This window comes from Sceloporus occidentalis, unplaced genomic scaffold (genome assembly GCF_023333645.1).
Source record: "Sceloporus occidentalis isolate IW3139 unplaced genomic scaffold, rSceOcc1.0.p SCAF_5, whole genome shotgun sequence".
Taxonomy (NCBI): Eukaryota; Metazoa; Chordata; class Lepidosauria; order Squamata; family Phrynosomatidae; genus Sceloporus; species Sceloporus occidentalis.
Genome location: NW_028316985.1, coordinates 7,536,569 through 7,671,955, shown reverse-complemented (window position 1 = coordinate 7,671,955; position 135,387 = coordinate 7,536,569). Strand labels below are relative to the sequence as shown.

The window sequence follows — 135,387 nt, the reverse complement described above, 5'->3', positions numbered from 1 at the left end:
GTACTTACAAACTCAAAGTGATCCAGTACAATTGAGTCCACAGAAGCTCTAGAGACTTCTACTCTGGTTTCTGAACAAATACTGGCGTCGAGATCAGTGTCCCAGATGGTAGTCAGGGCATCAACAGAATCGCCGTCAGTTCCAACCATATACCCCTCTAGGGCTTCTTGGAACCTTTTGGGTTCCATCAGCCTTCGAGGGTGGACCATCCTAATAGGTCCACCACCCCCGGGAGGGATCTGGGTAGATGCCTTGATTTTTGCCTCTACCAGGAAGTGGTCCGTCCATGACAAGGCGGAAATATTGGTTACTTCCGCCCACGGAGTCTCCATGTCTGTGCAAAAGACCATATCGAGCGTATTACCAGCAGAATGCATAGGCCCTGTGACCAATTGAGACAGGCCCATGGCAGTCATGGTATCCATGAACTCCTGAGCCACACCTGATGGACTATGACTGGCCACGAAGGGGATGTTGAGGTCCCCCAGGACAAGGAGCCTAGGGGACTCCAGCACCAACTCCGAGACCAGCTGTGTCAGCTCAGCCAGGGAGTCTGTTAGCGCACGGGGTGGCCGGTAGACCAACAGAATCTCCAGACTGTCTCTGGCCTTCAGGGTCAGGTAAATGCACTCAATATAGGTAATTTGCCGAAGATGGTTCCTGGCTAAGGATAGGGTGTTCTTGTGAATCAAGGCAACTCCCCTCCCCCGTCCACCCAACCTGGTCTGGACCTTGACTGAGTACCTGGCAGGAAGGGCCTGTGCCCACACAGCTTCCCCTTCAGGCCCGAGCCAGGTCTCAGTAATGCAAGCCAGGTCACAGCTCTTATCATCCAGCAGATCATAAATTATGTGGGTCTTATTTTTAACAGACCTGGCATTGCACAGGAGCAGAGACAGGGTTTGTGGTACAGTTGGACTGACCCTCAGTTCTCTTTGGTTAGGAGAGTGGATGGAAGGAGAGATAGATATTAAGCATCAATCTTGCCTTCCCTTATAACATGACTCCACTCTCCTACCGCCATACCTCCCCCTGCCCCACACTACTCCAATAGGAGCCCCACTCGTACCAAGAATATCACCCGCCACCTCCCCAACCAAAGGACTCCCCATATCCATAACCCCCCTCCCCCCCAGTGCAAAACGGCAGCAGAGAAAAGATACCACAATCATTCTCTGCTGCTAATCGCTAGCAGGGGCTCGCCTCTATCACCCTCCACAAGGACTACACAAGTGCGCAGTTGCGCAATTGCTGGATATACAGTCCGAAGGCGGCTTCTCTGGGCCGGTGCACAGTTGCGCAAGCTTACACCCGGACCCAGAGAGCCGCCCGGCAAACACAGCTCACAGCACAGCAGTCCTTGGAGGCAAACGGGGGCGGGACGAAGGAGGAGACCAAACAAGCTGGCTTTATACACGCCGCTGCCACTGGCACGCCCCCTCTCCACCTTCCCCCAGCTGTTCCGGCTTCTCCGCAGTCCAAGCTGGCTGGAAAACGCTGGGATATACAGTCCGAAGGCGGCTTCTCTGGGCCGGTGCGCAGTTGTGCAAGCTTACACCCGGACCCAGAGAGCCGCCCGGCAAACACAGCTCACAGCACAGCAGTCCTTGGAGGCAAATGGGGGCGGGACGAAGGAGGAGACCAAACAAGCTGGCTTTATACACGCCGCTGCCACTGGCGTGCCCCCTCTCTGCCTTCCCCCAGCTGTTCCGGCTTCTCCGCAGTCCAAGCTGGCTGGAAAACGCTGGGATATACAGTCCGAAGGCAGCTTCTCTGGGCCGGTGCGCAGTTGCGCAAGCTTACACCCGGACCCAGAGAGCCGCCCAGCAAACACAGCTCACAGCACAGCAGTCCTTGGAGGCAAACATGAGTTCCTCATGTTGTGGTGACCCAAACCCATGAAATTATTTTCATTGCTACTTCATAACTGTAATTAAATAGGTGTTTTCTAATGGTCTTAGGCGACCCCCTTGAAAGGATCATTCGACTCCCAAAGGGGTCCCGACCCACAGGTTGGGAACCACTGGTTTAGATGGAATCACTTATGTTGTAATTTGAATCTATTGCTTTTGTGTTCTACTCTCTGGAGCAGCACTAAACAAATTTGCTTCATCTTCTTAAAAAGTCAATATGATCCTAGGCTGCATCAATAGGAGTATAGGTTTAAGACTGAGGGAAGTAATGGTATCACTCTATTTGGCTTTGGTCAGGATACTGTGTCCAGTTCTGAGCACTACAATTTAAGAGGGATCTTGACAAGCTGGAGTGTGTCCAGAGGAGGGCAATCAAAATGATGAAAGCTCACATCTCAATCATTCCTCATAGGGCTTAGTTTCCAAAGCTTTGATAAGTTTGTAAACTAGTGGCCCCAAATGCCATCCTGAAGAGGTGGTCCAAAAGGATACCATGATCAATGGTATTGAAAGCCACTGAGACCTCCTACATAATCAACAGGGATACACTCCTTTCTGGTTCCTTGTGTAAATCATTCACCCAGATGTTTCACCCCATGCACAGACTTGAGGTCAGATTAAACTGGACCTAAACAATCAATTCATTTTGAACCAGATGCTTTGTGTTTTGGCGGTGGTGGTGGGGTCCTTCTTCTCCTTTTGATGCTTGGTGTTTAGTGCAATGGGACATTACCAGAACTGGAAAATCTGCTTTGTACATCTCTTGTTTCTTATGGGGAAACACTGGGGCTGACAACTTTGCATTCAAATGCACACAAGAAGAAGCAAAGTTCTGCTGCTCTCTTGTGTCCAACAGCAGTATAGCATGTGGACAATTGTGTGCCTTCAAATTGTTTCAAACGTATGGCAGCTCTAAGGCGAACCTATCATAGGGTTTTCTTGGCAAGATTTGTTCAGAAGGGGATTGCCTTTGCCATACTCTGAGGCAAAAGGTGTTTGACTTGTACAAGGTCACTCAGTGGTTTTCATGATCAAGCTGGGAATTGAACCCTGGTCTCCCAGAGTCCTAGTCCAACACACAAACCGCTACACCACACTGGCTCTCATGTGGACAATACATTTGTACATATATATTTTTTCTATTCCTAGAGTTTGTAATTCTGTTTATGACAAGTGACATTATTATGACCAATAATTCACTTTATTTATCTTATGCTTTTGAACATGCAAAGTGTTCATACGCTCCACTATGGTCCAAAACACACTCCAGAAATAACCCAGTCCAAGGCTGCTTTAACTGACTCGGTTCAGTGCTAGGGAATCCTTGGAATTGTAGTTTGTTATGGCACCAGAGCTCCCTGACAGAGAAGACTAAATGTCTCATAAAACTACAGCTTCCAGGATCCCATAGCATTGAACCAGGGCAGTTAAAGTGGTCTCAAACTGGATTATTTCTGCAGTGTCTTTTGGACCTATGATTTCAGAGAACCAATTTTACCATGACTATAATATACCTCTTCCTCTGTCCTTCCAATTTCTATTTGTTCATTCCATCAACCTCATTTTAATAACAAAGGCAATGTCCTGTACCATGCTGACTTTGCTCAAGTCATAGAGCAGTGATGGCGAACCTATAGCACGAGTGCCAGAGGTGGCACTCAGAGCCCTCTCTATGGGCATATGTGCCATCGCCCAAGCACAGAGTTTGCCAGAGTTTGTTACTAGAAAGCCAAAGGGACATGGCACTTTGCAACAAATAAGTGGGTTTTGGGTTGCAATTTGGGCACTCGGCCTCTAGAAGGTTCACCATCACTGTCATAGAGGAAGAATAACACCTCTCTGTCCACTCTGGTGCATTTGAAAACATGTTTCTTTTGATTGCTGCTTTGGTGAACCGAAATTAGTTAGGCACCACTGAACAGGAATTAAGTGGAATAGTTCTGGAGGAAGAAAGACTGAATAATGTTCATTTCAGGATGCAAGATTAGCAGCACAATCCTATCCATGTCTACTTTGAAGTAAGCTCTCCTCACTAATAGGAGGTAAAGAAGTTATGCATACAGTGGACCCTCCACATTCACTGGGGTTAGGAGCACAGGACCCCCATGAATGTGGGGAAAAAACTAAAAAAATGTTGTTGTTGTTGTTGTTGTTGTTGTTTTACCTGAGAGAACACCTCTCTAGGAATCATAAGGTCCTCCAGGGCAATTCTGTGGTCAAATCTGCCAGAAGTTGACATGAATTTGTGCTGGAGGACCTACAAACGTCTAGAGAAGTGTTCTCTCTAGGAATCTCTAAGTCCTCCAGTATGACTTTTGGCAGAAGGTGACAGCAGAGTCATGCTGGAGGACCTAGAGATTCCTAGAGAGAACATATTAATCAAATCCATGGGACAGTCAGGTTGGGAGATATTAATGAGCTTCATGACTAGAGTAGTTACGCAGCTTAGTAGGTAACATGGAATCACATCTGATGATCATGATCATAATCATGGTTCTGGTGGAATTTTATATTATTAGAACTGGTCTGTTGACATGGTAAAACAGCAGCCTGCATTTTTGGATTCTCTAGAGGGAGGGATTTGGATTTTGTACTTCACAATGTACCCCTACACCACAATTGGACCCTAGTATTCTTACTATTTTAAAGTACAATTTGTATGAAAACCAGCTGATCTTTCCAAATGTAATTTTGCATGCAGAGCTCACATTATTCATGTGTACACGCTCATGTGCATTAACCACAGCTAAGCCTTTAAACTCCAAAGGATGTAGACATTTATAGAAACTAATAGCAACCTTAAGAAGAAGAAGAATTCCAAAAGGCTACTGGGGCTTTGGAGATGATCAAAAAGAAAAAATGTATGTTGAATAACAATTCATCAGGAAAATCATTAAATGGAGAGAGACAGTCCCAATGCTGTTCTTTTGAGGCTTTGACTATGTCTTGCATGGTAAAGATTTAGATTGTTAACTTCAGAAGTGCTTAGCCTACATTTTAAAAAGAATATGAAACCCCAACTAAGAGAGCCTTGGAACTGACAGATCTTATTGGTCTTTAAACAGACAGATGTTAATGCAGCACCAGTTTTTACATTAAAAGGACCCATTGCTTCCCGATTCCCAACAACATAATAGTATTAACCTCCAAGATCACATGAAAGAACAAACACATCACAATTGTTTTCTATGCCTAATGTTATGATGCTGTTATGGCAGTGACAAAGTTTGATTCTTCTAATTTAATTTTAGGATGGCCAATCCACGTTTCACCTGCCAAGTTAGGGTTGCCAGGTTGGATACAAGATGGGGCTCCTGTAATTTTAATTGTGAACCGATCCCGGAAAGTGGTTTTGCCCCAAGAACAGCTGTGTAAAAGAGGAAACTTCAGCAGGTGGCACTTGTCACATAGCCAGGTAACAATCAACACCTGTAGAAATTTCTTCTTCTACACAATCCTTTAATGTGCAAGAACCTTCTCCAGCAATAGCAAATACATTTCTATATCGCTTATCAGTACACTTAAGCCCTCCCTAAGCGGTTTACAATGTGTAAGCTCATTGCCCTCAACAAGCTGGGTACTCATTTTAGTAATCTACAGAACGATGCAAGACTGGGTCAACCCTGGAGCCCTGCAGGATTGAACTCACAACCTTGTGGCTGTGCATGGCTGCAGTACAGACATGTAACCACTGTGCCACCAGGGTTGCCTTAAGTGGGGGTCCATGGCTGGTCTGAATTTATTGCAGAAGATTCATATGGCAGAATGCTCATCCATAGGTAGGTAGGTAGGTAGATTTAAGAAGAAAGAGTTGGCATGGTGTAGTGGTATGAGCATTGGACAATGACTTTGGAGGCCAGGGTTCAAATCCCTGCTCAGCCATGGAAACCCACTGAGTGAGCTTGGGCAAGTCACACTCTCTCAGCCAAAAAGGAAGTCAATGATGAAGAAATCTCAGCCATGGTGAAGAAATCTCACCAAGAAAACCTTAGGGCAGAGTTGCAGAAGTTTCAGTGCTGACTGAATGCATATAACAATGAAAGTCAACATGTAGGTAAATCTGTTGATACAGTGGGTCTACTCTGGTCAGGTCTAACAATAAGATTCCAAAGATATATTCAAGGATATAGCTGTATTAGTCTGGAAAATCAGTATGCAAGGCAATCTTGTAGCACCTTTGAGACTAATTGAAAGAAAGAAGTTGGCAGCATGAGCTTTTGTATACTTGAGCCTATTTTCTCTGAAACATGCATCTGAGCAGATAGGATTTAGGTTGTTGTTTTGCACATCCCTCTTTGTTTTCTCAAAATACAAAACAGAGTGAATGACCCACAACCTGCCATAGCTGACTCTAGTACTCTGCAATTCTATGAAGCACTTCTCTTCTCTTCTCCTCTCTCTCTCTCTCATTTTGAGCAAGCAACTGCTATTTGACAGCCTTGGTGCCCAGTGAATTTCTTGACTTCACAAACCGCACTGGATCCATATTGCCCCGTGATAAACAAAAGCTGTCACTCGCATGAGCTGCATCTTCTTAGGAAACTTAGCAGAAAGCATGTTCAATGTGTTGTTCTAACCACAAATACACCCACACAAGCCTCTATCAAGTAAAGAAGGTGGGAGGCAGGAGAATTTTGCTTTTCTCCTGCCTTACCCAACCTACACAAAAACACATCAAAGGCCTAAATGTATGCTCCTTTCTGTGCGTGCTATCACTCCTTAGCCCTTTTTAGGTGTTGCTTAACTAATTTTGAATTAATGCATCATGAGGGGTGCACTTAAGCCAGCCTCATCCAGCATTGCTTTCCTTGTAAAAAGTGGCAGGTCAAAAGAAATATTTCTATTCATGGGAAGCAGATCCCCACATGTAAAAATTCAGATTTTCCTGCATCCTATCTCAGATGAAGAGTGCTTCTAAGTAGATATAATTTTTTCCTGTATCTTGTCACTCATCGTGTGAGTAAAGTAATAAGATGGGTGTACAAAAGCCAAGTACCCAAAATCCTGGGGGGCAGGATTTCTGAAGGACAAACTTCTCTCATGTGAGCCTGCCAGAAATCCATCATAGACACTGTTGCATCCCCACCACCTAGGCTGGTGGATAGACATATCAACCACCCAACTGTCCTAATTTGACAAGGAGGGTGCATCTGCACTGTAGAAACAATGCAGTTTGACACCACTTTACATGCAGCAGCTCCCATCCGATGGACTCCCAGGATTTGTCATTTTATAAGGCATTTAGCCTTTTCTACCAAAGAGTGCTGGTGCTGCACCAAACTACAAATCCCAGGATTTGGTAGGATGGAGCCATGATATATCAAGAGGTATCAAACAGCATTATTTCTACAATTTAGATGCACCTAGACAGTCTTCATTAATCCTCTGCTGTCACACTTTTTCAGTTGCTTTTAAATTGTCCCAGTTGGTCTCTCCCACTTTCCCCCTTTGTCCTCAGCTTACTTCAGTTGCTGCAAACTGAGTTCCAAGTGCAAATTCAAAGCTGATTTTGCTGCACCACTGGTGTGAAAGCTGCCTGTACCACTGATAGCACCAGACCACAATTTATTGACATGTATGATTTTGAGATCATACTGAAGCTAAGCAGCTGTACCTGGACAGGAAGCCTTATATTCATTTCATCCAGCTCAGGGTTAGTGTTTAAATAACCTAAAAGTACCAGATGCCATTTGATGTTGGAAGCTGTACAGGACCAGCCCTGGTTAGTATTTGGGTGGGTGACCTTCAATGAATACCTGGTGCTGTATGCAATATTCTAGAGGAAGGAACTGATAAAACCACCTCTGAGTATTCCTTGCCTAAGAAAACCCTATGAAATTCTGGGGGTGACCATAAGTCCACAGATGATTTGAACGCACACACACATATACAGTGCGCCCGCACCATACGCGGGCGTGCCATACGCAGACTTGAGCGTACGCACTCAAGCCGCGGTGCGCGCGCGGGGCGGAAGGGGCGGTGCGTCCCATTCAATTGAATGGGCGCACGCGCCCGTTGCGCCCCACACATGCCCGCGCCGCTGCACACGAGCCCCATTGTTTCCAATGGGGCTCGAGCATAGGCGGAATTTGCCTTATGCGGAGGGATCCGGAACGGATCCCCCGCGTAAGGCAAGGATGGACTATACACACATATTAGAAAGGGGAAATGCATGCAAAACTCCCAGGTTTAATAAGCACTATGATGGCATTGACATTTTATGACAGTCGTTTTTGTGGTATGTACTGTACTTGTTATAATTGCTATGGCTGTTGTTGTTGTTGTTGTTAACTTGGTTGGCAATGCTAAATGTGAGGTATACTTATATAAGATACTTTATTTCACTTGGTTCATTAATAAAAAATACTCACAGTGGTGATTATCAAACAGGGAGAAAGGCTGGGAGAGAATCAGGACGCTCCTGTCCTTATCGCGCAGTTGTGTGAGGATTATCACACGACATCCCACAACATTGCATTCATCTAGTCCTTATCCCATCAATGAAGTACAATGGTCCTGTCACTTGTTATTCATGGGAACCTCCTGTGTATAAAAAGTGACAAGACCATTGCACTTCATTGATGGGATAAGAAAGGGTTAAGCATGATGCCATGTGAACATCTTCAAGCAATTGCACGATAAAGATGGGAACATCGCGATTCTCTCCTGTACTTTTCTCCCATCTGATAATTGCCTTTGTTTATAGCTGCTGACTCTGGCTGAATTGGTTTTAGTCACTAAAGAGAAAACATGCTACCAAAAATAAATAAACTGGAGCTGAAGAAACATTTGTGACCCAAGCCCTTAAACACTTAGGACCCAAACAGACAGGCCAAAATAAAGCTGCTTCAGGTCATTTTGGAGGTATGCTGGTTAAATGCTGCATGTGTCATAAGAGGCTGGAAGCCGCCAAAGCCACGCTCCAGTCCTAAGGACTGGAGTGCAACTTTGGCGCAGCTTCTGGCCTTGTAAAATGCATATGTCATTTAAACAGCATATCTCCAAAGTGACCCAAAGCAGCTTTATTTTGGCCTGTCTATTTAGGCCCTGTACAGATATTGGTAAAAGGGTAGAAAACCTTCTAAGGCTGGAAAGCAAAATCAATCCCTACGTCTTAAGAAGATCCCATCACAATTTTGGGGGGGGGGGGTTGATAGGAGAAAATACAAGAGAAAAAGACTCACATTGTTTTAAAGTTATATGGTTTCCATTTATTTTATACACACATACAATGTATAGCGCAAATGGTCCTCCATGTACACAGAGGAATTTGTGGAAGGATGTAATCAGTGGGTACATACAGAAACATGTCTGTAGCAATAAAGATACTGAGAATGAAGGTAAGAATTGAGTATACTGTACATTTTATGATGAATTTGTAAAGCAGCCTCCAACTTCACTTCACACAACTGACGTACCCTCCAACGTTTCACAGCTGAAAGCTGAGACACATTTAGTCCAACAACATCAGTGTGTGGTCTAGATGACAGATGTTATTAAATGAAGAAGAATACAAAAGCTAGGAGAGGTTGCAGCAGTTTGTTTTTGCTCAAGCCTAATGGGAAAGACAAAATGCCATCCCTTCATCTCCTTTTCCACTTGCTGAGTTGAGATCAAAATACATTTGCACTTTGAACTCAGTTTGCAGCAAGTGAAGGAAGTCTGGGACAAAGGGGGAAAGCAGGAGGAGAGAGAAACTAGGACTTTTAAAAAAGCAGCTGAAAAGGTGGGGTGACAAAGGATTAAATGGGATTGTTCCTGCTAGAGGCTATGGACTAATTACTTTCTAAAACTAGCTTTCCCATCTCTGCAACAGAGGAACAATCAAAGAATGGAGCGAGACAGCATTGTCTCCATCTTATGTTTCCAGAGGGTGTTTTAAAAACTTCAAACGTTTCTGTCTGTGATATCTGAACACACTTGAAACTACAACAATTAAATAATTGCTAGAAGAAAATTAACAATTCCTGAAACATGGCAACTAATGGCCCTTTCTTAAATCCACTGTGACAACCTGATGTCTGAAGAGTCTGCTGACGGAAGCAGCATCCGCTTGAGTGAAAGAACAATTACCATGTACAGAGGCATCTTCTTATCACTCAGGGCTCTGGTATCAATTATCTCCTCATTAAACAACAAAGTTCCTTTCAACTCACCCTTTCCCCCCTTAGACGGCATCACTGAGCATCTTTCCCATCATTTCACGGCTTGAGACTAATGAATAATCAGTCACATTAAACTGCTAATTGCTAAGATGCTCTGGGCCAGTTTATGCAAAGTCAGTGTCAGGAGGGATAGTGTGTTTAAACTGATAGAAATTAATGGCAAAGCTCCCTGGGACTGGATCACTATATATATGTTCATAACAATAGATGGCATGCTTAAATGGTCCCCCAAGATATTTTTTTAAAAACTCTCTGAATGTAGAAAGCTAGCATGTCTGGGAGAAGTTTGTGGAAGAGGTTTTTCCTACATAGCTCCACTGGCTACAGCTGCAGTGCCAATGCAGCCTACCAATCTGTTTCCAAGCAGAATACAAGGTGCTGGATATGACCTTTAAAGCACTATATGGCTTGGGTCCAAACTAGATGAAAGATCATATCTCCCTATGAGTCTGCTTAAACTTTAAGCTTTGTAAGAAAGGACTTTCTCGCCATTCCACCAGCTTCCCCAGGAACATGAGAAAGCAAGAGAAAGCGCCTTCTCAGTGGCTGTTCTTGAATACTGGAAGCCCCTTCCACAGGAGGTCTGGTTAGTCCCTTTCCTGCTGTCTTTTCCCTGCCAGACAAAGACCTTTTTATTTAGGTAGACCTTTGTTTTTTAACTTTTTGCAGCGGATGGAGCTTTCAATGGGTTGTATGGTATAGTCAGCCCGCCATATCCACGGATTCTTTATTCACAGGTTCAAACATCCACAGCTTGAAAACATTCAAAACTATATATAAATTCCAAAAAGCAAACCTTGATTTTGCCATTTTATGTAAGGATTGCCATTTTACTCTCCACTGTATTTAATGGGACTTGAACATCCATGGATTTTGGTATTTATGTACCATTGTATTTATGTTTTATTATATTTTAAGTGTGTTTTTAAAAACTGTTCTTGGCATGTGCTTTTAAAACAAAGTTGTAGTTTAGTTGTTTTTTAAACTTGTGTCTTAATGGTTTTTAAGTGCACTCAGGGGCGTCACTAGAGGGATGCGAGGGATACAGACAGCACTGGACAACACCTCAGAGGGGAATGAAAACCCAATGGGTGTATGGTTTTTAACACCTTGCCTGATGAAGAAGCCAGTGAAGCTTCAAAGGCTTGCAACAAGTGTATGGCATTTTGGTTGGCCCAGTAAAGGTATCCCCATTTGTTGGATTTTTGATGTTATTGCATTTGCTGTATGGCCAGCATGGCTACCCTTGGATGTTACCCAAAGGGGCAGTCACTCACCCTCCGTCCCAAGAGGCACACACCCAGCCAGCCACCTCCCCACACACAGCAGCCAGAGCACCTCTGTCTGCCCACTGTTGGGATGGTATGCTGCTACCACCTAGCAGCCCCTTCCTCTTCCCCATGGCAGCCCATGTTGCAGGCTGACCAGCAGCCTGATAGACCTTGAAGGGTTGCTGGGCAGCAGCAACACTTTTCCCAAATACCTGACACACCACTACCTGCCTTGCCCTCCTTTCTCTACCATTGCCCTGCCCTATGCTTCCTTCTGGGACAGAATGTGCAGAGCAGACCAGTTGGTAGGAATGGAGGGCAAGGCAGTCTGCTGTGGCCACTGGTGATAGTGCAGTGCTGCTGCTTTAAAACTTTGTTTTAAATTATTGTAAAGAGCCAGCCTGACGTAGTGGTTTGAGCATTGGACTACAATATAAATTAAATGGATAAATTGATGAACAAAAAATAAATAATGCACATTTTCTTTCCCACATTCAGGGAGTTGAAAGGGGGGAAGCTAGTAGGAGAAGACAATTGCAAAGGAAGAGAGAGGGCATGCCATCTTGTTGCCATATCAAAATCCTGCCACTAGATGGGACTCTGGTTTCTTCCTGCTGCTGTTTTTTTACCTGTAACTTTAAAAGGAAATTATTTCAAGTTCAAAGTTTGGGGGGCACACGCATTTCTGAATGCATCTCATTTCTTTTTTTATATATATATTAATCTTTATTGAATTATTTACAACATAAAAAGGGCAGTACCAAAACATTTCCAAATTCTTATTCCAATATTTCTTAACCCTCCCCTCCCCCACCCCACCCCCTCACTTTCTATTTCACTTACTGCTTATTTATTAGCTATAAAATCTCTATTTCTCAAAGATCTATCATCCTTACTTCCTTATCTCATCGTCTTTCATTCTATTTTGCTTAAATCCTAAGTTTATACAATAATTAACTCTTTATCTATAATACTACACAGCAACGGTATCACGTATCTAACGTAATTTCCCTTCACTCCTTATTACCTTATTTAACCTTTCCCTTTTGAAACAATTCTCTTATTCTCGACCAAGTTAAATTATCTTCTTCTCGCATTTCATCTTTTAATTTCAAAGTTATGGTATCCATTTCTATGATTTCTAAACACTTTCCTAACCAATCCTCCACTTTCGGCACTTCCTTATTTCTCCAGACTTTGGCAATTGTTATTCTGGCAGCGGTGATTAAATATAATAGTGGTTTCAATTTTGGTCTTAAATCCTTGTTTTCTACTATGTTTAAAAGACAGAGCTCCGGGACCAGAGGGAATTCCAATTGTAAAATTATTTCAATTTTCTTGTGTACTTCTCTCCAGAATTTTTTTATCAGAGGACAACTCCACCACATGTGGAAAAAGCTTCCTGTAATTCGTTCACATTTCCAACATTTTCCTCTATCTTTTTTATATATTTTCGCTAATCTATTCGGTGTCATATGCCATCTGTGCATCATTTTGTAGAAATTTTCTTTTAGATCCATACACAATGTAAATTTTAAGTCCTGTCCCCAAGCTCTTTTCCATGCCTCGTACTGTATGTTCTTCCCTATATTCTGTGCCCATACAATCATACAATGCTTAATTTGTTCTTGTTCCAATTCAAGTCTCAAAATTAGATTATAGAAATTTGTTATTTTTTTCTTATCCTTATCCATCCATATGACATCCAATTCTGTCTTCTTTAACGTTATACCTACATTTTTTCTGTCTGCTTTATATTTTTCCGTTAATTGGTAATATAAGTACCAATCTATTTTAATTCCCTCTTTTAGCATTTCTTCCCTAGATTTCATTGTAATTTTTCCCTCTATTATCTTTACATAATCTTTATATTTTAGCCAATCTCTTCCCTCAATTCTGCCCTTCTTTAATATTGCTTCGTGAGGAGAAGCCCACTCTGGTAACTTTGTATAATATTTTTCCTTGTATTTTGTCCATACTTTATATAATGCTTTCCTTACAATATGCTCTTTGAATTCCTTGTTTAGTTCAACTTTATTCCACCACATGTAGGCGTGCCACCCGTATCTTAAATTAAATCCCTCTATATCTAATAATTGCTCATCCTTTAATTCCACCCATTTTGTTATCCATTCCAAGCAACATGCATAAAAATATAATTTCAAATTTGGCATCCCTAATCCTCCTCTTTCTTTGCTGTCTGTTAATATTGTCGAATTGATTCTGGCTTTCCTTCTTGCCCACACAAATCTTTTTAGATCCCTATCCCAAGTAGTGAAGATCCCCTCATTATGAATTATTGGTAGATTTTGAAATAAAAATAGGATTTTTGGTAAAACACTCATTTTTATTAGAGCAATTCTTCCTAATAATGATAATTGTAATTTATTCCATTTTTCCAAATTGTTCTTTATATCCTGCCAACTCTTTTTATAATTATTATCAAACAGATCACTATTTTTCTTTGTTATATAGATCCCTAAGTATTTAACTTTTTGTTGAATTTTTATCCCTGTTTTCCCATATAATATCTCCTGTCTCTTTTTTGTCATATTACAGGTAATCATCGCTGATTTATCTTTATTATTTTTTAGTCCTGTATTTTCGCCAAACTCAGTTACTATTTTAAATACATTTGAGATATTTTCAATGGGTTCTTCAACTATTAGAACCACATCATCTGCATAAGCTCTTAATCTAATTTCTTTCCCCTTAAATTTAAAACCCTTTATTGAATTATCTTCTCTAATCTTATTACATAGCACTTCCAAACACATGATAAATAATAATGGTGACAATGGGCATCCCTGTCTAGTTCCCCTATTTATTATACAATCTTTAGTCCTAATTCCATTTACTATAATTCTAGCCTTTTGTTCCTTATATATTTCTTCGATCCATTTCGTCATATTCTGTCCTATATCCAATTTTTTAATTATTTTTATCATGAAATCCCAATCTAAGTTGTCGAAAGCTTTTTCAGCATCAAGAAATATTAGTGCTACTTCTTTCCCTGGATTTTTCTCGTAGTACTCAATTAAGTCAATTATGATTCTTATATTTTGTTTAATGTGTCTGGTAGAAAGCCGCATTGATCCTCTTTTATCCATTTTCTCAAAACAATTTTTAATCTTTCTGCTAAGATATTGGTAAAAATTTTGTAATCCGTATTTAATAAAGAAATAGGCCTAAAATTTTGCGGGCAGTCCTGCTCTTTCCCTTCTTTAGGTATTAAAGTTATGTTCGCCTCCCTCCATGAATCTGGTATACCTTCTATTAAGATGTTATTAAATATTTTTTCTAATGGTTCTAATAATTCACCCTCGAAAACTTTATAGAAATTTAGTGTATATCCGTCTGGGCCCGGAGCTCTGTCTCTTTTCCCTCTCCTAATTGCCATACTTATCTCTTCTTTCGTGATTCTTTGATTTATCGTTTCTCTAATGTCTGTTTCCATGCCAATTTTCTCCACTCTCATAATATATTCGCTTAGTCTGTCCTGTTCAATTTTTTTCCTACTCTTTTTTTCATATAGGTTACTGTAATACTTATGAAAAATTTCTCTCATCTTAGCTTGTTCTGTAATAATTCTTTGACTGTCTCTTAATTTCAATATCTGTCTTTCTTCTTTCATCTTTTTAACTTTGTAAGCCAAAAATTTGCCGGCTTTGTTTCCAAATTCAAATTGTCTTTGTTTAGCAAATTTTAATTTTTTGGTTATTTCGTCTGTCATTTTAACATTTAACTGGTTATTTAAAATTTTTATTTCTTTATCAATTTTTTTATTCTGTGGGTTTCTCAGTTTTTCTTTCTCTTTCTCCTGAATCTTTTCTGAAATGACTCTTATCTCATCTTGTGACCTTTTTTTCCTTTCAGATTTTTTTTTCATCAAGTGTCCTCTTATCACAGCCTTTGCTGCGTCCCATATAATTTTCATGTTTGTATCCTTTTCCAGATTTTCCTTAAAATAAAAATTGATCTGTTGTCTGATTTCCTTCTCTATTTTTTTATCCTTCAACAGTGATTCATCTAATCTCCATCTATAGTCAAATTCCTTTTTCATTAATTCTAGAAAAATTTGGTTATGGTCCGAATTTTTGTTTATTTAATTTTTACCTCCTTTACATCTTGTGCCAAATCTCTTGAAATTAAGAACATATCAATCCTGGATGCCGAATTGTGCGGGTTCGAGTAGAAAGTGTAATCTTTAGTTTTTTCATTTCTATATCTCCACACATCTAATAGCGAGAAAGTATCCAACATTTCAAAAAAAGTTTCTGGCAGTTTACCCTGTTTTTCTGTTATTTTCTTTGTTGATATTCTATCTATTTTAGGGTCTATTACTCTGTTCCAATCTCCCATTAATATAAGTGTTTCAAATTTCAATTCTTTTATCTCTTTGCATAATTTTTTATAGAATTTGGCTTTCCTTTCTGTTGGGCCATAAATACCAATTACCAAAGTCTTCCTACCTTCTATCATAACTTCAATCCCCACATATCTTGCTTCATTATCATTTAATTTTTCTACAGCAGTTGTTTCATTTTTAACATATAAAGCTACTCCATTCCTTGTTTTTTCACCCGCGGAGATAAAGACTTCTCCCAATTTTGGATTTTTCAAATATTTTACATCTTTTTTTCTTAATCCTTGTTTCTTGTATACTACATATATCCCCCCCATTTTTTTCCAATACATGAAATATTTTTTTTCGCTTGTATCCCGTATTCATCCCCTTCACCTTCCATGATGTGATTTTCATCTCCTTTCACTCAACAGTTGTTTTCAGCCTCCTCCGTCTTCTTCTCTTTCTTCTCCTTCCTCTTCCTTCTTTTTTGAAAGTCCAGTCTCCAACAGCCCCTTCAAGGCATCCATATCCCCTTCCCATTCCAGTTCCACTCCTCCTGTAGCTCCCAACAGCATCACTTCATCCTCCGGATCCTGTTCTTCTTCGGTGTTCTTCTGCTCTTCATCTTTGTCTTTCTGTTTCATCTTTTCTTTCTCTTCTTTATCATCATTCTTTCCTTCTTGTCCACTTTCTTTCTTAGATTGCAGCTCTTTCACTTCCTTATTCATTTTCTCTTCTTCTTTGAACCATCTATTATAAAAAAAATTTGCCTTTTCTAAAGTGTCAATCTTATAAAATCTTTGTCTCCATGTGAAGGAGATTCCTTCTGGCATCTCCCATTTATATCTCACATTTTTAGCTTGTAGCATTCTTGTCAATGTTGTATAGTCTCTCCTTTTACGTAGCAGGTCACCAGGCACATCCTTAAAAATTTTTATTTCAATGTCATCAATCATTAATTTTTTAACATAACTTTCTTGTATTATTTTATCTTTAATTCTCTCTCTAGTAAAATAAACAACAATGTCTCTGGGCAAATTTCTATTCTTTGCAGCCACTGAATTAATACGAAAAATTTTATCGATATCTAAGTCCAGATATTCAGGAGTGCAATCAATCAATTTAGCGAGGGCTGGGCCCAATTTATCATAAAGATCTTCGTTGTATTTTTCCCTCAAGCCTCTAATTTTTATACACTTCCTTCTGTCTTTCAGTTCTTTCATTCTGCTTAGATCCTTTTCATGTGCTTGTATTATTGCTAATTCTTGCGTTGCTCTCTCCAGCTCTTCTGTTTTAATTTCTAATTTTGTCGTTTTCTTTTTCACTTCAGTCACCTCATCAGAAAGCGTCTTCATCACCTCCTTCAACCCCTCCATATCTCCCTTAAAGTCTCGTCTTAATTCTTCCCTTGAATCTTTTATCTCTTGACGTATATTATTTTCCACTTTCTGTATATTGGCTTCCATTTTTTGGATCGCCTCCAAGACCTTCAAATTTACATCTATTGCTTTCAATTCCATAGATGGTCTTCTTACCTGACTTTGCCTTATTTCTATTTGCTGTGCCATTTTTCTTTCCTTCTCCTTTTCACTCGCTCGTGTGGTTATTGTTCTTTCTGGTCTCTCCACACTCATAGTTCTAAGTCCAACAACAGCAACAAAAAAAAAAGCTTTCTGTTCTATACTTTCCTTTATCTGTGTTCTGCTGCTTTCTGTTCTAGCCTTTCCTTTATCTATGTTCTGCTGCTTTCTGTTCTAGCCTTTCCTTTATCTATGTTCTGCTGCTTTCTGTTCTATACTTTCCTTTATCTATGTTCTACTGCTTTCTATTCTATACTTTCCTTTATCTATGTTCTGCTGCTTTCTGTTCTATACTTTCCTTTATCTATGTTCTACTGCTTTCTATTCTATACTTTCCGTTATCTATGTTCTGCTGCTTTCTATTCTATACTTTCCTTTATCTATGTTCTGCTGCTTTCTGTTCTATACTCATTTCTGAAGATGGGCCAGTAAAGAGGTTTGCTCCTTTGGTACCACCTATAGGCACTCTGATGGATTAATAAAATGAATGGATAACCTGATGTGTGCTGTTTTGTGTGCATATATGTCTTCAAGTTGCCTGCCAACTTATGTTAGCTCCATGAATTTTATAGGGTTATCTTAGACAAAGAATAGAGATGGTTTTGCCAGTTGATGGTGGTCTCTCATCAAACCATTAACCAGATCCATTGGGATCTGGTGCCTTCAGGCTACTGATATATGGATCCTGTTAGACCAGAAATCAATCTGAGGGAAAGCAGGATTGTTTAAGAAAGAAAGAAAGAAAGAAAGAAAGAAAGAAAGAAGAGTTTAGGAAAGAGGACACAACAATGACACACAGCCGGCAGTATGACACCAGAAGCAGCACACCCAATATGGAGGTGAATCATGTAAGCTTTGAAAATGCACTGAGAAAAGGAATCACACCGACCTGTTTGTTTAAATTCCCTGAGTTATTCCAGGATGATAATAGTGAAGATTATGATGAAATTGAAGGCTGGATGAATTGGAACAAAGTGCACTTTGTGTGAATTTCAAATAACAGTGAAGACCCATGTATGAATAAATAATAATAATAAATAAAATTTTTATTTGTACCCCGCCCTTCCGGGTGATCAGGGCGGCTAACAAAATGCACCGAAGCGCAAACAAAATACAAGATTAAAAACATACAATAACAATAACAATCCTTAAAAACACTGAAAACCCCTTAGCCCAACCTCACGGCCACGAGAGAGGAGGGAGGCCCACAGGATGTTTAGTCGGGGAATGCCTGATTAAATAGGAAGGTTTTTAGGCCCTTCCTAAATTGGGCCAGGGTGGTAGATGAGCGGAGCTCCGTGGGCAACATATTCCAGAGAGCTGGGGCAGCTGTGGAAAAGGATCTTCTAGCAGTAGCAGCCAACCTAGCCCCAGGCACCTTCAGGAGTTGCTGCCCAGATGTTCTGAGGGTGCGAGGCGGAATGTACGGGGAGAGGCGGTCCTTCAGGAATCCTGGGCCCAAGCCATTTAGGGCTTTATAGGTGATAACCAACGCCTTATATTGCGCTCGGAAGCGAATGGGCAGCCAATGGAGGTCTTTAAGCACGGGTGTTATATGGCTGGTCCTGGGAGCACCAGTGACCAGCCGCGCTGCCATGTTCTGCACCAGTTGCAGCTTCCGAGTTTGGTATAAAGGTTGCCCCATGTAGAGTACATTACAGAAATCCAGTCTCGAAGTTACCAGAGCATGTACAACAGTTTCAAGGTCCCTCTGAGCCAGGTATGGGCGCAGCTGGCGAATCAGCCGAAGCTGATAACAGGTACTCTTGACCGTCGCATTCACCTGAGCAGTCAGGCGAAGGGAAGAGTCAAGAAGCACCCCCAGACTGCGCACGGAGTCCTTCACGGGGAGCGTGACCCCATTCAGAACAGGTGGAACCACCGTCATTCCTGGTCCAGGGGAACCTATCACTAGTACCTCCGTTTTTTCTGGATTAAGCTTGAGTCGGTTTTCCCTCATCCAGCCCATTACTGACTCCAGACAGGCCACGAGAGGAGAGACGCCATCCCCGGTCACTGCATCAGTCGGAGACATAGAGAAAATGATTTGGGTGTCATCAGCGTACTGATAACCCCGCGCCCCATATCTCCGGATGATCTCTCCCAGCGGTTTCATGTAAATGTTAAATAGCATGGGGGACAAAATGGCTCCTTGAGGGACCCCAGTTTTAAGGGCCCGCTCACTGGAGCACACGTCCCCCAGCTGCACCATCTGGGACCTCCCAGAGAGGTAGGAGCGGAACCACTGGAGCGCAGTGCCCCCGATTCCCACCTCAGCCAGGCGCCCCAGAAGGATACCATGGTCTATGGTATCGAAAGCCGCTGAGATGTCCAAGAGCACCAACAGGGACACGCTACCCCTGTCAATGCCCAGACGGAGGTCATCGACCAAGGCGACCATGGCCGTCTCAACCCCGTGACCCGCCCGGAAGCCAGTTTGAAATGGGTCCAGATAATCCGTTTCATCCAAGACCGCCTGAAGCTGGATCGCAACCGCCCTCTCAATCACCTTCCCCAAGAATGGTAGCAGCGACACCGGCCGATAATTATTATGAACCAGGGGGTCAAGGGAGGGCTTTTTTAGGATCGGTCTTACTATGGCCAATTTAAGATCCGATGGAAATCGTCCATCCCTGAAAGATGTATTAATTATCCGGCGTAACAAAAGTGTCACCGCCGGTCCCCCCTGGGCCGCTAACCATGAGGGACAGGGATCAAGAGAGCAGGTTGTTTTCCGAACACTTCCGAGGATCTTGTCCACATCCTCGGTACTCACCGACTCAAACTGATCCAGTCTAATATAATCCACGGAGGCTCTGGACGCTTCTACCCTAGGTTCTGCCATAATGTCGGCGTTCAGACCTTCGCTTATACGAGAAGTTTTATCCACGAAAAAGTCGTTAAACAAGTCACAGCAGGCCTTAGAGGGTTCAAGGATCTGGTTCAGGGCGGGAGGGAGCTGAGTTAGCTCCCTGACCACCCTGAACAACTCTGCTGGACGCGACTCCGCAGACGCAATACGAGCACCATAGAACGAATTCTTTGTTGCTCGTATTGCCTCTCCATAGTCCTCTAACAGTCGGTCTAGGAGAGTCTTGTCGCTTAAGCGAAGGTGTTTCCGCCAACGGTACTCTAGCCGTCGCAGAGCCCGCTTCCTCGCCCGGAGATCTTCCGTGTACCAGGGCTTGCGTTTGGAAGCGGGCCTGAGAGGGCGCTTGGGAGCGATTCTGTGTATAGCCCCAGAGAGACCGGTATTCCAGATACCGGTAAGGGCATCAACAGAGTCGCCGTCATTTCCAACCGTGAGCCCCTCTAAGGCTTCTTGGAACCTCTCAGGTTCCATCAGCCTTCGAGGGTGGACCATCCTAATCAGTCCACCACCCCCGGGGGGGATCTGGGTAGAAGCCTTGATTATCACCTCTACCAGGAAATGATCCGTCCATGACAAGGGGGAAATATCAGCTATTTCCACCCACGGATTTTCCGCCTCCGAACAGAAGACCAAATCGAGAGTATTACCTGCGCAATGCGTGGGACCCCGTATCAGCTGGGACAGGCCCATGGCCGCCATGGTCTCCATGAATTCCCGAGCCGCACCAGGTGGAACAGAGCTTGCCGTGAGGGAGATGTTGAAGTCCCCCAGGACAAGAAGCCTGGGCGCCTCCAACATCAGCTCAGCAACCAGCTGTGTCAGCTCGTTAAGGGAGTCCGCTAGTGCACGGGGTGGCCGGTACACTAACAGAATCCCTAGACTGTCCCTAGCCTTTAGGGTCAGGTAAATACACTCAATATAGGTGGTCTGTCGGAGGTGGTTCCTGGTGAGGGACACGGTGTTCCTATGTACCAAGGCCACACACCCCCCCGCCCACCTAACCTGCGCTGGTCCTTCACCGAGTACCCGGCAGGGAGGGCCTGAGCCCACACAGCATCCCCTTCAGGCCCCAGCCAGGTCTCGGTAATGCAAGCCAGGTCACACTTTGAGTCCTCCAGGAGATCCTGGAGGATGTGGGTCTTGTTATTAATAGACCTGGCATTGCACAGGAGCAGCGACAGGGTTTGTGGCACGGTTGGAATGAGCCTCAGGTCCTTCAGGTTGGGAGGGGGACAGGAAGGCGAGATAGATATGACGCATCTATCCCGTCTTCCCCTGGAACGAAAGTCCCTTCTCCCACCGCCATACCTCCCCCTGCCCCACACAACCTCGATTGGGGCTCCGCCCACCAAGGTGTTGTCCCCGGCCCAGGCATCCCCCGCATCTCTATCCCTCCCCCACCCTCCTATGGCTGTTAATGGAGCAGGGGTTAGCCACTGTAGGCATTCCCAGCTCCCAAGGCTATTCTAGCCTCCTACAATAGCCTACAATGAATCACTCTCAAAACACCACATTTCCCTGATGTGAACTCCCACTGAGATGCTCAGGGGAACCAGAAATAATAAAATATCCAGAGAAAATGAATTGTGTTCTAATAACATCCTCCAGAGCCAATGTGATGTAATGGTTTGAGTGTTGGACTACGACTCTGGGGACTAGGGTCTGAATTCCTGCTCGGCCCTGGAAACCTACTGGGTGATTTTGGGCAAGTCACACTCTCTTGACCTCAGAAGAAGGCAAAGGCATAGACCTCCTGAACAAATTTGACAAGAAAACCCTGTGATAATGTCATGATAAGTCCAAAATGACTTGAAGGCACACAACAACAATCATAACCTTCAAATGAGACACACACAAAAATGTTCCACTGGCAAGTGCTGAGATGCTGTTTAGGATTCAAGTCACTCTATTCTATTTCCACTCGCTCTGTCCCCTGAGTTTCCATTTATTTTCCTAACAGTTGGTTAGTATTCTCAGTGGAGTGTTTTGGACCCTTTGGATCTCTGCACATACAGACCCCATCGAATGATGCTTTTCACAGAGTCAGTGGGGTGTAGTGATCTGAGTGTTGGACTAGGACTCTGGGAGACCAGGAGCCCTTCCACACTACACTACTGAAGTGCAATGGTTCCATTTTAACTTCCATGGCTGCGTCTTATGAAATCCTAGGGTTTGTAGTCAGATGAGGCACTAAAGCTGTCCAAAAATCCCAGGGTTCCATAGGATGGATCCATAGCAGTTAAAGTGGAATCCTAGCATTACAGTGGACTCTTAGTATCTGATGGGGTTTGATTCCAGGACCCCCATGGATACTAAAATCTGTGGATGATCAAGTTCCATTAAATACTATGGACCTTAGGGGAAGGCAATGGCAAATTTTCTCTGAATTAATTTTGCCAAGAAAACCCTATCATAGATTTGTCTTAGGGTTACCATAACTTGGAAATGACTTGAAGCCAAACAATACCAAATTGTGCTTTTCCCAGTCCAAACACTGAAATTTCTGCATAAGATAATAAGGTATTATGATAGTTGTTAGAAATTCACAACCTGTGTTTTTGAACTCCACACAAGAATAATAAAGTAATGGAAACAATCTGACTAAGATATCTATATTGTATGATATGGCATTAGATATCTGTAATGCTTACAAACTGTTCATATTGGGAGTTTTCTGCCAGATAATGGCACAGCACATGAAATCCACCCGGTGATGATTCCTTACTGCCATATGTTGGTTGAAATACCCTAAAGGAGATCCCACCTGATCTTCAAAACTAAGCAGGGTCAACCCTGGTTAATACTTGAATGGGAGACCACCAATGAATATCAGGTGTTTTAGGTTATCTTTCAGAAAAAGGAACTGGCAAACCACCACTGAGTATTCCATGCTTAAGAAAACCCTGTAAAAATCCATAGGGTTGCCTTAAACTGATACACAACTTGAAAGCACATATATATGTATCTCTATGCAGTACTCAGGAAATACTCCACCTGCTGAATTTCTGGCATGGCAGCTGTTCCAGGAAAACATGTGAGAAATGTAATTGCCTATAATTTTTAAAATTAAAAAGTGGTATTGACTACAGAAATAATCCAAAGTGACGCCACTTTAACTACCATGGCTCAATGCTATGGAATCCTGGGAATTGTAGTTTGTTGTGGCACCCGAGGTCTAAGACCGAGAAGGCTAAATGTCTCACAAAAGGTCTCTGAGAATTCCATAGCATTGAGCAATGACAGTTAAAATGGTGTCAATCTGGATTATTTCTGCAGTGTGGATGCATCCAGTATCACCCTTGTAAGAGTCATTCAGAAGCCTTCCTTCCAAGAGATGTAGCTTCAGTCCCATGTTCACTCATTTCTCCTATCATTCTTGTTAGTCAAACAGATATTGCAGGTTTTTTAAATACGAGGGGGAAAATATCAAGAAACTCTAAACAAAAGCCCTTTTTAGATGGTCAGTGAATGCCTGGAATGTGAAAGGCATGGAAATATGTTCCCACTGTTACTCAGAGTGATTCTTAAACTGAATCTCCAGATGGTTTCAGTTTGAGTATCCAGAAGCCCTGGTAATCACAGTGAGGGATTCTGGGAATCGCAGTCCAAAACATCTTGAAGATCATAGGCTGATCAGCAATGGTTTAGTGTGTTGGGGAACTAACTCTTTGCTTATTTGATTCTCACACTCAACAACAAAAAAATTCAAAAAAAATTTACAATGCTTTTTTTAAATAAAAATTTCTTCCATATTTTGCATTCTGGGATATTTTCTTGGTAAAAAATTGTGAGGTATTTGTTGTGCAAAAAAGCATTTTGCTTTTGCATAAAACCAATGGTCTTGCTGACTGGGGGTTTTTAAGTTGTTTTTAATTTGTACAATGTATGTATTGTTTTATTATGTTGTTCACCGCCCTGATCAATGGAAGGGCGGTATATAAATAAAAGTTTTATTATTTATTTATTTATTGCACAAAGTCAACATTTTTGAGCACAAAAAACTCAATTGCTTTTGCTACGTGCTGCTGACAGAATAAGTGTTGGTCTTTTAGCTCTCATGGAAAGGCATAAAATGAAACATCAGGTGGTAATTATGTTTAATAAGAGTAATATTTAATGGAGAGCCAGCGTGGTTTAGTGGTTTGAGCATAGGAACTGGGACTGGTAATCGAGGTTCATTCCCCACTTGGTCATGGAAACTTGGGCAAGTGACACCCTCTCAGCCCCAGAAAACCTGTAACAGGTTTTCCTTATGGCTGCCATAAATCAGAAACAACTTGAATGCACACAACAACAAAATATTTAATTCCTTTTTAACTTTTATGTATTAATGCTTTAGCTGTATCTTTTAAATTGTTGTAAGTTGCCTTGAATCCCATTTGGTGGGGTATACATTCAATAATTGGATGGATGGATGGGAGCCACATGGTGCAGTGGTTTGCATGTTGGACTCTGGAGACCAGGGTTCAATTCCCAGCTCAGCGATGAAACCCACTGGGTGACCTTGGGCAAGTCACATGTACTCAGCCTCAGGAGTGCAATGGCAAACCTCCTCTGAACAAATCTTACCAAGAAAACCCTATGATAGATTAGCCATCAGTGGGAAACAACTTGAAGTCATGTAACAACAATAGATAGATAGTTTTTTGTGCATTTTTCAGGCTATGTGGCCATGTTCTAGAAGTTTATTCCTGATGTTTCACCAGCATCTGTGGCGGGCATCTTCAAAGAATGCATTCTCTGAAGATGCCAACCACAGCTGCTGGCAAAACATCAGGAATAAACTCTTCTAGAACATGGCCACATAACCCGAAAAACCCACCAAAACCCCCCACAAAACTATGGATATCAGCCATGAAAGCCTTCAACTTCACAATTCTCTAATTGGCTTTTCAAAAAATAATAATTTCTGTATACTTGCCTGGGTACATACATACCCCAGTTATCTTGAAGGTGTCAATAGAAGGAAGTTGGGAGCTCAGTTTTGGTTATGGAGGAGGGGCAGGACCCATTTCTTCTATTTGCAAAGAAGAAGAAGAAGAAGTCTGTGCCCTCCAGAGAGGGGAGCCGCATGCTCTCTGGTGCCCTGGCAGCTGGGAAAAGGCTGTGTGTTACATCTTAAGCTGCAACGGCATCCGTGAAGGAGGTGATGGCGGGTGTGTGGGTGGCTGGGCTGAGTGAGAGCGGCAGCTGCAGCACTTTCAACAGCACCCACACTGACCGAGCTGGGCTCCTTGAGAACACCCTGGCTGGATTGTGAAAGCAGTGAGAAACAGGGAGGAAGGCCTCAACCTGGACAGCAGGTAAGAAGGTGTATTTGAGAAGTGGGTGGCAAGAAGGAGTCAAATTGACAATCCGACCATCATAAATAATGTAGCCAAGACAGTGAGGCTGGTGGAGAACTCCTCAGCTGTCAAAAAGAATTGCACTTTCTCCTCCAGCTGGGAGCACTTGCAATGTTATGCTGATACTTTAAACTTAGCACTGAAAGGCAAAGAACTTTTAAAAAATCTTTCTGGATTACTTATTGTTGATATTTTGGGCTACTTTTTTGTTGGTACGTTCCCAGTCTTTTTTTCCCCTTTACCAGCAGTGTCAGTTTTTAAATATCATCTGTCGCTGTGACATTGGCAGCAGTGTGACCTACAGAATACCGGGTGCTTTAGGATCTATTTCAGAGGAAGGAACTGGCAAAACCACCTCTGAGGATTCCTTGCCTAAGAAAACCTCATGACGTTCATGGGATCACTATAAGTCTAGAGGCAATTTGAAGGCACCCACACATACAGCCAGAGAAAGTGAATATTTTGTTTTGCGCCAAAAAGAAACCCAAAGCACAGGAACAAACTAGTCCATTTTTCTTAATCAGCTGGCAACTCCCTATTTTTAAAAGGTTTGTTTGTTTTTTGCCCACTATTCACCACTGCTGCTCCAATTTTTCCGACTTGGCTGAGAGAGTGAGGCTGATGGAGGAACCTGTGAAAATGACAATCCCTCCAAAAAAGGACAATCCTAATTAATCTGTCACCACAGATTTTTCAGCTGCTTTTAAAATGTCCCAGTTTCTTTCTCCTCCTCCCACTTTCCTCTTTTGTCCTCAGCCTACTTCAGTTGCTGCAAAGTGAATGTGAAGTGAATGTGAAAAATTGTTGAAATGCAGTTAACTCAACAGCAGAGAGGAGGGGGTGGGAACTTGCCCTTCTCAGTAGGCTTAGGCAAAAGCGAACCACTGTAGCCTAATTTGTGCATTCTTCTTCAGTAATAAGTTTTGCCATCCACAGACTCTGATGTTTCTTGCCTGTGGATGTCCTGATTTTCACTTGTGATATGCTTTGAACTGCATTGATTTCAAAATGCAAAAATTGTTCGCACATGGTTAACTCAGTGGAAGGGAGGGTGCAAGATTTTACCTCCCCTATAGGCTCACGCAAAAGCAAATTGTTTGTGAATTCTTCCTCATTAACATCTACCATCTTGACCACACTGTAATGTTGCTTGGCCATATATCCCAATTGTCATGTGTGAAAAGTTGGCAGGTGTGCTGCTCTCACATGGCATAAAGAGCACTTGCTTCTAACAATAGCTTCTTCTATCCCAGGGCTGCAGTCATTGGCACAAGGTGTAACTTCCCAAACTTTCCTCTTTGCACAGCTCTTTAAAGATTTGGCCACGGAGTTGCCAACATTAGAACCTTCCCCCTTTAGCTATCCCTTTAAGCATTTAATCTGCCAAAATGAGCAAGAAATCATATTTTGCTTCCTACTGTGAAAACACTGCTACAACTACTTTCAGTAGAGCAAATATCTGTTGGTTCTGCTTTTAAAAAGGGACAGAAGCACATATGACTGGGTTTTTCCCCCTCATAGGTTGGCAACCCTACTCAGCAGATATGGAGTTGGGGTTGTAGCTGTAGGGCAACAATGAGCATTAGAAGGAGATAACAGAGGCCTCATACAGACAGGCCAAAATAAAGCTGCTTCGGGTCACTTTGGAGGTATGCTGTTTAAATGATGCATGAGTCCTAAGAGTCCGGAAGCCGCACCAAAGCCACGATCCAGTCCTAAGGACTGGAACGCAGCTTTGGCATAGCTTCCGGACTCTTAGGATGCGTGCATCATTTAAACAGCATACCTCCAAGTGACCCGAAGCAGCTGTATTTTGGCAGTCTGTATGGGGCCAGAGTTGAATACAAAAGGCCATTTACCCAGGGGTTTCAATAGGGAGTTGCAGGGAGTGCAGACCACACCAGGTGACACTATAAGAGGGTTTGACACCAATGCTCCCAAAACATCTGCCTTTTGGCAGAAAAGGGCTTGGGTCTTTGCCTACATCCCTTTAAAATGCTGGACCTCAGATGAAGAGATGGTGTGAGTGGAGTGCGGCTCATTTGGAGGATAAATTAGAGGTGTCTAATTTTTTTAATTAAATTTTTAATTTAAAAAATATTTAAATATTTCAGTGATATGCAGGAATTACAACTGAAGAGTAACTTTAGTAGCAAAAACATTACTAAGGATTCTGCATGGTGTGGTATGGGAGGAGGTCAATGGGGGGAGTGGGTTACTGCACGGGGTGATGCCCTAGTGATGCCACTGCATTTACCCAAGAAAGTAAGTTTATCACAGTGCCTATATAGCCACATGCTACACCAACTGGTTTGCAACAGCCTCTCTGACATGGTGGGCAGGGGGGCATTACTTTCCTACTTAGCCAGATTTTTCCTGTTAAGGTTGCTAACTTGGCATGGTAGGCCATTTGGCAGAAGGAGAGTGCCCCCTAAGGCAGATAATTTTGAGTGCCATTAAAAACATGTTAATTATTAAAATTATTATTGCTTTTTGTAATTGCCAGGGAGAGGTCTTTCTGGGAGCTTTGAACTCCAAATTGCTAGGGCAGCCTTGGGTAAAAGACATTTTGAATTGAGGAGGCTAGCAAACATTTTCTATTTCAACACAGACAAGGTTGTGCCTTGGGCTGCTGCCACACTACAGAATTAATGCAGTTTAACATTGTCATGTTAATTTAAAAAAATTTGGGGGCCTCCCCTTTCTCCTCCCACTGAGCTTCACCCCACTCCCGCCATATCTTAAAGCATTTTAAAGCAAAACAGATGAATGCCACAGGCCGTCTCTGCCAAAAGGTAGGTTTTTGAGGAGCAGTGGTATCATTCTCCCTTAGGATGTAACCTGGTGCAGTCCGCATCCCCCTGCAACTCCCGCACCCCCGTAGTAATGCCACTGACTGAAAGATACCTACAGAAGCATAATGTTGGGGTGGGAGGACTTGGTGCAGACATTAATTGTGAGAGAGAAGAGACAGGGAGCCTGTCGCCCTCCAGATAGTGGCATAACTTAGGTTGGTGTCACCTGGTGTGGTAACTCGTGGTATCACCCTCCATTGACCTCCTCCTATACCTCACCATACAGAATCATTAGTAATATTTTTGTACTAATATTATTCATAAATCATAATTCCCATATATCACTGAATGTAATGGTAGTAGTTGTCATAAACAACGAGCACAATTTAAATGATACTTTTAAATTACAATCTCGTTTGCACAGCCTAAATGCATTCACATATGCATAGTTTCATGTGCTTAAAGTGAAAATTAGGTAAAGTGTGTTTTCTGCTGCTCCAGAGACTAGGACCCAGAGCAATGGATGCAAGCTCCAGGAAAATAGATTCCACCTCAACATTAGGAGGAAATTCCTGACAGAAAGGGCTGTTCGGCAGTGGAACAAACTCCCTCGGAGTGTAGTGGAATCTCCTTCCTTAGAAGTCTTTAAACAGAGGCTAGATGGCCATCTGTTGGGGATGCTTTGATTTAGATTTCTTGCATGGCAGGGGGTTGGACTGGATGGCTCTTGCAGTCTCTTCCAACTCTACGATTCTATGATTTTATGATTCTAAAGTGTGAGGATAAAAATTAATTTTTTGAAATTTGAAATTTAATTTTTTTTTAAAAAGGGCCCTCTCCTTTCTTCTCCCACTGAGCCTCACCCCACTCATACCATCTCTCCAGCATTTTAATGGGACCCAGGTGAATGCGACAGCCTGTTTCTGCTCAAAGGCAGATGTTTGAGGAGCATTGGTGTCACCCCCTCTTAGGGGGTCACCTGGTGCGGGCCACACACCCCAAACTAGGGGCAATGATGCCACTGACTCCCAACATCCCTGACCAGAAGTCATGCAGATTAGGACTGTTGGGAGCTAGTATCTATGTACATTTGGAGGACCAAAGGCTGCCTACATAGTGAAATGTGTATCATGTTGGAGTTTATCAAACGGGACGGGAGGCTCTCAATTTTGAAAGAGAAGATAGCAAGGTCAATTCGAAAATTCACACAATTATGTGATTACTTATCACACCTTAAATTCACTGTAATGGCCTCCCCGAACGCGACCCAGATTCTATGCAAAGCAAGCCATCACATTGGTGGGTTCTTGATTGCGAACTGGCACCCTTGCACATGCTCAGTGAGACTCCAGATGACTGGAGTATAGCATATTTAGGCGAGTGAGAGAGAGGAACCAAGGAACCCCACAATTTACAAAAGAGGTGGGGGGGGCAGGAAGAATGGTTGAAAGAACATGCTCTATTCACGTTAAAATGAGCACATATCACTCTTGTCACATTAAAATGTGAATATAATGGTTATCCAATAGCTCCCGGTCCATGCCTCTTAATTAGCAGGCAGCAGGCCCCCCCACCCCTCAGCAATGCTGAAGGACAAGCAGAAGCAAAATTGAAGCAGAATTGCAGAGTGGCTTCATAGGAAACCCCCCTTCCGGATTTGGGGGGGGGGGAACCAGGGCCAAAGGAGACATGCACATCACACCAAACAACAGCGCACTGAGTGTGAAGTTACCTAGGAATAGGGTTTGTGACTTCGCTAGTTCACCGAATTTACTTAACTGTGGATTGACGCGTGATTGCATTCAGAATGCGTTCAGACTGCCAGCGATCATGTATGGTAATCTTTCGTGCAATAACGTGAATCCGCATGATTGTGTTCTGGATGACACTGGATTATACTTCCAATTTCCGTCGTGTGAAATTGTCTCAAGCTATAAGAGAAGAGTGATTGATTGCTTGACTCAGGGGTAGGTAACCTTTTTGAGCCGGGGGCCGGGTTGCTGTCCCTCAGACAACTGTGGGGCCGAAGCCAAAAAATAAATAAATAAATAAATAAATAAATAAATAAATAAATAAATAAATAAATAAACCGGGACAAATGTAGGACAACATTTTCAAATGGTGGACACTTTTTTTAAAAAAAAAAGTGGAGGACACGCAAAAAAATTTGCTGATTTTTTTTAAAAAATTTAATATAAATGCATGTTTCTGAGGCGTCTATAGACAATTGCCCCCCTTGCCCCTGCGCGCGAGAGGCCAAAGGCCCTGGCGGCAATTGGTGGCAGGACCAGGCTGGGGCTGGTCCCAAGGCCTCGCCGGGCTGCAGGTTGCCTTCCCCTGGATTGACTGATTGATCGATTTAATTTACAGCCTGCCTTTCTCCCAAGATGGGGTTCAAGGCAGCTGTGCATTTCTGTACCATCCACATTAGTAGCTGGGAAGATGATTGTGAGCTCTCTGTGTGTCGAGAGAGAGTGATCTGTAGTATGGATGTGTATTGTAGTCATCTGAGTTTATTTTAGAAAAACAGTGGTTTCTGCAAGAGGAGGAACTGAGCCAATTGCTGTGTTAGATATGCAGTTGATTGTGTTGAATGCCTCAAAAAGAAATCAAATATTTTATTGAATGTTGATAATAAGTCTTCCACAGCTTTTAACACAGGTTGGGAGAGGAATGGAAATAGTTTGTAAACACATCACCGGCAGGCCACGCTGGTATGTCCTTGTGAGACCGGAATTGATGTGATGTCACATCTGGTTTTATTTCTGGCTGACTTTTAGTGGTTACTGGGGAGTGGGGAGAGAGAGAGGCAAACTATTGGATTTTGGAATATACGTGTGTGTGTGTGTGTGTGTGTGTGTGTGTGTGTGTGTGTTATATATATATATATATATATATATATATATATATAGAGTCATTCAAGGGAAGGTGTCCTACAGCCTTTTCACATACAATTATAGAATCATAGAATCATAGAGTTGGAAGAGACCACTAGGGCCATCCAGTCCAACCCCCTGCCATGCAGGAATGCACAATCACAGCATTCCCAATAGATGGCCATCCAGCCTCTGTTGAAAAACACTCCACCGCACACATTCCAAGCCAGTGTTTTCACTGCTTCTTACACTGTCTGTTCGAACTCCCCGCTCCTTTTTCCAGCATCATACACAAGTATTTTATAATCTCCAGCTGTCCCAGTCTGCAGAGCAGCACTAGGGTTTCCGATCTAATCTGCACAGGAGAAATAAAGCAGTTTGACGTGGCTTTAACTGCCATGGCTCAACGCTATGGGATTTTGAATTTGTAGTTTTGTGAGAGATTTAGCCTTCTCTATCAGAGAGCCCTGGTGCCACAACAAACTACAAACCCCGGGATGCCATAGGATGGAGTCATGGCACTTAAAGCCATGCCAAACTGCATTATTTCCATAGTGCAGATTAGATCTCCCTTGCTGAAGTTTTTGTGTTGGTCATTTTTGCAGATCTTCCTCTTTCTAGTTTCCTGTACTGAGCAGCCAGTAGGAACCCACACTCTGCAAATGTCCCTCTCTTATTTCAATCACTGCAAACTGAGTTCAAAACACAAAATAGTTTACACTCAACTCTGACATTGTTTGGCCACATATGCCCCAGTTTCAGGATGACCAGATGTCATAACCGCAAAGGAGGACAAGGCACAGCAAAATGTAGGACATTCAAGAAAAATGTAGGCCAATGATTTCCAAATGTTGGTCTTCCAGATGTTTTGGAATTCCACATCCCAGAATTCCTGACTGTTGGCCAAACTAGCTGGGGCTTCTGGGTGTTAAAGTTCAAAACACCTGGAGGACCAAAGTTTGAGAACCACTGATGTAGCATTACAAAATGAAAGCTAAAAATACTCACATAAATGTAAATTTGCGCTTCTTAGTCATGTTCAAAATAGAGGACATTTTGAAATGTAGGAAATGTCTTGAAAAAGGAGGACATCTGGTCACCCTGCCCAGTATCCATCTGTGAAAAGTTGGCAGGCATAATGTTACCCACCACTGTTCTATATATTTGTCTAGGAGTTAGACTTCATGTACACTACAGAACTAACACAGTTTGACACCACTTTGACTACCCTGGCTCAGTGCTATGGAATCCTGGGATTTGCAATTTGTTGTGGTACCAGAGCTCTCTGACAGAGAAGGCTAAACATCTCACAAAACTAGAAATCCCAGGATTCTACAGCCATGACAGTTAAAGTGGTGTGAAACTGCATTCATTCTGCAGTGCAGTTTAGTCCTTAGTCTCATTGGAGTCAATTGGGTCTATTTCTGAGGAGCTTATCAGATTGTGATGTAATTAGGATTCACAAACTTTTCTAACCCATTCCATCTCCCTAGGATTCAATGTGGCTTTGCATTTAGCAGTTTTAGCAGTTAGCGATCAGAACTTGGTTTTTGATACAAATGGCAGACGGGGACTTGCAGGTGAGCTTTCACCTTGCTTAGTTGTGACTGTGATGAAGAAACAGAATCACCGTGCTAACACCTCACCCCTTGATCTGGTGAGCTCTGAGTTTATGCCTTCACGTTTCATGAACAGAGTTTCAAATATTTACATTCTGGTTTTGTCTGTTTCATTGAAACTGTTCTATTTCCTGGAACATCTTATTCGGCTAGGCAAGTTTCCTGCCCTGACCACAGACTTATGTGCACTCACTTCATTGTTGTGTTCACAGCTATCAGTGCAGGCAGGCAGAGGTGCCTCTAGTCCCTGTTGTTGCACTAGATGCATTGGACTGCCACCACAACCATCCTGGGTCAACATGGAGCAGGGTGACCTGATATCCTCCTTTTCCAGGACATGTCCTACATTTCAATATTCTGTCCAGGAATAATTTCATAATGTCCTCCAATTTGAGCATGACTAAGATGACTGAATTGATATTTATATTAGCGTTTTAGCTTTTGTTTGGTAATGTCTTACATTTTTCTTGAATATCCTACATTTTGCGGTGCCTTGTCCCCCTTTGTGGTTAGGACATCTGGTCATCCTGACATGGAGGAAGCTGCTTTATCCTATTTTTGTTGCTTCATCTTATCTCCTTCTCTAGCTTTCAATAAAAAAAAATGCCCTTTCCATTAATATACCATATAGACTCAACTATAGGTCGACTTAATGAATAAGTCGAGGGCAGGCTTGGGTGACAAAATTAAGGATTTTTATATGACCTATGGATATTGTTTTGTATAGTGTGTATTGTTTTTATAGTCCACTGTTTTAGAGTTAATTTAATTAAAAGTTGTTATTTTCTAATTTTGTTGCCTTTGACTCTAGATTATATGCCATAGGCAGGCTCTTTTTATCTATATTTGCTTGATGATTATGTAAAGTGCCATGTAAATCCTACTGCACTATATAAATAAACTTTAATAGAATAATAATAATAATAATAATAATGGCATGTAATGATGTCACTGATGAAGCAAAGGAAGATGATGCCAAAGGACTTACAAAATTGCAACTGGCATAACTGTTTGTGTTCACCCTAAAGGCTGGATGGAAGGATGAGGAGGGCACAATGACAAATTGTGGCTGTGTGATGTGTGCAAGAAGTGGCCAGGTGCAAATGGGGCTAAAAAAATGTGCACATGTCAAAAAGGATGAAAAGGCAAAGCAAGGAAAATGGCAACTACGTTAGCCGTGATTATAGCCTTGAATGGGATAGCTTTGCCTGATTTGAAGCCAGAAAAGCTGACAAACATACACAAATGTCTTATTCAAAAACCTTCAAAGCCCGGTTCCCTTTAGCGCTCCTTTGAGGGGAAGCGCCAAAGAGCTGCCACCACTGCCATTTTCCCAACAAGGCACTCAAAAAGGCCAGAAGTGGCACCATGTCAGATTGGAGATTATCACACAGAGAAAAACCGGCAGGAGGGATGTGGGATCTAAAAGATAAAAACAGGTCTTATCGCATTTGCCAGTGTCCAGGCTGTAGGCAGCCCATATCTACCTAGGGAGCCTGTCTACAACCTGGACTTCTCCCACCACTTTTTCAAGAAGGGGGAGGGAAATCCCGTTCTTGAAAAAGCAGTGGCAGAAGTCTGGGTTGTAGATGGGCTCCCTGGGTGGATACAGGCTGCCTACAACCTGGACACAGATAAATGCGATAAGACCCATTTTTGTCTTTTAGATCCCACACCTCTTCTGCCAGTTTTTTTTTCTGTCCGGTAATCTTTATTGAGTAGAGGGGCTTCTTCTTTTTTAGGGTCTCCTGGGACAGACTAAGCTCTCGCATTTCGCCATGCTACTCAGAGAAGGGAGAGCTTCCCCCCCCCTTTTTTTTTTTTTTTTTGGATAAAATATCGCAGTAACATTGATCTGTGGATAAAGTGAACCAGGTTTGGGAGGGGGGGTCAATTTTGACTAAAATTTCTAGTGGTGTTCTCCCAAGGGAAAAAAATCATTTTTAAAATTATTATTTGCCGTTTTTCCACTTCCACGGAGGTGCTGCATCCATATCCCCAGTGAATGTAACTGTTAGCTGTAGTTAAATTGCTTTTTAACTTTTATATGCAGTGAATTTGTAACTGTGTTTCTTTTAATCATTGTAAGCCACAGCCTAAATACCCTCAAGGCACCAGATCCCATCTGATCTTGAAAGCTAAACAGCTCTTGTTAGCATTTGGATGGAAGACCAGGTGTGGCAGGCTCTATTTCAGAGGAAGGAGCTGACAAAACCACTTCTGAGGATCCCTTGCCTAAAAAAATCCTATGTAATTCATGGGTTCACTATAAGCCGACAGATGACTTGAAGGCACACATAGTTTACAAAAGACCTGCTCCTAGAGGAGAAGGAAAACTGCTAGTACTGGTTTATTGGTGTAGATGACAGGTAGACAAACTGCAACCTATGGCCTGCCACAATCTCCAGGGCCCTTTTCATGGCTCCCAGGGGCCCCTTGGGATGGAAAACAATTATCTTCCAAAAGATTTTTGCTTAGAGATGCTCCCAGATGCACTCTAGGGAGCGTGAGGGGCATTTTCACCATATTTATAGACTCCCCTGGCCCAGACCAATTTTTGTGAACTTGAAGGCTTTCATGGCCAGCATCCATAGGTTTTTTTTGTGGATTTTTCAGGCTATGTGACCATGTTCTAGAAGAGTTAATTCCTGACCTTTCGCCAGCATCTGTGGCTGGCATCTTCAGAAGATGCCAGCCACAGATGCTGGCAAAACGTCAGGAATAAACTCTTCTAGATCATGGCCACATAGCCTGAAAAATCCACAAAACACCAATAATTTTTGTGAAATTTTTCCCAAAAAAAAAAAGCCCCTCTTTTGCTCCAAAATACCCCTAAAGATCTTCTAGCACAGTGATGCACAAACTGTGGAATTCCAGGTGTTTTGGACTTCAGCTCCTTGAATCCCAGGCCATGGGCTAAGATGGCTGAGGCTTCTGAGTGCTGAAGTCCAAAACATCTAGAGAACCTGAGTTTGAGAACCACCACTATAGCCCAGGAGGCCCCCAAAATGTGATAAAAATGCCAACCATGGGTATTTAGGGGATAGATAGATAGATAGATAGATAGATAGATAGATAGATAGATAGGCAGGCAGGCAGGAGCAGGTCTAGTGGAGGATTGCAGACCTCCAAGGTATGTGACCACCTTTGACAGCCCATCCCGGTATAAGTCAATATAAATCCCTAAAATTTTTTTTACTGTCTTTGGGAGCATTGCTATTGGGATTGTAATGCTGAGTGCCTGCATTTCACACAGTTTACCACAACGCCACTGACATTAAACCATGACTACCTCAGTCTGATTACAAGCCAACAGATCTCTTCCACATGAATGCAAATCATAGTATGCATATGCATATTCGCATAGACCAGGGGTGAGGAATTCATGATGCATAGGCCTAAAATGACTGAATTAGGAGCATCTGGGATTTCATGGGCAAAAACTGAGACCTCTGGTCATGTTGCAAGGGGTGATCTTCTAGTGATACTACAGGAGTGGGAGAAGTGACATTGTTGAACACGATACATTAAATGCCAACCACAGCTACTAATCAGAGTATACTCATTCAGGTGTTTGTTTGTTTGTTTTTTAAAAAAGCACAACACTTATTAAATGAGAATTTGTCCAGCTGGAGTTTTCCATGTTCTGCAAGGAACAAAAGGTGGGGGGGGGGGACAAACTTTTCCCATTTTCTTTTTAACCTTTGCAAGCTCTGCTGTCAACATATTTCAGACTCTGCTTTTAAGAGATACATAAATAACTCTCCCAGTTTGGCAGGAACAGTCCCAGTTAACCCTCACTCATCCCATTTTTTCAGCTTCTTTCAAAATATCCTATTTTCTCTCTCCTCCTGCCACTTTCCCCTGTTGTCCTCTGAATATTTTGGTTGGTACAAACTGAGTTGAAAACACAGAGTTGCATTTCAGGGTGCATCTACACAGTACAAATAATGCAGGTTAGCACTGTTTTAAATGCCGTGGCACCATCCTACAGAATGCTGGGATTTGCAGTTTGGTGAGTCCGTTTTGTCAGGACTAAAGACCTTGTAAAACTACAAATCCCAGGATTCCGCAAGATGCAGCTACAGCACTTCAAGTGGTGCCATACAGTGTTATTTCTACAGTGTAGATGCACCCTCTTTGCATGTGTATGTGATTTCAAGTAAGCTGTCAATTTATGATGACCCTATGGATTTCATGGGGTTTTCTTAGGCAAGGAATACTCAGAGGTGGTTTTGCCAGTTCCTTACTCTGAAATTACTGGCTGGTGATTAATTTACAGAAATTAATCTGCAACTGAGGCAGCACAGGATTTGCATGGATACAACCCAGTTTAATCCCTTGATATGTTCAGATAGGAATGAGAAATAATCTTGTATTAGAAAACCCAGAGAGCCACAGGCATTTATAGTAGACCTTGCTGAACTAGAAGGACCAATGATTTAATTTCAGTATAAGGTGGCTTCTACTGAGTGTTGCTAAGAAAGCTGTGCAGGCATATCTCAGATAACAACACCTCAACAAGGAAGCTCTTTTTTTTTTTACAAAATCTTTCAGTTCCTTCTCATTCCCTCTTTTCCTCTTTGTCCTCTGTCTAGCTGGAAGTTTCTCTTGCAGTGTCAGCATTTGGAAAATGGTGAAGGAGGGTGAGAGAACCACAGTCTGTTAGAGATGGTTTGCAGCAGCATGTTTGCAATAGGCGATACAATAAAGCTTGAAATGGGAAAGAACTGTATTTTACTTCAGCTGATGCTAGTGTAGGCATGTGGGCCTGCCTACAACAGGCAAGGTAAATAGCAGAGGCCTCTAGAATTCCTTATTGCGTATGTTTGAACAGCAAAACACCTGAAAAGGAGACAACAGCTACACCTCCCTCACCAGTTATCCCCAGCAAGTTTTAAAAGACATAGGTCTATAAATTTAGCCACCAAAATAGAAATTATTAGAAGGGTGGATGCTCATGAAAGGAAGTGTCATCCCTGGATGCATTTTGAGCAGCCTCTAGAAAATGTTCTGAATGTTTTGTTTGCTTATTCAAGGCTTATCTGAAGTGTTTGTTTCATTTCACATGGATATATTGTTATTTTGATTTTAAAAATTGATAAACATGTTGAGCTGCTGTTCTTTTTTTGTGTGTTGTAAGAAACTGTCTCTATTCTTTCCATCTTATTTCTGCATCTGGTACCACTTTTTCTATTAAAAAAGTAATGCCCAGGAGTACAGCTGCTTCACTGACTGAGATATATGTGTACATACTCATGTACAAGTCTATTCATTTAGCAGAACAAAGTATAGGTGGTACCAGTGGTATCATTAGGGGGATGTGGAGGGGAGTCAGACCTTACCAGGTGATACTCTAAGCATGGTGACACCACTGCCTTGGTGGCACAGTGCTTAAAGGCTGAGTTTGAAACTGCAGGGACTGATGTGCTCACATGCACACACCTCCTTTCAAAGATAATCATCCCCACAATACTCTCCAGAACATCCTCTAGGAGGCATGGGTACACTTTTGTCATGTTTTATTGGGGGAAGCATTTGATCAGTTGGGCGCATGGTCTCCTGCTCGGTGAGGCGGTGGAGGAGGACAGTGGAGAGGCGACTTTACAGAAGCAACCAAGACCAGCTCCCAGTGAGTGTAACTTTGGCGGGGATGCGATTCAGATCCGTCGTTCACACTTGTTGAACACGCTTCTGAATTGCTTCTTTTCAAAAGGACCACCAAAAAACTAGTGTTTGGAAATAACGTTTTTTTTGGATTTGTCTCACTTCCAAGCAGTTCCAAATGATCTCAGTTGCATCTGAAACCGTTTCCAATGGGGACGAGGTATATATACAGTGATCAGCAATTCACTTTAAATCATAATGGGAATGGGCCCTAAGCCTGGTCACTGAGTCACAGGGCATTTCAGGAGACTCTGACGATGCAGCCCAGAATGCTACTACAGTAATGTGAGATTCCTCATGTGCAACCAGACACCTTTGGTTCTCACCAAAGCTCTTTTGTAATTAGAGGACAGACAGTTTGTTTTCTGGATGGCTCACACTGGCAGGTGGAAAGTATTGGCATGAGCTGCAATTTGGTTCTAGAAAAATGACATAGAAATGTTTATGGTCTGTCTGATGTAGAAGGCCTTCCTAATCCTCCCAGGGCAAGAGTGAGAGCTTTCTGTAGTTTGTCAATAATATGACTAGAATGCATTCTGCATCTGGGCAGGAATATTTTTAGGTCCATGACGTGAATGGCTGCATGTTGTCCAGGGTCACTTTTGTCAGTCCTAGCCACACTGCAGAAATAAAGCAGTTTGACACTGCTTTTATTTCCATGGCTCAGTGCTGTGGAATTCTGGGATTTGTCGTTTGATGGGGCACCAGAGCTCACTGACAGGGAAGGCTAAATATCTCACAAAACTACCAGTTCCAGAATTCCATAGCATTGAATCGTGGCTGCTAAAGTGGTGTTAAACTGCAGTATGGGAGCAGCCAAGAGCCTGATCCAAATTGGTGCTTTGCGCCGGCCTGGACACAAAGTAGGGTTGCCCAGGGGCGGAGCGACCACACTATGTAGCGGCGGCCAATGGTGCACTCATGATGTCACTGTGGGTTCTTTTTGCTCTGCAGTGGCGGCACGCTGTTTGGGGGCTATGCCATCCCTGAGGAGCAAAAATGGGTGCTGGCAGACTGCTGTTTCTTGACGGTCTGTCCCGCACCATAGTCTACCAAAATTCATGTTATAATTGGGGATGAGGAGATAATCTCACAAAACCAGTAAGATTTTGGTTGTGTAAGACTGCACTGGTGTTGAACCCTGGTTTCCAGAGTCATAGTCCAACACTCAAACCTCTGTGCCATGTTTCCCATCTTCTGCAATTTATGCACAAAATCTCTGGGTAAAATTGTCATCATTGCTTTTTGTGTAGCTCAATTTTCATACACAGCAAGCACAAAAGACGAGGCACTGAAGGACACAACTGCATAATAGCCCATGCAATAAGGCAACCAAGAGCACTATGTCAGATTTTGTGCCTTGACAGAAGTATGTAAAAATCTTTTAAAATGCACAAATAGGTCTCTGATATTGACAACAACAACAACAACAAAAACCCGGCCCTCACCATATCACAGAAAAGAGATATGTAATTTTTATAATTTGGTTCCATAGTCTACTGGGCATTACTGACTGGTGTTTTGGACCATCAGTAATTCAGATCTGATGTAAGAATCTGAGAATCAGTGAGGTCAGATAATGTGGCATATTCCAAGCAGTGTCACTTTTTGTAATTGTGTTACAGGTCAAATCTCCTTTATCCAGAATTTTGAAATCTGAAATATTCCAAAAACCAAAACTTTTTTCATGGGTGGATGAGATAGTGACACCTTTGCTTTCTAATGGTTCACATACCCAAAGTTTGTTTCATGCACAAAATTATTTAAAATATTATGTATAAAATTACCTTCAGGTTAAGTCGATATGGTATATAGGAAATATTAATGAATTTTGTGTTTAGACTTGGGTCCCATCTCCAAGATATTTTATTATGTACATATATGCAAATACAGGTATTCCAAAATCCAAAAGAATCTGAAATCCAAAATGCTTCTGGCCACAAGAATTTTAGATAAGGGAGACCCAGCCTGTATTGTGAACCTCTCTGTTATGATTTCATTTTGCTGTTTGGTCAGTCCTTTTAGAATAACTCCCAAAGCAAAAATCATCACTAGAGCCTCAGTTGTTTTCTTTTCCCAGATGCACTCAGTATGTCATAATCTTTTTCCATTCTTTGGTTTCAGTTCTTCTACTGCTGCTGCTGCTACTGCTGCTACTACTACCACTTATTATTATTATTATCATTATTATTTTAGAGTTTACATCTCTTGCTATAAAACTGTTGGCCAGAATCCTCTATCATGGTCTACATTACATAACTTGATGTCTACTTAGATATGTAGCAGAAGTGCTAAGAAGTGTAATGGGACACCAACAAGAGTGACCAAATGCCCATTGGACATTATCCCACTGCCAGTCTCCTGATGCACAATGGGAATGATTCAGATTGGTCCAAATGTGCATCAGACATTTTGCTGAATCCCCTGCATAGTAAAGTAAAACCTGGCCTTTACTGGATGCAGATTTTATGGAACTGCCCAGTTCTAATTTCCACAGATGTAAGTCAGTTTATGAAGACATCCCAGCAGGATTTCATCCATTATTTTTAAAAGTTTACTTATAACTTGAACCATTTGCCAATGAGCACCCCAACCCCCTATAAACAGTTAATTAACAATAACAGTTAATGGCAAAATTTAACAATTGTATTCAATTCATTAACAAATAATAATAACAATAATAATAATCAGACAATTTGCTTAATCTTTGTTATATTGTTGCATTTTCTCCAGGAAGAGGAATCCTGATTTTCTTCCTCCCTCTTAGAAGATCAGTTTCCAGAATGTAATTTGGTTCATTGAGGGGGGCCTGAGCTGAACTCATGTCTGGGGAGGGGGCAGGGGGAGAGAAGGGAAATGTTGATCTTGTTGCTTTAAGAGTGTTTTCTTTCATTTTTCCTCTTGCTGCTCTCTTTTATTTCATAGTTGGTTGGAGGGGGATGTTACTATTCGAGGTGCCATAGGGTTCTGCTCTTTTTGCTACACCAGGCTAATCCCAATAGAAAATCTTAGGGTTTAGCTGCAATTGATTAAGTGTCTGGCTGATGTTTTGTTCTTTTGTCTTCTTGTTTTCTGCTAGAGAGGGGTGATTTACCAAAGGTCCTGCTAGCTTCCTTTCCCTCCTGTATATAAATAGCACATTTAACACTTGACAGCATCATGTTTAACTATGCAGTCTCCCAAGCACTTGTTTTGCAGTGTCATTTGGTAAAAGGCAAATGATGTGGCTTTTTGCCTCCTTCTCCAATGAGGGCCAGTGGCAGTTTTTGACTTTGCATTAACCCTTGCAAGGTTCAGTGAGCACACCCTCTTCTTTTTTCTCCTCCTGTGACAGCATCCAATATCTAATTTTGAGCAAAGTTATTCCTGGCCACTGCCTGGTGATCAACACAGGAGCCTCCGGCGATGCAGCTGAGCGGACAGATCGAGCAGCAGTCTTGTGGTGTGCCTGGCTGTGTTGCAAACTTTTGCTAACTCAGCTGGCTGGGAAACAGAGAGGGGAAGTGCGTTTGGAAAGGATAAAGGGCTTCTGGGTTAAATGCCTAGGCTTGGCGTGGGTGATAAAGTCAAAAAGGCAAAGGCGGCTTTGAAAAACCATCCCATCCATGTCTGCTTTCTGGCCCACAGATTGCCGGCCATGTCACCCTTTCTTCGGATCGGCCTGTCCAACTTTGACAGCGGCCCCTACCTGCCTTCCCAAGGAGATGTCATTGATCCATACTGCGCTGTGATGGTCAAAGAGACTGTGGAAGCTGGTAAGCATACATAATTGTATTTGGACAAGACTGGGGATTGACAGTCCTCTTCTATCAGATATACCCAAATGTGTGCATCCAAAGTGCAGGAGAGTAATTACCTTCGCAAGAATGAATACTTTCCCTCTGCAGCTGCATTAGGTAAATTCAGAGGGTTCTTCTTGAAAGAATACTGATACCCATGTGGGCAGTCAACTGTGGAAACTCTGGGATATGTCCTGTTTCAGTGCTGTCTATATAACAACCCAAGACAGAAATTTGTAGCACAGTGGCAGAGGGACAAAAGTCCCTGGAGAGAACATGATATACAGTGGCCCCTTGGTATCCACTGGGGTTTGGTTCCAGGATTCCACCATAGATACTAAAATCTGTGAATGCTCAAGTCCCAACAAATACCATGGCATAGTAAAATGGCAGCTTTTATATAAAATGGCAAAATCAAGGCTTACTTTTTGGAATTTGTATCTTTTTAAAATATTTTCAAGCCATGAATGGTTGAAACCATGGATAAAAAATCTGTGGATATGGAGGGCTAACTATACTGGTGTTCTTATTGACAAGCAGTCTTACAGCTTCTCGATTGATCAGACAAATTTTCTAATGGCAATTAAGTAAATGAAAAAGGAATGAGCCAAGCACCATAAGATAAATGGCAAAAATGAATTAAAAGTAAGGGGGACAGGAAATGGAATAATAAAGACTGGGTGCCTATTTCTATTGTGTGTGTGTGTACATGCCTTCAAGTTGCCTATCAACTTTTTATATGTTTATTTCAAGGATTTTGGTGACCCCATGGATTTCATAGGGTTTTCTTAGGTAAGAAGTACTCAGAGGTGGTTTTGCCAGCTCCTTCCTCTGAAATATAACCTACAGCACCTGGTATTCATTGGTGTACCATCAAAGTACTAACCAAGGCTTACCCTGCTTAGCTTCCAAGATCAGACAGGATCTGGTGTCTAGGGTATTTATTACTGGTATGTAAATTGATCAGTTAGTTTGTTTATCATTTATACTTATGTTTGGTATTTTGTGGGTGAGAGAGCCAGTGAGGTGTAGTGGTTTCAGTGTCGGACTAGGGCTCCGGGAAATCAAGCTTCAAATCCTTGCTTAGCCACAGAAGCCTACTTGATTTCCTTAGGCAAGTCACTCTCTCTCAGCCCCAGAGGAAGGCAAAGGCAAACCCCATCTGAAAAGGTCTTGCCAAGAAAGCCTCAGGAAAAGCCTTAGGGTTGTTACAAGTTGAAAATAAGTTGAAGCACACAACAATTTAGTAAGTATAAGTTGGTTATAGCCAGGCCTAAATATGGTATGTTCTACCAGAGATGGGCATATCTGTAGGATCAACATTTTTATTATCAGTTTGCTGAAATCCATCATTTAGGGACTTGTTCAAAACACAAATACATAACATAAAAGAATTATGAGCCCAGAAATTTGAATAACAGTGAATGAATGTCACTGTCCTCTCACACCAAAAGCCAGTCCTAATCATAGAATTGAAGAATCCTAGAGCAATTAGTCCCATAGGCCATTGAATCCAACCCTCTTGCTCAACGTAAGATCTTCAGCTAAAGTATCCCCAGCAAGTAGATGTTCAGCCTCTTTTTGAAGAGAAACATGCCCCACCATCTCTCTAGGTATTTGGTCCCATTGTCAGACACCTCATACTGTCAAGAAGTTCCTTCTAGTGTTCAATCGAAATCTATCCTCCAGTAACATCAAGCCATTAGATTTGGTCCTGTATGTTCTTTATTTCAGCAGTATATTTTAGGGAAAGAGCCCCTGTGGTGCAGTGGTTTGAGTGTTGGACTAGGATTCTGGGAGACCAGGGTTTCAATCCCCATTTGGCCATGGGAGCCCACTGGGTGACCTTGATCAAATCACATTCTCTCAGCCCCAGAAGAAGGCAATAGCAAACTCCTCTTAACCAGTCTTGCCAAGAAACTTCTATGATAGGTTCACATTAGGATCTCCTTAAGTCAAAAACAACTTTAGGGCATACAACAACAATTCTTTAGGGCAGCAGGGATGTTTTTATTATTGTTGCTATGATTAAACAGCTGCAATTCTAGTGGATTTATTCCAAGTCACCCTGAGCTGTGCCAATAGATCCTGACATATCACCTGCTCATTCCAGCATTACAAAGAGCTACCGTTCATTTCTCATGCAGCTTGATTTCTAAACCAAGCACAGCCTGGCCTCTAACAAAAGACAGATTAAAGACAGTTAGAAAAGCTGTTTTGTTCTTTTCTGTCTGGTCATCTTTCAGCTCAAAGTCACTCTTTTTTCCCCACCTACAGGGGACACATGCCCTATATCTTAAGAGTTTGTAAAAAATTACATTTGTGGACTATGGCCCTATACACACTGGCACTTTGTGCCGGCCTGTTGGCAGAGTTAGGGTGCAGCATCCGCACACTGGATGCCCTAACTCCACCCCCAGGGCGCCATTTTGGCATGCATTGGTCCACACCATGCATGCCATCATGACATCCCTCCGTGACTGCATCCACATGATGCAGGCCTGAAGGGGCATCATAAAACTGCTCCATTGCAGCTATGGAACCCTTGGAGGGCGCAAAAAGGAGTTGCTTTTTGCGGCTCCTTTTTGTGTTCTCCAGGGGCTGGATTGGGACTGCAGCATGAGGTTGCTTCAGCCCCGATCCGCCCAGTAAAGCCCCCAAAACACCTAGAATTCACCAGCTACTGGCTATTCTGGCTGCTAAATTCTGAGGTATTAAAAAAGTTCTGCTATAATCTTATCTCTCAAAAGTTAAAAAAAAGAGTTTGAAGAGAATGATGACTGTTATAATGTCTGTACGATTTTATGAATGGATAATTAAGACTCATAGGATCTACAAAAGACCATTTCCTGACAGCAGTGGTTCTGTGACTCTATGTTTTTAAAGTTCAAAATGACCAGAAGGGACTTAAGCAATTTCTCTCTACCCACTCAGCCTCCCACCTCTTAGTTTCCCCATGCAGATTTTCTCATCTTAAGATAGGAAGAGGAAACTAATGGATTTTAAAGTTCAGGCTAGTGCCCCTTGTTTTTAGCACAGGACTATCTCATGGAGACAGTTTTAAGTCCAGGGAAAATAACGTGGATCTTTTCCATTCACCCCAACAAATAGAAGATACAAAGAAGTTGCCCCTCGGCTTTTAAAAGTGATCAAAACAGCCCTTTTCACTGAAGGAGTGGTGCTAGAGAAGTGAAAACATGAGAGGTTTCCCTTTTTTAAAAAAAAAATGCTGTTGTGTTAAAAACGTGAAGAAACCCAGGAATGCTGGCAAGCTGAAAATAAGCCTCTGTGTATTAAGAAAACCACAGAATTGTGCAGAGAAAGGTCAGAGAACTTCATATACTTCTTCCCTCCTCCCGCCAGCAGAGACACACAGTTCATAATGTCTTGCTAGGCAAAGAGCCAGCAACCTCTAAGTGTCTTTAGAGAATCATGTTCGTTTTACACAGAGACTGAAGGTGTCCAAAGAAATACCTTTGGAAGATTCTAGTCCTTAGCTCTATATAGGCATTCAGCCTACGGACATACATTTGAAATGTGGGGAGAGTTTGTGGGTATGTAACCTCTATGGATTATTGGCTTAGCCTTAAAGAAGGAGTTTGTTGTTGTTGTTGCTGATGATGATGATGATGATGATTATAATGTTGTGAAGTCGAAGGCTTTTACGCTGGCATCCATAGTTTTCTGTGAGTTTTTTTGACTATGTGGCTGTGTTCTAGAAGTGTTTATTCCTGATGTTTCACAGGCATCTGTGGCTGGCATCTTTCTCTGAAGATCTTCTCTGAAGATGCCAGCCACAGATGCTAGAGTTGTTGATGTTGTTGTGTGCCTTCAAATCATTTTTGACTTATGGTGACCCCAAGGTGAACCTATGGTGGGGTTTTCTGAGGCTGAGAGGGAGTGACTGGCCCAAGGTCATCCAGTGGGTTTGAGCAGGGAATCGAATCCCACCATCCTATATTTCACAGATGAAAAATGGGACATGTCTGGCCAGGCAACATCAAAGTGTGGTTAAGATGGCAAAGTTATTAAAATGAGGAAGAACTCACAAGTGAAGAGAGAGTGCAGCAGTTTGTTTTTATCTGAGCATCCGCTGCTTAAGGAGGGATGTTGCTGTGGCCTCTGAATGGCTATTTAGGGTTTTGTGCAGCTACAGGGCAAGCAAGAAAGGGACGTGATGCCCTTTCTTGCTTGCCCAACAGCCCTAGCAGGCCCACCAGATGTGCCACCCTGCTGGGGTGTCACCCAGTGCAGCCGGCACCAAATGCACACCCCTAATGATGCCACCAGCTAGGATGTAGGCTTCCCCATGCATATGTAAATGCAAAGCCATTAATAATCTTATCAAAGTTTGTAACCTGAAACTGCCTGCCTTGTTTATTTTGAGTCAGTTTCAGTACTCAGTGGAAATAGCATCAGACTGGGGCATGTTTTTCCTGCTACTCTGCTAAAGAAAGCTAATTCCTAATAGTTTTAGCTTTGATATTTTTTTAATAATTAAATATTTTGTTTCCCAAAACGTTAATTTCCAACAAAAGTCACTCATCGTCATCGTAGCCTTCAGTTTGTACTTGTACACCAGGAGGGCAACCTGTAACCATAGATTATTGAGCTCTACTTCCATCAGCTTTAGCCAGCTTGGGCATTGCAGACTGTCCTTGGGGATCTTAAGTTCCCCATTCTTTCCGTACACCATGCAAAACCATGCTCCTCCAGTGGTGTCATGCAATCAAGGCTCATAGCAATGAAGTGCCAGGACATTTTCATTAGCAAAGACAATGAAATCATTTGCTAATCCCTGACAACTCCTGGGCTCCCCCTTCCCTTCCAGCGGCAAGCCTCACGGTAGGTGAGGGTGGGGTTGGACTTTAAGATGAAATATTTTAGTATAATTTGGTCTGCATCTACCTTGTAGACATAATGCAGCTTGGTGCCACTTTAACTGCCATGGCTCCATCCTACAGGCTTGGATTTGTAGTTTTGTGAAGCACCGATATTCTTTGCGGGGGGAGGGTAAAGGCCTTGTAAAATGACAAATTCCAAGTTCCATAGGATGGCGCTGGTGCACCTAAAGTGGTGTCAAGCTGCCTTATTTCTACAGTGTAGATGCACCCTTGGTCTTTAGTAAGCAATCAAAACCCATGAGGTTTACAAAGGACCTGCCCTTGATGGAGATGGAAACGAATTTATTGATATGAATCAACAATACTTTCAGCTATCTATACTTTTTGGACTTTCTTTTTGTGGGTATGATGTAGTGGTAAATGTCAGCGTTTATCACTAGATCACCATACTTTTTATAAAACAGTTTCAGTTCTCTTCGGAGGGTTCTGGTCTGTAGTCAAGATCATCAGAGAGAGCAAAGCAACTCATGCATTCTCAATTTTATATGCTTTTACGGGCTATTCTGCAGTGCACCACTACATTTCATCCTTACCTGTGTGTTTGGGAGGACAGGCTGATCTTACGCTGTTGTGCAAATAGTACTAATGTTTTATTAAAGCTGCTGCTCACCTTACATCTCTGTGTAGAGTAGGAGCCGGCGGGCATGCGGTGCTACCACTGCTCCTTCACAGGAAAGGTTTCTCATTGCTAATGATGTCTGTCGAGTATAAAAACCATTTACTCTTTCAAGACTGCCTGTGTCCAAACAGGTCACCTGAACTGTGCTCTTTTGAGCACTGTCACGTTTTTGACACTTGCACACTGTAACCATCCGGTGTGTGTTTGAACTCTGCTGGTTGCCCCTTTACTGCCAGGGACCAAATGTTGTTTTTCTCTAAACTAACCTCAGTTACCTGTGCTTTGGTAACAAACCTAGATCACCACAATGAGCTCAGCATGGGGCTGCCTTTGAAGACAGGCCAGAAGCTCCAATTAATTTCGAACGCTGCTGGTAGATTGGTCACAGTGATGTGAAGTGGAATGGCGTTGCACCACATCTGTTTGGAGCAAATTCTCAGTTGCCTATTTGCATCTGGCTTCAGTTGAAAATGCTGGTGCTTACCTGTTATTTATTTATTTATTATATTTATTTGCATCCTGCTCTTTTCCCAAACCTGAGATCCAGAGTGGCTCACAATATGGAAAGAACAGTACAATTAAAAGCATACCAAGTTTGTCCAAGTTTACCCGGTAGGTTTCTGTGGCTCCATGGGGAATTGAACCCTGATCTCCCAGAGGACTAGTCACAACAAACCTGTTACAAGATTTTCTTAGCAAGATTTGTTCAGAGGGGTTTGCCATTGCCCTCTGAGGCTCAGAGAGTGTGATTTGCCCAAGGTTACCCAGTGGGTTTCTGTTTCAAACCACTACACAAGGCTGGCTCTTGTTGGCCATATAGCAAAGTACAGTAACATCCCAAATCCACAAAATAGTGATACTCAGCCACTGGTGTTAAGACTGCATCCATACTGCAGAAATTATCCAGTTTGGTGCTGCTTTAACTGCGAGGGCTGAATGCTATGGAATCCTGGGATTTGTAGGTTGGTGAGATATTTAGCCAGAGAGCTCTGGTGCCACAATAAACTACAATCCCCAGGATTCCCTAGCAGTGAACCAGGGCAGTTAAAGGAGTCTCAGCCTGGACTATTTCTGCAGGGTGTTTTGGACCTCTGACTTCAGCCACGGCGATGGTAGCCTTGTTAACCTTTTTACCCTCCTTAGGGATGTAGCCAAGGGGGGGGGATTCTTGGGGTCCGGACCCCCCTTCCGTTAGATAAAATGAATGGTGTGTGCTGCTGCGCCACCGCACCCAAGCCCCATTATAATGGTGGCACTTAGTCTGGACCCCCCCCCCCTTCCCAAAATCCTGGCTACGTCCCTGCTCTCCTCCCTTTCAGCCTCCTGTCCTCCATTTCGAGCAGGGCTGAGAAGGACAGATTTAATATTTATATGAGTGGAGGGTTTTATGTTTTATTTTTTGCTTTGAACTTTTATTTGGTCAGGTCCTCCATTTTTTCCTTGCTTGTCTCCCCCCCCCCCCCCCCCCGTGACATCCAGTGCAGGAATGCCACAGAGTTCGGGCACTTGGTCTCAAAAAAGTTTGCCGTCACTGGTCTAGGAGCAGCCACAGAGAAGGTCCTCTCTTATGTTCCCACCAGCCATGCTTGTGATGGTGGTGGGACTGAGAGAAAGTCCTCTCTTGAGGATCTCAGAGCCCGGGCCAGTTCATACTTTTAAGTCCTCTTTCATTTAGGATGCAGCTAGATAGAAGGTCTGACTGGTTGAAACTCTGTCACAGTGGTGGCACTAGGGCTGATGTCACCCCAATGCAGTAACTCAGGCTATTATCCCCCAGGCTGCCTGGCACACCCCAGCTGCCCACCTCCAACAGCCAAACCACCTCACATATGTAATGCTGCTATTGGGGACAATGGGGCTTGATATCCAGCATTTTTTCAGATCCATGAGGAGGTCCAGAATGGACCCCTGAGGATACGAAGGCTATACAGTGGACCCTTCTTATACAGTGGGGTTTGGTTCCAAGATCCCCTGTGTATAACAAAATCTGTGGATGCTCGAGTCCCATTAAATATAATGACATAGCAAAATGGTGTCCCTTATAAAAAATGGAAAATCAAGGTTTGATATTTGAAATTTATACTTTTTTTGAACATTTTTGAAACGTGGATGCTTGAATCTGTGTATAAGAAATCTGTGTATACGAAGTGCTGACTTTATATAAATCCCAATAAGCAAACTGATTTTGCTATTTTATATAAGGGACACCATTTTACTATGCTAATGTATTTGATGGTCCTTGAACATCCACAGGGGATCCAGGAACCAAACCCCAGTGGATACGAAGGCCCCATTGTACATCTTCAGCCATACTATCTGGGGGTTGGGGGAGGCAGCAAAATATTACTTCATAGTACAGTCTGTGGGTGAAAGTTTCTGGAAGTCATAATCCCTACATATCTACATCTCAGGATGCATTTGCACTGTAGAATTAATACAGTTTGATACCGCTTTAATTGCCATAGCTATGGAATTTTGGGATTTGTAGTTTTATGAGATATTGAGCCTTCTTGGGCAGAGAGCTCTGGTGCAACAACAAACTACAAATCCCAGGATTCCATAGGATGGAGCTATAAAAGTTAAAACAGTGACAGCATTAATTCTTCAGTGTAGCAGCAGCCCTGGGCTCTTCTCTGGAACCCCTGCCACCTGAAGACATACAAATAATGGTAGTTAGGTAGAGAGTCTTTACAATGCTTGACCCCTTCTATGCAAAGTCTCCCCGGGGAATTTTGTTTGCTGCCTACTTTAATAATGCATCAGAAAAGAACTTTTTATTCCTGTGTAGATACAACCCTCCAGGCTGCCTTACAGCATGTTTTAAAACAGCTGCAAAATTATTCACGAACATTTAACCGAACACACATGAGCCAGATAACTAGAATTCCTCAGTGCAACAGGACAGTGGTACAAACAGGTCACTTTAGATTCTGTAACATCCATTACTTATTTTATATTTGTTTCCTACACTGTAGAGACTGAAACACTGAAAACGGTTCACACCTAGAACTTTTATATTTGCTGGGTTCACATTCCATTGGAAACTTTGCTGACCCCTTTTTTTTTAATGCCTAAACTGTATTTCTAAATTTCTTCTGCCTTTCAAGTTGCTAAATTTGGGGACTGGTGGATAATTTCATCAGGGAACAGAATTATTTTGAGGAAAAATTGCATCATCCCCCAGTTAGCTGCACCCAGGGTTTGTTATACTGCAAAGTTCAATACACACTGCTAATACCCTTGAAATCAAGACAGAACTTCTTCTCATCCTAGAGAATGGCCAAGTTTACATCCAGAAGAAGCCCACCATGTATCCACCTTGGAACAGCACTTTTGATGCCCACATCCATAAGGGCCGGGTCATGCACATCGTTGTGAAGGATAAGAGTGCAGAGATGGTCTCGGAAACAACCGTAGAGCTCAATGTCATTGCAGAAAAATGCAAGAAGAATAATGGGAAAACAGAAATTTGGGTAAGTGCAAGAGCTTCAGATTACTTCCTTGTAATGGTGCCAGTTTTTGATTTTGAAAGTCCCCCGTGGCTTAAAACCCAGGTACATTAGGGACCACTTTCTCTCATAGTAATGTGTCCAAATGATATTTGCTGAGACCAGTGCCACTAGAAAGAACTCACCTAGCACCTGAAAAGGGGCTTGGTAGCAATTATGGCTACATCTGCACTACAAAAATAATGCAATGCTTTAACTACCATGGCTCAATGCTATGCTATGGGATTCTGGGTTTTGAAGTTTTGTGAGCTATTCGACTGTCTCCAATGGAGAGCTGTGGTGCCATAACAAATTACAAATCCCAGCATCCCATTGCATTTAGCTATGGCATTTAAGGTGCTTAGCCTGCCTAGAGGACTGGGTTCAGTCCCTTGGAGAATTCCTTTAAAAGTCAGGCTGAAGCCCCATATTCCCCCAATATTTCACAGATGGAAACCAGGACCCATGTGGCCAAGCAACATCAGTGTGTGGTCAAGATGGCCAGGTTATTAATGAGGAAGAAAATATAAGCCAGGAAAGGCTGCTGCAGTTTGCTTTTGTCTGAGTCTACAGAGAAGAGCAAGAGTCTGCCCCTTCTCACCTCTCCACTTTTGGATTAATTGAGTATCAGCTACTTTTGCATTTTGATTTGCACTCAGTTTGCAGCGGTTGAAGTAAACTGAGGACCAAGAGGGAAAGTGGGATCAGGAGAGGGAAACTGGGCATTCTAAAATCGGCTGAAAAAGTGGGATGAGACACAAACCTGGCCAATTCATGACAGTTGGAGGATATGAAACTCACAGTGAATTCTTGGTCTCTATGATAATGGAACCCACCAGCCTCCAACATGAGAAAAAAATAAAGAGCTGTAAAAGATACAGAAGAGGGCAATTCAAATAACTGGTGTCACAACTCGCTGGTAAGGAAAGGTTACATTTTGGGAGCCAGCATGATGTCGTGGTTTGAGCATTTGACTATGACTCTAGCAACCAGGGTTCGATTTCCACTCCTCCATGAAACCCACTAGCTGACCTTGGGCAAGCCACATACTCTCAGCCTCCGGGAAGGCAATGGCAAACCTCCTCTGAACAACTCTAGTCAAGAAAATCCCATGATAGTGTCACTGTGAGTCAGAAATGACTTGAAGGCACACCACACACAGACAGCTAAGAAAAAGATCAAATAAACAAGTAAAAGTTTGGGAAAGTCCCAGCTAGAAGCACATGATAGAAATGCCTAAAATTATGGATGATATGGGCAAAATACTGAGAGAGAAGTTTTCCCTTCTGTGTCTCCTAATATAAGAATCTAGGGGTCAAGCAATGAATCTGAATGTTGATGAAAGGAAGACAGATAGAAGGAAGGACTTTGTCACAGACTAGGTACAGTTAAACTATGCTATCAAGGATGGAAGGGTGGAATGGTCTGCTTGGTCTCCTTTTAAAAAATGATTAGATACATGAGGGGCTTAATATGACACAATGGTCTCCCACACTTCCTTGAGACTACAGTCTCCATGTTTGTGGCTTTGACTTTTGAAGATTTGATTATCCACTGATTTGATTAATATGTTCTCTCTAGGAATCTCTAAGCCCTCCAGCATCTTTCTGTGGTCACCCTCTGACAAAAGCCATGCTAGAGATTCCTAGAAAGAATACTTCTCTGGGCATTTGTATGTCCTCCAGCACATTTCTGTGGTCAACTGCCTCCAGATGTTGACCATAGAGTTGCCCTGGAGGACATAGAGATTCCTAGAGAGGTGTTGTCTCAGGTTTTAAAAAAGCATTTTTTAATTTGCGATTTTTCCACATTCACAGGTGTCTTGTGCCCCTAACCCTAGTGAATGTGGAAGGCCCACTGTGAGGGCAAAAACTGAGCCTAGGGCGCCTAGAGGCCCCCAGAGGCTTCATGGATGCTGTACTTCCCCATTCCTACTCTAAAGTAAAATAAGAATAGACTAACATTTGACCTTTGGCCATTTTAATGTTGTGTAGTTTAAGGATGCTGTATTTTAACACTGGATGTGACTTTTTTCTTCTGTGTTCTTTTAACTGAAATCTAATTGTCCTGTACGTATTACCTTCTTAAATGTTTTGTGGTATCTCTAATTGTTATAGCTTTGTACAGTAACACCCCAAATGCACAAAACAGTGATATCTTTAATGGAGCCAACCAAAATGCACAAAATACATGATGCAGGCTTTTGAAGCTCCATTGGCCTCTTCATCAGGCAAAGGTGTTAAAAAATCATCCAGGAGAAAGAAAAGTAAAAAGTTGTAAAAGTTTATTCGGTCATTGACCAGCAAAGAGAAAGAAAAGTATAATGATGTTAGCCACAGGCCTGCCCTTTGTCAGGATGGTGTTATTAAGATGTTATGGAGGGAGATCCATCCAGGCAGGCTACTCCTCCTTTTGGCCATGTGGATTCTAGGAAATAAATAGTTGTAAAGTCCAGGGATTTAATTTGTATTGCAAATTAGTTTAATTTCTATTGTAAATGGATTAGGAATAACTCTAATGGAGGGTGTGACCTAAATGTTTTAATTAGCATTTTAATATAAAGTTGGCCCTCTGTTTTCATTCCAGACCCCCTCCACCCGTGAAAATGGAGGTTCATAGGCTTGAATGGTGTGTGTGTGTGCCAATGTGTGTGCTTTGCGATAAAAGCCATCCATATTCATCGCAATGGAGAATATATTCCATTTATAACAGCTGTTCCTGCAAGGCTGAAACACAGAGTTTCTTTAGTCTGAAGATGGCTGCTGTAATAACCTTGGCTTCAACAAAAAACCCCAATGGGAGGAGAGAATCATCAGCAGTGATAAAAGTGATTAGTGCTTAAATTCATGGATGGACCACTGGGGACTTTTCTCGCCCAAAATTGAATCAAAAATCTAATGACAGAACTCACTGAACCATGAGGCAATTGCAATGGAGGCTTTTGAAGTATGCTGGCATAAAATCTTGTTCCAGGTGTAGCAATATATTCTGAAGATCATTAGTGACATACTCTTGTAACAATTTCCAGTGGGGTAACCATTTAGTCAGGGGGTTGGCAGCCTTAAAAACTATCAGATTTTTTTCAGCTTATAGAGATCAGATGCAACCAAGGAAGTGGATTTTGATGCATGTGTGCAATTACACTGTGATTGCACACCAAGAATGCTTATGTACACTGAGCCCTTGGTATCTGCTGGGTTTGCTTCCAAGATCCTAGTGGATACCAAAATTCGTGGCTGCTCAAGGCCCATTAAATACAATGGTGTAGTAAAATAGCGTCTCTTAAATAAAGTGGCAAAATCAAGGTTTGCTTTTTGGAATTTATATATTTTTAAAGTATTTTCAAGCCGTGAATGCTTGACCCCATGGATAAAAATTCCATGGATACAAAGGACTTAACGTATTAGGGATGTGAAGGATACTGTGAGGATCATATTGACATACTCACAGGGGTATATCTAAAGGGGAGCAAGATGAGGCCATTGATGCCCAATAAGATTCCTTTGCTAAATTTTTAGTATTGCAATAATTTAAAACTTCTGGTCAGCATTTTGAAATACAGATTAGGCACCAAAAGCAAATTTGCCCTCCATCTTCAGTGGAAAGCAGTTTCTCAGTGCTTGGGAAAGGATACTACCCATTAAGATCCTTCACGCTTCAAGATTTTGTTTAGAGGAAATTGCTTGAACAAAAATACACATGGATTTGTTGTGGAGAAATTTTGTATTTTACAGAAAACATCCTGATTTCTGTAAAAAAATACTATGGTTTTGTGCAGGAAAACTACACAGGGTTTTTCTGTGTTTGCATATGTTTTCATGCACAGAAAAACCACATGTATGTTTCCTTCATGTATTTTCCAGGCAGAAAACACATACGTTTTGTGCAAGATACATATTTTCACCCATAAATATTTTCTGCACAGGACATATAGCCTTGGAAAAATTAATTTCCCCCATGAAATCCCAGGATACAAATTGTGCTTTTAAAATTGCATAGATACCCTCACAGAGCAAGGAGAAAAGTGTATAACTTATTTGTTTTAGGTATATAGGAACAAAACAAGTGAAGATTTACATAGATAGGTTCTCCTAAGGGTCATCATAAGTTGGAAACAACTTGAAGGCATATCACAACAAGAATGGTAGTAATAGTAACTTAAACTTCTAAGCATTTAACTGAGAGTAAATGTCTAACCGAATTGAACTGTCAATAATGAAGTCCCTGGACCACTAGCCAGTGGTGGCCCTCGGCTGATGCCCACCTGTCCAGTCTTCCAATATCATCTATACCAGGTGTGGGCAACTGCATGGGACCAGGGGCTAATTCTCTTCAACCCAAACCACCCAGGCTGGAGAACAAAATCCCTTCCCAGTAGCCTCAGGAAAAAGCAAACTACTGCATCCTCTTTTACCTTGTTGTTTTTCCTCATTAATAACTTTTGCCGTTTTGACTGCACACGTCCCAGTTTTCATCTGTGAAATGTTATGCAAAAATGCTATGCAGTTCTGTCAGTGCCTTTAATACTGGGGTGGGAATCATCAGCCCTCCAGATGTCACTCAGTAGCATCTCCCAGCATTCTTCACCATGACTAGGACTGCTGGAAGTTGTGATCTAACAATATCTAGAGTGCTGCACAGCTCCTTTTCCTGCTCTGAGATTATACTTTACACATCTAATGAGGTGGAGGGTATTCCACAAAAAATTATACAGGTCGAGTCTCCCATATCCAGAATTCCAAAACCTGAAATACTACAAAAATTGTCCACATGACTGTTTGAGATAGTGACACCTTTGCTTTCTGATATTCTACTGTACACAAATCAAAATTTGTTTCAAATACAAAATTATTTTAAAATGTTATGTATAAATTTACCTTCAGGCTATGTGTACAAGGTGTATGGAACATAGATGAATTTCAGATTTAGACTTGGGTCCCATCACCAAGGTATCTCATTATGTATATGCAAATATTCCAAAATCCAAAACATCCTAAAATCCAAAATACTTCTGTTCCCAAGCATTTCAGATAAGGAAGACTCAACCTGTACTATAACAATTCTTGGTGGCAAAGGTGCCCCATGAGTCCTTGTTTTGTTGCAACAGACTAACACAGCAATCTCCTCTAGAAACTCTGACAATAATTTTTGTAGCTACAGGGCTGTTTGCTGGACTGTTTCCTGACATTTGCTATCACCACACTGATTCCATACATTTCAGAATAAAACCTCATAGATCCCAGATGATATCCTACATGTGGACACCTGCATTTTAAGTGCCTTTTGGCCATGCTGTCTAAGACAGCATGATAGGTATGGGATTAGTTCTGGCAATGAAAACACAATGCTGTTAACATTCTTCTCTCCACAATTTTCTTTGAACTGTACATCTCAACCAGATTTTTGTGGGATCTTTCCATTAAACTCTTTAATAAAATGGTCAGTATCTCATTGCATTATAATTTCTTTCTGCCCTTCCTTTCTTCCTCTTCTTTTTTTTCAGCTAGAACTTAAGCCCCAAGGTAGAATGCTACTGAATGCAAAATACTTCCTGGAATCTACAGGCAAGTGAAAATATTCCAGTTTTATTTCAGTTGTTTTTAGCATCTCTTTCTCAGTTGTTCCAGCCAATGGAATCCCATGCCATTTTCCAGCAAACTGTGAGGCCAAGAAGCTGAAGTGGCAAATGTTGAATGTGGCATATGGATTATATACATTAAAATAAGCTCAAAAATACATTTCCTTGAATATAACTCCTTTAAAATACAATTGCCTGCCTTCTGAATATGGAGTGATGGATAGCTGTCTTTCCAATCTTGGAGTATAAGTCATGTGCCTTCAAGTTGTCTGTCAGCTTACAGTGACCCCATGGATTTTATAGGGTTTTCTTAGGCAATTAATATTCCAATGTGGTTTTTGCCAGTTCCTTCCTCTGAAATAGAGCCTACAGAACCTGGTATTAATTGGTGGTCTCCCATCCAAGTACCAACCAAGGCTGACTCTGTTTAACTTCCAAGATCAGACAGGATCTTGTGCCTGTAGAGTATTTGGAGAGCTTTAAAGCACACAGACACCAGCTTGTTACCATCACTTATATCTCAAGTTTCAGGAATATAATTTAAAATAGTACATGTACACCTACACATGGATTCAGACTGTCCTTCATGAATATTTGAATCACTTTCACTGAAATGCACTAGAGCTGTGGGTGACACAGGATGGCCTTGCAGATTCCATCTCAGCATGACTTTCACACATACTGCTCATTACTTAATCTATGGCCTGTTACAGACTGCCAAAATAAAGCTGCTTCGGGTCTCTTTGGAGGTATGCTATTTAAATGATGCATGGGTCCTAAGAGTCCAGAGGTTATGCCAAAGCCACACTCCATTCCTAAGCACTGGAGTGCAGCTTTGGTGCAGCTTCCGGATTCAGTGGATTTACTGTACATACCTGAGCCAGGATTTGAACCCTGGTCTCAATGGTCAAGCCACTACACTGTTTCTTACCCTTCCTACTAATAGACTAAATTTCTCTGAAACTGAATTTGACCCTCAAGCTAAAAGAGGTTCTCCGTTCCCTGCCTAGAAGAAAGGAGTGTCTTCATCAGTAATAACAGGCTGCTGCTGAGAATCAAAATCACAACTAGCAGGATTTCGTTGTCTTCATCATTTTTGTTTTGAAGCTACCACTTCAGAGCTAGAATTCATGCTTAATGGCCCCTGCGCTTAGAAATCTAGCACACCAAGGACAAAAGGCAGTAAGACTATTTCTCACTTACCTTTTTGTTTTTTCTACAGAGAGGAAGTGTTTTGTGGTGGAAACAGCATTGGCATATATGATTTTTTTCCCCTCCTGTTTTGCAGGCCATAGTAGTGCAGTCCAAAAATAGCTAGACCATCAGACAATTCTACTGACATTTTGGGAAGTTGACAACTTTTCAGGCTGATTTAAATACAGGCTATTTCAGATAATAGCCTGACGATGAAATCTCTTTCAGTGACTTGACTTCTCTTTTTCTGCTCTCCACCAGATGATCCAGAGTTTGTAGACTGTGAAAAGGAAGGGTTTTTCTCTCTACACCAGCGCAGGGGAGCCATCAAGCAAGCCAAGATTCATGATGTCAAGTGTCATGAGTTCACAGCTACATTCTTCCCGCAGCCCACATTCTGTTCTGTTTGCCATGAATTTGTCTGGTATGATACACTTTACTTTTTTAATGCCATGACCTGACGTCTGTTTCTGCCCATGAAAAGAGAGGGAGTTTGAAAGGGTTACATTTTTGGAATATAACCCCCCAGGATCCTGTAATAGCCATGGTGGCTGGGATATTCTGGGAACCATGGTCCAAAAAGTAACTTTTTCAAGCTGTGGGATGAGACAAGCTGCAACTTCTTTGCCGCCATGACCTTCAAATTTGAAAGGCTGCCACAGTCCTATTTCTCAGTGTAAATTCACATCTCAGTCCAAACCCTGACCCATTTGTGTTTCAAACAATAAAAGCCCAAATATCACATACTGGTTACCAAAAAGAAGAGGATGTTAATACACCCCATATATCCCTACCACTAAACTGGATGTTTCTGTCAAAGCAAGGGGGTAAGGGAAGAAAAACAGATAAGGGGCAAGATTCCAACATTTTTGCAGAAAAAACAAATTTTTCAGCACAAATGATTTTTTAAAATGCCTATAATCTTGCTCAGCAAGGAGAAAACTTTTTAGATGTTTTGTTCTTGTGTACAACAAAAAAATAAGCAAAGATTTACACCCCTACTTTCAAACCATGACTTTAATAAATAGATGTTGAATTTTTGGACAGAAGTGTGTTTTACCCAAAATATGCTGTTTTCTGCATTAAAATATTGGCTTTCAGTGCAATGTTTTTGCAGAAATGTATTCCCCCTCCCCCCAAAGAAAAACTACTGGAAAATGGAAGATCTGCTGGTTACCAATCAGTTTCATAACAGGTAACAGGCTTCCTTTCTATAAAGGATGAGAAAAATTACAAATCCCTACTTGAAATAACCAGCTAGTAAACAAAAGAGTTACCCATTTTTGGTCAAGAGGATGCAAGGAAGTGAAATTTCCTAAGTAATGTAACAAGTACAAACAACGTTTCTTAGTCTGGTGTAACAAGTGATATTTTCTAGTATTCAAATTCACCTTCCTGGCAATTTTAGGCACTCTTTGAGCTAATTTGAGCAGAATCTTTCATTTTTATGCTGTCTACTAATCAGTGCTAAACAGGAATAACAGGAAAGTAGAGAAGAAAGGAGTAAAAAATCTGCACTGTAATAATTTATAGGGTATGACTTTTGTGTTACATAAGAAATCACTTTAAAAAGCAATTTTGCATCTTGGAGGATATGTTTAAATTTCTCTAAAATGTGGAATGGATTTGTCACTGGACTTGTAAGTAAAGTGGGCCCTTGGTATCTGCTGGAGTTTGGTTCCAGGATCTCCTGCAGATACAAAATTTTGTGGATGCTTAAGTCCCATTATATTTGGTGGCATAGTAAAATTGTTTCCCTTATATAAAATGACAATATCAAGGTTTGCTTTTAGGATTTTTTTTTTTTTTAATATTTTCGATCTGTGGACTGTTGAATCCATGGATGCAGAATCCATGGATATGGAGAGCTAGCTGTACTTTTGCTGTTGTAGCAAAAAATGGCACTCCCCAGCCATAAGGAGGAGGAATCAATTGCCTTGTTTGGAACCCAGACGTTTGCAGAAAAATCTGGCAGGGAGAAATTATGGGGAAAAACCTAGAGAGAGAAAGACAAAATAACTCAGTGAGCGCTATGTATCCAATGCTCAAAGAATGCAATTTGATTGTCATGTTTTCTCTTCTTCCGGTTTTCAAATGTAGGTATTTTGTAGAGCTATGTCTTTCCTTTCTCTCTTCTTGAACTAGCCTTTCTGACATGGGCTTTGTCTTTTCTTTCTTGGACTGTAATTTTATTGCAGTTGTGATTATTTGAACTTGCTGTCTTGAAATTTGCTTAGAGAACATCAATTTACCAGGCAGCAAATACAGACTCGAGATAAGTAAACAGAATAACAAATATGTTGTCTGTGACTAAAGCAACCCATTGTCTTGATTTATTGTTTTCTTTCAGCTTTTAAAAAAATCATTATTTCTCAAATGTGTCTGTATAGTATTTAATATGACACATTTCTCTTTCTGTTTTCCAGGGGTCTTAACAAACAAGGTTATCAATGCAGGCGTAAGTGACTGTGTTATGTTACATTAATGATAATGCTGATGAATACTATAATAGATAATACTGAAAAGTCTGAGAAAGGAGAAAAAATTAAAATTAAATTAAAAAATAACCATGCAAACAAAACACATACAAAAGTACAATCCAGCTCTCCAAATGATTGTATAAGAGTTTTGTCACTTCAAATTATATTTAACCAACATAAATAGGAATTAAAGCTGAAATCCTATGCTCCTGGGAGAGTGTCCTATAAGAAAGGACCTGAGGAGAAGCCCCATTGACCTCAATAGAATTTGCTTAGGATTGCTGTGCAAAAATACTAATCTTTGGCTGGAGTGTACCAGTGTTATGTAAAATAAGGAATTGTCCTGTTCCTTGCCTTTTCTTGGCCAGTTCCTTCAGAGAGGGTTTGCCATTGCCATCTTCTGAGGCTGAGAGAGTGCAACTTGCCCAAGGTCACCCAGTGAGGTTACAATAGTTGAGCTGGGATTCAAACTAAAGTCCCCAGGGTTATAGTCCAATGTTCAAACCACTATGCTGGCCCTCTAGTCTTACTGTAAAACTATGCTACCCAAACCCACCTTAAGAGCCAGTAGCCAGATCAGGCAAATGAGGTACATTCAGCTTCCAAAGAAAGTGCAAGGAGGATGACATTTATAGCCTCCTTGCACCAGTGAAAACTGCGACAATCAGAAGCAGGACCTGCGTTGCCAGTCCTTGTCACACCCTCGCTCACTGACAAGAGTGAGTGGAAACATCTTTCTCTTTGCTGCTCTGACAAGAAGATGAACAAACCTCCTTTGTTTGATCTGGTTGCTGGTTCTTAAGATGGGTTGAGAGAGGTCAGGAAACGTTGCTTCGGTCTAATCTGCATTGCAGAAATAATGCAGTCTGACACCACTATAAGTGCCATGGTTCAGTACTAGGGAATTCTTGAATTTGTAGTTTTGTGAGATATTTAGCCTTCTCTGTCCAAGAGCTTTGGTACCTTCCTGGCAATTTAGACGTTAGTTACATCTCTGTAATTAAGTTACATCTGATAGTTACTTCATGATGATTCATGAGAGTTCATGGTATCTTGATGGTTCATGAGAGTTACATCTCTGTAACTCAGGAGCCATTCTGAGAAGCTGGCAAACATTTCTAATAATTAGGGAGCAATCAGTATGCAAAGGATCTTGCAGCACCTTTGAGACTGAGTGAAACAAGTTGTAGCATACATTTTCATAGACTTGGTCTACTTCCTCAGATGTACAGAGCAATTAGGGAGCAAAATTTTGGCTATTTTTGTTGTCCTTTGCCACATTGAAGCACTTTGAAGAACCCTCTCTCTTTTCTCCTGCAGAATGCAATGCTGCCATTCACAAGAAATGCATTGACAAAGTGATTGCTAAATGTACAGGATCAGCTATCAACAGCAGAGAAACCATGGTAAGCATCTGAATGAAATTTTGGAGGACAGTTTATGATGGTTAAATGCACCCATTGGCAAGAATTTCAAAAGACTGGATTAAATATAATGACAAAAATGTGTGTTTGGCTTGCACAGTGGCTCATTACCTAGTTAGATTTGTGTCTACAATCATAGCGTTCAAGGAACACATATTTCTAGAATTGCTTCTTTAGCACACTATAGAAATATTACTTTTTTCTATACCACAATTCTAAGTGGCTATTCTAGCTGGTGGGTTTTTGGAATTATCATCCCAAAAATTAACTTTTCCCAGCTGTGTTCTTTAATATATTCATATTTCTGAATATGGTATTATCTATTGGATATTCACACCAACCTTGTAAGGTAGATAAGATAGGAAAAAATGAAACCACAGTCCTCCATGAGATATAGTTTTCTGTCATGGCTGGATGGGGAGACTTGAACTCAACGGTCTGCATCCAAGTTCAGTATCTGAATTAGTTCCAGTTTCCCGTGAATAATCATAGCCTTCAATATATATGTTCATGCTTAATCTATAAAATGAATATACTATGACCTACTTTACAGGCTTGTTGTGAAGACTGTTAAAGACTTCATTGCACCAGATGAGACCTCCTTTGAATAAAGACTTCAGATCCCAGATTCTTCCAGCTAACACAATGAAGTTATTTAAATCAGCATAAAGGGACCGGGGATATATAATCTATATTAGAAAAGATAAATATACCAGAAAAGATGAATAGCAGCTTTGGATGCTGGATTATCTTCACTCTGTTTCTGTGGGAACTGAATGCACATTAGGCCATTTCTCTTTCTTTCAGTTCCACAAGGAGAGGTTTAAGATTGATATGCCCCACCGGTTTAAGGTCTACAATTACAAGAGCCCCACTTTCTGTGACCACTGTGGAACACTGCTGTGGGGCCTCACAAGGCAGGGCTTGAAATGTGAAGGTGAGTCTAAGTATTTCCTTTTGCTCTCGGGACCAAATACCATATACTGGTAAATGCAGAGTTTGGAAAAGTGACAAAGTCCCATTGGCTATGCTGCCAGTAGGGGATTCTGGGAGCTCTGATTCAAAAAGCAACCCTTCCATCTCTGCTTAAATGTACTTTTGTATCTAACAGTCAGTTTTGTTTTGCTTCTCAAAAATGTAGCTCACATAAACAGTTGGGATGGCCTGATACTTAATGTGACAGTAGAAGGTGGAGGGATTTAATCCATGCATTGCATTGTTTGGAACCAGTGTGGGATAGTGGTTTGAGTGTTAAACTAGGACTCTAGAAGACCAGGGTTCGAATCACTGCTCAGCTATGGAAGGCCACTGGATGACTTTAGGCAAGCCATACCTGCTTAGCCTCAGAGAAAATCAATGACAAACCTCCTTTGAATAAATCTTGCCAAGAAAACTCTAGGATGGGGCCACTGTAAGGTTGTCATAAATCTGAAATGATTTGAAGACACACAATTGATTTATTTTATTTATTTATTTTATTTGTATCCCACCTTTCTCCCTGGAGGGACTCAAGGCAGCTCACAGATAAAACCTTTAAAATTATTATAAAATTCAAACAATTACAATGTCCATATATAAAATCACATAAAATATACACAATATAAAATATAATATAAAATCATATAAAATATACTCAGGTTAAAACAGACTAAAAAGCCACTTGCTCCATAAAACCACCCTGCTATGCATTGTGTACAGAAAGCCTGCCAGCATAAAAATGTTTTTACTTGGCGGCAAAAGTCCAGCAGGCAGGGGAAATCTCATAATGTGATTTGCTACTAAAGTTGAGCTGCAGGTTGGAATGTGACTTATGGCAGGCTCCCACAGGGAGAAATTGCCCCCCTGGATCTACTGAATTTGCCCATCTTGTGTAAAAAACCCTGTTTTCATTATAAATGAAATGAACAAGCTTGGGCTGACAGTGGACAAGGTTCATGTCATCTTAAAGATGTCAAGATTTAACCTAAAGATCTGGAGTTGGCATAGCGCTAACATAAGCCAGACTCTTGCTGAGACCCCTTGAGTCATTGTGTGTGCTGTCCAGTTGGCTTTGACCGATGGGGACCCTCCCACCTGGAAGTGGATGAAAATTCACTTTTTTAGTATTCAAGAGCACAGGAAGACTTGCAGATTACTTCAAAGAGAAATTACTGCTTCTGGAAGCTTCCAGAAGATGCAATTCACTCCTTACCACTACAGTGCCACACTGGGCCCGCCTTGGTTTAATTTGTTTAATTAATTTAATTAAATTTGTTGCTATATTTATGACTCTTCGAGTTAATGGTAACCATTCCTTGGATCTTCTTGTGGGTTTCATGGCTGACCTGGGAACTGAACTCTGGTCTCCAGAGTCATAGTCCAACACTGAAACCACATCGCTACACTGGCTCTCTACTTATAACATAGCTTATAATATTTAAAACCAAAGCAGTGCTCAGAGCAGCCTGTAGCAGTTCTCAAAAAGGGAGGGGTGCTGCAAACTTGGGCATGCCTATTTCCTCACCTCTTGACAAAATGTCTTCCTTGCAGCCTGCACCATGAACGTCCACCACAAATGCCAAACGAAAGTGGCAAATCTCTGTGGCGTCAACCAGAAACTTATGGCTGAAGCATTGGCACTGATTGAGAGCAGGCAGCAGGTAGGAACACAAGACTGGAAAAATGGAAAGCCTACAGATGTTGCACTGAACAGTGAGCCCTTGTTATCCACTGGGGTTTGGTTCCAAGACTGCTCATGGATAACAAAACAATGGATCCTCAAGTCCTATTAAATACAATGGCATAGTAAAATGGTGTCTCTCATATAAAATGGCAAAATCAAGGTTTACTTTTTGAAATTTATATATATATGTATGTATTTATCTTTTCAAACCGTGGCTTATTGAGCCTGTGGATAAGGAATTTGTGAATATGGTATGGTAACTGTACCAGTTTACCAAGATATCAAATGTTTCAGGAACAACTTTCCAGGAACATTTGTGAAGAGAGAGTATTGGAGATCTGGAAAAGAGGGTGGGTGGGGAAAGCAAGCAAGATCATGTTTTGACATGCTCATCAAACCTTCTCTTCAGGGGATTCTGGGGGTGGTAGTCCAAAAAAAGAAGAATATATTTTCCAAGCATGGGTTTTAAGTGGGACTAGGAATAGTCATAGGGAAGTGGCAGTGCATCTTGCTTTTTGATATATTTTTTATCACCAGCCCCAAGATACAAATACAGGTTGAATCTCGCTTATCTCAAATACTTGGAACTATTTGGATTTTGGAATATCTGTGTTTGCATATACAGACATAATGTTAGAGATGAGAGCCACATCTAAACACAAAATTAATTTATGTTTCATTTATACCTTACACGCATAGCCTGAAGGTAATTTTATACATAATATTTTAAATAAATTGTGCATGAAAGAATGGTTGTGTACACTGAACCATCCGAATGCAAAGGTGTCACTATCTCAGCTACCCATGAAAAAAGTTTTGGTTTTTGGATTTCGGATTTCAGAATTCCAGATATGGGAGATTCAACTTGTACACATTTAAAGATCTGGTCTTCATACACAGAGGCTGCAGTCTAACATCCCCTCTGCCTGGCGTAGATATCTGCATACAGAGATAGGCTGCACCAGCACTACACAGCCTCCACACAGAAAAGCAAAATGGCACAACACATGTCAGGCACTGGTTGCCATTGTACAATATGTAATGTGGAACTCGAAGTATAATACACCCACACGGTGTACAATGTGCCACTATGCAATGAATAATAACCATAATGGGCAGTGTTGCTATATGCACAACTCTGGTTCTGCCACTTTGGAAAATAATTTGCCCCACATGCGTAGCGCAACTTACGCATGTGTATGTCACTAATAGAATGTGTGTGTGTGCGCGCACACACACACACGCGTGTGTAGTACATATAATACTTTGAGTGTTGGACTATGACTCTCAAGACCAGGTTTGAATCCCAGCTCAGCCATGTAAGCCCATTAGGTGACCATGGCCAAGTTACACTCTCTCAGCCTCAGAGAATGGCAATGGCAAGCCCCTCTGAAGAAACTTGGCAAAAAAAGCCCCATATAGATGTACCTTTGGTTCGCCATAAGTCAGAAATAATAATAATAATAATAATAATAATAATAATAATAATAATAAAGATTTATTTATAGCCCGCCCAATCACAAAGAATCCGGGCGGGTTACAACAATAAAATGCATCAATTACAATAGAGTTAAAAATCAAACCCCAGACCTACCGCCCCCCCCCCCATACCCAGTACTAAAACAGAATTAAACAATAATAGTATAAAAAACATTAAAAACATTAAAAGCATTTTTAAAAAGGCAGAAACATAGACGGGGAAGAATAGACAAATGAGGGGACAATATCTCTATATCTGGGGAGGGTAACTACGTTGGAAAGGCCTGCCAGAAGAGATCCGTCTTGAGTGCTTTCTTAAAAGCTGTCAGAGTGGGAATGTGACGGATCTCCTCCGGCAGGTCATTCCATAGTTTTGGAGCAGCCCTCTGGGAGACAGATGTTAGCCTAGATTTTTTTGGCTGTAGTAAATTTCTTCCAGAGGACCTTAGTGTGCGGGACGGACAATAGGGAAGAAGGCGTTCCCTCAAGTACTCTGGGCCCAAGCCATGTAGGGCTTTAAAGGTGATCATCAACACCTTGTACTTTGCCCGGAAACTAACAGGCAGCCAGTGCAGGGACTTCAAGACCGGTGTTATATGGTCATTCCTAGAAGTTCCCGTGATCAATCTGGCTGCCATATTTTGTATTCAAGAAACAACTTGAAAGCACACAACAACTCTCTCTCTCTCTCTCTGTATATATATACACACACACATATTAGTTGCACTCATTCTGCAACAAATGTCATTATGACCCCATGAATAGCTTTTTCCTTTTTACCATTTTTCTTTCCCAGTTCATCCTTCAGACCTCTCAGACTTCTTTTTCTTATATCAAGGGATGGCTGATGGTTTCGATGTCAATGTGAGATGGATCTCCCCTGGGTTTTAACAAGAACATGAAAGGAGCTATCCAAGGGACTGATGCTATTGAGGGCATAAGGGTCATCACCAGGGGTAGGCAACCTTTTTGAGCAGGGGGCCGGGTTGCTGTCCCTCAGACAACTGGGGGGCCGAAGCCAAAATAAAATAATGAAATCATTTTTTAAAATTTAAATAAATAAATAAACCGGGACAAATGTAGGACAAAATTTTCAAATGGTGGACACTTTTTTAAAAAAAAAAAAAAATGGAGGACACGTGAAAAAATTTGCTGATTTTTTTTTAAAATGTTAATATAAATGCATGTTTCTGAGGCTTCTATAGACAATTGCCCCTGTGCGCGAGAGGCCAAAGGCCCCAGCAGCAATCAGTGGCAGGACTGGACTGGGGCCGGTCCCAAGGCCTTGCCGGGCCGCATCCGGCCCGCGGGCCGCAGGTTGCCTACCCCTGGTCATCACTTTAGACAGTTCTTTTAACGTTCAGTCTAAAACCTAGATAGGGTTTTTCAGATGGAAGGAAGACTTTTCAGATGGGAGTTTGCCTGTGGCTTACTCTGAGGCTGAGAAAGTGTGACTTGCCCAAGGTCAACCAGTAGATTTTCATGGTCAAGCAGGAATTCGAACCCTGATCTCCAGAGTCACAAACCAATGCTCAAACAACCATGCGGCATTTTACTGACACATTTTTCTCTCTGAGCCAGGCTCGAAGTATACATGACCCAGAGCAGATCTTAAGAGAGGGGCCAGTTGAAATCATCTTCCCCGAGAAAGATGCGTCATCCACCCCTTCTGTGCCAGCACTTCCCATAGGGAAAAAAGGTATTAAATTTTACTGCTTTATTTCCATTATTATTTAGTAGCTTCTTATAAGACAGACATTCCCCTCTGCATCAGAGCTTGGAAAGCTTAGTTTTTGGACTATGTTGTCCATGCTGCTTGGGGCATCCTGGGAAGTATATTCCAAAAAAGGGAACATCCTGGATGCTGTTCCAGACTGCATTGTTATTGTTATCGTCATCATTTTATTCAATTATATAGAATTATACAATCTTAGAGCTGGATTAGACCCCATCTAATCCAACCCAGTAGAGCTGGATCTCTTCTCTCCATCTATTCTAGGGCAGTCATCAAGAGCATCAAAACCTGATTATTCTAGTCCACAGGTAGCAGCTCTAGGATTGGCATCACCCAGTGGAGTAACTCATGCACACACCATTGATCTTCTCTAATAATAGACCATATAGAATCCTTAGTAAAAAAAATGTACTAATCTTAGTAAATCATAATTCCTATATATCACTGAATATAATAGCAATAGTTGTGAAATAAACAACTAGCAAAATTCAAAATTATATGGCTGGCATCCATAATTTTTTTGTGGGTTTTTCAGGCTATTTGGCTTTAGTAAGTATTCTATATGGTGTGTTCTGGAAGAAAGCTGGCAAAACACCAGGAACGCGCTGGTGAAACGTCGTGAACAAATTCTTCCAGAACACAGCCACATGGCCTGAAAAACCCACAAAAACTAAAAATTATACCTTTAAATTACAATATCATAAACACAGCCTAAATGTATTTACATGTACATTGTTTCATGGGGTTAAAGTGGGGATTTGGTAAAATGTTATGTTTTTAAAGAAAATTATAAAAGAATTAAAAATAAATAAAAATATTTTTTTAAAAAAAATAAAATTTTAAATTAAAAAAAACCTGTGGCTGCTACTTTCTCTTCCCTCTGAGCCTTGATCCACTCACACCATCTCTTGAACATTTGAAAGGGATGTAGGCAAACACCACAACCTGTTTCTGCAATAAGGTTGTTTAAGCAATAACATCTTTGGAGAGCAATTGTGAGTGTCACTTGGTGCAGTCTGAACCCCACACACACACACACATACACACACACACCTTGTGATGCTCCTGAAATTCCGAGAGGATTCGTCATCTCACTGACTTGTGAGCTATCAGGCGCCACTAAAAAATTGATGGGTTTCTCTGCCTTGTTTTACCAAAATAGTACCCAGTTTGGGATACTATGCATGTTGAATTGGGTAGTTGACAGGAGCACTCTTCACTGCTCTGACTCAGGCAACCAATTTTAGGGGGGCAGCCTGATGTGGATGTGCTTGGATCCATTGTAGAGCCTCAAGGAATTTCCTGGGAAACCCCAGCAGAAGATGTGACATGTCCCGATTCTCCAGCAGAACCTGCACCAAGACAAGACCTCCCAGAGCTGCCAAAATTTACCATAGATGACTTTACCTTGCACAAAATGTTGGGGAAAGGGAGCTTTGGCAAGGTAAGTAGCAAATGTAAAAGTCATTGGAAAATTACTTGTGCTTCTTTTACCCTTTTTCAAAAGCCATATGCCTTTCTTAATATCTTTCTTTAATCAGGAACTTCCTTACAGCTCTTCCACACTACAGAGATAAAGCAGTTTGACAACACTTTAATGGTCATGTCTGTGGAATCGTGGGATTTGTAGTTTGGAGAGGTATTCAGATTGATCTGTCAGAGAGTCTGGTGTGTAACCCAACTATAAATTCCAGGATTCTGTAGGACAGAGTTGTGGCAGTTAAATTGGTGTCAAGCAGCTTTAATTCTGCAATGTGGATATACCCTGAGTAAAGAAATTTCTCCACAGCTATCAAATTTCAATTCACTTCAGGGCTGAGTAGTGTGAGTTACATGGTTCTGTTGTTGCCTTGGAGGAATGATTCTGTAGAAAGAAAATTTGATATGTAAATCCCACTTGACAAAATTTTTACAGTCAGCCCTCCACATTTGCAGCTTTGACTTTTGTGGATTTGATTACTCACAGATTTGATTAATATGTTCTCTCTAGGAATCTCTAGTTTCCATCAATATGACTCTATGATCAACATTAGCCAGAAGTAAGCCCTCCAGCACAACTCTATTGTCAGCTTTGGCAGATGATGACAATAGAGTTGTTCTGGAAGATCTAAAGATTCACAGAGAGGTGCTTTCTCAAGTTAAATAAAATAAATAATATTTTTATTATTTGTGGTTTTTCCACTTTCACAATGGCCCTGCAGTCCTAACCCCAGTGAATGGAAAGAGCTCACTGTACTTGACAAATATTTATTTACTTGACAAAATGTATTCTGCTTTTTTGAATTTATTCTGAGTCTTCTAGTGACTTTGGATTGGGCGGGGGGGGGGGGAGACCAGGCTATGCCAATGGTCCACCTTTTGGCTGCTTGGTTGAGGGTCTTAGATCACCATCTCTACCACTGCACACCTCACTATGCTTATATTCTTACGTCTTAAAGTAAATGTTAAGAAATATCTGTTCTGAAGATTTCATTATACATGGCTCACCCACTTTAAAACCTTTTTTTGGAAACATAAGGACTAGAAACCTGATTTTTAAAACAGTGTTTACATAACAAATATAGAGATATAAATATACATATTTATTTGTTTGTTTATTGAACTGATACCCCACCTAAAACAAGAGCAGGTCAAAAACTTAGGCAGAGTAGAGATAGCAAAAAGAGGACGGTCCACAGCTGCCTCTTTTCTTGCCAGGTTGGAGGCAGGGCAGCGTCTCCAACCCAACACTTTTCCAGGCCACGTGGAAGCGGCCCCATGGACACCCCGACAGGCACAGCCAGAGAAGAAAGGGGCCACTAGGCTGTTTCTCCCTGGCTTTGTTCCTACGGCAATCTAGTTTCGGAGCTCCTTCCCACGTTGCAAATAGGGCGCCCTAAGTGCCCTCCAGCGGCACAATGCCGTCAGGTGCGCACCGGACCATTTGGATGAGGTGCGCGCATGATGGCACTGTCGCGCGCTGCGTATGGACGGCACCATACCAAGATGGCGCCCTCCATATGTAGTAGTGCTGAGGAGCGTGCAGTTGCTGTGCGCTCCCCAGCCCTACTTTTCACCCCAGCATGGTGTTTTCACACCGTCTGTACTGGGCCTTATTTTATAAAAGTTAAAAAAGAATTAAATAAGAGTACAGTTGGCCTTCCTTATCCACAGATTCTTTATCCACAGATTCAAGCATCTACAGCTTGAAAATATTAAAAAAATATATAAATTCCAAAATGCAAACCTTGATTTTGCCATTTTATATATAGGACACCACTTTACTATACCGTTGTTTATAATGGGACTTCAGCATCCACAGACTTTGGTATCTATGGGGGATCCTGGAACCAAATCCCAGTGGATACCAAGGACCAATTATGTTATTTAAAAACTACAGTACATGCTTTTAAAAAAAATTAACATTCAAATAATAGTATTATTTAACAAACAACATGGTTAAAACAGTTTAAACCCATTTAAAACATGGATACTAATAATGAACAAGAAATACAGCACAGCATATCACTACACACACAGTCAAAAATGCTTAAGAATGCTCAATTTGGCACATGTTTCCCGATTTTACTCTTTCCTAGCATCTTCCCAGCAATGGAGTGAAACTGAAGGGCAAAATAAAGCAGCTTCAAGCATTTATATGATACACACCTCCAAAGTGGCTAGAAACTGAAATGAAGCCACACTCTGGGGCAAAAACTGGAGCAAAAAATAGCTGGAATGCTCGAATTTTGCCTGGAAAAAGTGCATCTTCATGCCTGCATATGAAAAGCCCAATGCCACTGCAGGGCTGTAGCAAAGCAAAGAAATGAAAGTGCAACAACTCCAATGGATGTAATTACACATACACAAATGTGTAATCCAAGGGGCGGGGGGTGAAGGAAGCATGTAGAGGGAAGCTCCATTATTGTGCTTTGCCAATATATCACTTGCATGACAATTCACCAACGCCCTGTACTGTTAGAGCATCACATGTGTGGCCGATCAGAGGGGCAGCTATGCAATCAGATGGTACCTAGGTGGATATGGGAGGTACTTGAAGGTCGCTGGCAGTGTGTTTGTGCAATAGTGTGCATGCATGGTGGGGAGGCAACAACAACAAAATATTACCCAGCTGGGCACCTTGATGCCATGCTGTGTGGTCTGCCCACCTTGAGAGCAGGCCATGCAGACAGTGGGGTTTCAACTCATTTTGGGGAAGAAGAAAAAACTGGATTGAACCACGTTTTCCTGCCCACCTGCTCCAGCCCAATCACAAAATTTCATACCACCCTGCTTATTCAGGAAGATTTTTGCTCCAGGTTTTCCTTGCTGAACTCAAGGCCACCAACCAGTTTTTCGCCTTGAAAGCATTGAAGAAGGAAGTGGTGCTTATGGATGATGATGTTGAATGCACCATGGTTGAAAAGCGAGTCCTCTCACTGGCTTGGGAGCATGCATTTCTCACCCACGTCTTCTGTACATTCCAAACAAAGGTAAACATTATTTTTTCCCAGTTCATTGAGACAATACAGTGGACAGTGGTAAACAATACAGCCGATAATGTTAATCTAGACTGGGGTGAGCAAAGTGTGGCCTGTAGTGGGCTACATGTGGCCCCAAGAGCCATTTTATAACCCCTTCTTTGTAGTATCACGGGGCATGATTGCCATATTCTAAACCCTGCCATGCCATTTTAGGCCCAAAAAAGTCCTTGTTAAAATCCAGAAGTAAGCTGAAAGTAAACCAGGGGCCTAAAACATTATGAAACTGCCTCCCAGAGCCCCTAGAGCAGTGATGGTGAACCTTTTACAGACTGAGTGCCCAAATTGCAACCCAGACCCCGCTTATTTATTGCAAAGTGCCAGTGGCTTTCTAGTAAGAAACTCTGGCAAACTCTGTGCTAGGGCGACAGCATCTGTGCCCACAGAGAGTGCTCTGAGTGCCACCTCTGGCACGCGTGCCATAGGTTCGCCATCACTGACCTACAGAATGTTAGAGGGGGTATTTAGAGACAAAAACTGAGTTTCAGATTGCAGTGTGGGTATGTATGCCCCACTCAGGTCTAGAAAAATGGTAAGGAGACAAGCTCCACATGCTCTAAAATGGTCAACTGTTTTAAAAAGCCCAATGTGTTTTGGCCTCAATGAGACAAAAACCTTCAGGGGCTAGAAACAAACACAAATACATATATATTATAAGTGTTATGTTTTTTAAAAAATATACTTCTAATACTTATAATATATGTTTCTAGCCTGAGGGCTGCATGAAGTCCATGAACCACACTTTGCCCATCATGGAATTAGTCCAAGTAGAATTTGTTGTGGTGGTGTATCTTCAAGTCATTTCCAGTTTATGGCAACCTTAAGGCATGAGGTTTTCAATGGCACAAGATGTGGTAGAAGATACCATCCAACTGCAAAAGGTTCTACCACTACTACAGCCTGAAGATAGAGAGCCCTCCATCCATAACTGTCATATTTCGGCCTGTGAGGGAGAGAATAGGCTGGCTCAGCTCCATCAGGGCTAGCCTCAAGATAGAGCCCCCTCCCTCCGGTCCATCTGCCTTGATCCAAGCCTCAGAGGGAGAGAAGAATGCTGGACCTGATCCCCTCCCCTCCTCACCATTCCCTTCTCCTTTTGTGTTGTGTCTTTTAGATTGTAAGCCTGAGGGCAGGGAACCGTCTATTATCCCCTCTGTTGTAAACCGCTCGGATTCCCAGTGATTGGGCGGTATATAAATAAATCCTATTATTATTATTATTATTAATGGGTTTTCTGGGGATGAGAGTGTGTGACTTGCCCAAGGTCACCTAGCAGGTTTCCATGGCCAAGCGGGGAATTGAACCCTATGCTCAAAGTACTACACTATGCTGTCTCCCAAGTAGAGTAAATTTATTGAATTACTGTAGTTGTTGAATGGTGAGCCTACACAGGCCTAATTCCCACTTACCTCTTAATTCACTTCCTGCACCATTTCCTGAAACTGGTTCAGCAAACAGTGTGGTTCCCACTGTGTTTGTGCCAGTTTCAAGAATCGGTGCAGGAAGCAACAGCCGTAGCTTCTCCACCATGCCTCCCTCCGTCCTCCTGGCCATACCGGAGGCAGAGGAGAGGCCGGGGTGGAAGGAGAGAGGCAGGCTGGGAGGATGGAGGGCTGAGGATGGAGCAGGCATGGACACCGGGGAAGCCGCTGCCAGTGGGAACCAGGACAGATTCGAATCCAATTTGAATCAGCCTGGTTTCCATTTGGGCTAAATTGATTTATTTCGAAATAAATTGATTCAGCCCAAAAAAATCCCATTTTGCCAGTGTCTTTTTGACACACGTTAAATTGATAAAACTTGGGTTAAATGGGTAGAAACCATGCCCCCCCTTTCCAAATTGCTTCAGTGTTTCAAATTAAGTGGGAAGCATGGTGGTTTAAACCAGATCATTTGGAATCACGATCTGGTTTATACCATAGTGGGAACAAGATCACAGAATCAATCCCATCAGTTGACTGGGTCTCTTCTAATAGGAACAATAGAATTCAAGCCACTAAACGTCAGATAATAGATAATGATAAACCAATCTGTATCATTTGTTAGGAAAACCTCTTCTTTGTCATGGAGTATCTCAATGGGGGAGACCTGATGTTTCATATCCAGATCTGCCATAAGTTTGACATTGGCAGAGCAAGGTAAGAAGTTGGCTGTTTTGTCCTGTGGGCAGAGAAATATTGGCCATGCTAACTAGAATCCTCTGAGAGTAGGGAGTGGTATTCACTCCGAGAGCCTTGTGACTGAAGAATAAATACTTCAGATAAATAGTCCCAAAATGTAACTTTTCCATACTCTGCTTCAAACATCCCATTCATGATATGAATATTACAGGAGAGTTATCATCTCTGAATACCCAGCAAGATATTGTGTGGAACGCAAGTTTTTTTAAATTAAATTACACTACCAAAACCAAACCAAAACCCAATATCAAAAGGGATTTTTTTTAAAAAAAGGAATAAGACATAAACAACCAGAGGGACTGAGCAAATAAACTAGGTCCTTGTGCCACAAGGGAAGAGTTCTTTTTTTTAAAAAAAAAAATCAATATTGCAACCATTTTAGAAACTTGTTTAGGTTGAAGAGCTACTCGAAATAAATTATTCATTGTAGCTGGGAGAGAAAACTGCAGGCGAAAGTGACATTTGGATGTCAAACAGCCTCCCTCAACCTTGTGTCATCTAATAATGTTGGAATACAACTCTGAGAACCTCCTAGCCATCTTAGAATAGCTGGCTGGGGCTTGTGAGCTGTATGTTGTAGTCCAACATATCAAAGGTGGCCAGTTTGGGGGAGCTGGATGCCGAGATGGGCACAGTTTCACCCAGTGACTCCTAAGATCTCCTAAAGGACACTTGATGGGACTCCAATCAAGATTTGTATCTTATTGATTTGTAGCTTGATGTGGCACCAGAGCTCTCTGACAGAGAAGGCCAAATATTTCACAAAATTACAGATCCCAGAATTCCAAAGCATTCATGGCAGTTAAAGCGGTCAAACTGCATTAATTCTGCAGTGTAGATGCTGCCCTAGTAATATGGAACTACCCTTCTTTGAGGATGTCCACCTCAAAATATAGATTGTGAGAGGAGGAAAAGCTGTTGCTTGCATGCCCTATTTTTGGGTGTCCTCAGTGTCTGTTCATTGTGAGAAACTGATTCAGTAGACCTGCAGTCCAGTCCAACAGGGAAAATGGGGAAATAAATGCATCTTTATTTTTCAGGTTCTACGCTGCTGAAATCATTTGTGGCTTACAGTTCCTTCATTCCAAAGGAATCATTTACAGGTAGGATGATGATCCTAAAGAAGAAACCTGAACATATGTAATGTGTTTGGCCTCAAAGTGTAGAGATTCTCTGAAAATTGGAAGAGGGGATGACTGGCTCCAAAAGAAAAAGAGAGTCTGTATATGTAGGAGGGGAGGAAAAACCAAGATGTACATAGAATTCAAAGGCACGGCCATGCTTTTCTAGATCAATGTGCAAAGGGATCTTATAGCACCTTTGAGACTAAGGCTGCATTTGCCCTGAAGAAATAATCTAGTTTGATATCACTTTAACTGCCATGACTCCCTGTTGTGTAATTCTGGGAACTGTAGTTTTGTGAGACATTTAGCCTTCTCTCTCAGAGATCTCTGGTGCCACAACAAACTATAATTCACAGAATTCCATAGCACTGAGCCATGACAGTTAAAGCTGGGTCAAACTGCATTATTTCTGCAGTGCAGATGCAACCTGAGAAAAAGAAATTTCTAGCCTGAGGTGCAACCAGATTCCTTTGTGTACAAGATGCATGTAGTAAAAGATTCATTTAAATGTTGCTTGTAACCAGAATAAATCTAGCCTCCTCTCTGTCCTGCCCCTCTTTGTAATCTATAGCTGTGAGCTAGTAATTGTAGCTCTGTATTGAGCGGGAGACAAATGGTGACACTTCTGGAATGCTGCTTATCCAGCAATGAGCTTGCTATCATGCCTTGCACAATTGCCTAAAAACTACAGCCGTGTATGTAAAGCAACTTACACAGGTGCATGGCACCATCAGGATTCCTGCCACTGTGTTTAGCTAGAACAGCATTTTGAAAGGAAAGACCTAACCTTCCCTTACCTTGCAGAGACCTAAAGCTTGACAATGTCCTCTTAGACAAGGAAGGGCACATCAAGATTGCTGATTTTGGAATGTGCAAAGAGAACATGTTTGGAGATGCTAAGACAAGCACATTCTGTGGAACCCCTGATTATATTGCCCCAGAGGTAAGTATAAATTTGTGCTCATGGTATCTCATAGCCCAGACTTGGGAATGCTGCTCTTTTTACACTACACCTCCCAGAATCCCCAGCCAACATCTAGTGGTCATTCTGTCTAAAGGACTGTGGGATCTATAGTCCTGAAAAGCAAGTTTCTCAGACTTTGCTATTGACTATTAGTCATGATAACTAATGGAAGCTCTTGACCAGGGGCAGAATATCATTGACAGATTCAGCCTGAAACTTTTGCTGTCTGAAGTAGATCAATAAATGACAAGCCATCCACCCTTCACCCAGGTCAAAATGAGGCAGAAAGCCTCACAAGCATCTCTTCTCTTGCCCCTCAGTAAAACTAATAACTAAGTAAATAACCTAGCTATCTATTGCCTTTTGATGATGTGCCAAATCTGCTGCCTAATGGTAAGTCTGGCTCTGGCCATTGGTCCCAACTAGGCTGATGAATGGGGTGGGGAGTGATTCTCTTTCCTCTCCCTCCATTCCAGCTAATGGAATTATGCTCATGAGGAGCAGTACATGGCATAGTGGTTTGAACGTTGGACTAAGAACGTTAGAGACCAGGGTTTGATTCCTGCTTGGCTACGGAATCCACTGAGTGACCTTGGACAAGTCACATGCTCTCAGACTCAGGGGAAGGCAATGGAAAACCTCTTCCAAACATCTTGCCATGATCAGGTCACCTTATGGTCACCATAAGTCAGAATTGACTTGAAGGCACACAACACACACATACACATACTTTGGAAGTGGTGGGAATTAAAATGGCCTTTCTTCATACACAGCCAGGCTCCTCTGATTAACCTACCTCAAAATCTGGAGAGCTTCTGTCAATCAGAACAGATAATACTAGGCTGTAACAACCAATGGGATGACTGGGTATAAGTTGGCACATCCTTACGTTTCAGTCCCCCCTGCCCCTTCCTTCAAATCTCCCTTCTTTCTCAACAGATTCTGCTGGGACAGAAATATGGCACCTCGGTCGACTGGTGGTCCTTTGGAGTTCTTCTGTACGAGATGTTGATTGGTCAGTCGCCCTTCCATGGCCAGGATGAAGAGGAACTCTTCCAATCAATCCGAATGGACAGCCCCTTCTATCCACGCTGGCTGGACAAGGATGCAAGAGACCTCTTAATAAAGGTGAGGTCAAGGGACAGGATGGAGAAAGACTGGGTTTAGTGACATGTGCTCCTGGCTTAATACAGTTTGAGTCTCCCTTATCCAAAATTTTTGGGACCAGAAGTGTTAAGGATTTTGGAGTTTTTTTCAGATTTTGGAATGTTTGCATTTATAGTCACCCCTCTGTTCTTGTGGATTTGAAATCTGCAGTCTTGAATATTCATGGAAAGGAGACCTCCATTAATTTCAATGGGGTGTCCCCATGATGCACACCCTGCATGTGCTCATGGGCACACGCCCCATTCAAACCTATGGGGCTTGAATATCAGCAAGTCTCAATTTTCATTGGGGGGGGGATCAGGAATGAATCCCCCACAAAAAACAAAGGACTGACTGTATATACTGAGGTATCTTGGAGATGGGATCCAAATCTAAACATGAAATTCATTAATGTTTCATATACATCTTATATACAATGTCTAAAGGTAATTTTATACACAATATTTTAAATAATTTTGCACAGGAAACATAGTTTGTGTACATTGAACCATCTGAAAACAAAAGTGTAACTGTCTCAGCCACTCATGAAAAATGTTTTGGTTTTTGGAATATTTCAGATTTCAGAATTCCAGATAGGGGAATTCAACCTATAGGGGTTTTTGCTTCATTTTTTTCATATGAAGCTCAATTTTCTCTATACTAGAATCAATGGGTGTAGTGGGGCCAAGGTTCCCACAGTCAAAGCACAGTGACTTTTTGATTAACAAGGGTGATATCATCTGCCATATCCCTGCTGCTTCCTTTTTAACCCACAGGTTAGGTAAAATCCTCATTGTAGTTGAAGGTGTGGATTTTCCTTACAACAATGTACTATTGTAAACCATCACTCTTCTAATGCAGTATGTTTGGGGGTCTCAAACTGCAAAAAAATTCATCAGTCCAGGATTCTTCTTGTCAGGGTTTCTCAAAGCAAAGCAAAGTCCACCCGTGTTTTTGACCATTTTTAAAATATTGTCTGATATTCTTACCATCCCTAGTCTTTATCTAGTATGTAGTTGGATGGCTGGTCTCTTGACTAACATATTGTTTTTATATCTGTTAACTTCTAGCTTTTTGTGAGAGAGCCAGAGAGGAGGCTGGGAGCCAAAGGGAGCATCCGCCAACATGCCTTTTTCCAAGAAATCAACTGGGCAGCACTGGAGGAGAGAGCCGTGGATCCACCCTTCAAGCCAAGAGTGGTAAGAACCATCCTTGTGTTTGCTTGCTTTCTTTCTTTGCTCCTCTACACAGTTAAGAGAACTGATCATCACAAGTAAAGCCTAGGAATCTTCTTTTTAAAAGTAACTGGCTACTCTTTCTGTTCTCAGGAACACTCCAAATAATTAGTTCCTGCTGTGGTTACAATTTAAAAAGTATGCCTAGCATCTTGTTCTGTATATATGGTGCCCTAAGCATGACATAATGACCTTCTGCAATTCATATTGCACCATTGTTTTTGTCCAGGTCCTTCTCAAAATGGTGATAGGAGTTGACATGATGTCACTTCTTGTTGCTCTTTAGAGGAAAACAGGTATTTTGATGCCCTAGGGTCTGTGGCCTGCTGAGTGGGTACTGGCCCCATGCAGATGTCCACCTCTGTGTTAGGTGGGGGGTTGTAATCTATTTAAAATGGAATTGCCATTCCTGAAAGCTTCCACGAGAAGTAATTCACCCTATCTTTTTTGCCTTGCTTTATACACACTTTACACACCCTTGCTTTAATGCAGCTCTTGCTTTGTCAGAAGCTACCTCATTTCCGTATTGCTCCTAACTCCATTTCTCTTTCCTTCTCAAAGAAATCCCCAGGTGACTGCAGCAACTTCGACAAGGAATTTCTCAATGAGAAGCCCCGGCTTTCACTAGGAGACAGAACCCTCATCAACAGCATGGACCAAAACATGTTCAGCAATTTTTCCTTTACCAACCCCATCATGGACAAGCTGCTATCCTGAAGAGTGCTCTAAGAACTGGAAGGTGCTGAAAGGGCTACATAAAATGCGTCTCCAGACTTTTAGTTGGTTGGGAATCCACCCCTCTTCTACAGGAGACAGTGGTTTGTATCCCAAGATGTTCTTCTGTTCACAGAAAACCTCTTCCACTAACAGGAGGGTGGCTTCCAAACCACCAGAACAACATTTTGAGAGAATGGTGACTGCCTAACATCACCATCGCCCAAAACAAAGAAATTCCCATTTACAACAAATTTTTTGCAAGTATTTTCAGGAGCTCAGGGCCAACTTTTGAGGTCAGCATGGTCTTGCACCTGGAGAGGCCCACAGCATGGTAGCACCCCTAACTGCAAATCTATGCAGCTTCCTTACTCTGCTTGTTCCTTTCCCTTTTTGTTATCATTGCCTATTCACCTACCCCTCTCTAGCCAGAATCCAGTTAGGGTCTTTGTTGTTGTTATTTGCGGACAAGTTGGCACTGAGTTGTGGCAAACCCATGAAGGCAAGACAACCAAATAAGAATATAATTCTTTGCTAATATTGTTCTTGAAAGAAGCAATAAGTAATTTTAGCAATTTTCTTCCTATGACAAGAAAGACTTCAAAGACTGTAGTTTCCAGACTCTTTGCAGTTTGGAAGTTATTCTGCACAAAATTTGGGTGTGGCTGTTTTACTCAGAAAACAGTATTTTGTGTGCCATAAAGTTTTCTGTGCAAAAAATATTGTTTCTTGCTGTTTTCAGTACAGAAAATGGTTGTTTTCTTCACAAAAATGCATCTACATTTTGTGCAGAATAAATCCCGAATTGTGAAGATTCTTCATAGAGCCCAAGTCAGCAACAGCTTTATTCAGGTCTTACAAAATCAGGGCAGCCATGGAATCAATCCATTTGTTTTGTAGTCTTCCACTTTCCCTACTGCTTTCCATTTTATCCATCAGTATTATCTCTTACAATGAGTCCCTTCATCTCATGACATTTTGTGGTGGTGCTTTAAAAGTGCGTAATGGAAGTGGTTGAATATTTTTGTCTGATGTATGGCATCCAGTTTCATTGGATGATTAAGGTAGCAGAGATGCACATACAATGCTGTTGTCAAAGGAGGTGTGAATACATTACATGCATTCAGGTGCACATTTGTACATTCCATTGTACTTTCAGTTGCACAACTTTGCTATTCAGCTCAAGAATCATGTAGCACAAAAAGCATGCAACTCCACAAATGGAGATTTACAACACTGATGTTGGATCTTGACCTCTGAGTGAACAAGCAAGAGGGAACAAAGAAAAACAAGATCCGTTGCACACCTCAACTGCAATCCAACATCCTTTCATGTAGCACAAATATCTGCACACAGAGATACACTGTGCAACCCCCATGCAGAATATCAACATTGCAGAACACATGTCGATGCCTTTTCAAGTTTCCAAGTGCCAATGAACAACCACTAGGCAAAGGATAGGATGCAAGACTACAATGCAACATATAGGACCCACAACCACAATGCAAAACATGGGATGCAGAATCACAGTGAAAAATATAGGATGCATAACTGCAAAACATCATACAGGATGCATGACCAAAGTGCATAGTATAGGATGCACAACCACAGTGTGCAAGCACAAATGCACAATGTGCAATTTGCAAAAACAAGACACAGATTAATATGCTGTCTGCGCAACTCTGCTTCTGCTGCTATTAGTAGATGTGCATTGCACAATGGTGAGTTTTTGGGGGGCCATGCATAGCATGACTTACACATGCATGTGTCTCTAAGAGAATTCTTCTTTTGTCCTTGCGAGACAATTATCACACATACACACACAGAGTAAATGGACATCAGGAATAATGGTAAGGAAGGGATGGGTCCAGTCAAGAAGGCATCCCACTAGGCAGGGCCATTGAACCCAATGATCCCTCTGCATCACCTGAAATTGGCAGTACAAAAGCTTTCTTCAAGACCATTCAGAGATTTTATATGATATTGTGGGGTGGGCAACTGTCCAATACTAATGGGCTACTTTAGACCATGGGTGACCTTGGAAGGCTAGACACCCCACCACCATTTTTGTTTAAATTGCCCTGAAACAACCACTAGGGGACATAGGGACATTTTGTGCCACATGTTGGGGCCTCTGTGGACCATTTTAGGCCTAAAAGAGGCCTTTTGTTAAAACAGAAAGTATCCCAAGCGTTACTTCCTGCTCACTGTCTGTTTTGAAAAAAGCATATCCTGGCCCTAAAATGACCCATGGGGGCAAAAATGCCCCCTTGCCTCCTGGAGGGCATTTGGGGGCAAAAAAAATAAAAATAAATTACCCCGTGGGCTATGGACAGGTGTGTGGGCCCCATTTTTCCCACTCCTTTGCTACAGCCTCTATCTTCCTCATGGACCACGTTTCACTCTCTGTATCAAATGTTGGCTGGAGTTTTCCATGTCTTTGTTGCAACAAATCTGCTCAAATGTTATTAGTCTGAATTTTTAAAAGTGCTATACAAGGTGTCAGGGCCTATCCTCAGAAGCACCCCAAATCACTTTTTAAAACTTTTTTTGTTTGGCCTAAAAATCTGGAATGGATTCACTACCCCACTGACATGGAAGCCAATAGCTGCTGCTAATGGTGCCTCACAAAATGGCAACAGGAAGTGATGCAACACTTCCTGTCATCATTTTGAGAGGAAAATAGAGGCATTTGGGCTTTGAGAAATTGCAAAGGCTATTGGAGATATTTGGGGTTACTGGGGGGTGGGGTGCAGCTCATGCAGAATCGGCCCTTGGCCCCCACACTGTTGCCCACCCATGGCCTCCAGCGTGAAAAATAATCACAGAACTAGAGAACTCTCTGAAATGGAGAATAGTAGCTTTTATTCATGGCTTCCATTTGTCTGGTTTGGGGGAATTTCTGTTTTTGCTGATGGGCGAGGGTCTGCTCTTTTCTGTGTCTCAAAATCATAATATTAGTATAACTTATTCTACTCAACTCTGAACCGAGATCATGCCGATGGGGATTCTGGGATTCGTAGCCCAAAAAGTAACTTTTGAAGGGCTTTGACTCTAGCCAACGTTGTATAAGCCAGCTTTCAGATACAGTATATTTTTAAAATGACATTTCACAGGCTCCCCCTGCACTCTGAGAAACCCAGGGCCACCCATCTGCCCTACCCATTGTAGCAAAGAACATTTGACTTGTCTGTATAAGAAATTCCCAGTACAATAACAGTTGAATGGGTAACCTAATATGTTGATTCTGGCTCAGTCAACAGAAGAGGAGTTTTGTCCACATTCTTTACAGTCCAGTTGTGGTGTTCCATTAGAGATGTTAATACAGGCCAGAATCCTATATCAGTTTATATTTAATTGAGTACTTAACCAACTAACATCTCCTGGCTCAACCCTCAAAAACCTGGTGGAAACATGCTCTAATCATGGGTAGAATGTACCCCTCCTTCTCACCATACAGTTGATGTTTGGCAAAGTTGGTTGAGGGACAAGTTATGATCATGGCTATAGTGTCAAAATCGTGACTAAGAAGTGGTTGTGAATATGAAATAGTTACTGTAAATGTTTCATATTCACAATTACTACAATCACCCCTCCATATCCATGGATTCAAGCATCCACAGCATTAAAATATTCAAAAGATATGTAAATACTATAAAGCAAACCTTGATTTTGCCATTTGATATAAGGGTCACCATTTTACTCCCCATTGCATTTAATGGGACTTGAGCAGGGGTAGGCAACCTGCGGCCCGGCAAGGCCTTGGGACTGGCCCCAGCCTGGTCCTGCCGCTGATTGCCGCCGGAGCCTTTGGCCTCTTGCGTGAGGGCGTGGGGCCTTTGGCCTATCAGGAGGAGGCAGGCAAGGGGGGGCAAGTGGCAGGCAAGGGGGGCAAGCGGCGGGCAAGGGGGGCAATTGTCTATAGAAGCCTCTGAAACATGCATTTATATTAACATTTTTTTTTAAATCAGCAAATTTTTTAAAAAGTGTCCTCCATTTGAAAAATTTGTCCTACATTTGTCCTGGTTTATTTATTTAATTAATTTTTTTTATTATTATTTAATTATTTATTTTTGGGCTTCAGCCCCCCCAGTTGTCTGAGGGACAGCAACCTGGCCCCCGGCTCAAAAAGGTTGCCTACCCCTGGACTTGAGTATCCATTGATTTTGGTATTCAAAGAGGGGTCCTGAAACCAAATCCCAGCAGATACTAAGGGCCCACTGTACTTAGTCACAATTTTGACACTATTACTACAATACTAACTGCCCCCTGCATGGTGAGAAGGAGCATTATTATGCTCATCATGGCTGAATGGTATTTCCACCAGTTTTGGGGGGCTCAGGCCAGAAGAAGTTACACTCAGCCCTATGGATTATTTTTCCATGGATTCAACCATCCATGACTTCAGCATGTTCCCCTCAAAAAAAGAATTTCCAAATAGCAAACCTTGATTTTGCCATTTCATATAAAGGACACCATTTTACTATACCATTGTGTATAATGAGACTTCAGCAACCATAGATTTTGGCATCCATGGGGGGTCTTGGAACCAAGCCCAATGGATGCCAAGGGCCCAATGTACTTATTTAAATACTTGATTAAATATAAGCTGATGCAAGATTCTGATCATGGATTTTTTTTATTTAAAAAAACACAACTTTATGATGTTTGTACAGGTTAATAAAATGTTATCTGTGGAAATGTGCATCAACATGTTGAATTAATGGGTTAAAAACAGCAGCAGAACATGCAGGTGGTTACTTTGAGGAGGTAATGAGGAGGTTAATGAAGTAATAGTCAAAAGATAACCTCACAAGAGTGTAGTTACTGTTTCACTTGCAGGGCAGCAGTTGCTGCATGCAACAGGATCTGTTTCCCTGTCTGAAGCAGCTGACTGACATTTCCACTCACATAAGTGATCCCCATTGCCACAGTCAGGAGGAGATTCCCTGTAGCAATTCTTCCTCATCCCAGAGATCACTGGAATTGTTGCTCAGTTGCTTCCCACTCAACAGGAGAACAGACTCTTGATGCTCACAGTGGCTTCAAAGTGGGGACTGTGGGGTGGCTTTCACAGTCCCTGTGTATTTCCTAAACTAGTGAATACATAGGGATTGTGAATCCAAACAAATCATAAATGCATAATTCTAGATTACATATTCATAACTGCTTTTGTAAATCCTATCCCTTGGTATTTCAGGGGAGAGGGAAGAAGTCCATGACCACTCCATACCATGTAGTTGCACCTTCCTTGCCAGAGCCACTCTCCCTACCATTCTCCTTTCTCCCTCCTGCTTTTTCCATGACTCTCAACAGTGCAGAGTAATGACATTAAATTCAGAAGCTATAGTCCGTGCCATCCCTACTGATGGGATGTTCTCTCAATGGCACCATAGATTTACAGTAAGTTGACTTGCAAAGGTTGCTTGCTTCCAAGTTTCAGAAGTGGTAGAACAGAACTTGTAAGAAAACCTAGCCATTTTGAAAAGTCTGTCCCCACTCCCCACCTGAAGAGAGACATTTTAGCTCTGAAGAAGATGACATATCTGAAAAAAAATGGGATATACAGTAACTCTAGAGTAGTGTGAAAGTGTTTAATTTGCCCCAAGAGGAACTGACTGTGAGTGTCACTCACACCATTTAAATCTTTCCTTTCTTGTACCAAGCATCAACCGCCTTCTTTGGAAGGCTGACAGGCAGCTGGCTTGTGGCTGATGATTCATTTGCTGCAAGACATGTGAAAGGACAGATGATCAGCATCATCAGTGCTTAGTCACAACAGCCACTATATTTGCATTTAACGGAAACCTTTGCACTGCACACACTTGTCATCAATTATAAGCCAAAGAAGAGCTGGAATCCTCTTCAACCAAGAGCATTTTGACTCAAGACATGATGATGACTTGCAATGTCTGATGAATAGACTGAGTTTATTAAAGTTTATGCTATAAATATCTTTCCATTTTAACAGTACTACAGGTTCCTTTTGTGTGCTGATACAGGTTTAACACAACTGTGTCTCTGAATCCTACAACACTTCCAGTTATTGCAGAAGACTGAGTTTTGACTGCTAGCCCTACAAAGCAGCTTTGGGATACCAGTCAACCTATTGTTTGGTTTTATTTACTTTATTTATTTAATTTATACCCCACTTTTCTCCCAGCATGGGACCCAAAGCAGTTTACAATAATTTAAAACAAAGTTTCACTATAAATCTTTGCTGGATTCCTAGATCAGCTACTTCGTTGCATCTGCATAACTAAGTCATGTCTCCTGGCCCGATTCCTTGTAAAGGTAATTGAATTTGCTGATGGTAAGTCTGCGTCCGCCTATCAAAAGGGTCCACTGTATTGCATACCTTTCATCATTTCACTGATGAAAACCTGGGCACATATGGCAAGCAACATCAGCCTGTGTTCAAGATGGCAAGTGATAAATGATGAACATCACACAGGATAGAAGAAGGTGCAGCAGTTTGCTTTTGGCAGAATCTACAGGGAAGGGCAAGATTTCACCTCCTCATCTGCTTTCTTCCAATTGAGTTAATTGAATGCACTTTTGCACCTTGAAGTCAGTTTGCAACAACTGGTGTAATTTAAGGAGGAAGGGGGGAAGTGGGAGGAAGAAACAAGATGGTGGAACATTTTTAAAACAGCTGGAAAAGTGGAATGAAAGAGGGTTAATCAAGACTATTACTGCCAAGCTAGGGCAATTGGATATTGTATCCCTCACAGATGTCTTGTCTTTGTAAGGGGGAAAATGTAACTAATGAAGTCACCCAGACAGCTTCAGCTGTGGAATTTTCCCTCCCCAGGACTGATGTGTTAGATTTCCCGTTAAAACTTCCACATGACTTGGTAAAGAGAAGCACTAAAGCAAGACATCATCCTTATTAGCATAGAGAAGAATGGTGCTCTCTGTGTGGGTTGAAACTCCGCGGAGGGACAGTGAATTGTGCAGTCACATAATGGATTGCTCCAATGCAAATTTGGCTGCGGCAAGGTGGGAGGTCAGAGACTGCATGCAATCCTCAAAGCTACCCTCCCCGATGTGAATGTGGGTCATGCCAGTACATTTGAATAAATCACTCTGCATCTAATGCTGGGCAGCATTCCTGCTTTCACTAAGAGGTGAGTCAGGAAGGAAGACTCAGCGGCAGTTTCAGTTACTTGAGAGTCATTTCAAAAGAGACAAACCAACAGACAAATGCCACCAATCTGGCTATGTTATACAATTGGCAGAGAAATCGGATGTAGCCACACTGCAGACTTAAAGCAGTTTGACACCATTTTAACTGTCATGACACTGTCCTACAGAATCCTGGGATCTGAAATTTGGTGACATATTCAGCCTAATCTGTCAGAGAGGTCTGATGCCTCACCAAACTGTGTGTCACATGCCTTCACGTCATTCCCGACTTATGGTGACTCTTCAAGTCATTCCGACTTATGGCAAACTAATCATGGGGTTTTCTTGGCAAATTGTTTTTAGAGAAGGCTTGCCATTGCCTTTCCCTGAGGCTGAGAGAGTGTGACTTGCCCAAGGTCACCCAGAGGGTTTCATGGCTGAGCAAGGAATTAAACACATGTGCCCGTTATAGATGGGCATAAAGTACGTCCTGGGGATGTACTAGGGTTAGGCAAAGTGCGTGCCTGTACAAAATGGGGGTGCCCTATACACATAGGGGCCGCCATTACGACGTCACAAACACGCCACCTCTAAACGCGGCGCTAGAAAGAGCTCCGAAACAGAGCTCTTTCCGCAATTTGCATCGCTGGTGCAGCCTTTAGATGGCTGCACCAGCGACGCAAGAGAGAAAGGGGCCGAGCGGCCTCTTTCTCCTCCTCCCTGCCGCCATCAGTTGTCCTTGGAGCATGAAGCCCCAAGGACACCCCTTTCCAGGCCGCGGGGAAGCGGCCTTTTGCCACTTCCCCGTGGCCTGGAAAGAGGCGGATTGGGGCCTCGGAGGCTGCTGCTCTGGAAGCTGAGGCCCGATCTGGCAGGGAAAGCAGTGCCTACAGGCCGCCCCAAACGGGCGGTCTGTAAAGTGCCATGGTCTCCAGAGTTTTAGTCCAACACTCAAATACTGCTACATAGTAAAGTTATGTTGCATAAAAGGTCATAGCTCTCTGGCTTTTCTTCACGAATGAAGATTTAGGAAGGACTCATCCCGCTCTTTCTACAAGTGCGTTGATGACTAAAAAGGCCAGTCCGAGATAAACAAGTCCGGTTGCAGAAAGCACAGCAGCAGGTCTCCTTGGGTGATGTTTCCAGGTTGTGGTTCTTTCTGCGTTGTCATTTCTCTTCGAGACTCGTTTGGCGTGAGCTTTCAAAAAAGGCTGCAGCATCATGGATAGCGCGTCTCCATGCCTCCCGGTGCAAGGCCAGGGCAGACCATTGTTGGTGATCAATTTGGCCAAGCCTGAGATGTTATTTCAGGGAGTCCTTGTATCTCTTCTTTGGAGCGCCCCTCTTACGATGAACCGTGGCGAGTAAACCATAGAATACTATTTTTAGGATTCTAGTAAATGTTAACAATTTTCTTCCACTGCAATAAAGTCTTTGAAAACCACAAAGTTTTCAAAGAGTATTCTCAAATCAGAACTTCTTATGTCAAAAATCTGCACATGGTTGTTTTGTGCAGAAGAAGAGGGTCTCAACCATAGGTGAATGGCCCACAAAGGACCATCACAAAAACACAGAGAAGAATATGATGACTAAATTAATGAGGATAATGTTTATAGTCAATATGAATAACAAATGAACGGGAATATGTGCAGAACTAAATAGAATTTGGCAACATACCACCAGTGAGAAAACTTGCATGAAACTTTGGCAAAATTAATATTACAAATAAAAAAATAAAAATTTATGGAGTAACTTAGGCAGCTGAATATGTTTAGCCTGAAGAAGGGAGGGTTAAGCGGTGACATGATAGTCGTGATTAAATATTTGAAAGGACATCCTACTGAGTATGGAGCAAGCTTGTTTTCTGCTGTAGTATTCAGAGTATTCCAAAGTGCAGGAAAAAGAGATTCCACCTAAACATTAGGAAGAACTTTCTGGCAGTAGGAGCTGTTTGACAGTGGAGCACACAGCCTCTGAGTGAAATGGAATCTCTTTCTTTGGAAGTTTTTAAACAGAGGCTGGATGGCCATCTGTTGGATATGCTTTGATTGTGAGTTCCTGCATGGCAGAATGGGGTTGGACTGGATGGCCCTTGGGGTTTCTTCCAACTCTAGGATTCCACGATTTCAGTATTCTAAATATAGCAGGAAAATCAAAATATCAGAAATGACCTCAGAAAATAGTGCAACAAAGAACAAAAACAGAAAATGAATGAAATTTATAACAGCATGTAAACATGCAAAGCCAAATCTAAGGAGGAGACCTGGTGGCGCAGTGGTTAAATGCCTGTACTGCAGCCACTCACTCAAAACAACAAGGTTGCGAGTTCAAGACCAGCAAAAGGGCTCAAGCTTGACTCAGGCTTGCATCCTTCCAAGGTCGCTAAAATTAGTACTCAGATTGTTGGGGGCAAATTAGCTTAAGGTTGTAAACCACTTAGACACTGCTAGTTCGGTATGAAGCGTGTATGTTTGTTGGTGTTTTCCAAGGATAAAGAAACTCCAGCTGTGGGTAAAGCAGAATAGCTGCTATGGAAATGCTTGCTCCATTGACTGGTAAACATGGAACTGTGACTTCTTGTAAAAGGTATACTGACAGCCATTCCCAGGCCTTCTGTAGCTATTTCATATGAGAACTTCTTCAATAGGAATTTTCCAGTATTTCATGTGCCGGTATCACTGGCTACAAACTGAATGCATGCAGCACTAAATGTAGCACTAGAAAATGTTCCTAGATATTCCTATTAATTTGTTATTCACATTGACTGTAAATATTATCTTCATTTATTTTGTAATCATATTCATTATTATTTTTATCGATGTTTTTGTGATGTTCTTTTGTGTTTTCTGCAAAAAAAATTACTTTCTGTGCAGAAAATATTTCCATGAAGAAATATTGTTTCCTACACAGAAAGATGCTGGTTTTGCTGCAAAAATACTGTTTTCTGCACAATACAACCATGCAGAATAAGTCTTCAAGATTCATGTCTGGCTATGATTATTCTCAGTAGGGTGTCTTAACGCTTGGAAATATTTTCTGAATAGTTCAATAGACCATTTTCTGAATAGTTCAAAAATTATTTCCATCCTTAAGGTTATATGAAGAACTAAGATAGTTTTTGTTTATTTATGCAAGGCTTCCTTGACCTGGTTGTTTCATTTCACCTTTGCATATTATTCATTTGGATGGAAACAAATGTCTGAAATATGTTGAAGTGCTCTTCTCTTTGGGGGTTTAGGAACCTATCCCTATTCTTCCATGTTATTTCTCCCTCTGATACCAAATTTTCAGTTTGCTCAGGAACAAATCTCCTTTGTTAACTAAGGCCTGATACAGACAGCGCAGAAGCACCATCCTAAGGCCAAAACTAGGGCTGGGGAGCGTGCAGCAAATGCACGCTCCCCAGCCCTAGTTCGTATGGACGGCACCATTTTGAAGGTGCACCATCCATACACAGCGTGTGATGATAGTGTCATGTACATGCCGCCTCCACATGGACCAGTGCGCGCATGACATCACTGCATCGCTGGAGGGTGCTTGCGGCGCCCTATCTATGGCACAGAAAGGAGCTCCAAAATTGAGCTCCTTTTGGGCTTGCGCTTCATTCCTGTGGCGACTAGAAAGGTGGCCCCTTTCTCCCATGGCTGTGCCTGTTGGGGTGTCCGGGGGCATGCAGCCCCAAGGATACCTCTTTTCCAGGCCATGGGAAAGCAGCGTTTTGCTGCTTCTCTGTGGCCTGGAAAAGCACCAGATTGGGGCTGCAGGGGCTGCCGGTATGGCTGCCCTGGCCCCAATCCTCCGCAGCAAGGGGCGGTCTGTACCACGCCTAAGGTATATTTGTATGTCAAAATATGCTTCTTCTCCCTTCCTTTTCATTAACCTTCTATCATCATCCAGCAGTTTCAAAGGCAACAAAGTATTTCCTATAGGCATACATGTAAATATCTCTTGTTAGTTTCAAGAGCAGTAAATCCTTCCTGACTAGCCAAAGATTCACTTAAGACAAAGCAGTTTAGCATTGCAAGGATGCTATCCCTTCAAAACCAGGGAAATCCAGCACTAGCAAATCTCATGGCCCATTCTGACACTTTCTCTTTCCCAGGAGTTTATCACACTGGGACTGATTTCAACATTAAAGAGAGATTAAAGTGCATTTAAAGCACCCTGCAAATGAAACGGAAATGTTGAGTAATTGCACAATTTTTTATTGCATGCAATTGTACAAATAAAGTGATATTGGAAATGCATTGTTGCTGAAATCTTGAAAGTATGTGCATTAATGCTTCTTTGTAACCACTTTAATGGCAGGTTTTGTGTGACGTCATATGACATTGTTACGCGTAATTATATGATTTTTACAGGATATTCATAGGATAAACTCCAGATCTCCTTTATGTAAAAAACTCCCCAAGGGGCATTTGTATTTAAATGTATTTCTCACATGTGGACAAGAGGTGGCAGTATTGCCTATGAATTGAAAAATTATTCAGTCTTACACCAGACATGTCTGAATACAGTCCACTTCCTGAGATAATCTTTATTACTTTAAATTTAAAAAATTCTCCCAAGTCTTTTGAGCTTTAATTCTACATTTTAACTTGTTTGTTGATGGCCTTATGCTGAAACTTGCTGCTTTATAGTTATTTTATTTTAATATTGGATTAAAAAATTTTTTGCATGTATCCACAAGAAATTACTATGGAGAAGTCTATATGCATTCAGGAAAGAAAGAAAGAAAGAAAGAAAGAAAGAGGGAGAGAGAGAGAGAGAGAGAGAGAAAGAAAGAAAGAAAGAAAGAAAGAAAGAAAGAAAGAAAGAAAGAAAGCAGTCAGGCAAATATACAGGGTAGTAAAGGGTGAAATTTTGTAAGCAGTCAGCAGTTATGCACAAAATACATAAAGTACAGGACATTTACATTAAAATTCAAAGGTATAGAAAACCATTTACAATGACCATTCAGACAAAAAAGTGTTGATCATAGCAAACATCCTAACACTGATTTACTATTTTATCCTGTAATGTGATATCTTGATTCAGGCCACAGGAGATAGAACTGAACAGCTATCAAACTATAATTCATCCAGTTCCCACTGTGGTCTCCCTTTGAGTTTTGTTTACTGAAGAAAACAAGCAAGGAAAAGAGGTCCCAACTCAATGTGCAACAGGTTTGCCCCTCACAATCCTTTATTCTTAAACACCTTTCTGATCAAATGACCCTCCAGGATGCATGCATTTTTTTCAAAGCCATCTTTAAAAAAAAAAGTTCCCAAAAAGTTAAGGTATAGCAGCACAGTAAGACCCCATATTACGTAGTTCGTATTAGGCAGTGTCCGCTATATTCCAAAACCTGCAGGTCTCCCATTAGTCATATTTGCACACTGTCCCAGTCAACTTCCAGCAGAAGCCTACCATAGAATTGTAATGGAGGACCTAGAAAATGACAAGTGAGAATACTTCTCTAGATAGAGTGCAACAGATAATTGCACTGGAGGACCTAGAAAATGCCTAGAGGAAACACTTGATTGTTCATTTTAGGTAACAGAAATAATGTTCCAGATTATACGCAAAATTCATTATATGTGAAAGGTCTCAGAATTGATCCCTGTGTAATACAGAATCCTACTGTAGTTTTAAAAAGAAATTCAGCAAAATTCAGCAAAAACCTTTCGAAGGGAGAGGAAGCTGGACCTGTCCATGCTGAACTTCCAAAGTAGATGGCACATTGTTCTGTATAGCCTTCAGGACCCAAATCCTGTTGAGGCCTTTTTAAGTGGACGTACACTCACAGGAATGAGAATTTGGCAATTTTATAACATCTGTATCCAGTAAGGGCCTGCTGCTACATTACTACATAGGGAAACTGGCAACGCGACCGATGCACAACAGGACCAATGCACAATGGTTCCAATGCCCATTGGTTCTATTGTGCATTGGGATACTGGCTAAGGATTATCAGTCCACCTCAGTAGAGCCTGATGCACATTGGGACATTCTTGTCAGTGTCCCATTATGCATCTTCCCAATTCACTAACACCATTTCTTAGCCCCTCTGCTTTATAGCTAAGCATGTGTAAAGTTATGTAATGTAGATCGTGATGGAGAATTCTGGCCTAGGTTTTTAAAACTGGTTTGTTTGTTTGTTTGTTTTTCCATGTACCATCTATGGAACGAAGCATATCCCATCCCAAGCTGAGCATTTCAAAAGTCCCACCGACTTTCCCAGAGGATAACGTTAAGCGCACACTTGACTTGCACTACTTCTGGGGATTAGCCATCCAGCTATGATGGGGTCATGTGAGATGAAAAGACCCAGGAGCCCTTATGGCTGACTCAAACTGCTGCTGCCTTGGCAAGGGTTCCTTTGTAAACAAAAGCTATTTATATACCTTGGCGTGCTTTTGTCAGGGCTTTGCTGAAGTAAGCGTCGGGCAGAAACAATAGCCCCTAGCCTGCTTAAAGCCCTGCAGCTTAACTGCCATTTGGTTCTCTTTTGATTGTGTTCTGTGTGAAGGCGACCTTGTGATTTGAGCATCAGAAAAGGTCCGGAGTCCTTGCCAAGTCCCCCATCTCACCGAGTAGAATGTTTTCTTCACTGACATGGGGAAAATGGCGTGAAAAACACAAAGGACTGTCCTTTGCTAGGTGTAGAACAGCTAAATTGCATAAGGTCCTTTTAGTTTTGAAAACAGAAGCAGCATGTGTTAGAGCGTTGGACACAACTAAGGTGATCCAGGTCCTAGTCCCCACTGATCCATGAAACGGACATGTAAACCTGACCCATCCAGCCCCCCCCCCCCCCCCTCTCAGCCTGACCTGCCTCACAAGGTTGTTGCGGTGATTACAAGTATGAAAAGGGAAGAACCAAGTTTACTGAGATCATTCAAGGACCAGGAGGCTGGTTAATTTCCAAGGAAAGTACAAGGTGTTGGTTATTACCTTAAAAGCCCTACATGGTTTGAGTCCAAGTTACCGATGGGATCGTCTCCTCCCATATAATCTTACACTCAGGTCCTTTGGGGAACATTTACTTCAAATGGCCAGGACTAGACTTGCAACTACCATCCAGAAGTCATTTTTATTGGCCACCCCTAGACTGTGGAATGACCTGTTGTAAGAGATTCAACAGCTAAATTTGCCATCTGAATTTAAAACAGTGTTAAAGGCCTATCTCTTCCAGCAAGCCTACCCAGTCAAGTTTAAACTATGAATTTTATACTGGTTTATTTTTAATTTCTGTTGGATGGTTTTAATGTGACCCACATTTATATATTTTAATTTAATGTGATTAAATGGTTGTGTGTGTGCTTTAATCTATGTAGTACCCTACCTCAAGCCTTGGGGAGAGGCAGATAAGAAATAAAATTTATTATTAATTGTTAGAGGACTCAAAGTGACTATGAAGCAGTTTTCTGTTGCAATTAGAACTGCAGAGGTTATTATCAGAAGACTTTCCCATATATATTTTTTTCATTCTTCTGGCTACTAGATTTGAATCTGTTAGGTCTGTAGTCACAAGAGGGCAGTAGAGGTTTGTTGTAAATTCATTTCTTTCTCTTGCAGAATAAAAGGCATCTGACAATAATGGTTGGAGAGCCAATGTGGAATCATGATTTGAGTGCTGGACACAGGAAATTCTCAGACAAGGGAAATTGAAAGAATAATCCAATGGCAATCTGAACGCAATCATGGGGTTTAACGTTATTGCGTGATAACCCACTACACACAAATTCGGGCCATGGGAAGTCAGTCCGAACGCAATCATGTGGTTTCATGTTATTGCGTGATAGATTGCCACACACAAATTTGGGCAATGGCATGCTATTTTCGGGCAATGGGGAGCCAGTTTGAAAGCAATGCACATTCACGTAATTGCACTAAACTAGCGACTTTAAGTGAATGCGTTCTGGCCCCACTTTCTTTTCATTCAAATTTAAGAGAAATTCCTCCCGTTTGATAAACTCCTAAGACTCTGGGCACCAAGGTTTGCATCCCCACTTGCCATGGAAAGACACTGGATGATCTTGGGCAAGTGACACTCTCTCAGCCTCAGAGGAAGATAAAAGCGAAATCCTCTAAACAAATTCAGCCAAGAAAAACACATGATACAATCTTAGGATCACTGTATCTCTGAAATTATTTGAAGGCACCCAACAACAAAAACAAAAACAATAGAGTGTAGTACTTGAATGGAAGACTACCAAGGAATACCAGGTGCGAGATGCTATATTTGAGAGGAAGGAACTGACAAAAACATTTCTAAGTATAAAGATGAACTGAATAACTTTCTCTGTCAAAGAGCTCAGGTGCCACAACAAACTACAAATTCCAGGATTCAATCAGGTGGAGCCATGACAGCTAAAGCAGTGACAAACTGCATTAATTCTGCAGTGTGCCAACAGCTGCAAGTGGCCTCTAAGCTAGAAGCCACCTAACTAGGATTGCCAACTACCCATGCTTTTTATGACATATCTCTTGGAGACTTCACAAAATTCAATTAATTGATTAATCATGTTTTTCTGTTCTTTTCTATACATGTAATTTCTACTTTATATGTTGTGTATTTGTCTGCTGTTGATCAGTTGTCTTCATGCAGTACAGTTTATTTGGTTGTTCATAACTGTGCTCAACTCACACAAACAGACAAATGAAATTGTGACTAGTTGTTTGGTTTTCACTCCGAGCAAGTTGACAGTTTTTTATTGATTTCTTGATACCAGTTTTTCCTTAGTAGTAAGTCAGTTTTCAAGCAGGCACATATTCTTCTTGCACTGGCAAAAAGAAAATATATCCGGTTATTGTACCAAGGAATGCAGAAATAATAACAATAATAATAATAGCATCCAGAAGCCAAGCCCTTCCTCCAGTCCATCTGCCTTGGTCCAGGCCTCGGAGGTGGAAAAGAACTGCTAGACCTGATCCCATTCCCCACCACCACTCCTTTCTCCTTTTGTGTCGTGTCTTCTTAGATTGTAAGCCTGAGGGCAGGGAACCGTCGAACTAAAAGATTGTATGTACAGCGCTGTGTAAATTTACAGCGCTATATAAATAAAGGTTAATAATAATAATAATAATGACAACAACAACAACAACAACAACAACAATAATAATAATTTGAGCAGTTGGGGTGGAGCCAAATGAACAAGTGCTGGCTATTATTAAGTCTAGCAACAATTTATTATTAACATATTCATCAATAACAAATTCATCATTATAATGAGGAGTAATAATTCTTGATATACAGTGGGCCTTGGTATCTGCTGTAGTTTGGTTCCAGGACCCCTGTGGATACAAAAATCCATGGATGCTCAAATCCCAGTAAATACAGTGACACTTTGAAATGGTGTCCCTTATATAAGACGCCAAAAACAAGGGTTGCTTTTGGAATTTATATTATTTCTGAATATTTTCAAGCCATGGATAGTTGAACCCATGGATAAAAAAATTGTGGATAGGGCTGATTGTAAGTAATAAATATGAATCACCTATTGATTTAAGATGACCATATGAATTTCATAGATACAGAATGCTCAGTGGTAGTTTTGCCAGTTCCTTCTTATTCCTCCACCCCTAAAAAGTAATACACTATGCAGGTAACGTCATCACGCATAACACATTAATCTCAAACTATGAGTTCCTCCCACTCCATCTGCACTCTGTCATTCACCATGTGAGTTTAAATCAATGTCACCAATTAGCTGGCTCTATGCAAAGTTATGAATGGGGACATGTCCTGCGATAACCTCTGAGGCTGCTCCCTGCTAAGGCAGACCATCCATTCATAACCACAGAAGCAGAGGATCACGTTGAGTGAAACTGGCCTGCCACCTTTCCCTCCTCTCTATCCCTATTCAGATGATCATGCTTATCTTCTGATGTGGTTTCAAGGTGACCCATAAATTTCACAATTAGAGGCTGGCTTCAAACTGAATATGGAATATCCCACACAAATCAGCACAAAATTTAGAATCATACAAGACGTTGTATTCCCCCATTGCTATGTATGGCTGTGAAAGCTGGACAGTTAAAAAAGAAGATAGGAATAAAATTAATTCATTTGAGATGTGGTGCTGGAGAAGGGTGCTGATGATCCTGTGGACGGCCAAAAAGACAAACAAATGGGTCCTAGAGCAGATCAAGCCAGAAATCTCCCTGGAAGCCAAGATGACAAAACTGAGGCTGTCGTAGTTTGGACATATTATGAGAGGGGAGGACTCACTGGAAAAGACAATAATGCTAAGAAAGGTGGTGGGAAGTAGAAAGAGAGGAAGGCTGCATGTTAGATGGATAGACTCTATAAGGTCATGGGTATGACTCTGCAAGAACTAAGCAGAACAGGGGAGGACTAGGAGATGTCTCATCCACAGGGTAGCCATGGGTTGAAATCGACTCAAGAGCGGTTAACAACAAAAGTGAACCAGACCGGCATGGGATGGCACTTTATTTCAGGATGCAATACTCCATTCCATAGAGCTGGTAGCTTTCAGAGGATGCAGTTCTGCTCAGGGTTCTTCAAGTACAAAACCTTATCCCCTGCCCAATAGGTTCAAAATGTTTGCTAGCTCCCTTCAAGTTTAGACTAAGTTTAGAGCAGATTGACAACACCATTGACATAGAAGCCACTTCTGGTTCCATACTGGAGTCTAGCTTTGTTGTTATTGTTGTGTGCCTTCAAGTCCTTTCCAACTAATGGCAATCCTAAAACAAACCAACGATGGGGCTCAGAGTGGGTGACTCACTCAAAGTGGGTTTTCATGGCTGAGTGGAGAATCGAACCCTGGTCTCCAGAGTTTCAGGCACATTACTATATTACTTTGGATCCCAGAGACCAAAATGGAGGCATTATCCCCCAAGTGAAACTTCCCTTAAGTCCCCAAATTTCTTTCATTACATTAGCTAAAAAGTTTAGTTGAATATTTAGCAATATGGTTTAATATGTGATTTTTTTTCATTTTTGCCTGCTTGTAGGTACTTACAGAGGAAGGGAAAATAACTGTCCTCCCTTCATCTATCATAATCCAAACTTGCTTCAAGATGAAGGCTTTTACAAATACAGTGTGTACTGCTCAGCAGAGTTTACTCCCAAAAAAGCAATGTTAAGATACACTGTATCCATACTGGCTGAGAATATGGGAAAGTGTAGTCCAATACATTGGGAGGGGTTTGATTGGTTGAAGGCCACTTGACTGTGTCAGTTGCATGTTGTATTCTGACGTTCCTCAACCTAAATTCCACCATGCGCTCCAGATGTTTGGTATTTCAATTTCCACCAGTCCCACTTAGAAATGCTCAAATCTAACACAAAGACTCCCCCAAAAATAACTTTTCCAAACTCTGAACCAGCCAGAAAGGAGCAGCATTGTTCCATTTGTCTTCTTTCAGCCACACATTTGATGCTGAGGATTTTATGATCATAGAATCATAGAGTTGGAAGACACCCCAAAAGCCATCCAATCTAACCCCCTGCCATGCAGGAACTCACAATCCAAGCATCCCTGAGAGATGGCCATCCAGCCTCTTATTAAAAACCTCCAAAGAGACTCTCCCACTCTCCAAGGCAACTTGTTCCACTGTTGTGTTCCACTTTTCTTAGCCAAGGAACAGCTCTTACCATCAGGAAGTTCTTCCTGATGTTGAGGTCGATTCTCTTTTCCTGTAATTTGAATCCATTCACTCTAGGTCCAATTGTCTGGAGCAGCAGAAAACGAGCTTGCTCCATCCTCAATATAACACCCCTTCAAATATTTAAACAGGGTTAGCATGACCCTTCTTAACCTTCTCTTCTCCAAGCTAAACATACTCAGCTCCCTAAGTCACTCTTCATAGGGCTTTATGGTTTCCAGACCCTTCACCATTTTGGTTGCCCTTCTCTGGACAAGCTCAAGCTTGTCCACATCTTTTTTGAATCATGGTGCCCAGAGCCGGACACAATATTCCAGGTGAGGTATGACTAAATCAATATAAAGTGTTACTATTGCTTACTTTAATCTAGATCAGTGGCTCCCAAACTTTGGTCCTCCAGATGTTTTGGACTTCAGAATTCCTGACTATTGACCAAGCTGGCTGGAGCTTTTGGGAGTTGAAGTCCAAAACACCTGGAAGACCAAAGTTTGAGACTCACTGATCTAAATACTTTACTTCTGTTGATAAAGGCTAGAATTGCATTGGCTTATTTAACTGCTGCATCACACTCATGATCAACTTGTGGTCTACTAGTACTCCTAGATCCCTTTCACATGCAGTCTGGTCAAGCCAGGTGTCCCCCATTCTATATCTCTGCATTTTATTTTATTTTTTTTCTCCCTAAGAGTAGTAGCTTACATTTCTCCCTGTTAAAATTCATTTTGTTAGTTTGGGCCCAGCTTTCTATTTTGTTTAGGACCAGGAGTATTTTGACTCATGTCCCACCTGCCCAATGCCCAAGCTGGCCCACTATCCAGGTAGTCTTGAAATGCCCCAGACTGCTCTCTTTTGTTCTCTCTTTCTCTCCCTTGTGAGTCACAGACAGGGAGCGAATGAGCACATCCCCTGCATCTGTCAGTATTTTTCCATCCTTCCCACGATCTTACATAACCAGAGCACGTTTTTAGAAATGCAACCCAAGGACAGCACCCCCATCATCACTTCTGCACCAATGCCTGGATGTGCAAGTGATTTCAGCAGACCTCATACATATGACTTGGGTGTACCAGAATAACCTGGCTTGGCAATTGTGGAGTGGAGAAGCAGAGGACTGAGAAGGAAAGTGGATTTGGAGACCAGGATGGAAAAAAGCTTTGCTTACACAAACATGCAAAAACCACAGATCTCCCCTACTTGACAACCTTCCCAAACCTGATATCATCTAGATGTGTTGGAGTGCAATCCTCACCATCCTCTCAAAACATGATTCTGCTGTTTTGGGAGAATATGAGTTTAGAGGGTGCAGCCTGGATTAACAGATATGCAAGTTTTTCCAAAGTGTCTCAGCAAAAAACTATAAAGAGATCTAGGGAATCTTAATGATTTACAGATCATAAGAAGAGCTGTGCTGGATTTTAGACTACTAAGTGCTTGTGTGTGTCTCTTTGTGTATGTGCCTTCAAATCACCTGTTGACTTATAGTGACCCCATGAATTTTCTTAGGCAAGGAATACTGAGAGGTAGTTTTGCAAATTACTTCCTCTGAAATATAGCCTATAGCCCTTCGTTTTCTTTGGTGGTCTCCCATCCAAGTACTAACCAGAACTAACCCTGCTTAGTTTCCAGGATCAGATAAGATCTGGAGTATTTAGGGTATTTGAGTCATATTACTAAGTTAAAGTAGGAGAGTTAAATAATCCTTGTAGCCAGCCCCAGTTAACACACTGTTCTGCATCTGAGCAGGTCTATTGATCTTTTGTTTCTCCTTTTCTGTTCCTCCCCTTTTTGCTTTGGAGTTCTGTTTATAAATTCACTATTAGCCTGCTTTTTCCTCCATCAGAAATGGGTTTAGCACTTTGGATAGTTCCTTTAAGTGTGGAGTAATACCTGGAGTGGATTCACCACCCCTCTGACACTGTTTCAGAGCAAGATGGTTCCTCAGAAGCCCTTCTGTTGGCCACTGGGTGAAGAAGGCAAATAGGTTGGGATGTGAGTCCCATCACGTACACTTAGTATTTCGCCAAATCCATGAGAGAGCAACAGATTCTCACTAAAAGCCCCTTGCCAAATCCATCAGCTGCATTAACACCCCCTGAGGCATGATTCGCACCTCCAGTTGAATGCAATGTGATAAGCCAATCTTGGCAGGTCTTCTGTTTTCCTAACTCCCTCCTCTGTAATGTCAATTTATGCTGATTGCTTCCACATGAACATCAAAGAGACTCAACCAGATTTACAGAACATAAGCTACCATTAAACACTTAGACCAAATTACAGGAAATGAGCCCACAAAAATGTTGACTTTGTATTCACAGACACAAACCCTGAAATCCAGGGATAATGTGGAAGATTACAATGCAAAAGATTCTGGAAGTCTAATGGTGATATAACCACACCACTGCTTTGCCACCATTGGTGGTTGTTTCCATGGGAATTAAAAGGGTCTCCTTGAAAGAGAAAATGCAAAGGATGCTTCATAGGTGTCTAAGAGAGAAGCTTTTCAAGATGTCTTGCTTTTCTCATCCTGACACAATTGACAATACGACTGACAATATACAGCGGGCCCTTGGTATTCACTGGGATTTGGTTCCAGGCCCCCCTGTGGATACCAAAATCCATGGATGCTCAACTCCCATTATATAAAATGTTGTTTGTTGTATTAAATTAGAAAATCAGTGTTTGCTTTTTGGATATTTTTATTTTTATTTTGGAATATTTTCAAGCTATGGACAGTTGAATCCATGGATGCAGAATCTGTGGATACAGCGGGCCAACTATATCCAACATTTGTATAGCAGTTTCAAGTATTCAAAATTTTGCATTTCAATTGTTGTATGGTAAATCAATGCATTGCTAAATCCCATTAATTCAATGGGTCTACTCTAGTCAGGATTAACAACAGGATTTAGGCTCTCATGTGTTATATCCTGCCCTGTATCAAAATAACTTCAGGGCATGCTCCCAGGAAGCATACAGGCGGAATATGAAGGTGTTATTTATTCCCCTTTGGCTCTCCTCCTACAAATTGTATAAAGGTACGCTGCTTCTGAAACTGGATGTTCCATCTTGCCAATACATAATGGACCTCCTTTCAAAACTGACTTCACATTGACCTAATCCCCCTTTAACACTATCTGGGATTTGAAGTTTTTGTGAAATATTTTATTTTCTCTGGAGCCACAACAAACTACAAGTCCCAGGATTCCATAGCACTGAACCATGGCAGTTAAAGTGGTGTCAAAATGTATTATTTCTGCAGAGAGGATGCCACCTAAAGTAGAAGGCTATTATAGCATCTTGAAGGTTGCAAACTTCATAAAGCAGCTGTTTGTCATATGAAGAAATCACAAAGCAAAGTTCTTCCTGGGTTGCTGGTATGAAGGAGGACCTTCATTTTTGAAGGCCAGCTAGCAATCTACATGAGAAATTACAAATATCTAAAATTGTGGATCTAAAAATTGCAGATGTCTAAAAAGCACAAATTGTAATGTCTGCGAAAATACAATGAAGAAATTCAAAAAAACAGTGGAAGGTGACATATTAAACACTTCTGTGTGTCCTGGAAGCATCTTACAAATGGAGCATTTATTAACTGGCACTTGAAAGACAACAGTGTAACAAACAAAAAAAGACCACTTCATTGTGCATAGAAAGCTAGCACACCAGGGACAGAATCTTTCTCTTGCATGCTCCCTTTCTTTATGCAAGGAGTTATGCAAGCAAACACAAGTCCACCTCTGTTACATAAAGTTTCCCTGAACTCTGGCCATGCCATTGCAGCCTAACTGACTGCTGCAGAGCGAATCCCTTCTGTAGCCAAGAGCCCATTCTGGGCTTCTCTCAGCATCCTTTATCCTCAGATGACCGAGTTTTGATCCTGGATTCTGGCATCAAATTACATTATTAAAGCAATTCAACAGAGCAGTTCCTTTTTAACTCCCCTATTGTGGCATTCCTCAATGCCCTCAAAATGAATGCCTTGTGGGATTTTAGAATATGTGTGCACAACCCACATATTTGGAGCCCACGCTGGTAAGGCTGTTTGGCACTGAGAAGCTGGTAGTTTTCTTCCTAAGAAAATAAGGATGGGGAGAAGGCAAGGTAATCTTAAATTGAATGCCATCAAAAGTCCACATCCCAATCGGATCCAACTTGTGGCAATTTAGTTTTCATTTTGGATCTGGTACCACCCCATAGTTGGCACTTAGTAACCATTCCCCAACTCTCCCACAAGTTAATATTCAGTGGGAAAAGTGCTTTGAAATTCCAAGTAAAAATTTGAATTGGAGCAGCAGCAATAAAAAATATGTTTGTCACTACAGCATAAATACCAGGCTGTTGTCTACCCTGAAGCACTCCAAGGAAAGCCATAAAAACTGTGGAAACCAGAATATTTTCCATACCCAGGAAAATACTCACCCTGCACATTTGATCACAAGCATTTTTTGGAGTGGAGGAAAACCACTAATCCTTTTTTTTTTAATGCCAGTTGTGTAATCTATGAATCCCAACTCACAGGCACACCGAAAAATGCCTGCCTGCTGCTGTTTCCAGCCTATGGTCATTTGATCAAGAATGGGAGGATGCCAGCCAAGAGATTAATACTGTTACTAAATATGGATATTGTTACTGTGACCTGAGCTGGGTTTGCTTTGGGTAAAATGAAGCACTAGGTGGTGATGCTCTCTTTGTAATTGTTTGCTTTATTTGCAGCTATGTAGGTAAAACATCTATGGAAGCAAAGAGAAGAGACACAACCCTACCGCTAGGAAGAGGGAAGTGGCTGCCTTGGTTGGCAGATGTTGGCAAGTGGCAGTAAAGTAGACAGAACTGTGTATGGAGTTTATCACACTGGGGGCTAATTACAGCATTAAAGAGAGAATGCAGCACATTTAAAGTATCCCACAAAGAAAGCAGAAATGGCAGATAATTGCACTAATGATTATCACACACAATTGCACAAATAAAGGATATCAGAAATTCATTGTCGCTGAAATCCTGAAAGTAAAAAGATATGTGTTAATGCTCCTTTGTGACCACTTTAATGGCGAGTTTTGTGCGATGTCGTGTGAAATTGTTTTGCGTAGTTACGAGATTTTTCTGGGATATTCGTGGGATAAACTCCCAATCTCTTTCATGTGATAATCTCCTATGTGTGTTAGATGACCTGCCCGTCTGCTGCAAAGGATGGAAAATTCACTCTCTGGGATTTCAGATCCGGGAATGACAACCTGGCTGCTGGCTTTCCCATGCTCTGTTCTGCTGTCCTCTAGTGAATTTTCCAACTCACTTCAGTGTATCTAAGAACTTGGATCTTGTACCATCCTCATCCTCTCCTGAGATATCTTTCTCTAGACTTGTGTGTCAGCCCACAGAGAGAGAGAAAATACAGTCATGATATTTTCCAGCCATCCTCTCACCCAGCACTTTCTTTCCTCTCTTTCATAAAACTCAGGATTTCAAAATTGATTTCTTTCATCAGTGACCTTGGCAGTTGGAAGTAGGTATGGCAAATCTTCTAGTAGCTTGGAATCCAAGTAGCCACCAGCCATCAACACCCAGTAATCTGGACCCCACAGTCACCAACAATATGGCATGTAAAAAGTGACTGCGAGAAAAGGGCCAATTTATATAACTGAGACGGATGTTGAGTTACACTATTGTTTCACCTGCTTGCTTTGTATCTTTCATCGTTTAGGACAAGCAAAGCAAATGTACATCCAGCCTCCAGGCTGAGAATCCCTGAAACCTCGTGACCTGCCACTGGCAGCAGAAGCGAGTGTCAATGTCGCTTTCTGAATTAATTAGCCAGTGATGTAAATAGCTTGTAACAACTTTAACTTTTAATGGCAAAAAGTCTCATTAATTCAGATGCGTGCCAGCAGACTTTCATTCTGCTGATGATTTGTAGCCACAAATTTAATGTCTGGTTGCTAAAGCAGACTGCTGTTTGCAGAATTTTAGACTCTGTAGGGTTGGTGAAGGTGAAATGAGGACACAGCAGAAGGCTGCCTGGGGAATTGGCATTTTGTTTTATTTATTTTTCACAGGCAGGCTGTCTGCAACAGAAGTAGAGCGGCTATATTCCAGCCTTCACCACATCTCAGACAAGCACAGACGCACATAGTCACATACCGAATTTCCTTCTTGACCGCCTTTGGGAAACTCAAGGGGCAAAGCCATCTCAGGCTGCATCTGCACTGCAGAAATAATCCAGTTTGACACAGCTTTAACTGCCATGGCTCAATGCAACAAACTACAAATCCCAGAATTCCATAGCATTGAATGCTCCGTGGGCGAAAATGAACAGGAACCACCAACCCTCCAGTGTCTAAAACTGGCTTTTCACTTTGAATAAGGCACTAGGATTTTTATTTGTGTATTTAGGAGGGAGGAGCCAGTGCAGTGTAGCATTGTGTGTAGTCTGAGCATTGGACTACAACACTGGAGGCCAGAGTTGAAATCCTCACTCAGCCATGGAAACATGGGCAACCTTAGGTAAGTCACACTCTCTCAGCCTTCGAAGAAGGCAAAGGCCAACCCCCACTGAAGAAACCTTGCCAAGAAAACCCTGTGATGCAGTTACTTTAGGGTTGCCATAGGTCTGAAATGACTTCAAGGCACAAAATATCACATCACATTTAGGAGCAAAGAAAAGGGTAAATTCTTTACAGAGGAATTTTTTTTACGCATTTGCATCTATTTCATAATTTTTTATTTTGGGCTTTACGATTTGCATTCCAGTGTTGCAGTACAGCTGAGCGGCACAGGGAGAAGAATCCTGCAGTCAAGTTCTGCATTGGCAACTCCTGGTATACATGTAAATTTTGGAACAACGCATATGTTTCAAACATAATACAGTATATAATTTGTTGTACTGTTATTATATATTTAGGACGTAAATTGTGACTGAGTTTGTAGTCTTCAATTACAATTGGCCTCAAAGAACACAGAAAGAGATACACTGCCACAGCAGGATGATTTGCATTTCAACTAAATAGTGGGACACTTTCCTGTAAATGAAGCCAGTTTCGATAACCGTCATCTAAAATGGATGAGAACATTAACGCGGCAGCCTGACCGAGGTTGACAGGCCATGCCAGAAAGTCATTTCATTGTTCATGCTGATTCTCACCGATCTCCAAAAAGAATCCAGAGAGAAACACTCACAAAATTGCCAGAGGGTGAAGATGGAGGGAGAATGTTGTGTTGGATTACACACTATTACAATAATACAGCGTGATTTTTTGAAAAAGGGATCTTCTTTCATCCAAAGAATGGATTGGGCACAGCTTTATGGCTGCCAAAGAAATCAGCTTATCCTATTGGGAGCTGAACAACCATCTCTAAATTCTATTGTATTCTATAGAATGTCACTGGAATTTATTTTTAATCCCATTTGTCAAGAAGCCACAGCCTCATACACTGAGGCAGCAGGAGGAGGAGATGCTAAGGTGAATTTCACAGTTTTGTGGCCACCAGCATGAAGGACCTGCCAACCAAAACTCTGCCCTCTTTGACTGATGAAATGTAGGCTTTCCACATACCATGGGAGAGAGAAGGATGCAGATTTTGGATAACAATTCTATTGGAAATGCAGTGGGCTCTCGCCATTTGTGCATCCACAGACAGGAAACCCCATTGTTCTGAATAACAGTGTGCCACCATTGGGGACAACAGGACTTGAGGTCCTGCGTTCTTTTTTTATCTGCAGGATTGTCTGGAACAGATCCCCCATGGATACAAAGGGCCAACTGTACTTGCTATTCTTTTTGATACAAATACAGCACCGTGAGCCCTCCACATTTTCAGTGGGGTGAGGGGTGCAGGACCCCCATGAAAGTGGAAAAACCACAAATAAAAAACTAGCCCATTTTTCCCTAAGAGAATTCCTCTCTAAGAATCTCTAGGTCCTCCAGTGCAACTCTCTGATCATAGAATCACACTGGAGTACCTACAAATGCCTAGAGAAATGTTTTCTCTAGGAATCTCTAGGTATTCTAGTGTGACTTTGTGGTCAACTCCTGGCTGCGTTGCACTGAAGGACTTAGATATTCCTAGAAAGAATATATTAATCAAATCCGTGAATAATCAAATTATGGGGTAGGCTAATGATTTGTTTATTTAGTGCTTGCATGCATTTGGTGGCTTTCCACATTGGGGGGGGGGGGGGGCAACGTCTGCCAGAAAATCAATGCAAAATAAATAAAAATTGAATGGATGGAGAGACTGGGAGTTGTTGCTTTTAAGCATTATCTGGCCCCTGAAGTCAAAGGGTCAAAGGGTGAAAACTATGAGAAGAAAAATGCAATACAGACGTCCCATTCAAGTACCCTTCTGTAATAACCATTTAACGCAAAAACATGTCGGAATTAAAGGGGTTGGTCTGTTGGCAGGAGCGAAGATGAAGTGAGCCAATCTGGCCTCCCATGAAAGAGCATTTCAAAGCCTGGGAGCAGCCACCAAAAAGGCCCCCTCACATGTCCTCATCAAATCTACCCATGGCCATGGTTGGATGGAGAGAAAACGCTCTCCTACAAGTCTTCCTCTTCCCTGCCTTAATACCTAACAGGCTCCTGAATAATTCTGTTAAAATTTGGACTAAAACCCAGAATGGATTCATTACCCCCACCAACACAGAATTGACCAGCCACCACTCTTTCAGATTCTTCATTGCTGTCTGTGAGGTTACCATCTCAAAGGGCAGAACAATTCATCCAAATGGCTATCGATCTAAAAGGAGGCCTGCCCTCATTGGTAACTTGCCAGGCAGGTAGCATTGCATCACTGCAAGGTTTCCTAACATGGAAAGGAATGTAGAAACACCCGCAAAATGGAAGGAAGAGCTAGTGTGAAAATGCCCTGCCTGGCTAGACATGGCACGTGAATAACTAGGTCAAAACGGCACTCCCAGTTGATCTTTGATACCTGTTCAATGTGTCACAGAAAGAAAAGAATCTGTAAAGGCAGTGTTACGCAAGCTTTTCTTTCTTTCTTTTCCTACCAATCTCTGTGAAAGATGCTGGGTTCTAGCCTGGCTAGAACAAAAAGCCTAGTTTTGCCTGATACATTTAGTTGCATTCATTATTGTATTGCTCATTTACAGTAAGTGTCAAGCTCATTTTAAAAGCTGAAGTAGCACAAGGAACACTGGGAGCTGCAATCCAACCTATATGTTCAGTTCCAAAGGACAAGCCAGTGAGATCACTGTCAAGAAGCAGAGTCTTTATGAGCATCATGGCCAAATGTTAACAGCTAGCATAAAAAGGGTTCGTTTGTGTTTGGCTACACCAGCATAGTGTAGGAGTTTTGACTCTGGAGAGCAAGGTTTGAACCCCCGTTCAACCGTGGAAAAACCCACTTGTTTTAATGGGCAAGTCACATTAGTCTCAGAGGAAGGCAAAAGCCAACCCCCTCTGAACAAATCTTGCCAAGAAACCCCCCTGATAGAGTTGCTATAAGTTAGAAATGGGAGAAGTAACATAAAAATGAAATAAATAAACAAACAAACAAAAGATTGAATGAGTTTGCTCTGGTTGGCATCAGTCAATAGGCTGCCCATCATCCACAGATACACTGCCTTTTTGTGTAATCGACTCACCCAATGCAACTTTGTTTAATTAGTTGAAAGTCCCACAGTTTTATTGCTCTTTGAAATAGCTCACTGCCAAGGCTCTGTCTCATTTGCTCCAGGCAAGCAGCAGACGTTTGCAGGAAGGAGAACGAAAGGCAGTGCACTAAAAAGACATGGCTTCATCCCTGGGAGTGTGGGGATGGAAATGGGAGGTGAAGTATTGACAGCGACATAGCTAAAAGGGCAGCGAAATTAGGACATGGCACCCCAGTAAGAAATCTGCTTCCCCCATATGTTGGGGAGTAGAGAGACGCACTGTGTCCACTACAACCACATGCAGAGTTGATCCACACAGGCAAGAAGCCATGAGAAGGCTCTTGAAGAGACATCTGCAAAGGATTCAGGCTGAGAAGGAAAAATTCCTCCCACGCAGGCTCTAGCCTTGAGCTCCCGGCTTGAAGAAATAAACACTGCTGGACAGCAAGGCTCTCTCAAACAACGAGGGCTTTAATCACTTGTTGCAAGCTATTTACAAGAATGCACATAGTGCCAGACAGCCGTCTTGGATACTCACAACTCTATATACAAACAAAGTCCTTCACCAGTCACCGACCACAACAACCCAACAACGGAAATAATCACCTTCTCCCTTATATAGATGATCTTCTGTGAAGTCATGTGGTGTCTTGCCACCAATGAAACCTTGCTGGTTTCATCCCCAGTGCAGGTTGCATCATACCATTGCCCATGATGCACTGCTGGCTGACTTCACCTGTTGTGCATGTTGCATCAGACGTCCCATGATGCACAGCTTCCAAATGCTGACCCATGCACACCTGCCACTTGAACTGTAGTTATCTCCGCTCCAGTTCCACCTGGTGGCCACATCCATGTCATTTCCAGGCCAAGTGTGCCACATGGTCTGACTCCATAAACTGTTCCTTCAGTCTCAAAACCTCTAGCACTGCAGGAACCTATATTTTCAGTGCAGCATTTAGAAATACAGTTTCAGTACCCAAAGAAAAAGCAGCAGTCAGACTGACCAGATCTATCTGATCTTGAAAGCTAAGCAGGGTCAGCCCGGGTTAATACTTGGATGGGAGACTGCCAATGAATACCAGGTGTTATATGCTATATTTCTGAGGAAGGAACTGACACAACCTCCCATGAGTATTTCCTGCCTAAGAAAAACCCATGAAATTTATGGAGTCACCATAAGTAGACAGGTGACTTGAAGGCACATATACATACACACAAAGTGACCAAGGGAATGCAAACGCAACAAATGTGTCAAGGTAAGAATGATTCCCAATAGTTCACTCTCTTCAATGCTAGAAATAGTCATGGAGCTACTGACAGGAAAGACACAACAGAGTTCTACGTGTGGAACACTAATGCTACACCATGTAGAATCTCAGCCACAGTGTGTCACAGTTTGCATAAAACTGGCATGCAGATATATTGGCATTCAAATGCTCTCCCTTCTCAAGTTTCTCTTTCAAAATGGACTTGGAGAAGACAGTCTTTCAAGGAGAGGATCATCCTCTCTAAAGTAGGACATGTGGCCAATAGAGCTGTAATAAATGAACACAATTGAAGCATGTGATATCACAACAATCTAATGTTTGGATATTACCTTTCCTGTAGATATAGGATGGAGAACAGCTGGCATAACAAGACTACATGTGAAAGGGATCTAGGAGTCTTAGTAGACCATAACTTGAACATGAGTCAAGAGTGTGATGCGGCAGCTAAAATGTCATAGATATAGGATGAGGGGCACCTGGCTTAACAAGACTACATGTAAAAGGGATCTAGGAGTCCTAGCAGACCACAAGTTAAACATGAGTCAACGGTGTGATGTGGCAGTTAAAAAGGCCAATGTGAATTTAGGCTGCATCAATAGAAGTATAGTGTATAGATCAAGGGAAGTAATAGTGCCACGCTATTCTGCTTTGGTCAGGCCTCACATGGTATACTGTGTCCAGTTCTGGGCATCACAGTTCAGAAAGGATGTTGACAACCTAGAACGTGTCCAGAGGAAGGCAAACAAAATGGTGAAGAAAACCATGCCCTATGAAGAGAGACTTAGGGAGCTGGCTATGTTTAGCCTGGAGAAGAGAAGGTTAAGAGGTGACATGATGGTCGTGGTTAAATATTGGAAAGAATATCATATAAAAGGAGGAGAAACTTGTTTTCTGCTGATCCAGAGAATAGGACATGGAGCAATGGATGCACGCTACAGGAAAAGAGATTCCACCTCAACATTAGGAAGACCTTCCTGGCAGTAAGAGCTGTTCGACTGTGGAATACACTCCTTCCTCAGAGTGTAGTGGAGTCCTCTTCTTTGGTGGTCTTTAAACAGAGGCTGGATGGCCATCAGTCAGGGGTGCTTTGATTATGTGTTCCTGCATGGCAGGGGGTTGGACTGGATGGCTCTTGGTCTTTTCCAACTCTGTGATTCTATGGTTCTATGTTATTAAGCAGATCATTAAGAATTATTTATGTACTGAGCTCTGCATACTGATGTACCATATACAGTATACTGATTTGTGATGAATGCATACACACAACTCACATGTTCTTTGTTTACTTAGGATCCATTCAGTAACCTGCATTTCCATAGTTACTGCTGTTCTGCAGTGTCTGATGCCATCTTCAAGTGGATTTCCTCATTCATATCCTGAGCACACAACTGTGTCTGCTCACTGTCATGGCTAAGCATGTTAATTGCAGGAGAGGAGACGGCCTCACAATCTGGTTCCCATAGCAATGTCAACATTGATGAGTACCTAAAAGACAGTGGTGGCAACCAGGTCTAGTAACCCTAGATTTCAACATGTCATGGCATCCTTCTTGTTGGGGCATATGCTAACAGGCACATCAACATGCCAATGTGTCTTGGTTGGTATATAGGGCCTTTCCAAGGTTGCGTCTGCACTGTAGAAATAATGCAGTTTGACCCCACTTTAACTGCCATGACTCCATCCTATAGAATCCTGGGATTTATAGTTGTGTAAGGCCCTGGGCCTCTTGATAGAGAAGGCAAAAATCCTTCCAATAGAAAAACCAATATAAACATCCAAAGAACAGGGGCAGGCAAAATTATCAAGAGAATACAAACACAACAAAGAGAAGATTTCTAGGTATGGAGGATTTTCAGTGTCTGCAATGCTAAAAATCTGGGAAATGAAGGGAAAATATTTTGTACTTTGGGGTGTACTGTCCTCATTTTTCTCCCCCTCTAGCTACATATACACCCTGATTTCTGATTATTACCAGTAACATGCCTTGGGATCTCAGGCATCCCTTGAAGGTGGAAAATTTTTGCAAATTATGCTCTCAGAGCAGAAACAGAGCCCTCTGGTATCATTCCCTGACCCTTGTACATGTCATTCCAAGAATTTCACCTGCTCTGGCAATGTAAGGAAATCTCATTGTTATACCTTGCCCTTGCTCACACAGGCACTTAACTCTAAAGTAAATAATCCACCCAGTTCCTATCACAAAATCAGGTGACATTTCTGTCATAACTCATTATGTATTTAATTTCTAGTCTACAAGGGAGAGTTTGGTCTGGAGTTAAGCTGTATCAGTTGCTGTTAGTCATGAAAGCACCTCCATGTCCAGAGGCAATGTATCTTCTCAGGGGAAGAAAATGTTAAGCAATCATCATTCCCTTGCCTCCAGTTTATGAACTTCTCAGAAATGCAGTGGACTTTTGGTGTGATCCATCATAGAATTGCTGTTGTGTGTCTTCAAGTTGTTCCTGATTTATGGTGGCCCTAAGGGTTTTCTTGACAAAATCTGTTCAGAGGAGGTTTTGCTATTGCCTTCCTCTGATGCTGAGAGCATGTGACTTGTGCAAGGTCAGCCAAATCCCTCAATGGCAGGGAATTTAACCCTGGTTGCGGTAATAAAAACCAACCCCACATTGTTCAATAGATCGTATCATCTTGGAAGAAGGGCTTTTAAAAGTGTTTTGCAAATTTTTATCTTTTGCCTTTTAATGGGTTTGTTTACAGTGATTTTAATTCTATAGACAGCGTAACTGGTTTTTAACAATAACTTTCCAGCTATGTCTTTGTAAATGCTTTTAACCATTCGTAAGCTGCTTTTAGTGCCTATATTGAGGAAAGGGTACGGTATAAACTAACATGATCATGATGATGATGATGATGATGATGATGATTTCTAACAATATATATTATCAATAATAATAATGTTTATTTATTATATACAAGCAATGATGTAAATTATGGCACACACTATGCAAATTTCAACATGGTTGTTGCTTCAAAACTTGGAAATGTTACATCTGGACCGGAGAATCCTGGGCCCTACATCCTCCAAAACTGAACTTTTTCTGAGGTCTATTTAAATCCAATCCTTTCACTAACCCAGGGCCTAGTAAAGGCTGTGTATCATCCTTCCTGAGCAATCCTTCATTTCCTCCCTGCAAGGTTAATATCACATGGAAGGATGAATCAGCCCCATCTCGAAAATCACATGGTGAGAAATACCAACCATGTGAGTCACCGGAGAAAGGTCTGTGTCACGTTGCTACCTGTTGGAAATATGATCCCATATTTGTCTGCACTTGACTCATGCAGGTAAAGAAACAGGCAACTTCTGGCATCCAAGGAAAATTTCATCAGAAACAAAGGGGCAAGTCATCAGATTAAATTAATCCGTTCCTCGTTTTGACTATCTCCACCTCATTCATTTTTCCATCAAAAGCCCTCAAACTGTATTATTAAAGAATTAGTTACACTGATAACCCATCCTTCCTCCAGTGAGATCCAAACAGCACACATGGTTTTCTTTTCCTTGCCACAATCTTCACAACAACCTTGCGAGTGAGGCTGGATAGAGAGATTGAGAGGTCTCACCCAAGATCACCCTGTGAGTTTCATAGATTCATGGATCCTGTATTGAGAAAAAGGTTGGCTATAAATAAAATGATAATAAAAATAAGCAATGCCATTCAGCTGCTGAATTCTTGCTGCACTACATTTCCACTGGATCACCCCAGGAACTGCACTGCTGTTCTTTTTATGGGATGTCACACAGCTGTATGTGGAACCTAAGCTTGGAAAAATTACCTTTCTGAACACAACTCCAAGAATCCCCCAACCAGACTGTCCTTCCCCCAGTAGCATGACCAGGTTCCTTTTCTCCACAAACCTTTTCTAAGCTCTTCATGGAAGTCACATCTCAAAATGAGATTTTAACTGGTAGGCACTTGCTGCATGAGAAAAGCATTCTTGTCTTGAAATGCAGTGGAGATCTCAATCCTGGAAGAGATTTGGATGCTGATAACATAGCTAGAGGGATCTTTGGATGAGTGCTGTTATCTAAAGCTATCAGTACTAATTGTCCGTTAAGCCTAAGATAGCTGAAATAAAAAATTAACTCAGTGATGAACAAACTGACAGGTGACTTGTCTTGCATTGCGTCCCATATTGGGAGAAGGTCAGGAAATAAATAAATAAAATTGTAGCATACGCAGCTGCTAGATATAGTGCATGTTTTCTTTTCCGTTTCAACTTCTCTTTTCCACACATAGAATTATGGAAGGGGGCTACAGAAGGGTCCCATGGGCTATCCAGTCCAACCCTCTGCTCAGTGCAGGAACTCCAGCTAAATCAACCCTAGCAGATAGCTGTCCATCCTCTTTTTGAAGATGTTCAGAGGATGAGATTCCACCAACTTTCTAGTTGACTGGTTCCATTACTGAACTGCTTTTACCGTCAAGAAGTTCCTTCCGATATTCCATCAAAATCTACCCTCCTGTAACTTCAAACCATTAGACTTGGCCTTACCCTCTGGAGCTGCAGAGAACAAACCTACACCTCTTCTCTGTGACAGCCCTTTAGATATTTAAAGAGGGCAAACCTCAGTTTTCTCTTCACTGTGCTGAACATGCTCAGCTCCTCAACATTTTCTCAGATCTACATAGTGTTGCATTCTCCAGCAGGATGAGCCTCCTTCTTCCCCTGCAGCTGATACTTGGTATAGTAAGTTGGGAGAGGAGCTATGACTGTGGAAATAATATTACCATAATAATAATAATAATAATAAGAAGAAGAAGAAGAAGAAGAAGAAGAAGAAGATGATGATGATGATGATGATGATGATGAATTATTTCTATTTCGCCTTTTCCTGATAGGGAATCAAGGCAGATTACAAGAGGTAGTAAGTAGCAATCATTTTAGGCCACAAAGCATCTGGAAACACCTGGCGCAAGAGATGCAGTCTGCACCAGGTGACTCCAGTGCTCCTCAAACATCTGTGTTTTGGCAGAAACAGGCTGTGACATTTGCCCGTATCTCTTTACAATACTGAAGAGACAGTGTGAGTGGAGTGAGGGCCAGTGAGAGGAGAAAGGAGAGGCCCCAGTATTTTAAAACAATATAAAATTTCACATTTTAATTTTAAAAAGGTTTTAAAATTTAATTATTTCAATTTTAAAAAAATCTTTTAAAACATCACATTTGACCAAATTTTCACTTTGATCACATGGCACTATGTATATGTAAACACATTTATTCTGTGCATATGATAGTGTAATTTAATTTTAATTTTGTCAGTTGTGTTTGTTACAACTATTACCATTAGATTCAGAGATATATGGGAATTACAATTTATGAGTAAATTAGTACAAAAAGCATTCCTAAGGATCCTATATGGGTGTAGTATGAGAGGAGGTCAATGGGGTGGGGAAATGCTATGTGTTACTGCACAGGGTGACTGCAACCCTAGGGACACCACTGCCTTGAAACAGGGATTTTTTTAAAATTACAACCACATATCCCCAACAAGCATTCCCATACAAGCTGCAATGTTCTGGGAACTATGGAGATTATCGCACTGCGTTCTGAGAACGTTCCGTATCATCACGTGATGAGAACGTTCCTGGAACAGATATTACTGCATTAGTAAACTAGAACGTGATCAGAACGTGATCAGAACTGCATTTTACCGCACAGCGATTCCTGAAACCGTTCCGAGAACATATTCCACCAAGGCCGCCTCCGTCTCCTGATTGGCTGAAAGAATGACAGGCAGGGAGGCAGGGAAGCAGGCAGGCGAGCGACTGCAGTGAGGGAAGGGGTGTGTGTGTGAGAGAGAGGGGGGAAAGGAGGAGGGAGGGAAGGGAGGGAAGAAGGAGGGATCGGGAGGAAGGCAGGGAGAAAGAGAAATGGGGAGAGATGAGCCTTGCAAGTTACATCCCAAACCTCCTTTGCAAGGCTGGGAAGAAGGAGGAGCTCCATGCAGGTCTCTTCAAGCCGAAGGAAAGCAAGTTGCCAGGGAGGGACTGGGCCAAGGGCAGAGCCCCGGCAGCCATAGCAGCTCTTTAAACCGGTTAGAAAAGAAGAGTCCTCTGCTGTCATCCCAATTCCCCATTTTGGCTGCTTGTCAGCCTTTTGCCTCCTGTGTGTGTGCGCATGTAATGTGTGCCTTCATAGAATCATAGAATCATAGAGTTGGAAGAGACCACAAGGGCCATCCAGTCCAACCCCATTCTGCCATGCAGGAAATCACAATCAAAGCATCCCCAACAGATGGCCATCCAGCCTCTGCTTAAAGACCTCCAAGGAAGGAGACTCCACTACACTCCGAGGAAGGAGTGTGTTCCACTGTCGAACAGCCCTTACTGTCAGGAAGTTGTTCCTAATGTTGAGGTGGAATCTCTTTTCCTGTAGCTTGCATCCATTGTTCCAGGTCCTGTTCTCTAGAGCAGCAGAAAACAAGCTTGCTCCCTCCTCAATGTGACATCCCTTCAAATATTTAAACAGGGCTATCATATCACCTCTTAGCCTTCTCTTCTCCAGGCTAAACATCCCCAGCTCCCTAAGTCGTTCCTTGTAGGGCATGGTTTCCAGACCTTTCACCATTTTAGTCGCCCTCCTTTGGACACGCTCCTTTTTGAATTGTGGTGCCCAGAACTGGACACAATATTCCAGGTGGGGCCTGTGAGCTTCCCTCCCCGCTTTAATTCTTGTCTGGCTCTTTGCTATGGAATTCTGGGAGTTGTTTGCTTGCTTTTGTGTGTTGCTCCAAACAGAGGAGCTTTTGTGGGTTCCTTCCTGGAGGGAAGGAGGAGAAGGTCCTGGGCATCCCTGCCATCCTTGCCTCCTGCAGGCTGCCAGCACAGGAGCCCCGCTGGACATGACACTAGAGGCCCCCGCAGAAGCAGCCAGACCCTCTCCCTCTTGCTCTCTGCTCTGGCCCCCCTGTTTCCCTCTCTCTTTCTCTCTCTTTCCCTTCTTTCCTCTTCTCTCACTTGTCCCAACTTTCCTCCCTTCCCTCCCTCCTTCTTTCCCCCCTCACACACACACACCTTCCCTCACTGCAGTCGCTCGCCTGCCTGCCTCCCTCCCTGCCTGTCATTCTTTCAGCCAATCAGGAGACGGAGGAATGAGAGAACGGATTTGAGAACAGATAAGAATACCGCACACACCTCTGTTGGAACGTTCTCATCACGTTTCAGCTCTCTGGGAACACATTCAATCTGTACCCTCCTGGAACAAATTTGGAACACATTTAAACGTTCTGAGAACCCGATTGGAACACATACGTGCGGTATACTCAAATGCGTTCCGTTCTCATCATGTGATGAGAACGTTCTCAGAACGCAGTGCGATAATCTTCTATCATTCTTCCACCCCTCATCCAGAGCTCTTGGTCCTTGTATGAAATCCAAAGTTAGAAAGACTCAGCAAATTCACTAAGGAAAACTAATGGCATGATTGCTCTTTTGCCAATCTGTCACTTTGCTCAATTATCAAGGGGACCTTGGATAAACTGTGCAAACAACCTCGGACCAGGAATGAAGGGTAAGAGGCGAAGTGAGGGTGGCAGAGAGATTGTGTCTCCCACTCCTGGAAATAGATTAGGCTGCGTGGAACAGGTTGCTATCAATGTTCCCTTTTACCCGCATCATTAATGACCCAAGAGCAGTTGCATAATGTTCCAATAATTGCCTTTCCATTTAAAGAAGAGCATGTTCCACCTTGACGTTAACTTTTTGTACAGACGGAAAAAGCCAAGAGAATATCCAAAACAGGCAATTTGTGCTGTTTGGTTATGAAGGTTGATGAAATGGCTTCGTAATGGGCCTGCAGTCCTTATAGACAGCTACCTCAGAGGCAAACTATATGATCAGCGCACTTACATGACATCTCTGTTGGTGGTCAGGAGGCCAACTACAGTTGAGCCATTGAAACAGTGGTGACAGAATTCAAAGAAACAGTCTTGTTAGTCTGGAAAGTCAGTATGTAAAGGGATCTTGTAGTACCTTTGTGACTAAAGAAAGAAGCTTGTAGAATGAGCTTTCATCGACTTCTACAAAAGCTCATGCTACCAACCTTTTTCTTTCCATTAGTCTCAAAGGTGATACAAAATCCCTTTGCACTGAAACAACGTGCTTTATTCATATGGATTCACTATTCAGCAGTTGATGCCATCAGTCTATTTAGCTGAGGCAAATCAAGAAGATTCAGACTTTATAGACTGTGGCAGTAAACCTGGATATTTATTTATTTATTTATTGACTTTATATCCTCCCTTTCTTCCAAGTTGACATTCACAGCAGTACTGTACTGTAGGTGCAGGATTTGAAATTCTCTCTCTCTCTCAAATGCTGCACATGAAATACTCCCAAAGAGCCAGGATGGCCAGCATTGTACAGTGGGCCTCAGTATCTGCCTGGGTTTGTTTCCAGGACCCTCCTTGAATACCAAGATCCATAGATGCTCATGTCCCATTATCCACAATGGCATAGTAAAATAATTCTCCTTATATAAAATGGCAAAATCAAGCTTTGGTTTTTGCATTTAAAAAAAAAATATTGTCAAGCTGTAGATGATGGAATCCATGGATACAGAATACATGAATACAGAAGACTGACTGCTGAATGTACATATGCTAATTTAGTTAAATATGCTTAGTTAAGTTACACTCATGACAATAGTGTCACAACTGTGACTAAGTAGCAATCGTGTATACAAAACATTTACGGATGAATAAATATAGATAACTGTTCTGTATTCACGATCATTACCTACTCACAATCGTAACTCCCCCCCCCCCCCCCCGCAACCTAATTTATCAGGCATCAGCTTTATGGGGAGAAGGTGATCTATTCTGTTGGCAATCAGAGCACAGGGGAGCGATGTTTCTGTCAGGTTTGAGGGACAAGTCATGAGCAGTTACTTAATTAAGTACATTTAAGTAACTAAACTTTCATTACTTAGTTATCTAATTAAGTAGCTTATATAAAATAGTGGCCATTAGCATTTTTTGATGAGGGGACAGATCTGATTCCCCCTTTAATTGCTTTTTTTAGGTGTGAGGTCTTTTTCAGTGGAATTTTTCAAACTTTATGTCATTCTCTTATCAATTCTAAGGTTTCTTCCCCCACCCCTCAAAAACAAAAAGTATCAGAAAGGTAACAGGCAACTTTGCAAAGTTAGTAGCAATGAGTTAATCCAGTGGGTTTGTTTGTTTCTTAATTTTCAAATGAATTATTTTTTGAAAGGTAACTTTCCAGTTTCTGAATCAAAATAGATGTAACATAGGTATAGGTCTCCCTGCAGATTGTTGTGTTCATTTTGAAATGAAGACGGAAATGCAGCCACAGGGAGGTTGACAAAGAAGGAGACTCCACCAGTCTCCAAGGCAGGCAGCATGTTCCACTTTTGAACAACTCTCACCATCAGGAAGCGCTTCCTAATGTTTAGGTGGAATTTCTTTTCTGACCTTCCTCAACCGGTTTTTCTTTGGAGGTGGGGAGCACAAACCTGTAAATTTCCCTTGCAAGTGGAAAAGTTGTTTTAAGTAGATAGTATTTTTACTGAAAACAGAATTAAGGATGTACTATATACGGTACCAACAGTGTCAACCTTTGCATGTTTACCCCAATACACACCTTATTCTGAGTCAACATGCAATATTAACGGAGCTGACCTCCGCATAAGTATTCATGAGTCTGTAGGTTAAGGCTGCAAGATGATAGTATCCTCATATGATAAGAGCTAGAATAACCTTTATTAAATTTTACTTATTAAATAGTTATGATTTTATTTATTTCCTGCCTTTCTCCCGTTGTGGGACCCCAAGGTGGTTTGCAATATCAATAAAATCAAAATACAACCAAAAATCTATCATAACAGGAAAAACAATTTAAAATCGATTAAATAAACTGTCCTAGTGACAATGGAGAGCAAGCAAAGAGTAGTGGTTTGAGTGCTGGACTACAACTCTGGAGGTAAGGGTTCAATTTCCCACTCGGCCATGGAAACCCAAGGGACCTTGGGTGAGTCACACACTCTCAGCCCCAGAAAACCCTGTGATAGAGTCACCTTAGGGTCGCCATTAGTCAGAAATGACAACAACAACCGAAAACAACACTAATATAAAACAGTTTAAGTAATTAGCATACCCTCCAACATGACACAACAGAAAACCAAGATCTACGTGACCAAGGCCCAAGGAACATCAGAGTGTAGTCAAGATGGCAAAAGTTATTAGTGAGGAGGAAGACATAAGATAGCATCCTGTCCTCTCCCCAAATGAGTTTATGAAGTAAACTGGGAACAAAGGTCTAATCTGCGCTGCAAAAATAATGCAGTTTGACACCACTTTAACTGCCATGGCTCAATGCTATGGAATTCAGGGATCTGTAATTATGTAAGATATTGAGCCTTCTCTGTCTGGTGCCACAGAAAACTACAAATCCCAGAATTCCTCAGCATTGAACCATGGCAGTTCAACTGGTGTCAAACTCGATTATTTCTGCAGTGCAAATTAGATCAAAAGTGGGAGGGAGGAAATGAAACTATTACATTTTAGAAACAGCTCAAAAAGTGGGATGACAAGGGATTAATTGGGAATTTCCCTGTCAAATCAGAAAAGTTGGAGAGTATACTCTGAGTCTGAAATGTAGATGGGACAATCTCAAGGGCCAGAGGGCCATATTCCAGCCCCACCAACTGGAAACTGAAGGTCACTTCTTGTTTAATAGAGAAGAGGGTTTAAAAACCCCTCTGACAGAACAAGATGGGAGTAGGATACCTACACTTATTGGAAACACCTAGTTTTGGGGAGGGGGGGTTCAATAATATTGGCATGGGAGTCTTTGGAAGCCAAAAAAACAGCTCTGGCAGATGCATAATTCCCAACTCTGCTCTAACATGTCTAGTTATTTTACCAGATAAAAGAACAGTGACGGAGGCCAGCCAGTAAGTTCAAGCATACATAACTTTTATTGATTTTTCTCTGTGCAGGCATAGTTATAGAGTTTCAGAGGTGTGTCTGCTACTTGCATAAATGGATAGTGACTGAGCAAAGCTGGAGAGAGAAAGTCTCATGTCATTCATCATCTTTTATAACTAGAATTTTAAGTAACGTGGCTGTCTATTAATTGCTCTTAAATGTATGACTGTCTTATAGAATAAAAGAAGCAGAAACTGGGGAGCTGCCAATGAAATCCACAGAACAAACTGGAGAATTGTTTCATGATGCTCAAAGGATGACTTGGTTAATGGGGTGCAAGTGGTGGGATCATTAGGTGGAAGTGACCATGTTCTCCTGGAGTTTGTTATACAGTGGAAAGGAGAAGCCAGGCATAGTCAAACGCTGGCATTGGAGCAGAACCTAGGGTAGAGGCATCCAGAGCCTCCGTGGACTCCATTATACTGGATCAGTTTGAGTTGGTGAGTACCGATGATGTGGACAAGATCCTCGGAAGTGTTCGGAAGACAACCTGCTCTCTCGATCCCTGTCCCTCATGGTTAGCAGCGCAGGGGGGACCGGCAGCAACTTCACTGCTGCGACGGATTATTAATACATCTTTGAGGGAAGGGCAATTTCCATCTGAATTAAAATTGGCCATCGTAAAACCTTTGTTAAAAAAGCCCTCCCTCGACCCCCTGGTACACAATAATTATCGGCCAGTTTCGCTGCTGCCATTTTTGGGGAAGGTGATCGAGAGGGCGATTGCAATCCAGCTTCAGTCGGTCTTGGATGAAACGGATTATCTGGACCCATTTCAAACTGGCTTTCGGGCGGGTTACGGGGTTGAGACGGCCATGGTCGCCTTGGTCGATGATCTCCGTCTGGGCATCGACAGGGGAAGCGTGTCCCTGTTGGTGCTCTTGGACATCTCAGCGGCTTTCGATACCATAGACCATGGTATCCTTCTGGAGCGCCTGGCTGAGGTGGGTATCGGGGGCACTGCACTCCAGTGGTTCCGGTCCTACCTCTCCGGGAGGTTCCAGATGGTGCAGCTGGGAGACGTGTGCTCCGATAAGAGGGCCCTCACAACTGGGGTCCCTCAAGGAGCCATTCTGTCTCCCATGCTATTTAACATTTACATGAAACCGCTGGGAGAGATCATCCGGAGACATGGGGCGCGGGGTTATCAGTACGCTGATGACACCCAAATAGTTTTCTCTATGTCTCCGACTGATGCAGTGACCGAAGATGGCGTCTCTCCTCTCGTGGCATGCCTGGAGTCAGTAATGGGCTGGATGAGGAAAAACCGACTCAGCCTGAATCCAGAGAAAACGGAAGTACTCGTGATAGGTTCTCCTGGTCCGGGGATGGCGGTAGTTCCACCTGTCCTGAACGGGATCACGCTTCCCGTGAAGGACTCCGTGCGCAGTCTGGGGGTGCTTCTTGATTCGTCGCTTCACCTTACATCTCAGGTGAATGCGACGGTCAGGAAGACCTGTTACCAGCTTCGGCTTATTCGCCAGCTGCGCCCATACCTGGCCCAAAGGGACTTAGAAACAGTGGTACATGCTCTGGTAACCTCTAGATTGGATTTCTGCAACGCGCTCTACATGGGGCAACCCTTGTATCATACCCGGAAGCTACAGCTGGTACAGAACATGGCGGCCAGGCTGGTCACTGGTACTTCCAGAACCAGCCACATAACACCGGTGCTCAAAGACCTGCACTGGCTGCCTATTCGCTTCCGGGCACAGTACAAGGTGTTGGTGATTACCTATAAAGCCCTACATGGCTTGGGCCCAGGATACCTGAAGGACCGCCTCTCCCCATACATTCCGCCCCGCACCCTCAGAACTTCTGGGCAGCAATTACTTAGGGTATCTGGGGCTAAACTCTCCTCGACATCGAGGAGGACGTATTCCATCGTTGCCCCGACCCTTTGGAACACGCTGCCCACAGAGCTCCACTCGGCCACCTCCCTGGCTCAGTTTAGGAGGGAGTTAAAGACCCTCCTATTTCGAACTGCATTCCCCGAATGAAGTCCTAGATGGCCTCTCTCTTGCTGACGGCAATTTGGAGAGCTGACCGGGGGTTTTATGATTGTTTTTAAAATGTTTTACTGTATGTATTATTTGTATTATGTTGTTCACCGCCCTGATCAATGGAAGGGCGGTATATAAATAAAAGTTTTATTATTATTTATTTACACATTCTAGACTTTAGGAGAGCGAATTTCAGCAAACTTAGAGAAGTATTGAGGGCGATTCCATGGTCAGAGGTACTAAAAGATAAAGGAGTTCAGGACGGATGGGAGTTTCTCAAAAGGGAGATACTGAAGGCACAATTTCAAACTGTTCCAGTGAGAAAGAAAAACGGGAGGTGTCTCAAGAAACCAGGATGGATGACTAAGGAACTTTCAACGGAGCTAAGTTTTAAATGGAACATGTATAAGAAATGGAAAAAGGGGGAAATCACAAAAAAGGAATTCAAAGAAATAGCAGGCATGTGCAGGGGTAAAGTCAGAAAAGCTAAAGCGCAGAATGAATTCAGACTTGCTAGAGAGGTTAAGAACAACAAAAAGGGCTTTTTTGGATATGTCTGCAGCAAAAGGAAGAAGAAGGAAACGATAGGGCCACTGCGTGGAGAAGATGGCAAAATGCTAACAGAAGACAGAGAAAAGGCCTTCTTTGCCTCAGTCTTCTCAGAAAAGGCAAAGGGTGCTCAACCTGAGGATAATGGAGCAGAGGACAGAATAGGGGAATTTCAGCACAGAATAAGTAAAGAGATAGTAGAGGAATACCTTGTTAATCTAAATGAATATTAGTCTCCAGGACCAGATGAACTATATCCAAGAGTATTAAAAGAACTGGCAAATGTAATATCGGAGCCATTGGCAATAATGTTTGAAAACTCCTGGAGAACAGGAGAGATCCCAGCAGACTGGAGGAGGGCAAACGTTGTCCCCATCTTCAAAAAGGGGAAAAAAGAGGATCCCAACAATTATCGTCCAGTCAGTCTGACATCAATACCAGGAAAGATTCTAGAGCAGATCATTAAACAGAGAGTCTGTGAACATCTAGAAAGCAATGCCATAATCACAAAAAGTCAACATGGGTTTCAGAGAAACAAGTCATGCCAGACAAATCTGATCTCTTTCTTTGATAAAATTACCAGCTTGGTAGATGAAGGGAATGCTGTGGATATAGTAGATCTTGATTTCAGTAAGGCCTTTGACAAGGTTTCCCATGACATTCTTGCAAACAAGCTTGTAAAATGTGGGCTAGACAAAGTAACTGTTACATGGATTTGTAATTGGTTGACTGGCCGAACCCAAAGGGTGCTCAACAATGGCTCTTTTTCCTCCTGGAGGGAAGTGACCAGTGGGGTCCCACAGGGCTCTGTCCTGGGGCCAGTGTTATTCAACATCTTTATCAATGACCTGGATGACAGAATTGGGAGCATACTTATCAAATTTGCAGATGACACCAAATTAGGAGGAATAGTTAATACTTCAGAGGACAGGACCAAAATTCAAAATGATCTGAATAGACTAGAAAGCTGGGTCAAAGCTAACAAAATGAAATTCAGCACAGAGAAATGTAAGGTACTGCACTTAGGGCAGAAAAATGAAATGCACAGATATAGGATGGGAGACACATTGCTGAATGAAAGTACATGTGAAAGAGATCTAGGAGTCCAAGTAGACCATAAGCTGAACATGAGTCAACAGTGTGATGCGGCAGCTAAAAAGGCCAATGCAATTCTAGGCTGCATCAATAAAAGTATAGTGTCTAGATCAAGAGAAGTAATAGTGCCACTGTATTCTGCTCTGGTCAGGCCCCACCTGGAATATTGTGTCCAGTTCTGGGCACCACAATTCAAAAAGGACATTGAGAAACTGGAGCGTGTCCAGAGGAGGGCGACTAAAATGGTGAAAGGTCTGGAAACCTTGCCCTATGAGGAACGACTCAGGGAGCTGGGGATGTTTAGCCTGGAGAAGAGAAGGTTAAGAGGTGATATGATAGCCCTGTTTAAATATTTGAAAGGATGTCACATTGAGGAGGGAGCAAGCTTGTTTTCTGCTGCTAAGAGAACAGGACCCGGAACAATGGATGCAAGCTACAGGAAAAGAGATTCCACCTCAACATTAGGAAGAACTTCCTGAGAGTAAGGGCTGTTCGACAGTGGAACACACTCCCCCGGAGTGTAGTGGAGTCTCCTTCCTTGGAGGTCTTTAAGCAGAGGCTGGATGGCTATCTGTTGGGGATGCTTTGATTTGGATTTCCTGCATGGCAGGGGGTTGGACTGGATGGTCCTTGCGGTCTCTTCCAACTCTATGATTCTATGATTCTATGATGCCTTTTTTAAATTAGTAAATAAGCCCATGTGTGCTCTTAAGGTCTTCTTCAAGGCTCTGTTTAGCATCAAACCATTTATTGGACAAGTTGAAAAACAAGAACTCTCAAATCATTTACTGGAGCAGTGAAACCCCCTAAACTGTTTTTTTTCCCCTTGTCCAGTATATGGTGGAGATTTCTAATCCAAAAATTTCTTAACTGTGATTCTAAATTATTCCCCGAAGAAGGCCCTGAGAATAACCAGGGCCAAAAATGTGTTGGACTTTTTAAGTAATAAAGCAACTCTCTATTAAGTGTCTTGAGATGTGTCTCCAGTTTCTTCTGTCCTATAAAAGCCAGCGTTTAGTATTCACTGAATGAAGAAAGAAAGAAGGCTTTCTGGTTACATAGCAGTGATGGGTTGACTAGGGGTGCATCTACACTGTAGAAATAATGCTGTTTGACACCACTTTAACTGTTGTAGCCCCATCTTATGGAATCCTACTAGGATTTGTAATTTTGCAAGGTTTTGCATTATTATCACAGTGTAGATACACCCTAGAGCAGGTCCAAGAGTCAGTTTTCTGCCTGTGGGATCCTTTGGGAACTACAACAACTGCCAAAGATGTAAAAAAAATGGCTCAAGATCTACTTCTTCATTTGAAATATGTTGTGTGTTTGGGGGGGGGGGATGGGAAACTGAGCTCTCTATTTAAAGGGACAATTTTTTGGCCAGAAAAGGTGTGTTATAAGGAGTCTGGATTAGTTGCAGGCTGCAAAACAGCCTTGGTGGTCACCTGCACCCCAGCTTGCAGTTTTTGAAAAGCCACTGGATAAGTGCAGCTGGGGTCTGGGCTGCATGCGGGTTGCACTCACCTGACCGCAGCTGCACGTAATAACACCCAATTTTGACTTTTCAATCCCACATGTATCCCAGCAGGATTTCCGGGTGTGATAATCTCCCAGGATTGTCCCTGGTAAATTGGGACAGATGGAAGCTATATAGTAATCACTTGAGGGTAGGTTTATATACATAAGCAAGTATGATATAGGACCTCAGACAGTGTTTCTGTGGAAATTCTTCCAACACCCACATTTTCTGGTACTCTGGCAAATGTTGCTCAGCTCAGAGGGCACAGGGAAGTCTTCAGGAAGGAGACATCAGGGTACCTGTGAATCAAAACGTTCTGGTGTATTGGCCTTAGAAGCCTTTTGTTGTTGTATGCCTTCAAGTCATTTCTGACTTATGGCGACCCCAAGGAAACCGTATCACAGGATTTTCTTGGCAAGTTTTTTCAGAGGCGGGTTGTCATTGCCATCCTCTGAACTGAGAGTGTGACTTGCCTAAGGTCAGTGGGTTTTCATGGCTGAGCAGCTATTCGAACCCTGGTTGCACTAAAAAACCAAACCCACATTGTTCAATAGATCTTAGGGGTTGGTCATTCACATGTCCTTTTCTTAGTGTGATGATGCAAATCATCTCACTCATGCATTCTGGGTTTGTTTTTCACACTATGGAACTGCATCGATCTGCATTTCTGAGAGTTCAGTTGTTCACATATGCAAGCATTCAAATGAAGATGGAGCCAACAATGCAAGTGAATTCAGAACACCCTTTTTGGTATGCAGTGTTTTATCCCAGGTCTATTCACATTGGTTATTCACACTGCCAACGATGCTGATCTTTTTTGGGGGGAAACTCTGGAGGAAAACTCAGTATCAATTACCCTGGATTAAGTGGGTTTTTTGGTGACTCTCCCCCCCAAAAAAAACCCACCTTAATTGGGTGCATTTGGAATGTGTGTGAACAACGGAAATTTAACTCAGATTCATCCTGATTTATTTTCAGTGTGAATAACCCCTTACGGTCTTGTAAGTGTACCTATGACTTCAGCCTTAAACTTTTGCTTACATGTTGGCTGTGCTGTTTGCGTCCACAAGGAAAAAAAACCCTACTTTGTCAGATGCACAGAGATTAGAGCAGCTAGAAAGACCAAATCAGGAGATACATGCCTCCTCCTTCATTTCCTGGTCAGATTCCCATCAGTATATTTCCTGCTTGCTCCATAGGAGACTTGTTTCATTATGAGAAAGTGTGGCGATGTGACCAAAATCCAGTTTTGTGTGCTTCTTATTTCTCTGCAGTTTGGGAGATGAGTCAAGGGGGGCCGCAGATGTGACTGGAAGCACATAGAGAGGTTGAGGTTTGTGTGTGTGTGTTTGTATCTGCGTGCATGCATGCACGCACACTGACACCCAAACAAACGTACAGGCCAGCTTGCTTTCCTTTCCAGTCACCTCCATTTTCAAGGGTGTCACTACAGGGAGAATATAATGAGGGCATTGCTCCCCTCCAGTAAAAGAATTCCCATTAAATTTTCCATTGATTCTAAAAATTTCTACCATTGTCATAACGGAAAACTTCACCTGAGCCTTTAGAAATGCAGCATAGGCATCCAAAGACAGGAGGCAGACAGAATTACTAGAGGAATATGAGCACAGCAAATATAAGAGTTCTTGTTGTTGATTTTGAACAGCGGTTCTCAACCTGTGGGTCACGACCCCTTTGGCGGTTGAACGACCCTTTCACAGGGGCTGCCTAAGGCCATTGGAAAACACATATTAATATGAAAACATGAAAATAATTTAATAATTGAGGGTCACCACAACATGAGGAACTGTATTAAAAGGTCACCACATTAGAAAGGTTGAGAATCACTGATCTTGACTCATGGCAAACCTGTAGATGAAACATCTCCAAGACTCCCTATGCCCCATTGCTCTACTCTGCTCTGCTCAGGTCCTGCAAATTCATACCCATGACCTCCTTAATAGAGTCCATCTATCTAGCATGTGGCTTTCCTCTCTTTCTGCTTCCCTCTGCTATTCCTAGCATTATTGGTTTTTCTAGTGAGTCGTGCCTCCTCACGATGTGGCCAAAATATGACAGTCTCAATCTAGTCATCTTGGCTTCCAGAGAGATTTCTGGTTTGATCTGCTCTAGGACCCATTTGTTTGACTTCTTGGATGTCCATGGTAACCTCAGCACTCTTCTCCAGCACCACATCTCAAATGAATTAATTCTCTTCCTATCCACTTTCTTAACTGTACAGCTCTCACATCCATACATGGTAACAGGGAACACAATGGCTTATATGATTCTAACTTTCATGCTCAGTTGTATGTCTTTACATTTGAGGATATTTTCTAGTTCTCTCATAGCTGCCCTCCCCATTCTTAGACTTCTTATAATTTCTTGACTCTGGTCCCCACTCTGATCAGTATTTGATCTCAGGTACGAAAATTCTTTTACTGGTTCTAGGTATGAATTATTTTCAGTGTTGCACTCTTTGAAATGCTAGAAATTTAGAGAATGATGGAAAACGTCCTCTGGAGGAACAACACCCTCATCCTCCCTCCCCACTGTAGCTACACCCCATCCCTCCTGCAAACAGAGGTTGTGGGGGGGGGGGCTGGAAGAGAAACCTTTGTTTTCTAGTGACATTCACTCCCACTACTTAAGTAAACTATTTCACATGTTTCCACAGGAAGTATTAGCCCACTTCTGAAAACCGGTATGGTTTTGTATTCTGTATGAATTAGTGTCTTTTTGCATCTCTATGGGATTTGACAATAGTCAAATCCATATTTGGCATAGTCAGACACTCCTCCAACCTCTCCTCACTTTCATCAGCCACAGAAAGCAGCAGGGCTACAGCATCTGAACAGCCAATGGAGGACTTTGGTCCTTGCAGAAGGTGGAAGAGGATACTAACCTTCACAACAACTACAACAAAAAAGACATACATAGGCATAAGGTATACGTCTCTTGAGGACCCTGATGGCTCTCAGCAGATGATATTATTCTGCGTATGACTATGGGGGCATAGCCAGACACTCCTCCAACCCCTCCCCCCTTCCACCAACCACAGAATGGCTAGCGGGTGAGGAATACAGCATATGAACAGTGAATCGTGGAGGGGGGGGCTTTGATCCTTACAGAAGGGGAAGAGTATACCAAGCTTCACAATGTCCAAACAAGACATACACAGAGATCAGAAGGATATAGGTGGGCATATGCCATTAACAAGATGTCAGCCACTGATTGTACTACGCAGTCTTTGTGTTGAATCCCAACACTGTGCAACCAAATGCACAAATTAGTATACAACCAGAAGTACATGCTCATTGTGCAAGGTGTACCACATGTACAATTCTGCTTCAACAAACAACAAACAGATGTTTCATATCAGACAAACATGCTCAGCCACTTCTCTAGTGGAACTTACACGTTTGTGAGAGGCCAACAGGATTCTGTCTTACATCTAACAGTGTTTTTTCTCTGTTTCCCATGGAAAATTTGAGTGCTACCTTTCATTGTTTCAGAGCATCATCCCTTGCCCCCGCAAAGAGGAGATTCTAGCCTTTTTTAAGCAGGGGGAGAAAACCCCAATTTGTATAGGCGCATTTCAACTTTGATATTATTGTGATGAAGTGAGACAAGAAGGCGAGACAATTGGAAGATAAAATATTTTTGGCTTTGCTGATTTGGGGATAAAATGTTTTCCCCATATATTATATACCAAGATGTAGGGCATAGCTTGATAAAGATGTTCCAGTTGAATTGTTGTTGTGTCTAGTGCTTGGAAGAAGCAGAGAGATAACAGCAAAAATGGTTTCTGGGAGGCCACTTTGATGCCCAAATTAACAAGTTATGCAAGGACAGAGTGAAATGTTATAAAACAAATGCAAGGGTGGAGGGATGCAGTTGCAGGGAAATGTTGTGGGGTGTTTTAATCCTTCAACCAGCTTCCAGTGCTTCATTGTAAGTGGTCCCCAACCAAGATCTAAAACCAACCTAATTTAGGAATGGAAGAATTGACCTGGAACTGTGGAGTGGTATGGGACTGTTTGCAAGTGTTAACAGTGAATTAACCATACACTTATCTTTAAGTTCAGCTTGGCTTCCAGATTTGCCCTCCCACCATCTCTTCCCTTTGACCAAGAAATTCCCTATGCTAAGAGTGGTCTCAGGTTCTGCATATAAATAGTCTTGTTGTTGTTGTTGTTGTTGTTGTTGTTAGTTGCCTTCAAGTCAACCTTGACTCATAGTGACCCTATGGATGAGACATCTCCCGGACCCCCTGTTCTCCACTGTTCTGCTTAGGTCCTGTAAATTCAGGCCCATGACCTCCCTGATTGAATCTATCCATCTGGTTTATGTATTACTCTCTTTCTACTATCTTCTACCTTTCCTAGCATTATTGTCTTTTCTAATGAATCATGCCTTCTCATGATGAGGCCAAAGTACAACAGCCTCAGTTTGATCATCTTGGCTTCTAGTCAGAGTTCAGACTTGATCTGTTCAATGACCCATTTGTTTGTCTTTTTGGCTGTCCTTGGTATTCTCAGCAGTCTTCTCCAGCACTACATTTCAAATAAATTGATTTTCTTCTTATCCACTTTCTTCACTATCCAGCTCTTACATCCATACATGGTGTAGCGAGATCTCATAGCACCTTTGAGACTAACTAAAGAAAGAAGTTGGCAGCATGAGCTTTCATAGACTTAAGTTTACTTCCTAAGATGCATTTGGTGACTAACACAGCTATATCTTTGAATCCATACATGATGATGGAGAATAGAATGGCTTGGACAATTCTGACTTTAGTGCTCAGTTGTATATTTATTTGTTATTTTCATTTATATCCTGCTTTTCCTCTCACAAGTTCAAGGTAGCATACATGGCTTTGATTCTCCCCACTTTATTCTCACAAAAAAGTAAGACTCGGAGGTATGCTCATGCTAAGAGAAAGTGACCAGACCCCAAGGCCTGCCTACTGTATTTCAGCAGAGACTTGAACCTGGATTTCTTAAGACCAGTCCTACACTCTAAGTACTGCACTACATGGTTGCCAGCATCCTAAGAGATATAAGTATATGGGAAACAAATTGAGGACATTGTCAGCCTAGTGAGAACATTTGCTCTCCCAAATGAAATGTTCCTTCAGTCCCCGAAATTTCTCGCATTGCAGCGAGTGAGTCAGTGAAAATCATTCAAGCTTCTGTTTGCTATGTTCACATTCCCTTGTTCCCTCTCCCTGCCCCTTTCCTTTGGATGCCTAAATTCCTAAATGCTCAGTTAAATGTTTTAACTTACTGCAATACTAAAAATTTGGGGATTGCAGGAAACTTATTTGCGGAGGGCTGCAGAATTCTGCCACCACCCTGTGGCTACACCATGATCTCTGCAAAACTTGTATCAGTAGTTGAGATTCAATAGTCAATACGTATAATCATCAGGTACGTGAGAAGTTACTTGCTCCTCCACACATCTGAGATGTTCATGCGCAAGTCATCCCATCCACCTCCTATTCTGCCCAAGTCTCAGATCTTGCATTTGTGTTATCTCAGCAAACACATGCTTGGGAATGTATGTTTGCTGAGATAACCGTGCAGTTCCGTCTAATACTCTAATGCATTACAGAGAAAAGACAAAACAAGTCAATACATATGGAAGGATGTGGATTCCTTTGATTCCATTTTGCCAAATATCCCTTCTCCCCAAGGTCAAACTGTGCGCAACAGAATAGTGTTTTTTATTCTCTGCAAAGTACACTTTGAATGTACGTGTGCCCCCCCCCCCCCCCGCCAGATATAGCAATAATTATGATTCGTGACAACAGCAGCAAAGCATAGTCATCTTTTTCTCTCTTGGGATACTTCCCCACCAGGGTGAAAGCAATAAATCAAACTAGATGTGACATTAATCTTGGTCCCTGTCATGTTAGATATCGGACAGCCCTCCAGATGTTGTTGGATTGCAATTCCCAACAGCCCTAGACAATATAGCCAAGGGTGTGGAATGGTGGAAGTTGAAAGGGCCACACTTGTCTCAGAGTACCCCAGATAGAGAGAGAGAGGAGAGGAAAGGAGAGAAGGATGGAGAGAAGAGACAGATGGATGGATGGATGGATGGATGGATGGATGGATGGATGGATGGATGGATGGAGTATTTCCAAGCTCTGATGAGGATTTCAATCCTTTGCCCTGGACCACCAGCTTTCAGTACCAAGTCAGATTAAGCTCAACATAATTTAGCTCTTACAAGAATTCGCAGCTTGGATATTACCTTCTGGTTTGTGAACTGAAGAAGAATGGAGAATAAATAGCTTTTTTTTTTTTTTAGTATAGAAATCTGTTTACTGGGCCAGGCCAACCAAAAAACACATATGTTTCGAAGCTCTGGAACTTGCAACATGTATTTTGTGCATTTCGTAGGCCAAGAAAGGTATCCCTGTTTTGTGGATTTTAGATGTTGCTGCACACCATGTAAGTGTGTATGTTAATGATGCTCTGCCCTTTAAGCGTGGAAACTGGCCTTCTAACCCCAGATTCAGGTTCTTTGGCCAAGCAAAATACCCGTTTTATGGATTTTGGATGTTACTATGTAAGTGTGCATATTAAAGGTGTTCTGGCCTTGTAACCCCAAATTCGATTTCTTCTCCTTCCTCTCCATCTGATCACATGCATCTACAGTCTTCCCCCTTCTCCTCTTCTCGTATCCACCTCCTCCTGCACCAGCAGTTCATCGCCTGATCTTTTTCAACATCCAATTACAATCCAGTTTTTCCTAAGGCCAGGCATCAGAGCCCTCCTCATTGGTCCTCCATGGTGTTCACTGCAGTCAGTCACCACGGCAACAGAGGAGCGATGCTGCTGCCTCTTCCCAGCTCTTCTGGTCCTCTTGATTCTCTAAAGGATGCTCAGCATCATTAACCCTTTCATGGTTTGCTGCAAGTTGGTTATTGCTCTAGTGGAAGTGGTTTCTGAGTTTTTCCTCCAATTCAAGCTCCTTCAATATGCCTGGAGAAATCCCGGGCTTCATCTGCCATCTTTAGCTGCTTCTGCAATGTAGAATTAAAGTGGTTTGACACCTCTTTAACTGGCATGGTTCCATCTTAGGTATTCATTGGATTTGTTGTTTGTTGTAGCAGCAGATATGCCAGGGTGGTGTAGTGGTTTGAGCTTTGGACTAGGACTCTGGAAACCAGGGTTCGAATCCCTGCTTGGCCATGGAAAGCCACTGAGTGACCTGGAGCAAGTCACACTTTCTCAGCTTCAGAGGATGACAATGAAAAAAGCCGTCTGAAGAAACTTGCCAAGAAAACCCCACAATACAAGGACATTAGGGTTACAGTGAGTCGGAAAGTACTTGAGGGCACGCAACAACAACAAAGTGGCACCAGAGCTCTTGAGAACAATATCATACTACACTGTTCAAGAACTATTGTAGTGTATGTTCTTTTTCTGAATGCTGAAACTTGCAAACAAATCCACAAGTAAATAATATTTTACCCCTTTTTTTCACCTGGATAAAGAGAGCGCAAGGGTTGTTTCTCCAACAGGTGCCATCCAAGGCTCTTGGCAAAACCTGGCAAGCTGAAAAGAAAAAAGAATCATTTTTTTGTTTTTTGTTCATTTCTACCCCATCTTTCTTCCAGTGAGCTCAATGTGACCTTCTGGATGGGATCCCAGGATGGTCCAGATTCCTACTGTGTCACAAAGTTGTTACACGATGTGTCTCCAGGCCAGCCTTTTCCCATTAATTTGGGTTATAACTCCCATCCTCGCTGACCAGTGGCCATGCTAGGAGGGACCGATGGCTATCATAATTCAAAATAACAAGCTTAGTTTCATCCACTTCATTATCACCCTTTCTCCCTCTTCTCAGGTAGTATTCAAAGCATTCGGAAGGCATTGTCTCTTCCTCCCTAGTTTGATCATGGCTTCATCCACACTGCAGAAATAATCCAATTTGACACCACTTGAATTGCCATGGCTCAGTGCTATAGAATTCTGGGAACTGTAGTTTTGTGAGACAATTAGCCACCTCTGTCAGACAGCTCTGGTGCCACAACAAACTACTATTCCATATCATTGAGCCATTATTTCTGCAATGTGGATGCAGCCTATTCTTGTTTGTTCATTTCCAAGGACTTTATCAGACTGCACAAATCCCAAACAAAAATTAGATTTAAAAGTAGAAAAAACCCACAAATGTGGGATGTTTTTCAGATGACATTTGCCCAAAACTGAAATAACGTGAAAATAACCCAAACGGAAAGTCGACAAAAACAACTCCTTTTTTTACTTTCAGGAAATTTTAATAAGCTGAAAAACTAAAGACCAGAGACTTGAGTATCTTTCACAATTTGTTGCAGTCTAAATACCCTAAAGGCAGCACATCCCATCTGATCTTGGAAGCTAAGCAGTGTCAGCCCTGGTTAGTACTTAAAAGGGTAGCTGCCAAAGAATACCAGGTTACTGTAGGTCTATTTCAAAGGAAGGAACTGGCAAAACCACCTCTGAGTTTTCCTTGCCTAAGAAAATTCTTATAGGATTGCCATAAGTCAAAAGGAATAAACTCTTCTAGAACACGCCACTTAGCCCATAGTGCTTTGATTGTGTATTCCTGCATGGCAGGGGGTTGGACTAGAGGACCCTTGGGGTCTTTTCCAGCTTTATGATTCTATAATTCACCTTAACATGCCTGAAAGAGAGAGGGGTGTTATCTGCGGTTCTATCTCAGAGAGGTTAATGTATCAGGCTTGTCATTTACTTTCCCGATGGAAAACTGTGGATGGTGTAGATGTTTCCACAAGTCCTCTGTAAAAGAAAGGTTTCTGTAGAGAGGAAAGGCACATTTTAAGAAGCTTATGTAATCTGGTTTCCAAGAGGGAGGGAGGACTGAGAGTGGCGAAGCTGAGCCACGAGGGAGTGCCACCACAAATTATTCATCAAGAAGATGGTGCCATTTACCTTCCTAGGCAACATCTTCTACAGCGAAATCCCGAAATAACCACATTTTAAAATGTTCCTCCTTTTCCCAGGCGGGTCAACGAGGCTTCTCTTTACTGGAGAAGCAAAGAAGGGCATTTAAAACCATTTCTCATGTGGAAGGGCTCCACTTTTCCTCCAGTCACGAGATTTCTAAACAGGGTTGGCATTTGGCCGCCATGTTCCCTTAGGAAGCCGAAACTGGAAAGCATCCAAGGAAATCTATAGAAGCACAAGGAGACACATTTCTACATGCTTAAAAGGGGGTTGTTTTATTGGTTTTAAAAAGCCAACATGTTTCGGCCTGTGTATATCCTTAAGGTCTTATTCAGGGGCTATTTAGAATATAACTTCAAACACTTCTGGACCAAGGGCACACTCACATTGTACAACCACAGTGCTATTATTGTTCTACTGTGAGCATTATAGTGCTATTATGGGAGCCAGTCTCGTGTAGTGGTTTGAGTGTTAGACTGTGACCCTGAGTTCAAACCTTGTCTGGCCATAGAAACCCACCGGGTGATTCTGGGCAAGTCACACTTTCTTGAAGAAAGAAAGTAGAGGGAAACAAATGCTGATGCAAAATAGTGGGAAACTATTGAAATGGCATATACTATATTAAGACATAATTGAAATCAGGTGTGAGACTAAATGGTTCTGCCAAAGGCATCATGGGAAAGTTATGTTTAGGGGAGGGATTTTTTCACAGTCAGGATTTTGGACATTGGCACAGAACTGGCAGAGAATCCAAAACCAGGGGAAGATTGGAGGGGTAGGGATACTCTAAACATGGAAGCCTGTGTGAGTTTGGAAGGGCAGCAATGGGTTTAATTCTTAGGGTGCATCTACACTGTAGAAATAATGCAGTTGGACACTTTAACTTAACCACTTTAACTTCCATGGCTCCGTCCTACAGAATCCTGGGATTTGTAGTTATTGTATTTATTTGTTTATTTACTTACCTACCTAC

At 42.0% G+C, this 135,387-nt stretch overlaps 1 protein-coding gene across 3 annotated transcripts; it reads left to right on the top strand.

The window, feature by feature from the left end:
• The first annotated feature begins 25,304 nt into the window (after window positions 1–25,304).
• On the top strand, window positions 25,305–83,563 carry LOC149311634 (protein kinase C theta type-like). Of its 3 annotated transcripts, XM_089527510.1 has the most exons (18): window positions 25,305–25,452; window positions 42,079–42,206; window positions 51,027–51,226; window positions 56,745–56,805; window positions 58,275–58,437; window positions 60,440–60,471; window positions 61,814–61,899; window positions 62,725–62,854; window positions 64,447–64,556; window positions 67,640–67,757; window positions 69,080–69,237; window positions 72,092–72,265; window positions 74,360–74,451; window positions 75,534–75,596; window positions 76,422–76,560; window positions 77,521–77,709; window positions 78,798–78,926; window positions 79,524–83,563. In XM_089527510.1, the coding sequence occupies exons 2-18, from the start codon at window positions 42,089–42,091 to the stop codon at window positions 79,677–79,679; spliced, it is 2,118 nt and encodes a 705-aa protein (XP_089383636.1). In that variant the 5' UTR covers window positions 25,305–25,452; window positions 42,079–42,088; the 3' UTR covers window positions 79,680–83,563. The 3 variants fall into 3 exon arrangements, with proteins under 3 accessions (XP_089383636.1, XP_089383635.1, XP_089383637.1); XM_089527509.1 differs by lacking the exon at window positions 25,305–25,452 and having other exon boundaries at window positions 41,699–42,206; XM_089527511.1 differs by lacking the exons at window positions 25,305–25,452; window positions 72,092–72,265 and having other exon boundaries at window positions 41,699–42,206.
• Window positions 83,564–135,387: the final 51,824 nt, after the last annotated feature.

Excerpts from the sequence above, each read along its gene's own strand:
- LOC149311634 (XM_089527509.1), top strand. The coding sequence starts at position 41,990 with ATGCCTAGGCTTGGCGTGGGTGATAAAGTCAAAAAGGCAAAGGCGGCT. Across the intron at positions 61,900-62,724 it reads TCAACAGCAGAGAAACCATG|TTCCACAAGGAGAGGTTTAA; the intron begins GTAAGCATCTGA and ends TCTTTCTTTCAG. Across the intron at positions 74,452-75,533 it reads TTTGACATTGGCAGAGCAAG|GTTCTACGCTGCTGAAATCA; the intron begins GTAAGAAGTTGG and ends TTTATTTTTCAG.